Source organism: Aquila chrysaetos, chromosome 15 (assembly GCF_900496995.4).
Source record: "Aquila chrysaetos chrysaetos chromosome 15, bAquChr1.4, whole genome shotgun sequence".
Lineage (NCBI taxonomy): Eukaryota > Metazoa > Chordata > Aves > Accipitriformes > Accipitridae > Aquila > Aquila chrysaetos.
In genome coordinates, this window is record NC_044018.1 from 16,240,429 (window position 1) to 16,384,150 (window position 143,722).

At 46.9% G+C, this 143,722-nt stretch overlaps 2 protein-coding genes and 1 long non-coding RNA gene across 8 annotated transcripts; 2 read left to right on the forward strand and 1 right to left on the reverse strand.

Annotated features, from left to right (window-relative positions):
• The first annotated feature begins 13,968 nt into the window (after nt 1–13,968).
• Nucleotides 13,969–24,329, forward strand: ODC1 (ornithine decarboxylase 1). Of its 3 annotated transcripts, none has more exons than XM_030037637.2 (11): nt 13,969–14,248; nt 17,235–17,381; nt 17,550–17,723; nt 17,890–18,062; nt 18,948–19,082; nt 19,240–19,321; nt 19,654–19,737; nt 21,048–21,210; nt 21,296–21,408; nt 21,692–21,906; nt 23,852–24,329. In XM_030037637.2, the coding sequence occupies exons 2-11, from the start codon at nt 17,280–17,282 to the stop codon at nt 23,991–23,993; spliced, it is 1,383 nt and encodes a 460-aa protein (XP_029893497.1). In that variant the 5' UTR covers nt 13,969–14,248; nt 17,235–17,279; the 3' UTR covers nt 23,994–24,329. The 3 variants fall into 3 exon arrangements, with proteins under 3 accessions (XP_029893497.1, XP_029893498.1, XP_040984709.1); XM_030037638.2 differs by having other exon boundaries at nt 14,036–14,238; XM_041128775.1 differs by having other exon boundaries at nt 14,180–14,243.
• A 22,291-nt stretch (nt 24,330–46,620) lies between these two features.
• HPCAL1 (hippocalcin like 1) lies at nt 46,621–113,189 on the reverse strand. 2 transcript variants are annotated; one of them, XM_030037589.1, is made up of 5 exons: nt 112,997–113,189; nt 96,467–96,513; nt 52,044–52,493; nt 50,768–50,873; nt 46,621–47,819 (listed from the first exon to the last, which is right to left on the reverse strand). In XM_030037589.1, exons 3-5 carry the CDS (start codon nt 52,419–52,421, stop codon nt 47,722–47,724), a joined length of 582 nt encoding a protein of 193 aa, XP_029893449.1. In that variant the 5' UTR covers nt 52,422–52,493; nt 96,467–96,513; nt 112,997–113,189; the 3' UTR covers nt 46,621–47,721. The 2 variants fall into 2 exon arrangements, with proteins under 2 accessions (XP_029893449.1, XP_029893450.1); XM_030037590.2 differs by lacking the exon at nt 112,997–113,189 and adding an exon at nt 112,311–112,464.
• A 29-nt stretch (nt 113,190–113,218) lies between these two features.
• Nucleotides 113,219–118,681, forward strand: LOC115351151. Of its 3 annotated transcripts, none has more exons than XR_003926715.1 (4): nt 113,219–114,836; nt 116,670–116,812; nt 116,965–118,015; nt 118,381–118,681. It is a non-coding gene; the product is annotated as an uncharacterized LOC115351151 (long non-coding RNA). The 3 variants fall into 3 exon arrangements; XR_003926714.1 differs by having other exon boundaries at nt 113,219–113,711; nt 114,270–114,836; nt 116,965–118,681; XR_003926713.1 differs by having other exon boundaries at nt 116,965–118,681.
• Nucleotides 118,682–143,722: the final 25,041 nt, after the last annotated feature.

The following is a 143,722-nucleotide window of genomic DNA, read 5'->3' on the forward strand; positions in this document are numbered from 1 at the left end:
AGCCTCAAAATTCTTTCTGATACCTTCTGGCAGTGATATACCAAAGAGCACTGAGTATTATTGAGCCTGTTACATGTATATTAAACCTCACATTTAGTTCCCTCTGTCTTCTATTTCCTAAGAAGTTTCTGCCAGCTAGTCTTGGAGAAGGAAAGAGATTTTTATTCACTTTTGTAATATCCACATTTTGTAGTGCCTTCTCTCCAACCACAAAATCAGTCGCCATGTACAACATCCAGCCTCATTAGTGGAGTCAGTTGCAATGTAAGTGTCTCAAGATCTGGTTACATCACAGTTCACTTTATAACCTAATTCAGCCTCGATAAACTTGCTCTGCAAAAGGAGGGAGTGAAGGAAGGAGGAACAAAAAATGGAACCATGTTATAAGTAGCCATAGACCAGTAATGGACATGGACCCACTTCTCATGCTGCCATAGAGAGCTGGAGAGGCAGGCGGTGTCCGTGGGGTCAGAAAGGGTTTTGATGAACTCATGGTGACAAGTCCACAGATGGATACTAAAATGACTGGACAGGGTTGCAGGCCTGAATGTGGCAGTGGACCACAGAAGGTGACCATGCTCGTATGCTCTCCCTAAATACCATCTCCTGCTGCTGTCCTCAGGCCCTGACTACGGCCTGGGTGACCCACTGCTCTGATGTTTCAGGTCCTTTCTTATGTCCTTATGCCCCTTCTAGCAGTATGTGCTTGGTGCAAGATCTGTGTGCGCATGGGAAGGAGACACAACACAAAGCTGAGCCCAGCCTAATCAATTCTGGGAGACCTTTGCAGTCCCCACTGCACTAAAAGGCAGATGGCAAAATATCACATCTGGAGTCAAGTGTGAGCATCCCGTACTGCTGAGCATGGTTCTCATGCCCAGCTCACGCAGGAGGGTCAGCTTTCTTACCAGTGTAATAACGGTGCCATCCATAGAGATCAGCAATTCCATTTTCAAACATCTGTTTCTAAACTAGCTTAACCTGTGTATTTTCTCTACAATCTGGAAAAGTTCTGTATACATTGAATTCAGTGGAGTTTTGAGTTCAGCAGGATTTGCAAGAGGTGTCTGCTAATCTTTATTCTTTCTTTCTTTTTTTTTCTGTAGAAAATACAGAGGAAAAGAAGTAAGCCAAATTATCACTGCCAAATACCACAACTAAGCATACTCTGTCGATCATACATGTCATTATCTTTATTATGGCAGCATTTCATGTGGATTATAAAATGTCATAGAAACGTCATTGCTCCCTCTGTCCAAAGATATATAACAATAATAATAGTCTCTTACAAGTTTATTTTTTTCATCTGTGGATGTCAGAAGCTTTTTAAAAAGGTCAGCATCATTATCCTCCCTTTATGGCAGGGGAAAAAAGACAAAGGCCAAGCTGTTCCTTCTAGCTTTAGGCGTCTAGGATCCTTCTACCATCAGCAAAGGCAGAGAGCGAGAAAGGTATGTGCAAGGAGATCTGAGTCATTTTTTGGAAGCGACATGTCCTGTCTGTGACTCCCACAGAGGACTTCTACCCAGGAGACCCCTGGTGCCTTGCTGGGGCCTCAGTCAGATACCTAAAGTCTGGAGGGTGAATTAGAGCCTGGTCATTTGTGCCAGGTTTCCACCCGTTCAACGATAGAGTGCAAAACAGAGCCCAGCTCCTGATTCCCACCCTCATGCTGTGGCCCCTCTTTTTCTTTCTGAAATAATGATGACGGCATGCTTCCAGCATTACCCTTGCTGTCAGGCCAGCACGGCTCTGTGTGTAGACAAGATTTAATGCTTGGTTTGTGGCAGAATAATTTTTGCCTGCCCGTGCATGATGGCATAGTAGATAAATCACCGAAAGAAACGTGTACTGAATGTACTCTGCAGCCCTGCTTTCCTCAATACCCAAACCGTATACTGTACTTCAGCTGAGGAACCTGATCTTCCCACTGCAGTGTTATGTCTGGCCACGGCTCTGCTCTGGGATGTGCCGGGGGGACGTAAGGTGGAAGCCGAGCGGTGCTAACATGCTTTTGTTGCAGGTCCACAGCAGCCAGAGCCACGACAAGAAATTCAGCCAGCCAGCAGTCAGCTCTGTGTCCACCAAGGACACTGCAAATCAACCGCTGATCATGAATCAGCATGAAGCGTGATCGTCTTTGACCATGAAAACGTCCTTGAATTCATCTCCTCCCTTGTGAAAATAATCCTAACATCACCAGTGTTTCCCTAATGGCCTTTTTTCTTTCACAGCGGAGGGTGGCAGCATTGTTGCCAGTGATCTCACTCACAGCACAGGCCGACACGGTGCAGTGGCTTTCCCTGGGTGCTTCTGGTATGATTTTCCCTCCTGCACCTTCATCACACTTTAGTTCTCCTGGTAAAAACCATCACAAGTATCTTTTAAATACTGTGACTTCCACGCAGGAAATGTTTAAGAAACTTGATGCTTATAATAGAGAAAATAATGGAGTTATTCGTCTAATTCTACATTTATACTAAAGTTAATACAAATGTCAATGTGGGCATGTGTAAACCACACAAAGAAGTCTCACTACCCACCCACAGAGAAGAGTTTGAATCTGCTGTGCATTTATGCACACTGAATGGCATCCAACTTAATGAGATGTCCCCAAAGTTGGGACTTGGGTTATGAAACACACTTGCCTTGCAGCCAGCAATCCTGGCTTCTGGACTGGATAACTCCATGTACAGCTAAATTCATGGCCCTTTCAGGCTGTGCTTGGCGTGACAGCCCTCTGGATGCCCATGTCCAGTCCGGAGGTCTGTCCCTTCTCGACTGCTGTAAAAGTCCTGATGTGTGCAGAGCACCTGAACTCAAGCTGAGTTCATTTTGGAGACTCCCCAGAAGTCAGATGGGTAGTGTGATGGTGTAGTGTCCTCCTCCTGAACGCCGGCTGCGTGGAGCAGGAGTTGTGAAGGAGGGCTTTTGTGCTGTGCTCGGACCATGAGTGGTCAACCACGGGTATCTCACCTGGGAACACCGAACTGCCAACTGAGGCTGAGTCATTGTGCAACCAGGCACGAGAGCAGAGAAAGCAGGAAGGAGAAAGCCTGACTCTAGCCTTGTGATTATGGCATTCATCTAATGGTTCGGGGACAGGGAAATCTAAGCATCTAGCAAATGTGTCTGACCCCACAGCTCACCCTACTTTGAGCAGGAGGTTGGGTTAGATGACCTCCTGAAATCTCCTCCAGCCTGAATTATCCTATGAGATTATGATGCCTGCTCCTGAAGCTGCTTTTATTCTAACGACGACCGCATTTAAAAAGGGTGGATTATGCAGCTGACTTCCTCCCCCTTCCAGCTGGCTGCTGTAGCCATGGGCAGCAAGCAACCTCCTGGGCTCCCTTGCTGGTCCCACAACTCTTGACTTCAGCAGGAAAGGCCAAATGCTGTCACCGAGGACAGCCATTGTATGGTGATAAGAATGGTCTCAGGAGATGTGGGCTCCTTTCCCTCAGGCTGAGAAGTGCCTGTGATCTCCGTACCCCGTTTTGCAGGTGTGCCCTCTGGCCACCATGCACGGCAGTGGACATTGCTAGCGTGCTAACGGCACGCTGCTGGGGGGACTAGCTCTTAAAATTTTTGTGTTGCTTCCTCAGACTCCCAAGGAAGGTGCCCAGCTTACGCAGACGGAGTCTAGAGGCATTTCTGTGGTCAGCAGAGAAAGGGGAGCACCTCGGCCGGCAGCCTGGGGCTCTCCCTGCTGTCTCTCCAGTGAGCGTACCGGGAATGAAGGAAAGCAGGAACACCTCCTCTGGGACCAGGCACTTAAAATTCCAATAACACAGCATCTCACTGAAGCCCTGAAAACAGGCAAGGTGGATCCAACCCGCAGCAGGGACTAGGAGGCTTAGGAAGGGCAGGTGGGCTGGAAACAGGGACTGAGCATGGGAACTGTTTTGGGGTATCACTGCAGAAAACAGAGCTTCAGGGAACAGAGCAAGCCTATGTGCCAAGGTATCAATCAGCATTGTCTAAAAAGTTTTCATCGAACAAATCAGACAAAGGAAGAAAACTAGAACAGAATGTTCTGAGTTACAGAAATAGTTGAAGATAAATCCAAGGCTTTATCATACCATAGTAATCAGTTTGAGGGGTTTCACTGTCACCCATGGAAGGACTCAAAAAAATAACAGCAACAAGATAAGTGCGGTATGGCTCAACAGTACAAATAAAGCTGCTTATACTGATTAATCCTCCTGTACTTCTTGCTTCAACAGGTTAGTACTCACAGATCAAAACTCAAAGCATTTCTCCTGCTGTGCCACCCTACGTTTGAGGCTGTATTCGAAGCACTTGTTAACAGCAGTGTGCAGTGAAGACCACTGCCCAGGGTGGTACGCGTGGGTCCTTGCAGACGTATGCAGCTTTGCAGAGCACTGCAATACTGACCAGAAGGACTAGTAGAGAATAACTCCCGCATTTCATTTTTATTGTATTTTTTGTCTGCTCCTTACCCTTTTGTATGAAAGATCACATGCATGTGAAAAGTTAAGCAGCTGTTGAAGGACATGTTTAAAATTCATTAAGACCCAAGAGTAGCGCTCTTATTCAGATTATCTTCTCGTCCCGTTGAAATCCAGAAGATTGTCTGAAGAACAAGGTACAGTTTGACGTGGGTAAGAGCAGAGGAATCAAGGTCTTCATTCCTCAGAAGCCTGCAAAATACTTTGGTCTTGCAGCACGCTTCTGTTTTCCCCTGATAACAGCACTGTAACAAGGCTGATAACAACAGGCCATGTGCTGTACCTGTTGCACAGCTATGAATGCAATGAAAACAAAGGCCAAATGTTACCTACCCACATAAGGACAAGGTCACCCGATCACAATTACTAGAAGAAAACACGGCAAGGGTTTGGCTAACTGCATGGCGTGATTACAGCCAAGCCCTGGCATCGGACTATGTATTGCTGCAAAGCCAACACTATCGATCTATTGTACTTAGTCATAAATAATTCCTACCCGAGCACCTCTGCAGCTGCTTTCAGTATCAGTTGGTTGATCTGTACAATCTTCCTGTGGTGAGAGGGAGGCAGTGCCGATTCGGGGTGCCCCAGGCTGACCCTGGCCTGGCGCCCAGCCTCTGCTCTGGCAGCAGACACTGCTGCTGGCTTCGCCGCGGGCTGCCTGTGTGGCCACAGGCAGCGTTTCAGGTCTGCCTGGGCCACCGGGACCCACCTGCCTGCGAAAGGCAGACTATACTTTCTTTTCTGCCTCTCTCCTCCCTTCTTGGGGATTTAGGTTTGGATGGCTTTCACAAAGGGGATTCTTCCTTTTGCCTATATCCGAAGGACTCTATGCTGGGAGCAGAGTTTCCCTGGCCTTCCATTTTGGACAAAATCCCCCTTTTTTAACAGCTAATTCCCACTGGGTCTCCCTGATGATTCTATACCCAATGTTTTTAACACTGCAGACACTATCATCTGCTCTATGTACTAACCACATATACTTGAAAAACACCCCAACAACCAGCTCATAACAGATTTTACAAAACCTTTCTGAGTCATTTTTGGACCTTGCTTTATTTTTAAGTGCGGCTTAAGGAGAGTCACCCGCCGAGCCAGGCGGCGATGCGCGGCAGGACGACAGGCCACATCCCGGCCGAGGGCTGCAGCATCAGGTGGGTGCAAGGTGGGTGACGTGGAGCATCATGGGCTCCATCCCTCGCAACAAGGGGAACAACGGGGTCCGAGTCGTTGCCGCACGCCCGGAGGCGAGGCGAAAGCCTGCAGCCGGTGAGCGGTGCAAGGCACGGTGCTGCACCAATTGCCTCCGTGGGGGCTAGGTGCTGAGCGGGAGCTCAGGGCGAGAGCGCGGGGCACGGGCTCCCCTGGCTGAGGAAGCATCCCTGGAGGCTGTACCACCCTAAAACCACCTGAGTCATAATCCCCTGTCCTCCTCCTTCCTCCTGGGAGTGGTGCCGATTTGCTATCGGCACAAACCTGCCGGCGCAAACTGCTAACCCCAATCCGTGGCCGAGGGACAAGCCTCCGCCCCGCTGTCCACCTACACCTCGCTCTCCTGTTTCTGGAGGAAGGGAACAGGAAAGACTCTTGCTTTCTCCTCCACGCCCGGGCCCCAGGTCTGAGCAGCTCTGAGTAGTCAGAGGTGGTTTTTCCCGGGCTGGTTGTCTTCTTTCTTTTTTTTTTTTTTTTTTTTTTTGGCGTGCAGAGGAAGAATTTGTTCTCGCTCTCCATCCCTCGTGCGGGTGCACTGCCAGGCGCTGGCTCTCTGTCTGTCTTTGGCAGCTTCTCCTTAAAGGTGATATTCCACCCAGGACACTGGGTCTGCTCACCTGGCCTTTTCCCAAGGGTTTGAAAGAATAACTCTCCAAAGGATGTGATATGTGGTGCTCAGCGATTTCTTCTTCATAGCCAGGGCCAGCTCCTGGAGAAGGACCATTTAGAAAAGCAGGCCACCTCCTGCACTTATCTAGCTTACCGACTCTTAATAAATAGTAGAGTGGATAATGAATAACCATTTACCACCTTGGAATCTCCATGCTGGCAAGTTATGGGGAAGCAAGTGTCTATCCCAAATTCTGCGTTTCCCTCCCCTCTGGACTAATGGAGTATGTGCATTAGTTCATTCAGGGATATATTCCTGGTCTCCCCATTTAACCTACTTATCTTAAACTATCTTATCCTATTTGCCCCACAATTTCTAAAAAGATCCTACCCAAGGACAAGATCATGCTTGTGAAATTTTTGTGTGTACTGGTTTAGTTTTGGCAAAGTTAAGACGTAGTTAAAATGAGACTTATAATGGAAAGCTAGCTGCTAGCGTCTCTCCATAATACATGTCTACCTTGCAGGAGAGTTGTGAGGATTAATTAATTTGTGTTTGTTAAGCACTTTGAGATCCTAAGATCAAAGGTTCTATAGAAATGCAAATTGTTATTATAATGATAAATTCTTTATATGAGCTCATATGTTTTGCCTTAGAGGCACAGTCTCACCCTGAGTTGCGTAGTTATACACGTAAATCTTCAAACATTATGATGAAAATATACCTCTGAGGGCCTGATCCTTCCTTTTGCTCTAACGCTTCATGCACGGAGCTCCCCTTGACTTCAGGCAGGTCCCGTCCATGGGACAATTGCGGGATTCAATGTGTTTGGGAAATGAAAAGACCATTGTGTGCCTCCGGGCTTCGCATTGAGACACATAACTTTCCGTCTCACTCCATAAAACCGCTGCTGCTGCCAGTAGTTACATCCATCTTGTTAATGAAAGGACTGAGCAGATGACAAAATTTGGATCTGAATTTTGACCCTCCCAAAGCTCAGGTTTTTTAAGAGGTTTATTTAGCCTCCTAGAGAAGAAGGGAGGTAAAAACCTAGCTCAGCTGCAACTTGCTGCTGTCTCGTAACAGATACAGGATCTCATCAGCACGGCCGAATGTCATTCCTGACGCACAAGATGTGCCTGTTTGGCCCTTCCCCCTGCGTGCTTTTACAAGCGAATGAGGAATACAGGTTTTCAGGCACTCGCTGCACAAGTTGCCAAAGGACAGCAGGGAGCAAGGCCACAGCTGCGGAAGCCTGGCAGCCCCGTGTCCTCCTCCCAAAGAGAGCTCTCTGCTTTTCCTTCCCCCTTGCGCAGGCTCGGAGCACCACGCTGTCTGTCCCCTGCCTGTGAGGACGTCTAACCGTCTTGCTCAACGTCCTTGTCTGAAGCACTGGTCCAACACGGGGGCTGTGCAGCAGCTGGGAAGCAGGTTCTTGGGAGTAGCGGTCACCCACCTTCCGTCACGACATCCCTCCGTGCCTTCCTTGTCCTGTCCCCGGCACGCAGACACCTCTACCCACGTCTTTAATGCATAGAGTCAGAAAAATGTCGTGAAGTTTGTTTGCATCCCCCATGGGCTTACCTGAATGCAGAGCCAGAAACTCCAGCTGGAAAGGAGGTCTCCTGTCCAACCTCACCCTCAAAGCAGGACTATAACCAGGCATCAGATCAGGTCAGCCATGGCTTTTTCTAGCTTAAGCTTGAAAATCTTCAAGAATGGCCACCCCACCTCTGTCTCAGGGCTTCACTACTCTCCTGGAGAAGAAGTTTCTCCTGATGTCCAACCTGAACCTCCCATGCCACAATTTATGGTCATTGCTCCTTATGATAATATCTGGCAATACTAAGAAGAGTTTTGCAGCATCTTTGTAGCTACCCTTCAGCTAGTCACCTCTTAAACTGCTCTTCACCAGACTAAACTAATCCTGAATTAAACTGCAGTCATAATCCAAAACGTGAGGCTTTCATCTGTGAGGTGTTGCTTCATGGCTGTTTGCAGTGCGTATTGTGTGAGATTGCAACTCTTACGTCCTCCTGAAGATGAATTAAAATTAAGGAACCAACACACTACCTCTTCAAAGTCTTCTACCATTTGTTGTGTAGTCTCAAAAGATTTCTGTTGCATGAAAGCCTTTCCAGGAGCAGAAGGTATGATCCACCTACTGTATTATTCCCTTCCCCTGACATGGAAACCTTCAGAAGTTCTCAGTTAGTCTGGGAAGCCACCTGCTACATGATATATACCTAGTATTATCACAGAAGAGAATGAATAGTTGTCATGTTTAACATATCCAGAATTTATAATCTTCTAAATATTACACTTGTCTCTTTTTTTCCTCCAAATATTCTGGGGCCTGACACAGATTTGATGCACTATAAAATGTATTCACTTCTACCCTTCACATCATCAGTTCCTCCTACCGGAGATGATAACTCAAGCCTAATGTTGCCATAAACGCCAGGAAACCATGCTGACTTCTGATGAGTTTCTTATATTTTGCATTACTGTAAGAGACAAAGATGTCCTACATGTTCCTGTCACTTGTCTATCTGAAGACAGTAAAAGTCAGATGAAGGCTGTGGTGAAAACCAAGACACTAAGCTTTCCAGCTGTCCTTACTTTTACCGCAAAGCATTAGTGTGTACTCAGGGCTCTGCACTGGGACATACATTAACCAGAAGACAAACCTTTGTGAAAAAATGTCAGTATGTGCAACATGCACACACCAAGTCCTAATGGGGCTGGGCTCTGCTTACCAACACGTGCCACGGGCTGCCGTCGTCCCCTGCCTCCTCACGTCGTGCACTGAACTTCCCACCAGCAATTGCGAGTTTGCCGGAGCGGTCCGTAACCTCACTGTGTTTGCACAACACCTGAAGATCTGATCCACGGGAGAGATCTTCATATTTAAATCTGCAAAGTGTTAACTTCTGCAGTTTCTGGCATATTTCAGGTGCTGCTGCTGCTCTCCTTGTCAAACAGCATTCTCCTCTCTGAGCAGCCATTGCAGCGTGTGCCAGACAAGACGCATACAGGGGTCAGATCCAGCACTGACATCATCAGTGGCCATCACTTGATGTGATGCTTGATATGCTTACAAGCACCAAATGCTTCCTCACTCAAAACGTGAAACCCGCTCGAACTCTCAGGCTGCTTCTGGAATAAATCAAGGTCTTGCCCGCAGCGGGCTCAGAAGCTGGCCATGAATTATGGGTGACAGCAATGCCCCTTGGACCCAGCAATGCCTTCACTATGGCAGAAGACAGTCCTCTACATGAGAGAGAGATGCAGTCTACAGGCTGAACACGGCAGTGCTGTGCTAGCAGGACTGGCCATTGCCTCCCCACTTTCTGGTGTAAACAGCATGCTGCTGCTTGCACACACAAAATCCCTCCGTCACTTCCATGGTTTCCTCTCCATTGATCCCACGGTACAGGCTGACCTCTGCTTTTCAAGCTAATGCTCAAGAGTTTGCAAGAGCTCTTCTCACTCTTCCTGACTATCAGAGAATTTTGACATTGTCTTCGTTGAGAGCAAGATGAGATGAAGACTCTATTAAAATACAAAGTATTTAAAAACTCCATTACACCATTATATGTTGCCTATAGAATCCATGTATTAAATATAACAAAAGCTAGAGCCAAATCTTATGATCTGGCTCACCTCTGGTGGGAGCTGAGCTCATACAGAGGATGATGATACTCAAACACCTTGCTGTATCAAGTATATTTAACAACATGCATATGAGAGCACTGACTTCTTTCAATTTCTTTTTTTTTTTATCTCAAATCTGTAAATGTGAAGGACTGGAAAAGCCTCAGACACAAAACTGGTGCTGTAATGTCAGAGTTATGTGCTTCACCTCATGGCATGTGTCTGTGAATGACTCGTTTTGAACATACTAGGGCTACTTTCTCCTAAAAAAGGCAAGTTAGAAAACAGAAACGTAAGCATTTCTGCAGCTGAGCCGCAAAGCAAAGCTTTCCAGTCACTTCACAAGGGTTTTGTCACTCCATCTCCTTTAGTTTAGCCACTGTAAGGAGCTATTTTAATTTGTTGCTCTGACTCAAAAATATGCAACATCACATTTGCAGCATTGAGTGGCATGAAACTGCATTCAAACACCTTGAAAATATGTAATAAAAGATGGCAAAAATGTATCCTGGAAATATATTGCTTCCTCTAATGGTCTTTTTTGAATGACAGGGACAATTTATAGCTTTTTTTCTCTGTGCAATGGCCAACAAACTGAAAAGGAGTGAGGAGCTGCTGCCCCAAGAGAGCCAGAGGTAGCCCCACAGGAGTCCCCCATGCACGTGTCCTGCGCCCCGCAGCCTGCAGAGGATCTCCACCTTGCACAGGTCTGCAGCTCGGCACACCCCAATCTGGATTTTACCCTCCACAGTCCTGGGTAAAGCACTGAGTCTCCCTCTGCACCACTTTTTCATCCGTAAAGTGGAGGTACTATTAACTTACCTCCATGAGCTGTCAGAAGGCTTAATTTCTTAAGAAGCGCAAAGCCCCTGGGTAGACTCAGAGGGAAAGCAAGCAGTCGAGAAATGTCAGGCATTACCTCGAGGCTTCCTCCAGCGGCTGTGATGGTGCTGGCCGGGGAGCTTGTCCCTCTCCCGCTGGGCAGCTTTCACTGCCCGGCCAGCGGCTGCGGGAACCTGGAGCTTGGCCCCAGCTCCTCCCAAATTCGGGGGTCTGCAAGAGCCAGGAGACCCATCCCTCAGCAGGACCAGGGACCACCAGGTTGCTGCTGCTGCGAGATGCAGGAGACACTGACAGCTACAGGGCAGCCGGACAGTCCTCCCCGTCCCCTGTCCCTTCCCGGCAGCAAGGGCCCTGCTTGGAGAGAAAGCGAGGAGGGGAAACATCAGGAAGATGTGGCCAGTCTCCTGCCAACAGATGCTTTTCCAGTGCCCTCTTCTGGAAAACATTTTTGGCCCACGCAACTGCTTCGTGTAAAGTAGTTTGAGACTGGCGGTGACTTGCGAGGAGCTGCAGGAGCATCTCCCAGCTCTTCAGACTCAGGATCTGCTCTTCTCCTGTCACCCATGGACCTGCGCAGCTCCTCACGCCCTTCAGAGCAGTCAGGGCACTAGCCAGAAAATGGGCAGCGAAGGATGTGACTCCTTGCTCTCGCCTGATGTGCCTGAAGGCTGTCCCTGGCTGTCCTCTGGCATGGTGACCCAGGTCCAGTCCCCTTCCCTCCCCGTACTGGGAGACCTCCCGCAAACCTCGTGCTCCTCACAGCCAGTCCTTGCCACCAGCAGCTCTCAAGGAGCCTCCAGAGACAAAAACTCTGAGGGGGACAAAATATTTCAGTAATCCCATCCTTTTGAGGAGCTGATATAACATCGCTATTAATCACCCGCAAACAGCTAACGAATGCGTCAGTTCCTCAGATAATTGCACCCTGTGGTTGTTCTTGCTGCCTCTTTCCCTCGGAGCAGTCCAGCCTTCCCTCTCCAGGCTCAAGTACGGCTCCGTCTTGTCTCACATCCATATCTGAGCGGCACCTCCCCGCCGGCAGCTGCCCTCCTGCCCCAGCTGAGGTCGGTTGACCCAGACCCCGGTGGGGACGGAGCCGCGGGCTCTCCTTCAGCCCCAGCCAGAGGGCAGAAGGCGAAGGGGGAACAACGGCCGGTACTGGCGATGCGGTCGAGCGCTGGGGTCGGGTGATGGCCACCGTCCCCATCCCGGCCTCAGTCCCTGCTTTTCTGCCAGCTCAGCGAGTAGCTGGGCTCCTGCGGTGGTGGCACAGCCCTTCGCTTCCCTCTCCGGCAGCTTTTCCAACACCTAAATTGCATCTGCTGCCCACAGAGTCAAATCTAGAGGCTTGCGAGCCCTGTTCTTTGGCCCGTTAACTGGCAGACGAGGTGGTGTGAACCTCCTCTGTTTTTTTGATGAGTTATCTCAGCACAGGCAACCCTCGTGCAGTGACAGGAATAGCTGTCGAGGGAAGGTAGTGCCCTGGGGAGCAGCTGATGTGGATGCTACGCACTGGGACAGTTTTCCCAATGCCAGCTTGCCATTATTTAGAAAACCTTCTCCAATTCGTGCCTGTGTGTGTGGCCACACACACACACACTAAATATATTTTTAAATCTTTTAGGGGCTTTTGTTCCTTCTTTCATTTAATTATTTTAACCAAAGCCAGCTCTGTCCCCAGACATTTCTTTTGGCTGTGGCCCAACTTGCCTTTTGTTTCTTATCTGCTTGATCTTGGTGTTTTCCTTTATTTTACTCCTTCAAGGGATTCTTTTGCAGCCCCAGCCTTGGCCCCCACCCCCCCACCCCCCAACCCAGCTCCAACAGCTGGGGCCGGGGCGGGGGGACAAGGACATCCCATTGATCCGCTTCTGCCTGAAATATGGTGGGTTTTCCAGCTGGGCTCGGTGGGAGAGGTGGGACGACGGGACCTCTGAGGCCGGTGGGCACAGCCTTTTCGGTACCTCCACGAGAGGATCCCGCACCCCACAGCAGCCGGCGTTTCCCATCACCTTTCCCCACGCAGGGCCGAGGCGTTTACCCAGGGTGCGGTGCCCACCCGCCAGCTCTGCAGAAGGGCAGGGGCCAGCCAAATGTCTCTGTCTTCAGAAAGCCATTAGCTCTTAGTTAAAATAGCCACCGGTGGTTTGGAGGTGGGGAGCAGGAGCACCCTGAGCTCTGACCTGCAGCGTGGGCTGCAGAAAAGTTTCCTGCCTTTCTTGCAAATGCCCCAGAGCTGGCAGGGTGTAAAAATCCCCTTTTTGGCATGGCAAGGGCAGCCCCATCCTTCAGACCTCCCACGAACAGCGACAGGACAGGGACTCAGTCCCCACGGGGTTGCGTCCACCATGGGGTAAGACTTGAACTTTTTAAAGAGAGGGGCTGAAAGCACCTGTCCCGGCGAGGGCAGAAAGCGCAGTCGTTCAGGGCTAAAACAGAAATGGGTTAAGAGAAGCGTGCAATTTATACCTGCTTACGACTTCCACCGAAGCTCATTTTTTAAACAAGCCAGCACGCGGGGAGGCAAAATAAGCTTACGGCGGAAACAGGCATCAGCGTCAAAGCAAAAGCAAAGGAAAAAACGATGGTCAGTGTTACAAGAAGTGCTTTGGGCACCAACCTCGGCGGGCAGGGACAGAGGCAGGGGCAGCACCGCTGCGGGCAGCAGCCAGTGCCGACACGGGAGCCGTAGGGGCTGCGAGCGCGGCGCAAACCGGACGGCTTCGCGGGGGACAAACGCTTCCAGAGCGTCGCCCCACTGACACCACGGCTACGACGCTCCGGGTCCCCCGGCCCGGCGTTTCCCTCCTCCGGCATCTGCCAAAAGCATCGCTCGCAGCCGCCTTCCCCCGTTCCGCAGGACGCGCAGGGGTGCCGTCGCGGGGGCCGGGGCGGCGAGGCCCCTGCACCTGCCGGCAGCCGGCGGGGCTGGCATCGCCCGCGTCCCCGTGCGGGCCCACGCACCGTGCGGGCCCCGCGGGGGAAGGAAGGGGACCGGGGCGTGGGGAGGGGGGGTCCGCCGCGGCGGAGCCCCGCTGCAGAGACCCGACGCGCTCAGCGCACGGCAGCGGCCGGGGCGGGGCGGGGCGGGGGGGGGGCGTGGCGCGCCCTGCGCGTGTTCGCCGCCGACGTCACAATAGCGGCTGGCCAGAGTCGTTACCCGGTCGCAGCCGATCGGGGCTGGTTTGAGCTGGTGCGTTGCCATAGCGACGCCGGCTGCCCTATATATAGGAGCGCCGCGGCGGTGGCGAAGCTTTGTCAGCCGCGGCGCCGCGCTCGCTCCGCCGGCCCCGCTCCTCCTCAGGCGGCAGCAGGGCGCCTCCCGCCCAGCTCCCCGCACCGCGCCCGGCTCGCAGGAGGCGGCGGAGGAGGAGGAAGCGGCTCGGAGCGAGGGGACCGGCCGCCGCCGAGGCCCGACGGCAGCTCCCGCCGCCGCCTGAGGCGAGGTGAGGCGAGGCGAGGCGGGGTGCGCCGCGCCGGGCCGGGCCGCGGCGGGGAGCGGAGCGGAGCGGAAGGGGCCGGGGCGGGCGGCGGGGCAGGCGCGCGCGGCGGCGGAAGCCGGCCGGCGCGGAGCCACGTGTCTCCGGGGCCGCTGCCAAAGCGGCCCGGGCTGGGCGCCGGGTCCCGCCGCCGGGCACGGGGGGGGGGGGGGGCCTCCCTCCGCGCCCGGGGAATCCCCCGCCCCGGCGGGGCGAGGGCTGGGTGGGGAGAAAGGCAGGCTCCGGGCGGCGGCTTGCCCAGGGAGGTGTTGGCGGCGCGTCCCGGGAGCGGGGGAGGGGACGGCTCCGCCGTGGCCGCCGGGCTCTTTCCGGGGTGGGGAGAGGCAGGTGCGCGGCGGGAACGTGGCTCGGGGCGCCCCTGCCCGCCCTTACGCAAGGCGGCCCGGAGCGGAGCGGAGCGGCTTCCCTGCCCCGAGGCGGGAGCCGCTCGGTTCCGCGGAGCGCCCGTCCGCCCGGGGGTCTCGGCGGTGGGGGGGGGCCAAGCCGCAAGGCGAAGGGGGCTTTAATAAAGGCGTCCGCCAGGGCAAACCGAAACGCCTCCTCGGGAGGCCTCGGCATCGGGGGCTGGAGCGTTGAGTGCCCCGCGGCCGGGTCGGGCAGCCCGAGCCGAGCCAGGTAGCCGACTCGAGTAAGGGACCCTCCGCCAGAGTAGGGCAGGAGGACCCTCGGCCAGAGTAGGGCGGCTAGCCGTTCCCCTTCCCGGTAGCGGTCAGCAGCGATCTGCTAGCTCCAGGACTCCAGGGTCAGGAGCGCCTCGGGCGCCCTTTCTAGACGCAGCTTTGGTATTTGAGTGCAGAGCCTGCAGGTATGACTCAGCTGTGTCTAAATACAGCTCCCGAATAAGGGAATGTTCTGGAGAACAGCTTCTAAACGAGCAGAAATTGCCTTTCTTCTGGGAAGCTGCAGACGCTTTGCACACAGTCAGTCCAAGTAGAAATATACACTCGGAGGCTACAATTTGCATCTACGTGATCATGTTCTGCCTATATTCTTTGTAATTACTCTGTAGTTAAAATTGTGCAATGAGGTGGAGATGGAAAGCTTGCAAGAACTTCTTAAAGTCTGCTGTGACCAGCAAAAGTAATTCCCCTTTTACACGTTAATAGGAAAAGTGCTTTTCATACAGGTCTGTGCAGAGGGGAGGATAAACTAAATTCTTCCGGATGGTGTTCACTTAACCACAGCTAGAATTCACTGAATCGCTTTCTGCAAAGCTGCAGCATCTCATTGAAATTGTCCTACCATAAGATGCAGCTTCTCTTCAGTAACAGACAGCTTCCCGAGAAGTGTTTAATTTGCTGTTTCTTAAGGTCCTTTCAAAGAGGCTTTTAAGAGGAGACTTTAATCCAGCTTCTGGGAGAATTAACACTGCATGTGAATGAGAGCAGGGGGAGAATGAGGCTCGGTGGATTGTTGGCTTTTATTTCATTAGAGTTAAAGCTTAATCTAGTTTGAATCTCAAATCTGGTTTGTCTCTGGTAAGTGAGAATCGATCAAAAAGATGCAAAGTGGTTCTTGACACTGGCAGTTCAGGTGCCGTATATTTCTGAAGGCTGAAATAAAGTTGTATAAGCACTGACTTTTCAAAGTCCTTCAGTAGATAAAGTTTAATGGACTTTAGTATACACAGCGTATGGAACCAATGATTCTGTTGGTCTTAGAACCTTGTTAATCTGTAACGGCTGTAAAATATATGTTCTTTTTCATATGTTATTATAAACAGCCTTTTTGAAAATAGAGGGAACAGCGATGTAAGTAAAGATTAGTGAATAATTTAGCATTTGCATAATCTTCAGTCTAAATCTGTATGACTAGATTGAGTGTAAACAGTGCTGAGAGAAGCGGAAGGCTAGACCTGGTTACATGAAACCATATCTTCCCTATGAGTCACTTGCAATGCTGAGGTCTTTAAAAGGTAGCACACACTTATGCTTGAGTTAACAGCTTAATGGAGACTGTCATTCTTTATTTGGACTACCCAGTAAAAGGATGACCCATACACTTTGCCATGGACTTCATAGGTCTTGGGTAGCAGAGGAATGTGCTTTTGCCTTTTAGTTCTGGTTCTCAAGGGACTTTCTACTTGGCTGGTAGATTCCTGTTAACAATGAAGATTTGTTATGGACTACAGTAAAATCCTGCTATAAAGTGTTAATTGGGATCACTGTTAAGACTTTGCAGACCACAGTTAGGAGCCTCTCTTCTCGTGTATCTGCCACTCCTGACAGCTGAGGTTTTCTTTTCATGTAGCCTGGGGGTGATGGGTAGAACAGGGAAGTTCTAACCACCAACAGAGCAACCTGAAGGAAAGCCCTGATCTCATGGCTGGTTTATGCATAGTCTGAACTGCAGTGAGAATCCAGATATTCAACTGGCTTTCACCTAGTGACAGTTGTTACTACTCAGAAGTCGGTAACATCTTCAGATTCTGTCTGTAGTAACATGTAAAGCCTTTTTCCCAGAAACTGGCGAGCTACAATAGTGCTTAAGAGTTGTTACAAAAAAAACCCAACAGTGGTAACTGTGTTGACACTGCCATAATATTAACAGTTCCAATGTGGAGGTGAAGGAAGACAGTGTAAACTTTCAGGGACTTACATAAATAGTCAGATATTATTAGTCTGAGGTGTTTTTTTTTTTTTTTTTCTTTGAATAGGTTTAGTACATCATACAGTTGCTGAACAGAGGAGGACTTGCCTTCAAGCTAGCAAGATTATTTTGTGGAGTGCCTCCTTGGTTCTGATTAAATCTGATCTGTCATCTCTGTAAGTTCCTAATCTATGCTGCTATTGGTGATCACTGTAGGAATCGTATAATTGTAAATTATATGACCACAATGTAGTGGTCATATAGTGACTATATGAATTTAAATAAAGTAGTTGAATGTAAACTGTATGAATTTAGATGAAGTAATGAATGTTATTTTTGCATCAACAGTGTGTACTTAAATCCTTTTCACATAAAGCTGAAATCTTGGAAATCATGAGTAGCTTCAGCAATGAAGAATTTGAATTCACCTTCCTTGACGAAGGCTTTACTGCCAAGGATATCCTTGACCAAAAAATAAATGAAGTGTCATCTTCTGTAAGTATGATAGGAAAATGACTGCATTCGTGACACTACAAATTTATAAAATAATGGAACAAGTTGGCTTTGCAGATTTTCTGCAAGGCAGGCTCCTACTCAGATGCTGACCTCTAGGATTATCCTGTTATCTATTGTTTGTAACTCTAAGATGTGTATTTGCCCTAGGATGATAAAGATGCCTTCTATGTTGCTGACCTCGGGGATATTGTAAAGAAGCACATGCGATGGCATAAAGCCCTTCCTCGGGTAACCCCCTTCTATGCCGTAAAATGTAACGACAGCAAAGCTGTAGTCAAGACACTTGCTGTTCTTGGTGCAGGATTTGATTGCGCCAGTAAGGTAAGATCTTGACTATGTTTTGATCTGTGATGTTAGTGTATGTTCAGCTTTACAAGATGTGTTCATATAAAATTAAGCATAACCAAGGGCTGTCACTTCTGTTGTACTGATTAGTCTGATGACCCATCTAGAAATCTTTCACAAGTGTAATCTGTTCTTTCTTCAGACGGAAATACAGCTGGTACAGAGCATTGGTGTACCTCCTGAGCGAATAATATATGCAAATCCCTGCAAACAAGTATCTCAAATCAAACATGCTGCCAGCAGTGGTGTACAGATGATGACATTTGATAGTGAAGTAGAGCTAATGAAAGTTGCAAGGGCTCATCCAAAAGCCAAGTAAGTTATGCTAATTGTTCTATAATTCTTTCTTGGGTTCCCAAGTTATGGAAACATCTGCTGTTATCTGAAACTTGTTCTTCATTAGTTAAGATGGGCTGCAAAATTATGAGAAAATAAACCTATTTTTAGCCAGTGAAGTCTAATCCTGTATAGCTTACTGACACGTTAGGAAGAGACAGACAGGAAAGCTGTCGTGGTTTAACCCCAGCCAGCAACTTGGCACCACGCAGCTGCTCACTTGCTTCCCCCCACCCAATGGGATGGGGGAGAGAATTGGAAGGAAAAAGGTAAAACTCGTGGGTTGAGATAAGAATAGTTTAATAGAACAGAAAGGAAGAAACTATTGATAATAATAATAAAATGACAATAATAATAAAAGGATTGGAATATGCAAAACAAGTGACGCACAATGCAATTGCTCACCACTTGCTAACTGATGCCCACTTAGTTCCTGAGCAGCAATCCCCCTCAGGCCAACTCCTCCCCCCAGTTTATATACTGGACATGATGTCACATGGTATGGAATAATACCCCTTTGGCCAGTTTGGGTCGGCTGCCCCGGCTGTGTCCCCTCCCAACTTCTTGTGCCCCTCCAGTCTTCTTGCTGGCTGGGCATGAGAAGCTGAAAAATCCTTGACTCAGTATAAACACTACTTGGTAACAACTGAAAACATCAGTGCATTATCAACATTCTTCTCACACTGAATCCAAAACATAACACTATACCAGCTACTGGAAGGAAAATTAACTCTATCCCAGCCGAAAGCAGGACAAAAGCTTGTATATTTAAGCTCAGTCTCATTCTAAGGATATGTGTGCCTGATAATGATGTCTTTTTTTTTTTATACTGGAACTTAAACCCTCATTTTTTCCTATTTCTAGGTTAGTCTTGCGCATTACAACTGATGACTCCAAAGCAGTTTGTCGTCTGAGTGTTAAATTTGGAGCTACACTTAAGACTAGCAGGCTTCTTCTGGAGCGTGCAAAAGAACTTGACCTTGCCATCATTGGAGTTAGGTGAGTTGATAACATAAAAATACAGTCATGTTAAGTAAGATTTCTTTAAATGGTCTGCCTGACAATAGAGATGCCTTTGCGTATGGTGACTTGAGTTTTGTATGAACTTCTTGACCAGTTTGCCAAATAGCAACCGATATTTTGTATCTCTTTGTAGTTTCCATGTTGGAAGTGGATGTACAGACCCAGAGACCTTTGTTCAAGCCATTTCTGACGCCCGCTGTGTGTTTGATATGGGAGTAAGTCTAGTTCTACTTTCTCTGGAACTACTGCTCAACTGTTGTGGCAAAACTGAATCAAAAGTAAAACTGTTACAGGTTTAAAGCTAGCTAAGTCACTAATTTCATGTTGTTGCAATTTTTGAGGTCACCATGGCTTACTTTGACCAGTTCTGCAAAACTCATCTACGGATGTGCTAAAACTGGCAGCTCAAACTCAAGTGACTATTACTTGAACATGATGAATTAGCTCTGTTCCAAGTGTTGATGATATTACTTTATATTGCTCTTTAAGCTAAAATGATAAACTAAGTACTGCTTTCTTAACAGTGTTGCCCTTAATCTCATTTTAGGCTGAACTTGGCTTCAGTATGTATCTGCTTGATATTGGTGGTGGCTTCCCTGGCTCTGAAGATGTCAAGCTTAAATTTGAAGAGGTATAGGTTTGCTAAGAACTTCTTAGGTTGTGGAGTCTTCTTGAATGTTGATCTGGAGTAAAAATCTTGCTTTTATATTGGTATGCAGACACACTTGTAAGAACTTGTCTGCTTGGTCAGAAATTGAATTTAGAGAAAAAGAGGGGAATTAATCTGAAAACTGAAGATTAGATGAACTCCTTAGATACATAGCTAAATGACTGCCTAAACATGCAGAGATGTCAAACTTGTAAAGCAAATTTTAATTGTAGGCTTGATTCTTACTGGCATAGATTTCTTCCAGTTGATGCTGTACTTCAGACTATCTGGATTGGCAATGCTCCCAAATGGGGTGAAAAAGTAGTCCTGAACCCATACTTCCCTGCTGGGTGGCATGAGCATTGATGTAGCAAACTAGATCAACTTCTGGTCTGGTTTAGAGCCAGCTTTTGGATCATTTTTTAATTGATCAGTTCTCCAGGCTCCAGTTTGCTTTTGCACAGAAATACTTATGCTTTCAGAAGATAAAAGTTGGCTGGGTGTTAATAGGACTTCCACTTAGAGCAGTGTTGTCAGAGCACCTGCCAGTCTAAAGTTGCATTAAACAATGTTATATATTTACACAAGGAGACAGCAAGTAAGCTACATAAAGTGAGTTTTCTGCTAATAACATGGGCTAATGTTGCCTCACTTATAATGCCTCTTAATGAAGGCTGGCTTCTCCTAGTGTAGTATTGACTTACATGAAGCATCAAGAGCAAATGTTGTCATTGTGCTCCATGGTGTAATGCAGTCATGCTGCAGTTGGAGGCAGCTTAGTAATCACTGATAACTTCAGAACTTGGAAATAACTCTGTTCATGAAGGCAACTGAATTTCAAAGGTGATGACAAAGCATTCTGTGTTCTCAAGATCCTGTGAGATGACTTCTCAAGCTTACTGCATCCTAAAGAATATTGCATGATCAGCAGAACTGCAAGTGAACTAGGAATTAAATTTGAAGCATGGGGACTTGCAGGGCCTTAATGCTGGCTTTATGAGTCTAGTAGGGGAGAATTCCTTTAAACTCAAACATGAACTGTTTGATCACTTAAAAATTTAAGCTGCAAGAGATGACTGCTTTTGTTGCTTTGTGCAAACTTAATCCTAAACAAAAGTTTGAATAGGAAAATAAAGCAGAGGCAATGAATAGAGATTACAATATGAAAATAGTTATTACACACTTGACCAGTGTATCACCGTGAGCATGAAAGTCTGACTCCATCTCAGATTTCTGAAATAGCACCTGAGTAACTGCTGAAGTACTAATATTGGCAACTGATTCTTTCCTAGATCACGAGTGTAATCAACCCAGCACTGGATAAATACTTTCCTTTGGATTCTGGAATAAATATTATTGCAGAGCCGGGAAGATACTATGTTGCATCAGCATTCACGCTGGCAGTCAACATCATTGCGAAAAAAATCGTATTAAAGGAGCAAACAGGTTCTGATGGTATGTAAATCTAGACCTAATCTTATATCTAGCCAACTGTGTTTCTTTCCAAGCATTCTCTTACTAGTATCTCAACTTCTTCCAGATGAAGATGATGCAAATGACAAAACTCTTATGTACTATGTGAATGATGGAGTCTATGGATCATTCAACTGCATCTTGTATGATCACGCACACGTTAAACCAGTTCTGCAAAAGGTATGCTCATTCAGAAGTATCACATACTAGTCATGTATAATGGATGTAGGACAATCCTTGTCACAGCAGTCACTTCTCAGTTCACTGCTCCCTTCATGTCACCAGAACTTGGCATTTGGCTTAGGAAGCGTGCAGTGGAATTAATTCAAAGCCAAGGGTGGAGAAGGACATGCAAGCAGCAGCTATTCTTCCTCTTCCTTGTGAGGTGGAATGTTATACTAATTATGATATTACTTCTGGAAGCTGTTTTGATTGTCTAATTATACTCAACTCTCTTCTTTAGCGGCCTAAACCAGATGACAGCTGCTATTCCTGCAGCATATGGGGACCAACATGTGATGGCCTAGATCGTATTGTTGAGCGTTTTAATATGCCAGAGTTGCAAGTTGGTGACTGGATCCTGTTTGAAAACATGGGTGCCTATACTGTTGCAGCAGCTTCTACTTTCAATGGATTCCAGAGGCCAACAATACACTATGTGATATCAAGACCAGCATGGTTAGTAATTAAGTATCTTGATCCATCAGTTCTTTTGATACAGATGACTATAGTGAAGAGCTCATGTCAGTTGGCTGCCCCTTAACAAACAGGGCCCATAGTCTTGGTGCCATTGCTCTTGGAAAACCTCCTTGTGGTGTGGAAGAAGGCAGTGCCTCTGAAGTTTTTTGCTGTGTGCTTAGAACAATCCTAATGCTACCAGTTACTCTTTTCTCTGATGTACTTTCTTTCAGGAGAGGTGCTTTAAGAAGGATAATGTTAGGAGTCTTCACTAAGCTAGGTTTCTGACTGGTGTTTTTCACTCTTGCACAACATATAGAATCATTACAGATTCTTTACAGTTAGCTACTGTGGCCAGTAATTAGACCAGTCAATCACAGTTCTAACAGTGTGCTGTCTTCTAAGTTGATGACTTGCTGAATCCTGACTGCAGGAGACAGGAAGACTCAACAGTGCTGCTTTACAATATGATCTCTGTTTGAGGGCTGTTCCTTAGTTTAGGTTGAGCTCTGGCTCATTGCTCAGTGCAGAGTGCCAGATCTCCATGGCAAGTTATTAAACAGGTAAGCAAAGAAAGCAGGACTACCTCTTGAGTATGAGGATACTGTAAAGCTGCACCTTAAACAGTAGTTTAAAGTAACTTGGATACTCTTCTGTGCAAGGCAGGTTAACAGATTGCATCTTCTATAAAAGTGGGATTTCCTGTAAGAAGAAGCCCTTACCTCTGTATTGAAGCCTGCCTACTAAACTGGCAGAGAGCATTTGGGCAGCAGTATTACCCTAAAGCACAATTAACTTTGCTATTGGGTTGCTTTCAAACTTACTGAAAAAAGCTTAAGTTCAGGGGAACTCCTGCCATAAAAATAAGAGGAAGCTCCCTCCATTCTTTTACTAGCCTTGCCTCTATAAGGAAGGCTTGTATTGTTTCTTTTAGTGAAACCTTCTGTCAATTGAAGCATTCCCATAAGACTCCAAACTTGTTTCTAATTGAACTAAAAATGACCCTGCAGAAAAATAATTAGCTTTTTCACTATAGCATTGGGTTTCTGTGAAAATGTAATGCTTGGTCTGAGGCATACTGAGCTTAATTATGCAGACATAACCATCATCCCAGGCTACAGCCCTTTCAGCCCTACATGACCCCCTGTACTTTCTGTTTTGGCAGGAGAATTCTGTGATACAAGCTGGCCCTTAACTGAGGGGGATGTATCAATGAAGTTATGGGGCAGATCTTTCTAGCACAGGCGAAACTTCTTGGAATGTAATCTACATATATAAAGGTGTATGACTAAATTTGTGGCTAGATAACTGAAGAGAAGGGGCAAGATGACTACATGTCTAAGTAAAGCTGGTAGTATATGGGGAGCCATGTAGTAGCACAACTTCTTGCCTTGCATATAGTAAAAGGTAACAAAGTCCCACAACTCAGTTAGCTGAAGTTCTTCTGAGCTTGTCTTTCAGTACAACTCCAGTCTGAGTATGGTAGGAGTTACAGGGTTCTCACTGGTCAGCTCATTTACATTCCTAGTCTGTCATCCATACTTTTACTTGATTGAAGTTAGCCAGGAATGCAAAGGTATGGGGATAGTCAGTGATATAGGTATGAAATCTGAACTAATGACTACTAAATCATTAAATCTTTGTAGTGTGTGGTATACAGATGTAGCTACAGATATATAGGTGCATCTTTGCAGATCTAGATCCTACCCAGAAATTGTGAAACCAGCTTGGTATTGGCACTTGCCCTAAAGCCTCACCAGCTACAAGTGACCTGCACTGATTCTGCTTTGGGTTTTTTTGCTCTGGTGATACTGTCTAGATTGCAGATGAGTAAAGAGTTGATTTCATGCTCCCCAGTAGTAAAAAAAAATACTTTGCTTAGCTTCTTGGCACATTGTAGTGAAATACTCTTCTGACCGTTGCCCTTTTTGTTTTTTCTTTCTAGGCAACTAATGCAGCAGATTAAGGAGCAAGGGTTCCTAGCTGAAGTGGAGGAGCAGGATGTTGCTAGTCTGCCACTCTCTTGTGCTTGGGAAAGCGGAATTGAATATCCAGCAACTTGTGCTTCAGCTAGTATTAATGTATAGGTAATATTTAGTAATTAACTGCAAGGTTAGTCATTGAATTTAGGGCATTTGGGGGACCATTAACTTAATTCTTGCTAGAATTTTTAAGTGGTTTTTTTAAAGTTTAGGTTTGGTAAAAATGCAACAAAAATGACTAGGAGATGGGTCACAATTATCTGTGTTCCTATGGAAACTATTTGAATATTGTTTTATATGGATTTTTATTCACTTTTCATGTATGCTACTAAAGACTGACCCTCAACTGTCAAACAAGTATTTGTAGCTTGTGTATGGCAGAACGGGCTAAGGTTAGTGTTTTGTGACCTACCTGTTTTAAAATAAAGTATATTGAAATAACTGGTCTGGTCTTTGTTTAATCTGTAGAGAATTAAGCAGTCATGGATTGCTCTTATAGCATATATGAAGGCAGAGCAGATGCTGCAAGCACAGAACTTATTAATAAATGAATAACACAATTGCCATCTCCTCCCCTACCTTTGCCCTCCCAACTTACTGAAGTAAGTGTCTTTTTCAAGATGTTGATAGTCTAGCTTTTTCTAATCACAAGTTAACTACTGTGCAAATTCTCATGGAATCACATTTGCCTTTCACTATTGAACATGGGCTTAACACAGTTTCATATTGCACAGTTAATGTGCTATTTTTATTCATGTTGGTCTATAACTGCTGTGGCCAGGACTGATGGCTATTTAAACATATCTAGTCATTAATGAGAGAATACAACACAGGCTCCGTGGCTGCCACTGACAAGCTGCTTGTTATGTATGTGACAATTAAAATATGTTATGGGAAAACTTAAGAAGCTGAAACTCTGTGGCTGACTAGTAGGTGGCAACTACTCTCTGACCCTTGTTGCTTAGGGCTTTAGTATAAAATGGATGATAAGAGATGGGACTCAACATCCTTTGCATGCAATACAATTAGAAGCTCTTATTTAATGTCATGAAAATACATGCTACCCTGTCAAACTTCTGACTTTGGATTAAATGTGATAGATGACACTAAGTAGTAAATAGTAGGAGCTAGTACAGGGTGTGTTGATGATAAAATTAGTGAGTCTGCTTACTGGAGTAGAGCATTCTGATTTCTATTTAACCTGATGCTAGGCTGCTGCCACTTGTTGCACTAAAACTGCCAAATGTTTCTGACAAACTGATCAGGCCCAGATCTGGATCTGTTCTGTTTGCCAGAAGGTCCTGGACTGCAGGCATCCCTTAGCAAATGCCTGATGTGTAAAGAGGAAAACCTTAATGTATTGAATAAGTATGTAAAGCTTAAGCTAACTTAGAGTAAGTGTTAAGTTTTAAAGGGTGATCCAAGGGTAGCACTGCTGATAAAACAGTGGCCCTAGCAAGGTGAGAAATAAAGCTGTTTTCTTACAAGCAGCTGTGAAAGACAATGTTTAACTTCTGTGCTTTCAGCTGAGACTACACACTTCACTAACTGAACTAGTAGGGTAAACAGAAGCAATGGTACCTCATCCCTGATTCTCTTGAAGCATCCCCAGCGGCTTTTTAAGAAATTTCTTTAATTGCTTCACTCCTGCCTTCAAACTTGCGATTGAAATAGTGCTTGCCTTTATTCTCATGCATACAGTAGACAGCTGTTTGGCTACTGAACCACACTGGTGCAAACTGCAGTATGTACATGTAGTTGAGCGATAGCCCTAATCTCAAGGAAACTCCCTGCAGCCAAACCAGGGTGTCTTTCAGCTTCTCCAAATTCATGTGGAAACTTAAATGATTCTTAGCATGAAAGCAAAAGTAATGAATGGTAACCAAACGTTAATACTGTAACATTTCACATCTAAATCTTGCCCTGTGAGAGAGCTAAGTGTATTTATTTGAACTCTGGAAAAAACCTAACAGGTATGCAGAAAAAGTACTCTTGGAAAGCCTGCAGTGGTCTAAAGGAGAGGCAGCTGCTTTTTAAACCTGCCTGTTTGAAGGCTGTGGATGGTTGAGCCAGAAGGTTGAGTACGGCTGTAGCGAGACCTGACACAATATCTGCACTAGCAACTAGTGTGCTGGTGGGCAAGCGGCATGGTCTGGCTTCCTCACAGCCAGCAGAGACCATCTCCAGCAGGTAGTTTGAAGGCAATCACTTGTAGAAGCTAATTAGTAAGCTACTCTGAGAGGAATTTGGCATGCTGCTAATTGGTTTCTTGATGTGCATTTCACTTGACTGGCTGCTTTAGCTATTTCATTGGCTTTTGTCTTAAAAAAAAAAAAAAAAAAAAAAAAAAAAATCTGTTTGCTGGAGGCCAGGACAATGGCAACACGCTAATAAGCATTTTGATTAACTTCTGGTACTCCCCAAAAGAGATGTAGCTGACCTCAGTTCTTTACCTTCCTCTCCCATGGCAGGTAAGTCATAGCTTCAGCTGGTGCTCTGTAAGCCATGTCTAAGGAGAGTATCAAGTGCTTAAAAAGAACTGTTAATCTTGAGCATCTTCCGTGTTAAAAAAAAAAAAATAAAGGGGGGGGAGTGTGCTAGCTGACTTTTAGTACTTGTGGGAGTAATAAATCTTTACAGGAAGGATGGTGTGTTTTTAAGCAAGACACAAGTTTCTCATTTTAAGTTGGATTACACTGAGCAGATGTTCTGGTCCTAGGGATACCGAGTATATATCCTTCATCTCACAGCTGCCCTGCTCCTGGCTTCCATAGAATCTTAGTGGTCCATTTCTACTTTTTAAATTGATTTTAAAGTACCCCAAGTGACAGGAATTGGTCATATGGTGACAGGTGGGGATTCCCTACCATCCAAACTAGGGTCATATGTTTCCTAGTGTAAGCTGGAGCACCATGTAGGACAGCAAAGATGTAACAAAGCAAGCGGTGAACTCCCATGGTTTAGTTTGACCTCCCTTTCCTGAGCCTTGGGCCATCAAAGCCTTCGCTCTGTTTTGCCATATTCATTGATCAAATGCAGTTGTTCTAACTGCACATCTTAATTATTCCTCCCTGGAGCAAGCTTGTCTGATACAGGAGGGAGAGAGGAGCTACATGCCAGAAAAAACTTGAGATCAGCTGCATCTGTCTTATAATTAGCTCAACAAATATCAAAGTTGGAGACAAAAATAGCCTGTGCCTTTCAGCTCGCTTCTTCCTCACCATGCTCTGTATGGTGCTCTGTCTGTCTTACTGTGGACACATGGACTTCGCTGGACCATTTGCAAAGACTGGCATTCCTGCTCCTAATGTCCCCGGCGGTCACTCCTCTCACTGGCACTGGTGATGGTGTTGTCTGTTCTCGGAAAAAGAGAGTAATATCTGAGGCAAATACCAAGACATCTTCTTGAGCAGAGGGCATGGCTTCTCATCACCCCATTCCTCTCTTCTCGAGCTGTGAAGCCGTTTGAGGTCTGAAACAAGTCTAGCTGAGACCTTCCATAAGTCCACCTATGGCTATACGTGGCCTGTAGTAGAGTTCAGCTGACATCCTTTGGTGCAAATGTAGTTTCATATACCAAAAAAAAGTTGAGAAACAGTGGTCCTCTGAAATTACATCAGACGGAAAATCAAAGGTGGGAATACATTAAGGAGAGAGTGGAGAATACTGAAGTAGAAGACTGAGAGAAAATAAGGGACAAGGGGGGAAGTTGCTGACAGCAGAGTGTACCATGGGGCAGATTTCCCTTGTGTTATTGCGTGAGCATTTAACTCACAATTTAATTCTTAAGCTGCTAATTTGTAGGCTACAACACAGGCCTTGCAGACAAACAGGGTCAGTGCATGAATCCCCTTGGAAGAGGCAAGTCTGCCGCCTCGTTTGCACCAGCAGACTAACCCAGCGCTGGGAGCAGCACTGAGCAGGGACCCAAAGCTCCACCTGCAGGAGCAAGGCTTCCTCCGAGAACAAACCTGGAGCTGGAGGGAGAGCTCTTTCCTCACAGACCTCACCCCCAACAAGTACTATCATTTAAACAGATCTTTTGTAGCTAAACACAGCATCAATTTGCAGCAAGACTGAAATGGAAAGCTTGCTTTCCAGATCAAAGCCAACCCTCTTCCACAAAAAAAAAAAAAAAAAAAAAAAAAAAATCATTATCCACAAGTATTGCAAGAAGAGCTTAGACAAGTATGTTAATTGATTGTCAAAAAGTAAAAGGTCATCAATCATTGCAATACTAATTATTATTTTTAATTTTCTCTTGAAATAAGCACTGATCAGTACCAAAAGAAGTGACAGTAATTTGCTTCAGAGAAGTGTCCCTGGTTTTGACATGAATCACCTGGTTTTCTTTACAGTTTGAAAGCACTTGGTATCTCAGTGGCTATGGTCTGGTTTCGATACCCATGTCACAAATGCCTCCAATTAAAATTCATCTTCAGCTAGTTAAAACACTGTATTTGACTATTCTGAAGATACATGGAGAACAGGGAGTATATATGGGCCTGGGACTTAATTGCTTTATATTTTGGCAAGCTTTGCTACTGCTCTTCAACTGCTTTTGTAGTCCTCCACATACAGGAGATGTTTAGAGCAGCTAAACCACAGCAGTGCCACTTCTGGAAAGCTGATGATGAGCGCTCAGAGGGGTACAGCCACCAAGACGTTGCCCTTTGCAGCGGGAGGCTGAGGACTCGTGCAAAGGTGAGTGCTTTGGGCATGAACAACGGTGGCCCCTTGAATCCCCTCCATTTCAGTAAGGAGAAGCCACCCACCTCACAGGCAAATGCTTGAGCACTGGCAGACACTGCAGTCTTGTGTATGTCCATGTTGTCTTGCAAATATCACTAATGTCCAGCTAATATTAGAACCTTATTCACATGTGTTTCTTGATGCTTATACTACAGCAACAGCATTCCTCAGTTTGTTAGTCTGTGCCTAAAGACAAAAGCATTGGCACACTGAAACCAACCCTCCCTTTTCCTCGTTTTAGGGAGCTGGTCCCAGTCTTGCCCACAGTATTCCCACAAAAAAAGTGCTGTCCAGTTATACTCTCTTCAATTCACACTCTCAGAGTGCTTTGCAAAGGACTAATTGGCTCACCCTGCCTTTGTGGTACAGAGCCAACTGCCATATTCCAGTCCAAAAAGTGGTCAAGAGACAGCAAGGCTGCACAGCAATTCAGGGAAGGAAGCAAAGGCAGAGACACTTTCAGACCAGTGATATAAAGAGACCAGTGCTCCCAGCTGGTTGCTGCCAACACCTTACCATTGCTGGGGAAGTGCAGGGTCAGTCTATGTACATTGGAAATGCAGGAAGCACCACACACGAGCTGAGAAAGGGCAACTGTAGCAGCTCAGTACGAAGGATTCCCAAAGTGCTTTGCAATCACAGGTATTATTTCATCCATCCTCAAAATGCAGTTCCCAGCCTTGGGAGAAGAACAGGATGTGGGCATTCAGTGGGCTTAAGCATAACCCTTTTATATTTGGCTGCTAAGCTCAGTAGGTGGGAAGAACACAACGTTAGTTCTAGTTTGGCACTCTTGCAAGGAACGGAGTTGCAACGTTTGACCAGGATAACATGGACACAGTTTTCAGTAAGGTAACAGGTGCTGCTGCCCTTACTGTGAGGACAAGAAGAAAATCATCTATTGTGTTGCTAGATAAAAAAATTCCTGCTTAAAAACTCCAGTTACTTGCTGTTAACTATAGTTCATCAGTAGCAACAGCATTTCGCCGTAACAGCTCAATAAATATTTCTCAGCAACGATTGTCCTGCTTTCCTGCAGTCAAAACTCACATTAAACCATTAAAGCATCTGACCAAAGTGAAAAGCAAAAGAAAATCCAACTCGCCATAGAGACTGCTGATTTGGGAGAGGGAAATTCCTCCTGCACCCTGCCAGGATGGCTCGCCAAATTCCCCGGGAGGTAGGTGCTATCAATCAGACTCATCTGCTTGTGCCATGTGGGTTTCATCCCCCAGCGGGTGATTATACCTGACTGCAGGTGAAGCGGGGGTGTTCCTCTGACCGCGGCCAAGGGAGATCCTCTCCGAGATAAGGATGTGGTGACTAATTAGCCAAGCAAAGGCCCACAAGATGGAGCTCAGCTCAAAAAAAGCATCAAAAACCCCGGCTGTCAGAGCCAGGGAAGGCAGGAGAAAGGAGAGAAGGCTTCCGAATGATCCCACACTCCCGATGTTAGACCGCAACATGAGCGAGATGTTATTAGAGAGAACAAATGCAAATAAGAAAGTACAAGGAAAAAGTATGTACAAAGTAGTAATTAAACTATTGCACAGCTCAAAAAAAAAATCCCAACCAAACAAAGCTCGCTTCCCATCTGTTCATAGAAAAGGGAAACAAAGGATTTGAGGTTTTTAATACACAGAAAACTTCAAAATGAATTTATTAAGGCTGTTACCTCAAATGTCCTGTCAGCTTCCAGCTTCCTGCTTGGAGCCCAGTCCGAGGCTTGGCTCTTCCAGTAGCTATTTCTGTGATGTTTTTTATTCTCCTCTACTGCCTCTGGGGTTAATTTACATTCGCTGTTGTCAGGGGGGGTTTTGGTGGGGGTAAGTCCATGGAACCAATTTATGCCATCTTCTGCAGAGCAACTTTGCAGGATTGCTGCTAAGTGATGAGGGACACAAGCTGGAACCAGGGGGTCAGGCTGGGTGTCCGGAGAAACTTGCCCTGTGAGGACAGCCAGGAGGGGACCAGGCTGCTGGTGGGGTTGGCCAGGCTCCACCTCTGCAGGCTTTTGAGACCCAACAGGCCAAAGTCCTGAGCAACCATGGACTGATCTTGCAGCTGAGCCTGCTTGGAGCAGGAGCTTGGACTAGAGACCTCCTAAAGTCCCTTCCAATCCTGGTGCGCTTATCCTTACCCTGCTGCCCGGCGGGTCCGGCAGGGTCGTGGGGCTGAGCCCCACAGTGCCATCCTCTCAGTTTTGCCAACACCACCAGCTCCTCGGCTGCCTTCCCACTGGTGGGGCTCTGCTCGGTGAGGTGCCTGTGCTAAAATGAATCTAAACTGGGCAGCTGCCTCTGAAGGAGCTGCTGAGGAGGGAGGACCCACTCCTGCCTCAAAAAAAGTTGGGGAGGGAGGTGGCGAGAAGTGGTAATGGGTGTTAAACCAAAGCCACCGTGTGGCTGTCAGAGCAAAAGAAAGAGCCACATCCTGCTCCATGGGGTAAAGAAGGTTCCTCACCCAGGAGCCTTGACCCTCCCGAGGTGGCATCTCACTTTCCTGAAGCAGTTTTCCTGCATCCCCAGCTGAATGTGCTGCCTGTCAGCCTGGGGACCGCCGTTCACTCCTCCTCCCGGGTCAGGCAGCAGCCACAGATGTTGCAGGGAGCAAACAGCTTCAAAAGCAGAAACCCGTTCCCAGCCTCAGCTTTAGGACACTGGGCAGGGTGGTGGGAGATCTGCTGGGTCCGACGTCCGTGCCAGCATCGGGCACAGAGAGTGTCTTCCCCCAGGGGAGGTGAATCTCACTGGGTGGAAGGATGCAGCCCAGCGAGCGTGGCCCCACAACACTCGCTGGATGCGGGCCCACGGCCACGGAGAGCAGGGGAGAGCAGCCGGCACGTCCTCCTCTGGTTTCACCACCGAGCTGCTGCGTGTCCCGGCCCTAAGTACTGCAGCAGCTATGGCAGCAATCTCAGAAAGGGTGAGCTAAACGAAGACACCTGAAAAGATACCTTCTCCTCGGTGGCTCAGGAGAGGAAAGATGCAGAAAGGTGCGTGGGCGAGGGCTGAGCTGCTCCTGAGCGGCAGGCAGGGCTAGATGGCAGCAGCAGCCCGCCTTGGGCCTCGCTTCACCCGCTCCCTCCCCAGACCCCAAACTGGGGGGCCGTGTTTGCTGCCGCCCGCTCCTCGGCAGCCCAAGACCTTCAGCTGTGGGACCTTCCCAAGGCTACGCTTACTGCCTGCACACTTCGTTTTTGGCGGAAGAGAGGAAATTTCTTTATTACCAGCAAATAAATTGACCTGCGCTGAGGCGAGCCGAGAGGGAAACGGTGCTTGCAGGGAAAACGTAACTCCCTAAATCTTTGGCTTTTAAGCAGGGGGCAGGACAGTGGGAAGGGAGGAGGCCAGAGCAGACAGCACCAGCGTACCCTGCCGGGGATGCATCCCTCCAGATGGGTTGCCAGCAGCCCCAGGCATCCTTCTGCCCGATGCCACCAAGTGCAGGGGTTTACGGGACACAGCAGAGACCCCCTGGAGTATCCGCAGCTGCTGAGAGATGAGGGCAGGCTGGTGGAGCGAGGGCTCCCTAGAAACCTCGGCATAAGATGAGCTCAGGTGAACCCTAATCCCTGCCCTCCGCCTCTTCCCAGAGCCAGACCAGCACCCCACGGCCCCAGGGCAGCTGGAGCCAGATGTTTGACAGTGCTTATTGCATGTAGAAAGTGGAGGTCACGCTGTACCCACAGCTGAATAGCTTAGCCTAGGTGTAAGCCAAGGCTTGGATGCACCCCAAGATGTGGATGCACCCCGAGACGTGCCCTGGGCGAGACCCTGAGTTTCTCCCACTGTCGTCCCCCCCTGAGGAAGAAAACCACCCTGCTCAGGCAGATGATGCCAGTGAGGCAGAGCACACTTCTGCTGGCCTGGCTTCCCAGTGCTGTCCCCAGTAATGCCCAGGGACACCGTGCAACCAACCTCTCATCCCGCCAGCCCCCCTTGTGCTTCCCGAGAGCCAGAGTGCATGTGTGTGGGCAGAACAGGGAAAAGAAAAGACAAAGTGGAAGGGGACAAAAAGCTACCCTGGTCAAGCTATTTATTACTACGAGTTTTAAGTGCTGAACTGCTGGTGCGTACTGAGATTTTTTTTTCTGTCCTGAGCAATACCATGCAATAAAGTATAATTTGTCTTTGGGAGAGATGGATGCAGCTGAGCCGGCACCAGGCGTACTTAAGACAAAAGAATATTGACGTCACTCTCAGGAGTCCGGTGGCAGATGTTTAGCATTGTCTCCAGCCTCGGGCCAAAGGTACAAGCCTGGTACACAAATTACCAAGGCAGATTCACTGGCCTGTGTTAGCTGCGGGGTCAAGATGGGCTGAACAAAATGTTCCCATTAAGCAGCCATGGAGCTATTTGCCATTGGTCTGCATGAGTACGTGATTTAGCCAGGTACTAGCTGCCATGTAAGTAGCCTGAAAGTTTAAGTTATCAAGTGAGGAGCTAAGGGCACAGAAATGTGGGCACGTGGGCTGCACAGGGAAGACCAGCTGTGCCCAAGCAGAAGAGGGAGGTTTTGGAGGCCAGCTTAACCCCGCATGATATGTGGGGTGCCCAGGGAACCCTTTTACCCAGCTTAGTAACATCCTAAACCCAAAGGCTCCCCAAAAGCTTATTCATGGTATAAGAAGTTGAGCACTGACCTGATATTTTCAGATCTCTACCCAAAGTGATCCCATTATCATGCTAATTTGGACTTCCAAGTGTATGAATAATTAGAGCTATTTTTTCCAATGTCCTTTTTTTTTTGTAGTTAATAATAGGTAGTTTAACTCACATTTTTACTGCCTGGTCACCAATATGGAAAAACACTCCTGCAATATTTTGCACCATCTCTGATGATCCTAGACAATCCTGTATCATTAGCAAACATCCTTGTCCCACAGTATCTATCCATCCATCTATACATCCCTCCCTTGTCAGACCATTTAGAAATGCGTTACCCCTTCATTTGTGCAGAAACCATGACAAGATTAATCAGGCAAGACTTCCATTTATGAAAGCCCATTTTGTCTCTTCCCTAATACATCACATTTATCCTAGGATCTGCAGTGTCTGTACTTCGCTATGGTTTCTACCAATTTTTTTCTGGTTCAGTTCAGGCTTACTGGTCTGGAGATCCTCAGACTGTGCCCTGGAGTCATTAAAAAAAATACTACTAATAATCCAGTATCATGTTTGCCAGAGGCTGATATAAATGAGGGGTTACGCTCTCATCCTTATGCTCTTTGTGTGCACCCAATCCAAGCAATTTGTTGCTGTTTGTTTTAACAGGTTGTTGGCAAACCTTTCCTGTGGCATTTCAGGTGGTGTAGCTCCTCAGCCTAGGTCACTGTCACCTGTGGCTGTGGAGGACCGTGGTTTCAGCTTTTGATTAAGGAAATGAGCTGTTGAAGCTTGACTTTCACTGCTGTGCTGGTGGCATAATAGCAAAACATCACTATTCTGAGACGAAAAAAATGCTTGCTACTCTAAGGTATATGGATAAAGGTAAAAACCTACCTGGGTCAAATCCTTTCACTTCATCTCTTCTTATCTGCGTGAAACCTAAAGTCATAGCAGGTGTCTTTGGACACTGGCTTCATCCAGCCCCGGCTTAGCAGGTCCTTGCTGTGTGACTCCATCCTCTCTCCCAGGATGTGGCAGGGCATGCCTGTGGGACCCAGTTTGTTGCCAATCAGTCATTAGCCATCCAAGCCTGGTAAAGCTGCAGTCAATTCTCTGAAGTACCAAAAATCCTTTCGATCCCCTGGGCAGAGGTAGGGAATGTGCCTTGGAGCTTGGCTTCCAGAGGCAATCCCACCACACCACCCCATGCAGCCGGGTCTTAACTCCTTCCAGCATTGCTATTTTTTACATTAAAAATTAACTTTCCCCTATTTTAAGGAAAAGGCATGACCTGGAGGCAGGCTGAAGGGTAAATCTCACCGCTGTTCAGTGAGGTAGGTGGCTACGTACCGGCAGTAGGGCACAAGCACCTACATCCTTCAGAGCTTGTTTCCAACTATGTTTTAATTAAGCACTGAAACCCCTGAGTTTTAAAGGGCACTGGGCAATCTAGAAAATCATACCCACTGTGGCTGTCAGCTTCTGGCACAGGTGAAGGCAGGATGCAGGCAGGGACCACCACAATGCCCTGGTAGCCCCCCACCGCACTCAGATGATGTTTTCCCATATCAGTGCCATGCACTGCACAAGGATGTACCAGTTTTTCCTATTTGTGCCCTTTTTGTTCACACAACCACAGCAGAGGAACCGACTCATCCAAGGTTGGCAGCTCCTTCTCAAAAACCTGTTAGAAATTAAACCCATTTCCTAGAAGCACCTTTCTCTCATTTAAGGTGCTAATTTGTCCTTATTGCCATAAGGTGTGGAAATGACTAGTGATTGAAGGGTGATTTAAATCACATTACTGAGGAAGGAATCAACTAGCAGTCTTGCTTTGGAAAAAAGCTGTAAGACAGAGCTGTGCAGTTGATGGAGGTGAAGACTTTGAAGTGACTCATACTCCAGGACAGAGGCAGGAATTGCTCATCTCAAGGGAGAGCAAGGCAAACCCACAGGCAGGACATTTAGCTTTATCCTTAGGAAAGTGCTTGTAAGTCATATAAAAACGATGCAGTAAGGAACCACGTTGCCCGTGCCATCAGCCCAGGGTGGGATGTTCTCCTGCCCCATCCCCACACACCTCCCCAGAACAGATGCCCATGTTGCAGGCGTGCTCCTGCTGCCTCCTCCCTGCCAGAGTCTGCCAGCATGCACTATGCTGGGCCTGCATGGTAGCAATTTGAAAATAAATGCCCAGTATAGCTGCAAACACATGCACCTACGCACACACGCATGCACTGTGTGATATGACTCAGCTGCACGTTTGGGTGCATGGAGCTGCAGCCCCTCTGGCTTCCCGGCGATAAGCACCTGGCTACAGTCGGCAAAGGCATGGCGTAAACCCGAACTGCACTGTGAACCAGCGGCCCCCAGGAGGGTGGCTTGTCCTCTCCTCCTGCTGAAGTCCCTTTTCCTCCGCCTGGATAGCGTGAGAAATGCTCCCCTCCCACACTAAACCTGCCCAAGCTACCCGGCATGGAGCAGCCTGAGCTGATGCTGACCTCGGTTGGCCTCCAAGGGAGGACAGATGATGATTCCTAAACTGTGTGGAGGAAGTAGCTAGGAGACTACTAGCTGATATGTGCCAAAATCATGCCAGCTAATGACCTAACGAGTTAGACCTTAGGAGCCAGTGAGCCTGCCAGCGCAGCTTCCAGTGCCTGAGGGCACTTGGGACAGGGTTATTTTGTGAGGCTGGATGCAGCCAGTGGCTCTGGGAAGACATATTTTGTAACATCGTGGCCAAGCTGCCTTGGCTCTTGTCAGAATGTGGGTTTTTAGTTGCTGAATGTTATTTCATGCAATCCTAATGTTGTTTGGGAAAGGTCAACTGAATCTGCTGAGTCTCCTCTTCCTCCAAACCCAAGATGGGTCTCTCCACTCCATTTCCCTGGCTACCCAGTCCAGGTGAGATCTGGTGACCCTATATTCAAGGAGCATCTGTGCCTGGCATGCCAGGTCCAACGAGGAACCTGCATCGAGCTCATTACCTCCTCAGAGGTTCATGCTATTTCTTGTTTCCTTGGGTCACTGGCATACCCAGCTGTGGGGATGCTTCGTGGCAGGGCAGTAGGGAAATGGGCCCTGCATGGGACCTGCACAGCGGCTGAGGAGTGGGGAGGACCTGCTCTTCATCCCGTGGAGAACAATGACTGCTTTCCTTGTCTTGTTTGAGCCAGCAGCCAGTGCACCAGCTTCCCCTTAAGGCTCATCCCTGCCCGAAGCCAGCATGGAGCGGAAGAAAAGCATCCATCCCGAAGGCGAGCTCTGGCCCGGCAGCGTGGCTCATCCCTCCCACTCCACGCAGCCGCTGCCTGCGAGCACGGTGTCCCCATGGGCTGACCTCCGCGATGTCCAGCAGCCCCAGAGCACAACCCCTTCTGCACCCTCAGTGGCTGGTGCGTTGATATCGGCATCAGCGGGATGTCTGGTAGGACCTGAGGGAACTAAGCCCATTTCCTTCCCTCTAGGTCACCTCTGCGGTGGATGGTGCCAATCCAGCCCTGCATGCTTGTTTGCCAGGTGAGATATTTTTTCCCTTTGTGGCTGGGACTTGAAAGCCTGCAAGGTCAGAGCTGCCAGGGCCAGTGACACAAAGCCTGCGCTGCTGGGAGCTGCGCCACGAGGCCCTGCAGGGCTCAGTCCCAGCTGGATATACCAGGAATGCAGAAAAATTTTGGGGTAGCATCTGCCTCCTATTTGCACAACAGGCATCCAGATGGGATTTTCTCCAAGGCCAACCATGCTGTGGGATGGCTGCTGACACCAGCCAGGCAGGTTTTGTTGGTGATGCAGTCATGATGTGCAAGGCCAAATCAGCTGAGGCTGATGGCAATAAAGGTGGTGATCCACCACTTGGTCCCTGGTGATCTACAGGGACCTGGAAGATGACAAAGTAACCCAGCTTTCAAGGAAGAACTGTGTCTGGTGGGGAGGATGGCAAACAAGGCACTATCTCTTCTTGACAGCACTAGCAGAGCCCACAAGCCCTCTCGCAACTGTCGTTGGTGGGTGGTGTGGGCTTGGACGTTTACGTGGCACCTCTCCTGTCCTCGAAGGATGCTGTCCTGACCCCAAGCTCTCTGGGGATGGTGAGGGACTGCTGGGCACCAAGCAAGCAGAGAGCTTGCACAGAGCTGACCATGTGTCTCTGGAGAGCATCTAAGGCAGCACAGGAGCACGAGCTTGGCAAGGCGCGCTGCTGTCCTCACACTGGCATTCTCTATCTGACCGCAGTTTTTTTCCACATTTGCAGGCTGACCACCTGCTGCTGGTTACCATGTGCTGAGGAAGATAGGCAGAGACCCCCTGGGAGCCTCCACCAGTTCACTCGGCCAAGCCTGAAGGCAGGCAGCCATCACACACCGTTGGGTGCTGGCTGTCCCTGAGGCTCAGGAGAGCCTGGGCACCAGCATGCGGAGGTTTGGTCTGGTGGTATCACCACTCATGCAAGCCATGAGCAGGTGGGATCCCTGCTGCTGCTCAACGGGGAGAAGCACGAAGCTATATTTCATTCATGCTGAGCCAGTCCTGCCTGCAGAGTGGTGCCCCTTTGAAATCTCCCAGTATCTCTGACCCTTGAGCCAGCACTACTGGCTGATCTGGCTGTGCTGGTGGAGGCTGATGCTGGTGGAGGCTCATGGAGCCACGGTGTGAGCTCAGATTATACGTGGGCAGCTTAAACAGGTCCCCATCATGCTAAAACCTAATGACAATGAGGCTCAAGGTTGGTCCTTGGTGCGGTATGAAAATCACAGAATAGTTTGGGTTGGCCATCTAGTCCAATCCCCCTGCAGTGAGCAGGGACATCTTCAACTAGAACAGGTTGCTCAAAGCCCCGTCCAACTTGACCTTGAATGTTTCTAGGGATGGGGCATTGACCACCTCTCTGGGCAACCTGTGCCAGTGTTTCACCACCTTCATTGTAAAAAATTTCTTCCTTGTATCTAGTCTAAACCTACCCTCTTTTAGTTTGAAACCATTACCCCTTGTCCTATTGCAACAAGCTCTGCTGAAAAGTTTGTCCCCATCTTTCTTATAAGCCCCCTTTATATACTGAAAGGCCACAATAATGTCTCCCCAGAGCCTTCTCTTCTCCAGGCTGAACAACCCCAGCTCTCTCAGCCTGTCCTCACAGGAGAGATGTTCCATCCCTCTGATCATTTTTGTGGCCCTCCTCTGGACCCGCTCCAACAGGTCCCTGTCCTTCCTGTGCTGAGGACCCCAGAGCTGAACGCAGGACTGCAGGGGGGGTCTCACCCGAGCGGAGCAGAGGGGCAGAATCCCCTCCCTCGACCTGCTGGCCACGCTGCTTCTGATGCAGCCCAGGATACGGTTGGCTTTCTGGGCTGCGAGCTCACATTGCCGCGTCATGTCCAGCTTTTCATCCACCAGTACCCCCAAGCCCTTCTCCGCAGGGCTGCTCTCAATCCCTTCATCCCCCAGCCTGTACTGATACCGGGGGTTGCCCCGACCCATGTGCAGGACCTTGCACTTGGCCTTGTAGAACCTCATGAGGTTCACGTGGGCCCAGTTCTGGAGCTTGTCCAGGTCCCTCTGGATGACATCCCATCCCTCAGGCGTGTCAACCGCACCACTCAGCTCGGTGTTGTCTGCAATCCTGCTGAGGGTGCACTTGATCCCACTGCCTATATCTGTGCCCGTGCCCATGCTCATGCTTTCACCCCTGGTGACAGCAGCTCTCCAGCCACGCTGCGGTGGAGGAGGGAACATAGCAGCTAAGCAAGTGCACATAGATTAAAAGAGCTGATCCTGTACAGAAAAGGTTTCCAGGAGACATGGCAGTTCATGCCACTCAAAATGATATATGTCTGAAATTGCCACATGGTGTACAGGAAACCCGGGAGCAGGAGATCTTCCTGGCAAGACATGTAGCTTTCACGGGTGCCTCCTGCTTGCAGGCAGGTTCAGCTGCGAGGAGGCTTGCTGAGATTTGTGGCACACCCAAACCGAGCAAGCATGGGCTGGCGGGGGAATTACCATCAATTGGTGCTGGCTCAAGCGTGAAAAGGAAGTTTAAAAACACAAGCCAAATAAGAGCACTGAAACTTGTAGCTGGGTGGAAGTAGCGTACAAAGGCGGCTGGCACAGAAGAAACTAAAACTAGAAAAATGATTGTGGAAATGCAAGAAACAGCACAAACCTTGCTGGCTGGTCAAGGAATGGTCTAACGTTAGCTTTGAGAATCAGCTACCAGAATATGGAAAATCATTATTCACTGTCCCCTTCGTTCCTTTCCTTGTATTCTGGGTGGTGTCACCCCCCCCCCCCCCCCCCCCAAAATGCAGGGGAGTGCAAAGCACAATTGCCCTGAGAGTAACTTTGCCAGATGATTGCTACAGTGGAGCAGAGAAATAGAGGGCTTTGGTCCCCTCTGTTGCCACCTCACCAGGCCATCCCATGCATGGTCGCACACATGCTGCTCAGCAGGGACTTTTTGGCCCATTCAAGCATCCTGCCTGGCATGGGTGCTGTGAACTGTGCAGAGAAGGTGAACATGGGGGGCTGAGAAGCCATCCAAAACAAAAAGTGAGGTTTTTCTTCAAGCAAGTTGCTTTGCTTTGAGAGGAAAAAAAAATTAAACTCCTAGCTCCTTTTTGGGTGTTGCCATAGCAACTGAGGCAGCCCCGGCCTCTGCTGCCTGGAGAGCATCACCTGGGTACCGTGTGGGGGGCGCATCTCCCTTCACAGGCATCACGGGAAAGCGTCACACTCAAGGAAGAAAAGACAAAAACCTTTATTTTCCTGGTTTTTTACCTAGTTTCCAGCAGCAGTGCTGGCAGTTACCAAAGGACTGAGCAGACTTGGAGTTGGTGAGTTGTATTGATTGAACAGTCCTGCAGGTTTCACCAATATGTGGCCTGTGAAGCCTCGGTCCCAAAAGACTTTGGGATCCTCGTGGGAGAGCTGGAGCCCCACAGGGGTCTGCTCGGGGACCCTTGCTATACCGTGCAGCCATCACTGGGCCCTACAGGGGACAGCGGGCTGGTGGCGGCGTGCCTGAAGGGCGGCTAATGGCACCGGCAGCTCCGTGAGAAGTGGCTGTGAAATCTCCTGCCAAGTAGCTCAGAAGGGTTCAACAGCTGCTTTTAAGCTGGCTTGAGCCACTCCTGCTCAAGAATGAAGTTCTTTTCTTACATATGGTTATCTTTAGCCCACAGGGCTCCCCAGATGGGGCATGGGGACGCTACCAAAGCCAGTTTCCCCAAAGACCACGTTTCCCCGGCATGGCCAGGGTGCCTGGCAGCAGCAGGTCACTGGGGCATCACCGCACGCGATGCTGGCGAGATGGAGGATTGCAGAGTGTGGCTAACCCTGGCACCTGCAACCCATTTCTAGAGCATCGGCACTGTCCCCAGCGTGCATGCAGCCTTGCTCCTTGGTGTCACCATACGCATGCAGCGTTACTACCCGTGTCCTTCAGCAGGCATCAAACCTGCTTGTTGCAAGCCTCGCAGATATTAATAATTCAGAAGGAAAGCGGCACAGGAATAACCACTGCTGTGCAACACTAACATCTAAATTAGCTGACTTTATTTTCTCCAAGGAAAGCGTGTGCAGTGTTTGCGTTTTGTTCCTGGTTATTAATGGCATATTAAAGCACAGTCATTGTGCTCACCTTTCCCTGAGGAAATGCTGCCAGCATTGCGCCTGCCGCCCACGGCATCTGCTGTTCAGCCATTGCCGCAGCCCCAAGAGCTGGGTGTTTGCTCACACCAGCTGGGTCTGGCAGGAGGAGGAAAGGCCTCTTCTCCCACTACCGCTTCGCTATTGCACCTTTGCAATAAAGAAGTGGGGGGAGCAGCGGTCCCACACAGCGTCCCTGTGGGAGCTGGAGATGGGCAGCCTGCTGCTCCTGCCGGCTGCAGCAAGCGGGGGTTCCTGGTATCCCCGAAAGGACGGCGCTCCCCAGCTCCATGCTGTGATGCTCAGCACGTGGCCTTTCCCCTCGCTGCTCCCAAAACGCTTTTAAAAACACTCACAAAGACATCCTGCCCCTGGAAAAAGAGTCCAAATGGAAGAGGAATCCCAGCTTCAGGCACAGGGTTATCTTTACTGGTTCTGTGTTTCTCCATAAGAGGGGATGGGCCAATATCCCAATTATATGAGTTAGCTGGCACTCTCCTCTGAGTCTGGGCACCTCTGCATTTCTCCAAACAAGCCCATGATTTCTCTTATTGGATTCTTGCCCAGCTTTATTCACATGTTCAGTTTAAGACCTGGGTGGAGTGCCCCAGCCCTGCTCTGCCGACCCCCACCACCAGCTCCCATGGCCACATCGCAGTGAGCATGGGCTGTCCCTGCAGCCACTGCTGCAGCAAAGATGCAGTAGAAAAGTTCTCAGAAGCAACGTAGGGTCCCGCAGAGGCGAAAAGGAGCAAACCTTGGGGAGGCTGCCTGCCAGATACCTCCTTGGGACTTCTTGACCACTGAGGCGTGCTCAGCATAGTACTGACTACAACCTGAACCCCATGTGGGAGGAAGAGGGTGTTTCTTCTTGCATGTACCCACATTGAAGACACACCAGCTACCCATGGCAGTTCGCATTTTCCTCCTGTGCAAACAAGTCAAAGGAATGCATTGGAGGTGCTTTAGTACCTAGAAGAAATACATGGCTGTTCTTGCCAGTAAGGGCAGGCTGGAGCAGAACCACACACAGCCACACAGCCGAGACTTTAGACTCATAGAACCATGCAATCATTTAGGTTGGAAAAGACCTCTAAGATCATTGAGTCCAACTGTAAACCTAACACTGACAAGTCCACCACTAAACCATGTCCCTAAGCACATGTCTACGCCTTTTAAATACCTCCAGGGATAGTGACTCCACTGCTTCCCTGGGCAGCCTGTTCCAATGCTTGACAACCCTTTTGGTGATGAATTTTTTCCTAATATCCAATCTAAACCTCCCCTGGCCCAACTTGAGGCCGTTTCGTCTCATCCTATCGCTTGTTACTTGGGAAAAGAGACGAACACCCACCTCGCTACAACCTCCTTTCAGTCTTCCCTCAGCCTCTTTTCTCCAGACTTTGCTGGAGAAAGCCTGGATCCAACCCTGGCTGAATCTGTACCCACACTAGGCTTTTGGGATATTACTTTCTTCACTTTGAAACTAAAGAGCAAAAAGCAAATAGTGACTGGAAAGACGCCTGTGTCCTGACCTCGGAAAGATGATGCAAGTTTTCGCTGTGGGTGACTTTGACAGGATGGGACCCTTAGGCAGGACCTATCCCTGCTCCTGCTCTCTTCTGTAGTGCTACTCCATCCCCACTGCTGGGGAAGAGCAGGCACAGCCAGCATCACTACGCAGAAACAGGCTCCATCGCTTACATCTCATTACCTGCAGAACGGCCTGGGTGACAGGAGCAGGAATGCAGAGGCAAACTTCATCCAGCATGTAATTTGTCATATTTGCTACAATATACCTGTGACCAACTTGGACTTAGAGCGTGACCTGCCTTCTGCACCGAGTTCCATGCTGCTGCATGTCAGATGCAGTTAAGGCAAAGGGAGCTGCCAAAGTCCCAGGCAAAACAGTGCAGGAAAGGTAAAAAAATGCTGGGGTGGGGACCCAGGAGCACAGCTGCAAGCTGGCAGCGCCCAGAGGTTTAGCGACACAGCTCCCAGTGCCAGGTACCAGGTAGAGAAGACACCAACGATGTGCTCAGACCTGTAGCCCTACAGGCAGAAAGGGTTTGGGGAAGCTGAGGATGACCTGGGGTGCCAGGCTCGACCCACCCGAGCCCTGGCAGCACCAAACACCCAGGTGTGGGAATGTGCAAGGAGGGAACCTTGGTTCTCACCTTCAGGTGAGACGATTCCCTCTAGTGACAGCCCAACCAGTGAAGATTTTGGTTGGGATAAATTGTTCCTCCATCAGGAAGAGCCCGCCTGCTGTTAGCCTGTGAAGATAACCAGCCCAACTGGTGGCCGTGGGCTTACCCCTGTGTCTCTGAAGACACCAGGCAGCTGCCGCAACAGCTCCTCACCTCCTTCTTCTGGCCAGTGGTTTCTGACTCGTGTGACGTGGCCATCAGCCTGCTATTAACCCGGCCCTCTGGTGATGCATTGGCCGCCCTTTAACCACAGTGACCATGCGAGAGTGTTCAGAAGCGTGTGTGGGTCCAAACCATCACAATTGATACAGGTGGGCAACAGGTAAGGTCTGCTTGCAGGCACACCGCTCCCAGCGATGCAGGCACACCTCCAAAGCTTCTACACAGAGAGATGCTCTGCTCTCCTTCTCCCCGCCTCTTCCTTCTTTTCAATGAAGCACCTCTCCTCTCTAAAGAGATAACGGCAATTATCGGGTTCATCAGCGATATATCTGCCATCATGCAGCCTGTGGATCTCAAAATGCCAGTCTGCCCACTGGACCATTAAAGTTGATGGCTGTTCCTAACCTTTAAATATGAATAGAGGGTGCCCTGCATAATGGATTGGGGACTATCCATGGAGACCATCTGCCCGGTGGCTGCAGAAATGCTCACATTGTTCTTCGCAGGAGTTTATTACTCAGAGGCTAATGCTAAAAATATATTGCAAAAGGCCTTATTTAAAAACAAAGGGCTAATGCAAACCTGGCGACAGAGAAACACCAGACCAAATCCAAGCACCTTCGCCACCTCGGCTGGCGTTAAGCTGCAACCAGACAGGCACTAACTTAATTTGAAAGGCAATGACATAATTCTGAATTAGCTTAATAGGACCTGCAATTCATACAGAAAAGCCTGAATTTATGTAGTAATTAGCCAGAGCTTTCAGAGTGCTAGATATCTCTGTGGCAAGAAAATAATTGCATAGCTTATTAAAGCAAGGTAAAAATGGACCTGCTGATGAGGTTTTTTGTGCTAAAACTCCACTTTCGCTAAGTTAGACTCCATTTTTCATTAAACACACAATTTGCCAAAACACCAAAGTCACTTAACAAGTTGAAGTTTTCTATTAATCACTTGGACATCATTTCGCAAGCGATTAACCCCCCTACACACCAGTCCCTCCCTGAAAGACACCCCCGGAGCCCAATGAGCAGTAAAGCTTTGCAAGCTTTTCATTGATGTCTCCATCGGATTTGAACTCCACCTGGATCAACTCTCAAATGACACATCCTGGAGGACAAGCCTGGAAATTGCTCTCCCCTCCTAGCCCTCGTTACCAGCCAGGGAAGCAGGCACATCCTCAGAGGAGTTCTTCAAAGCACAGTCAAAATGTTCAAAGTTACCCAGTGACTGCAGATGCACAACTTCAGCCTCTGAAGCAGGTCTGATTTTCTTAGAGAGCTGCTTGGCAGCAGCAGATAAAGCCCTTTCCAGTACTTAGCTGGCCTGTAATCAAAAGGTTCTCCGTATCAGAAGCCACCTTTGAAAAGCTCAGCCTGGTCAGGCTTCAGAGCATCCCCCCGGGATGCCGTGCACAACCACCTTTCCCGGGCATCTTCCTCGCTTGCTTTCCAAAAGGCAAGCTGGGAGCGCCTTGCTCGCACACCCTGTGCCAGCCCCGATCTGAAATGGAGCCAACCCACCCTGCCCTGAGACGAAGAAACTCTTTAAAAGCTGGGAAAGCAGTAGGAGACAACCTAAAAAACATCAAACCCAGGACTGGCAAGTTTAAAGAGACAAGGAGAAAGGCAGAAGAAATTGGGCTGGATGAAGCAGGACACAGTCCCAGTGTCTGCACAGGGCTGCTCAGGGGCTTGTCAGCCTGTGGTGGGCAGCAAACTCCATCGTGGATACCTCAGCACATTTCAGAGCAAAAATTAGAAAGTCAAAGAAATGGGAATTTTTTGACCGCTACAATTCAGACTCTCTTTCATTTTGTTTCTGCAAAAATGAGGTCAAAATGAGCTTTTGTAAGATTTTTTTTTTCCCTTTCAAATGAGAAGAGTTTGGGCTTTGTTAAACAGCTACTTAAACTTGCTATTCACTACAGACAGAAGTGGAAACCAGAAGAGGAGAGATGTCAGGAAAAGGTGGAAAAGGTGACAAAAGTCCCACTTACAAGAGCAGATGAATGAGGACAGCAGAACTGCTGGATTTATGAATGCTACAGCAAAACAGTTTTTACATCCTTGGTACCCAAGAACACAATATTGTGCAATGCTTGACTCAAAATATGCCTGACTCATTTTAAGATCGCACAAACAAGATTCAAATGCTGCGGTCCCTCTCAGAGGCACCATCCCGTGACAAGGTCAGAGATGTTTTTCCACGTTCTCCTGAGTGCAGAGAGACAATAAAGCCCACGGTGGCCGATTTGCATCTAAACCTCGTGCATCTAAACAACCGCTACCCAGCCCGTAAGAAGAGCCATTAGTGTAAGAATATCTGCAGCATCTTTAACACCACAGCATCTTCTGGCAGCCAGCCAGCCAGCATGAACACAAATAGGCTGGAGACAGACTATGAGCAACCACAGGATTTCCCCCCCCCCCCCCCCCCCCCCAATAGTTTGCTTCTTTTGCTGGGCTCGCTCTGGGAAAGCAGGCAGGCTTCTGATTAACCTCCCTTTCAGGGCTGCACTCATGAGCAGGGTGTTGCGGTTGAAAGGACTGTTGGTTTAACAGCTCAAATTTCAATTTCTAGGAAAAAACCATGAACACACTTTTCTGCTTGGCAGCACTGACATGAGTCTGTATTGTAGACCACGTCCGACCTAACAACACATTTCCATTTGGATATTGCAACCATCTCTCTCTCTCTTTTTTTTAATATTAAAGTATTAACACCTAACCACTACTAGGACATTTTACACAGCAAAAATCCCTTAATTTTTTAATATTAAAGTATTAACACCTAACCACTACTAAGACATTCTACACAGCAAAAATCCCTTAATTACATGCTTAACATTAACCTCAGGCCAAATCATTTGTTGATACTTTATTTTGCAGAGAGGACAGGCTTACGCAGCTACCTGCAGACCGGATAAACATGGGGAAAACTGCATCCCAGGCTACCAATGTCAAACGTTATTCCAACAGCACATACTTGGTACCTGACAAGACCAAGAAACTTTTATTTTTGTAAATTCACGGTCACGACAGCCCAGTCAGCTTTCCCTTCATTGCCTTGAGCTGCTCTGCATCTAGCAGAAACTGAGCTGTCACCTTCCTGAGGTCTTCGCCAAGGAATTGCCTTCACCCAGGACCCAGCTGGGAGCTGGATCCCACAGGCACCAACACCGCTGCATTAACCCAGCCGCAACAGCAGGCTCCCAAAATATCCTACGTACTTACAAGGCAACATGTCTCGGACAAGACAGGGACACGTCGGGCAGGGAGCCAGCCTCCTCCTTCCCCCAAATATGTGATGTTAGGAACTTGTTGCATGGGTTAGACCAAGACAGGCAGTGACAAGAAAAGTAGTCTTTTATTTCAATTAATATTTCTTGGCATTAGGCAGATATTAAATAACACTGGAATGCACAAGACTATTAACATATTGACAGCAAAAGGGAGGAGGTGTAGCCAAGTCGAGAACAGCAGTGCGAGTCACATCACCTCGGGGCACTCAAAAGCCATTTAACGCAGCAACCACCAGAAAGTAGGACTCCACTGAGAAACACAAAATGAGGATGAACTCCTTTCAGGTCTTTTGTTAATACAGTAACGTTGGAACGATTGACAGTAAAAATGAACAAATACTTGCATTCAGGAATTAAACAGAGTGAAATATCCACAAACTGCTAGTCATGCATTTCTTTTGGAACAGCAATTTGCTAATGCATAAATATCACAAAAAAACAATCTCCAAGATTTGAATAAATCACAGACGACTAGAAGAAACAAAGCTTGAATTCTATTTTATGCTTTAAATAGATGACCTAAATATTTAAAATTTTACTTCACCATATATATATAATTTATATATATATTAAAAGAAAGTAAAGACCATTAGATAAGTGCAAGCAATTTTCCTCAAAAAGAAAATTGGAACCATGCCCAGGAAAGCTGCTTTTTTTTTTTCTTTTTTTCCTTTTTTTTTTTTTTTTTGAACTTTCTACTCCATTCAGTCAACTTTTTTTTTTTTTACATAGTAATTTCTGAAGCAAAATAAATTATCTACCATCTGCTATGTCGGGTAAAAGTCCTACCTAGCATCTTCTTGGGAACTACTAGAACATCACCTTTCTCACGGACTAAGTGAAGTGGTATCTCACCAGCGATTTGAACTCTTTTGTAGCTGCATGTAAACATACCTTTCAATTAATGTTTAAAACGTGTAGAGTGAATTGTAACATTACGGGGAAGCAGAAACGGAGCTGCCGAAGGAGAGCTGCACTGGTGTTAGTGAGGGGAGCGAGGGCTGGTTCGCTCGGACACACACACACACACAATCTGGCAATGGGATCTTATCCGCAAAGTGTGGAGGGACGGTTGAGAAGGCATCCGTTTGCGAGCAAAGCTTGAAGGACACAAGCCGAGATTCTCTGTGCACACTGTCCGCTTTAATCAGAATTGACTCGCGCTACTGGGGTCGCACTGTAACAACCGCACGATGGAGGGATCACTCTTGGCACCTTTGATGAACTCTTCCAGCGACAGCTTACCTGAAAGGGAGCAAACACAAAACAGAAATAATTTTTTAAAGAGTCAGTTATTGCCGCCACCATCGCCGTAGCTTAAAAAAACCCCTCCTTACTGAAGCAACATACGCATATTTAATCTATTGCAAAGGCATTGAGGGGAATTTAGTGCAATGCACAGCAGCCAAATCCTACTCAAGCCCTTAAGCCCAGATGCATTTTTCTTCTGCAAAACAATCTAGCATAATAATTGTTATTTTTTTTATTTAAAAAGACAGTGCCAAATATAAAAACAACTGTTCCAATATCATTTGGCAGCTTTTTGCCCAGAACCAGACTATACAAATTATGTGACACATGAACACAAGGTATGGTACCTGAATACATGTATGCTTTGAAAATGATGCTTATATTACTATGACATTTTAAACCTAAATATCCCAAATCGCCCCACTTTGGCCCCTTGTTTGTTGTGACATGTAGGGCTGAGCAGTGATGGCTTCTCCTGCACCTACAGGGCCAGGTTGGATGAAGCTTTGAGCAGCCTGGTCTAGTGGAAAGTGTCCCTGCCCATGGTTGTACTAGATGACCATTAAAGGTCCCTTCCAACCCAAACTATTCTATGATTCTACAAGCTGCTTGCTGTGCCCTGGCTGGGTGTGCAGGAACAGGACCGGTCTCCCGGGGCAGCAAGAAAAGCCAGCCTTGGGGCAGCCACTTATTGCCACGTGTCGCTCCTGAGTTTCTGGTTTACACGTCTTCGGTTTAGGCCGGAGGCACTGACTTGGACAGACCCTGTAACAGCCTGTGGGTCTGAAAAGGTGATCAGCTCTGGAGGAGCGACCACGAGGAGCAACCGCCCCGGCGTTCCCTGGTTCCAACAGTCCCGTGGCACAGCATAGCATGGCACAGCAAGGAGGAAAGATCCCATCCGCTCTCCCAGACCTCATCCTGGGGTGACCCAGCCTCCTGGCAGGTTTTTCCCGAGCTCGAGACCAGTCTGCTGCACAAATGCCATCAGGAGACCATGAGCAGCATCTGCCTTGCCTGCTATCACCAATACTCTCCTGCTCCAGCACTCCGAACCATGGCAGAAATAAGCCGTAGGAATACTAAGGAGAAATGAAACGGTTTCCCTACAAACTGGACGAGACAAGCATTTGCTGCATCCCTGACACCATGTCCAGTGATGTCCCATCTACCTCGTGCTCCCAGCACGACCTACCCCGACCCTCACACAACACCCCAGGGCCATCCTTACGCAACCCAAACTGCTCCGCTCGAGACAGGCAGGACCCACACATGAACATCTTGCACTGGGCAGCTGCCTGCTGCCACTTTTGGCCACGTGCCCCCGAAGGGAGGGAGGCACAAGCTCATCGCGCCGGTTTTCACCAGTCCCGGGGATGCTCCCAGCCTGCCACGGGGACGGGGAGAGGACTGAGCTCAGTGGCCAGCACCTGGGTCAGGTCGAACAGGGAGGAATGAGCAAACCTTCCTCTTGCAGAAATTACAGAAGCTCAAAAACCTGTACCACGCTTCTGTACAAATTTCTGGCTTTTAAGCTAATGTTCCCACACTAAGGGTTTTCTTAAGCCTGAAAAAGAGTACTCATAACTATCAGGACATTTATTAGTATTCCCTTCTCCTTGCATTACTTAAAAGCAAAGCACAAATCAAAATCTATTTGCCATGTCCAACAGTCAGATCGGGAAGAAGAAACATTTCCAGCCACCAAGAGCACACGCGCTTCCCCGTGCGCAGACTTTATTGCTTGGCACTGCGTGGCTTGCAGGGCTGGTATTTTACTGGGAATAGGATGACTTTATTTCAGCAACAGATGGAGGATGTATATAGCAGGTTTTCTGAGCACTACTCTGTCACACATCTGCACGCACGGCTACCTTCCACAGAATAAAAATACTTTAATCGTGTTATTTTAGGGCCCTCCACATGTGAAGTCAGGGGATGAAGTGCTAGTTTTGATGAAGTCAGAGGTAAAATACTTGAGGGCTTCAGCAAGGGCAGGAATTTGCCCTGAGGGCTGCAGCAGCAGATGCCAAAACGCAGCCATAAAATTCTCTTAAATAAAAACCTTTCTACACATAAGATCATATTTTTCCAGGTCTCCGTATCTCAGCACTAGAACCAAATCTTTGCTCCCACTGAGCACATCAGTAGGATACAGCTCCTGATTTCACTGCCGGGGTAACTCCCAGAGAAAACACCTCGACTGGGATGAGAGGAAACATGTCAGCAGGCTGATAGGCAGAGGAAATTGCTCAATTTTGCCTGTGTTTTTCGAGCTTAAGGAAATGAGCTAGCTCAGGTGGAGGGGTCGTGGCAGGTACTCTGTCAGATAATTTATCAAGTGGCTCCATAATTGCCTTGGGAGCTGTTAGCATCCCCCTGACATGCATGCTGCAGCAGAATAAACACTGCAGGACTGCGTGTGGCCATCTGCATATGCACACACGCCATAAACATGCACAGAGAATAAGTATTATGGACCCAGGGGAATTTTTGCTTCCAGGTACCCAACTGCATCCCCAACCCACATTACTGATGACAAGCCCAGGACTGCAACCCTATGAAGGGCAACAGGAGCAAAACCTTGTGCCTGGTTCGTGCTATGCCCAGAGAAAATAACCCAAAGACACTGGACTCAGGGAAGTTTCAGAGGAGCCTTTACAGTAGGAGATTTACCTGCAAAATGTCAGGGTAGGACCGCTCCCCTCCCCTCCCTTCGTCCCCCCAGCAGGAAAAGTCTCTCACCCGCTGCCCACTTATTCACCCTACTTGTTACGGACTGGCGATGCTCACTGAGGTCAGGCAGACACCAGAGGTACCAGTGGGGACATCCCTGCCCTCTACCTACCACCCCACCAAATACCATCATCTGCTTCGACCAACGCTGGGCTAGAAAACCTGTGCTTCTAGAGCCTATGAAGGGGTGCCAGTGAAGATCCTACCATCGTTGTTTGTGTCCATCTGTCTGAAGATCTTGTCTGTTCGCTTCTCAGGAGTGGATTCATCTTCCGGCATTTTCATTACTGATGAAACCATTTTGTAGATTGCCTGAGTATTAAAAAAAAGAAAAAAAGAAAAAAAGATATAGGAAAAACACAACCCAAAGAACAAAGTATCAGGACTGAGAAAAAGAATTTAATCGTGTAGCAATAAAAAAAGGCAGCTGACCCTGGCAGGCAGCTGCGGGACTTTATAAACCAAAACAAATAGGAATTTCTGACTGCAGCTTTTTTTATTTTTCTTTCCTGTATTCATTCGCACTTCAAAAGAAGCTCCCGCACCGCTGGGTCAGTTTAACTGAAAGTCAGTGCCTAGATTAATGTATGAGCAGGACTGGGCTAAGATACAGGAGGCAATGGTGTGTAATTCTCTTTTCTGCAACGGGGCTAAGCCATCGCCTCTTCGGCTGGCTCTCAACACACACTCAGTTACATTTATGCATGTGGGGTGTTGTACAGATGACAGGTGAATATGAATAGATGGGAATAGGGGTTGTTTTTATTTGTGGATAGGTAAGGAAACACATTTTCAGACTTCTAAGAATGTGAATAAAGATGAGACCTCTTTAGGACATCTGCAGTCCTAGCGCTCCGCTTAAATTATCCCTGCTCAGCCATGAGGACCACCACTGGGGCACTGGCTGGATGCATCATGTGCTTCCCAGTGCCCCTTGCAGTGCACTGGAGACACATCTCAGCTGCAGAGCAGATGGCAAGCAGCCCACTCCCAAGACCAAGCCCCAGCCAGCACGTGGGGCAGGGGCACAGGGGGCTCTGCCCCACATGCCCCCCCGGTACAGCCCGCGGGCAACCTGTCCCCAACCTTCCGGAGACGAAGACACGCTACAGCCTTTCATTCAGAGATCATCTTGACTCACATCTGAAGTTTCAAAGTATTAATTTTGAGATTAATCAGGTCAGTAAAATTTGCATTCAGGGTTTTTTTGATCCCATCAACACCCCACTAAGAAATCCCCAGGGAGAGCTGCAAGATTTTGGCTGAGGGCCAGTTGCACAGCGCCCTGTTTGACTCTCAGGCTCTTTCCCTATTTGCACCTTGTAGGTCCCACCATGGCCCCCAGTGTCCCTTTGGGGACCACGGGCTCAGGAGCCTCCCCGGGGCAGGAGGGACCCAGTTTGGCACATCCCTCATCTCCAGCTCCAGATGTCCTGGGGCAAAGAGGTTACAGCAACGTGAATACAAGAGACAACACCTCACCTGCACTATTTCTAGCATTTCACCACGGCTGATGTACCCGTTGCCATCCAGGTCGTACATACTAAACGCCCACTTCAGCTTCTGTTCCAGCTTGCCCCGAGAGGTGACACTCAGGGCGATGATGAATTCCCTAAAGTCGATCGTCCCGTCACCGTTGGTGTCAAAGGTGCGGAAGACGTGCTCTGCAAACTTTGATGCGTCACCATAGGGGAAAAAATTCGCGTATATTTTTTTGAACTCTTCCACAGTCAAATGGCCCGTCGGGCAATCTTTTAGGAAGCCCTTGTACCATTCCTGCAGCTCGTGGTCTGTGAACTCGGTGTTCTCACGCAGGTCCTGGAGCACCTCGGGGCGCAGCTTGCTGTTCTGCTTTCCCATCCTCTTCTGGATCTGGGTTCAGTGGAGAGGGGCCGGGGGCAGGCAGAGCCCTGCAGGAAACGCAGACCCTGCCTGGGGCAAGGGGGAAAGAGGAGAGAAAGGATGCTGTAAATCACTGGGAAAATATCTCATTTCATCTGGCCTCTTTTCCTCCCCTCTAGGCTCTCTCAGTTACTAGTATGCTACGAAAGAACAAGGGAAGGCAGTTTGGGAGGGACTATTTGGGAATTATTAACCCTTATTATTAATGCTTATTATTTGGGAAATAATAATCCTCATTATTTTATTTCCCTGCTACAGTCCCACTCCTGCATCATATGGCTTGCGATGCCCAGGTCTGGATCCCAGCTCTTGACCCACCCCAACAGGCTGATCTGCTGAGGTGACCGAGCGGGAAGGGACAGCAGCGGCGATGGAAAGTAAAATCCATCTATTCAAAAGTGAAAGTAAGCCAGGATGAAGCCAGGGGCAGGAAGGGCAGGTGGCTCCGTGCCAGCGGCGTTCGCATCATCCAGATGCTCTCTGAAACCCCTTGGCTTATGGAGCATCTTCTCCCTCCTCCCGTGACAGCAGCACCGGCACAAGGGAATTCATCCTTTCCAGCAGATTGCGACCCTCTGCCTCCCCAGGCAAGCAGAGAAAAGGGCTTTTTAAAGCAAAATGTTTGGCAAAGCAACTCCTGCCAGGTTTAGTGGGGTTTATATTTTTCTAAGCTTATTAAGCAAGTTCAACATTCCCCAATGTGGGCAAAAGGGCAGTTCAGCCTCAGGATTTTATCAGGATTTCAGGAGGGCTTGTCTCCTCCTTTGACAGTGCCTGTGATGTGCAGGTGACTGCCCGGCAACAGGAAAGCTCCTTCAACAAAATGAAAGATGGTCAATCTGCACTTAGGAAACAACAGGAAAAAAAAGATACTATGATGTATTTTTGGCTTTTACCCCTTTCAGCCTTTCACGGTTTCCCAGCAATACCAAACCGAGCTGCCAAGCAAGAGGTTGAGCTGCATCTCCTCCCCCAGACTGACAGGGGTTTATTCACAAGCTTTGCACAAAGTCACATCCAAACCCCTATGACTGGTCTGGTATAAATGACATTTCTCTGCACAGCCTGTTATGCCCCTGTTAGGCTTGCTCACAGCTGGTGCAGAAGGCGGGTTAGTAACTGGCCACAGTAACACTGTGTGGCTACATGGAAACTGCAAGAGCTGAGCAACAAAGGACGCAGAGACCAGGAAAAAAATGTAACGGGGGCTAAGCACTTCCCATAAAGTAAAAATCCCAGGCATGCATAAGAACCTAAAAAAAAAAAAAAATGTTAAAGGTCAGCAAAAAATAAGTTGCTCTACAGCAGACAGATTTTCAACAGCTGAATTTAAGCTCATTTGATTTGTATTCCACTTAGTCTCTGTGTCGCTTCAGCAATGTAAAAAATCCACATCCTGCTCTGTGGCTTAATGCTTAGAGACAAAAACCAGCCAGCTGCTCATTAGTTCAATGCATTGGGCTTAACGGAAAACTGTGTTATCATCAGCACGTCTGTTTTCTAGAAAAGCTGTCAATATTTCAGCTCCAAAGCTGTATTTTTGTCCATTATACTGCAGAGTTTTCTCTGGGCCCCTGACATACCTCTGCTTGCTCCCAATATGCAGGGATGCTACAGCTCCCAGTCCCTGCCAGCATCATCCCTAGGAGAGTACTGGGCTGCCCTCCAGTTAAACCACTAACTCCCAGCTGCTCCCGCTGCCTTTCCATCTTTGAATCTCCCCGGCTCCAGATATTCATCCTTGCAGTGCCAAGGGCAGAAAACACAATATTCTACTCTGCTGCAGTCAATTTGCAGAAAACACTGGTTTGGAGCAAATAACAGATTGACTGTGGTCCTTTTTTTAAGAGCAGAAATTGTAACACTATGTTTCTGTCCTTGGGCGAGGAGATGCCTTCAGGTTCCATCCTTCAGTGAACTCCTTCACTTCATGATGCCCGGGTGCTTTGTAAGAGCTACTGTCCCGGCCCAAGAGCAGTCCCTGCCTTGCCAGCCGCTATCTCGGACTTCCCTGGGAGAGGGACAGAAGCATCAGAGCCTGCTTAATGCAGGAGCTGGACTTCAAGCAGAAATAACCTCAGCTTTAATCATGCACATGGTTAAGGGACTGTAAAACTTCCAACTGGTAGTTAAAAGAGGTTTGCAAAGGTTTGCCATTTCTCCCTGTTCCTATAATACCTTTATTATCCCTGTTCCCTTAAAAATAGAGGCCCCTAGACAAGATGATAATTTCATTTACTAGCTTTCACTACTACTAGTGATAAGATACATCCTGTTATTTGGACGGATGCTCATTTAATATCGGCTTCAAAAGCTTTATATTCAAGTAGTCTTTGCATTCAACAAATTACAGGTTATTTCAACCCTTCTTCCTCTTTTACATCATTTTATATCAGAAAAGTAATGTGCAATGCTCCGAACACAACCCTTTTTTGCATATGAGCTTTGTGAAAGGCTTCATAATGTGTTCAACCCAAAACATAACCCTGCAGTTGTTGTAACCAATTTGTTGTGAATAATTAAATAACCAACATTAACATTAATTTATTAAAGCCAATCTAAAAAAAACCAGCTTCGATGTGAATTGTGTTGCAGGTAGCTCCTCCAAAATGAAATGCCTAAATATCTCATTAATCACGACAGCAACCCCTGCTGCTGGCATCCAACTGACATTTCATTCGATTGCTGTAAAATGCTTTCATCAAATCACTTTCTAGAGGCTCAGTGGCTGATTTAGCCACAAGACCACTCGGAGGATGGTTGTTAATGGGAATCACAGGAGTGGGCCTGGGATGCTCAGGTCGGTCTTGTGATTAGGGCTGTGGGGTGTTTTTTTAACGAGCCTGTACCAGCCAAATCACTTGCTGCAGCGGGTGTAGAAGGCAAGGGTGGAGACACATCCTTGCACCCAACGTTGCCCCGAGCAGTCAGCGGAGACCTAACTCCAACACTGCCTGCCTGTCCCTCATTTCCCATCACGCCAGGGTGAAATCCAGGGAAGCGATGCCACATACATTGCGGTGAGGTCCGTCTCTGCTTAGCTTGATGAGCCCCTCGGGTCACCTGGCACTATCATGGCAGTAACAAAAATAATCGCAGGAATGCCCTTGAGGTGATCGGACAAGGAAAAGCTTGGAAGTATAATTGCAGACCAGTAGACTTCACAAGTATGTCATTGCTCATGAAAGTGATGCTCAGTCATGTAAGGCTCAGACAGGGGGAAACGCAGATGCATTTTTTTGTTCCAGTTTCACACCAAAATTTTTGTTAAAATTATGCGGTGCTGCTACCTGCCTGCAATAAGCTGTGTCCAGCCAGGCTAGAAACTGAGATGCCAGAGAACTCCTACCTGAATATATCCTCTGTCCTTCTAGGCTCAACAAAAATAAGCAATAATCTCATAGCAAAAGCCTAGCAACGAGAAAAAAGGTCATTTACTGAGGCCAAGACACACACCAGTTATGCAGCAGTACGGTGAGTAACTGTAGCTAACTCTGAAACAGCTAAAGTAGCAATTCTGTGTTTTTGCCAATAGATGGACTGATTGTCAGCATCCATGCACTGAAGTATTTGAAATACTTTTAACAAAGCTCGGTGCACCCTACTTTTGCATTAACTCTCCATCAACCACCAGTTACTGTGGGTAGAAGCATTCTCTGAATATGTAACCCAGAAAGCCAGAGACCAACTTGGCTTTTTCAATGCAAACCTTCTGAAGGCAAAAATCCCTTGAACTGAACTCCTGATGGGATCCTCTTAGTGCATCAGCTACGGCTGCAAAAGGAGGGATGACCCCTTGGAGATGCACTTCCTTGTGCAAACCCCCTTGGATACTGATTCAGTGTTAATAAAAAGACGAAAACTGATGAAACGCCCATCTGTCGGACAGAGGTGGTCTCCAGCAGAGAAAGACAGTTCACAGAGAAATAGAGTAAATACTCTTTATATTATCTCAGCTATCTGCTTTGCAGGGGGAAATCTAGCACCATTTCTCTTGCAGTGTTCACTTATAAAATAGAACAAGCATGTCTGAGATCTGTTATGGTCCTGAAGCCGTAGCACAGTGCCTCTGGGACTGCAGGAGCCCAAAGCAAACAAACAGCATAATCCAGGCAGAAAATACTGCTCTTAGTTGGTCTGAAATGCAAGAACCATTCCCACAGGGGTGGAAGATTTTTTTTTTTATTAAAACACCTAAAGCGTTAGATCCATCACTGATGCCTTCCGCCTTGGGGTGCAGAAGAAGAGACAAAAGGATTTAGCCCACACTGACCTTGTGAGCATCATGTTAAGAAAGGCTTTGCTTGGAAACACTGTTTTACAGTGATTGTGGTCAAACACTGGCATAGGTTGCCCAGAGAAAATTTCACCATTCTGTGGAATAGCCTCAATATCCTTTTTCCTATGGCTAGGTGAAGATGAGAGCCAGGAGGAGGTCCTGCTCCCCCGGGGCAATTCAGCAACCACGGTGCCTTGTTCTGCAGCTGTATTTTTTAAAGTTTGATCCTTGTATTAAGAAAGAAACAAACAAAAAACCCACAAAAACCCCACAGGTAGTCGAAACAAAAGCCTCAGTCACTAAAGATGTGTGCTGCCACACTTCAGGAAGACACCCTCGAGGAAAAAACATTTTGGGCTCTGGTAGCACCAGTGCTCACCAACACAGTCAACACAGAGATTTATTTAAGAAGACTCCAGCTCCTGTGGGCCAAGCTGCAAGAGGGAGATGGGTTCTCGGGCACCCCAGCTAGCAACAAATGCCTAGTGGTAAGAAAAGATCATATAGCAAATAGGCTGCAAAACAGGATTATAACGACATCCTCTGGACCATGCTTTGCCCAGGGCCAGTCAACGGGTCTGATCTGAACTGGGAGGGGAAACGCACAGTTACGTGGGCCTGGGACGGATAACGAACTCTGGAGTAAAGAGCAGATTTTGTTATGTGTTTTAATGCCAGTATCCTAAGCAACGAGCGTTGAAATAGAGAAGGCACAGGATATACAAATATGTTGCTATAGATATCTGGTCCTGCCTGGTAAACCCATGTGAACTTCTTTCCTGCCCTGCAGCAAAAGCAGCACCGACGCTCACGTACCAGCTACTGCAGCACCCGCTTCGTCTTCCCAAGCTGTAGGCTCAGGGCCAAAAGTAACACCTTTTGATAAAGTTTGAAGTGCAACAAGGAATACCTTCACCTCTTGAAAAGTTAATGTTAGAAGCAGCGAGACAAAAGAGAAACCTCGATCAATAATGCCGCGAAAAATTCAAGCCCTGCAGAAACGCTGCAGGGTTTGAGAGGAAAAGGCTGGCGTCAAGAGGAGCTGAAGCTCCTTCCTCTGCTGCCTTCGGGGAAACAGAGAAATGAAACCTGACAAGCGAAGAACAGACCACACTAAATAAATAAATGGGCTTCTTAAATTTTTCACTTTCAGTGACTAATCATGCTTTTATTTAAATAAGTAACATTGCTTACTTGCAACTTATTTTCAAGTTAAATCCTTTTCAGAAGCCTAAAAAAAGTGGGTGAAGGGGAAGGACTACGCCCTGTACCACCCACATTTTCAGTTCCAGAGAACCCAGTAACAATTCAGGTATGTACATTGAACGTCCTTCCGAGAGGCGCAGCGAATTGGTAACAGACCGTGAGCCACCTTACTTTGTAAGTTCATCCATAAACGCGTACCCAGGGACTGTGTGGTCTTGAAAACCCGATTCCATGTCTGGGATGAAAATCCATCATAGATAACCACCTACCCCCAAGACCACAAAAAAAAGATATAATTACAAAGGCTTCAATCCTGCAAATAGCTATGTGAGAGGAATATTTCCAGGCTGGCACATTAATTTCATGGAGTCAGCTGCAAGGGCTGAAACCTAAGAAATTCACTTACGGGTCTCTGGATTGCTCCTGTCTATTGAAGTCACTTTACTCGGGATTATATTCCCAATTTACAGGGAAAAATCAATTAGTCTCTGACATCGAGCATCAATGCATTAACCCAAGAACCATTTTACAAATTCACTGCAAAGAAACAAAAGAACCACAAAACACCCCCAAACATTCATGAATTGCTGCTAATGAGGAAAAAAACGAGACCTGTGTTTGGACCAGAAAATGGGCAGTTCCTCGGGGAGCTCTCCATAACGTTCTCCAGCTCAGGGAGGACAGCTTATTACTCTAAAGGGCAAATATTCCCAATGCAGTAAGAAAAGCACAGAAATATTTTTAGGAAATTGGGTTAATTTGGGTGGGAGCAGATTGGGCAGCAATACAGCTTGTGATTACAGACAGGAAAAGAAAATCATGAGTGGATTTTCCTCGTCTCCTCCCTTTGCCCTTTCCTTTTTTTTTTTTTTTTTTTTTTTTTAAATGAAACCAAAGGAGAAGCAGCCAACCCTATTTTGTCTGCAGACGCTGTGCAAAGTTGGCAAGGCTTAAAAAAAAAAATTGCAGTTTGTTTACACAATATTACAGAGCAAGGAAAACATGTCAGCACAATGTCTTAGCCCACAAGGTCTTTTTCTGAGAAGGCTGGATTGCATGAGGAAAAAACCCATGTCATGTTCACTGAATATACTATGGTGATATATAATTTTAAATAAAGCTCTGTGAGTGCAGGCCTGCAGGATAGGGGAAGGTGCCTGATATGAACTGCAAAATCAGAGACAAGACTGCAACCTTTTAGAAAAAGGGAAGTGACAGAAATCAGCAGAGGGCACTATATTTTTAATATAATTAAAACCACAGAACTAGCACAGTTGGGCTGTTTTGTCATTGGATTTTAAAAGTTTCATACAACGCATTTATTTAATTGATGAAAGTAAATCACAGAATAATCACAGCCCTGGGAGAAAGGAAACTGGATTAAATTTTAGAAGAATTAGCCAAAATATGGCAGTATCAAGAGCCAGGCAATGGCACCTGAGCAAACCTCATAGCATCAGAACCATTCATGTGGAGACGATGGAGACTTTGGGGACAATAGCACTTGCTAAAGAGACAGTGACAGATGATAGTCAGCCCTCAGAGGCTGGTCTGCAAGACTATCCTCACTGCTAATTATGCCTAAATGGAGACAGACAGAGAGAGAGAGAGACAGAGATGCGATGCGATATGCTTCCCTTCCCGAGCTGCAGGTACTGTGCTGAGATACAGGAGTTGGGAGGAATCAAGGGGATTTCAGGGTAGCTAATCTGAAACAGGGAAGAGAAGAGACCTGGGTTTGTTTTCAATATTTAGCAGAGGTATGCTTAGTAAAAAGATGCTCAGAAATTTGGTTTTGGAGATATGGCAACTAGCTACCTTTAACAAAAATTTAACCAACATTTATTTAGATGCTTAATTAAAAATACTAAAACACTGTGTGTTTCTACTGCTACCCAATTTTTTGTTCCAAAAATCTCAAATCTAATATAAATGCATCCATTTATTTTATTAATCCGGCTTTCTAAATGAGCTTTTTTTTTTTTTTTTAATAGATCATGACTTTAAAATAGCACAAAAGCCACTGGTTAACTTCCTTGTAAAAATGCACTCTACTAAACCAAAATTCTTCTCAAAACACTGTTCTCTTTCCCCTTCAGTAGCAACCACTAATGATGATAATCTAATTATTTCACACCTTTGTTTTCCTGTTTGTTGAATGAAAAAAATGCTATAGGTAAAAATCTAAAAGCAAACCTAGAGTTTAACTTTTTTTTTTTTCTTGCAGAGGTGTAAAAACCCTGTGAAATAAAAAAAAATCTGTAGAATAACTACACAAGAACAGCATCCCACCCGTAAGGGAGGAACATGGTTCTGCTGGATGCAGCAATTCAGGCAGCAGAAGACCAAGTCTTCTGTTGGTAGGAATCAGCCCAAGCTCTACACTAGCTGAGGATATTACTCAAGTCTTGCTGCAGGTGACTGTACTAGCCTCAGGGATTTTTTAAAATTTATTTTTAAAATCAAGGAGCCAAAAGTGCAGAGACTACTATCATGTGCAGGAAAGCCACGTCCCCAGCACACATCTTGGACAAGAGCATCACAGAGGAACGTGATGCAAGGTTCGTGCTCGGGTTAGTATCAGGGCAAGCACAAGCCTTGAGAATGCAACGCCAAACACCTTGTATTGAATTATAGCAAACTCTATACTGGGATGCAGACACCCAGCCGGGGCAACGTCCTGATGTCCTCCCGGGATGGCCACGCCAAGGCACGCCTGGGCTGGTGGCTCCCCACGGGCAACGTGTGCGAGGGCACACGCGGGTGTTTGCCCAAGGCAGTGCCTCGGCGGTGTGAACTCCAGGGCTGATGGTGGCAGGGATGAGCGGGGCGTTGGCGTTCCTGTTGGCTGGATCTTGAACACAAAGTGCTATTTTCTATACCCGTTGCAGAGACAAAAAGGACATCCTTGCTTGATCAGCGGTGGTATGACAGACCATCTCTCTGGCCATGCATGATGCTCAGTGATACAAGTAATACCCCCTCTCACCTCTTACTTCAGTCCCCATCATTAAAAATGGGAGAAGATCTCCAGACAACAGGAGACATCGTATTATTTTGTCACTAGTTCCTACAAAATCAGTACAAAAATGGGCAACACCCCTTCACTGAGCTGCCTGGGACTGTGCTTGCTGGACTCTCCCAGCAGCTGGGTCAAAGGCAAGCAGAGGCTGACGCAGCAGCACGGCAGGACAACTCCAGTACCAGCCCACGCACTAAGTAGGTGCAACTTTCATTAATCCTGAACACTCAACAGTATGATTCGCTTTTAAGAGCATTCACTATAAATTATGCAGAAGAGCAATATGACTGCCTGTCTCAGAGAAAGCGAGTGGTCCATATCAGAGGAGACAGTGGAAGACCCCCCTGACTCAAGACACACGTTGACATTCTTAAGGGCACCAAGAAAAGCCCTCTGAAAATCCTTTCTCTCCTCTGACATTTCTGCACAGCATTCAACACTCGAACGCAAATCATCTCGGAAGCAAACCATGCAATCTGCACTCAAGACATCACTTTTTTCATTAACCTCCACCACAGGGCTCCATCCCCAGCAATACCCACACCAAATGTGCTTTTCTGAGCGCTGTGGGTGAGGGCTGCCTGGAGCCGAGTCTCTGTCAACAGGCTGGGTAAGAGAGCAAATGGAAAATCAAATCATGCTTCATTTTACACTTATATCTAAGTGATGCCAGTAGTGGCCAAATGGGTGTATTTTCCTCCCTAACTGGGTACGGTAACAGGAAGGAGATGTGATGGCTTTGAAGCAGGAAGCACCCCAAGAGGCGTGGGATGAGAAGAGCTGACCTCCACCTGAGACCACACATGGGGCACATCCTGTCCCACCGCCTCGGTGCCGCATCGGCGAAGGTCTCGGCTGCAAAAACAGGAAACGAGTGTCTTCTCTCAACAGCAATGTTGAAGGTGGACATTCACGGGGGGAGAAGGGGACGAGGGAGAAAACCTACTCCTGATACCACCTTAAGGTCTCTCCTTCAGATGGCACTATCTTTGTGAACTTTGTTTTAGCAAAGGCAAAAAAAAAAAAAAAAAAAAAGCATTTAATCAGTAAGGTTTTAACATATCAGGCCATGGACAGATAAGCTCTTTGGGTCTGGCCACGCTATGATACTGACCTCAGCCACTTTTTGATCTTTTCATTTATTACTCTGGTCTCTGAAGAGACCCTAAGCTATACCTGATATCAACTACTAGTTAGCTCCACTTCTAGCAGGGCTACAGAAAATCCTACTAAACCCAACACTTTCACCAGTTTCTGCATCTTTCACAAAACAAGATCCATGCTAGCCACCAGGCTGTCATTTTTTTTTTAATCTCCCTTCCCCAAGGATGACATACCTATTTTCCTAGAAATGTTCAGCAACTTTTCTGCATGAGAAGGTATCCTGTGTGAGAAACCACGTCAACAAGACCTTTCCGTAAGTGCAACATTTGCGTAACGTCAACACAATAATTTATCATTTATTTTTTCCTCTTGAGAGAAACAGGAAAAAAGTGTTTAAAGGACATGGCAGTGGTTAAAAGGAGGGCTATGCTGGTGGAGGATGGTGCACTAATTGAAAGTTTCTGAAGTGATGCCTTCTCCTGGGGTGTGCAGACATCATCTTTCAGCACAGAACAGCAAGGCTGCTTCCCTTCGCCTTGAAGCCTGCCAACAGCTTCTTGTTGGCAGTATGTTGAAAAGGGAAGGCCAGCGAATGCACCACCTTCAGGGTCAGCAGAGTCAGCTCCAAAACTGATGTAGATATTTGGAGTCACACTGGCATCAGGGAAGAGGTTCCTGCCAGAGGAAGGTGAAGCTTTATCTGCTCAGCTGAAGGCAGTCTGGACCATGGAGGCACCAGGTAGATCCTCCAGCTGATGCTCTGCCCTGGCTGAGCCTCCTGTTCAGTCTCTTCTCTCTCCCCTCTGCAAACACAGGCACGATCCTGCTGCTGGACCTCCCTGAGATATACCCAGCACAACAGAAATAGCCCCATATTTCCCCCCGTGCTCTGAACAGAGTACACAATACCTTAAAAGCATTTCAGGCCCTCACATTCTTGTGGTCAACATTATATTTTTTTAGCTTCTTGACCCTCTATCGCAGAGATCCTGACTTGTGAGACTTATTTTGAGATCTGCCTTACGTTTCAGAAGTAGAACGCAGCAGCAAGCATCAATCAGGCTCCCAAAGGAAGCTCGACCCCCATATTTCCTCTCTGCAACACCAACATTTCCAACTGCTGGAGGGGTGGTGGGGCACGGTGGACAGACAGGCATTTATATCTCCCATAGCCCAACCCAGGACAGCGCTCTTTGGCACTTTGGTGCCAAAACCTTCTGTTTTGGAAAAAGAGAGGAGCCGCGGCTGAGGATGACCCCGCTGAACAACGGCACATCGCCCTGGCATGCTGGGTTTTGGAGCAACTCCAAGCAGGGTGGGACTGTAAGGAAGTGGACAAAAGCTTTGGATAGAGATCTACGGGGAGGAAGCGCTTCCTACTTCCTATACTCCACAGAAAGGACGAGGGCTTTAAATAACCCTCCTCCCGAGCCCTGCTGAAGACCAAAAGGAAGATTCTGCCGCTGGAAGAAAGTCCTATCTGGCTGGGACCTGGCTGAAGGCTGCCGGGGGGTCTCCCATGGGATGCGGCCGCCCTGCTGTGGTTCCCACCACGTTGGTGGGAAGGGGAAGGCTGGGCTGCCCACAGTCCCACTGTGACCGGCACCATCCAGATAAAAAAACCTGTGGAAAGCCTGGGACAGGGCTCTCAGCTCCCCCACCAAATCTGCAGAGCCAGATTTGCCCCCTGAGAACATCCTTTGCTCAAAAAGGAAAATCAAGAAGCTACATTTAGACTTTGCAATGCCATCTTGACATCACACTTTTTCTCAGGCCTGTTTACCTTTTAGCCTTTTCTAATAGGACTGTAGCAGCCCCTTTATGCTGATGGACAGAGACACTCAACCTGCTCCATCCATCCCTCCCTCCCCACCTCTGCAGCCACACCAGACCTTCCCTCCCTTGCCTCCCTCCTGCCTCTTGCACGGTCCCACATGTAGACCAAGAACATTGGAGCCAGGTCAACCTGTAGGTTGGGCAACAGTACTGATAAGCAAATAACTGGCACTGAGCAAAAAAACCCCCACTCCTAATGAACACCAATGGAATATTTACTTTGCTTGGATGTAACAGAATCAGACCCTAAATACAGTAACACATATTTGCAGACCACCCAGATCTTTGCTCTGTACAGTACTGCATCAGTTATCTGTCCATTTTAATGTACATATTCAGTTGTCACATCTCTCACCTGCCCTGTTCTCTGCCCTGGGTGTCAGACCATGGGAAGAAGCCTGTTTGTCATTTTTCAAGCCATCCTTCGTGTGCTGGAGCACCCATTGCCTATTAACCCAATAGAAGACGACTTGTGCTGTGCCAAAGTTGCTTAAATCTACATCTCAGATATTTTCAGTGGGCTGGAAGATTTAATAATGGAAAATGCGGGAGAGAAGGAAGGAAACCACAGGTTTGGAAAATATCAGGCTAGACAGATTAAGAAGCAATGCGGAAAAAATATACTCCAAATTATATTCTCAAAACAAAAACAAAGATATAGGCAGGTCAGAAAGAACCAAGTTGTGCACACATTTCTGCTATGGTCTCTAGTAAGAAATGGCATTGCTTTGAAATGGGATTGAATAAACAAACTTCACCTTCCTGGAGGAAAAAATTAGTTCATGAATGGCTTTGCACAAAGCAATTACCCACTGGTTTGGAACAGATGCCTGTGGCTTTGACCTGCCCAGATAGCCATCGAAACTGCACTTGGTCCAAAACGGGGAGAGATAAAGTTATCAATTCCTCCCTGGTTTTACAAAGCAGCGAAAGAGTCAAAACTATTTCTCATAGCAATTATCTGCCAGGTACTGGGTTCAGTGGACAACAAAATGCGCTCAGTAAACGTACTGGTGTTATAAAACTCCTGGGTCATCTCTACTAATTCATATTATGGCAATACAGTGAGCACTCAGCTGAGAGGGCGGCTTTGTTGGGCTGAAATTAGACGAAGTGCAGTAAGAAACAGCCTGTGGTGACACTGAATTTGCAGCCAGGGGTGAGAGGGACAGACCTGCCCGAGTGCCAGCCCTGAAGAGGTGGCATATCCACCACAGGCATGCACTGAAGCGAAGATGCTGACTGCCACCATTCCTGCAAATTCAATTTGGCTATTGTAGGTCATTTCTTGTTGCTTCCAAGCCATCTTCACATCCTATAAGCCTTTGTTACTCAGCTTTGTCCTAATGGCTTCCGTACAGAGCTATGCCAGGGTGGATGTAGCTCAATATACTTGCACTTTAATGCAGTCAATACTCATTATTTTCAATATTCCTAAAGATGAGCTGCTCCTCTTGGAAATACCATTTTTGGGCCCTGATATGGCAGATGTGGCATCACTCATTGACTTTCTTCCTGAGCTTCATCCCAAAAGCCAGCCAGGCTTTGTTCCCACTATCGCAGTCACGGGCCTCATTCCTCTACCAGCTCAAAATCATCTTCTAATTTCCAGCCTGAATGTATTCAGTGCCGGTGACCACATTTGCTCTGGTTCCAACACCGTCTTCTCTAGAACTTCCCCTCTGTTACACACACAGAGAGCCATCACTCCCACATCATTCTTGGCTTTCCTGGCTTTAATGACCAGGCTCTTCTTGCCCCCTCTCAGACACACCTTCTCCTTCCCCCGTGTCATAGAAATCCTCCTATGCACTTAGTGCAGTGACAGCCTCACGACTCCTGGCCACCAGGACCGCACACACCATCTTGGACGAGGTTTCACCTCGACACCAAGTTTCCTTATCTGCACTGGGAACTCATCCAAGAAGGGGATTTGTCTTCTCACCTTAGTGCCTTGGGTCAATCTGTGTTCAGCTCTGCCCGGGCTCCTCTCAGTGCTACCAGATGAGCAGCTTCTCCTCCGCTCAGAGACAGATTCCCCCTACGTTTCATGCCTTTTCTGTGACTGCCATCCCCAGGGCTACCCAGCTTGCTCAGAACCACATCCTGATCTTTTCACGTTAATGATAAATGGCAGCATCGTGGCATCAGATATCTGGTCTGTGCACTCCCAAATGTGGAGCTTCAAAACCCATCCCCTGAGAAGGTCTAATGGAAGAGATGTGAAGCTCAGTGGAAAAAACAATGTTAAGAAATAAGTAATCCAACACATTTCTGGAACATCTCCACGTGTAAAACCTAGTGGTGCAAATCACACAAGACTTTTCCAGTTTCTTCTCCAGCTATAAGCGTCGGGCGACCGAGGAAGACCACTTCTATCACTCATCCAGTGTGAGAACAGGGAATAATGGCATATTTGTTTCATAAACAAAACAGCAGGCTTCTACAAAACCAACCAACCAACCAAATCTAACCACAGCCTTAACTGGGGGAGACCACAATCACTCTCTATTTGCTATTCAGTAGGATCTGGGTACTAGAAAACATTTTCAGCAAGTGCAGCTTCTCACACACATATGTTTGTATTTTATCCAAAATAAAGGTTTTTTTCCTCCTAAAGGGGGAGATTCAGATCTGGCCTGTCAGAGAAACAGCTGTAAGAAACAGAAAGGCCACTAGACAGTTTGCTCTGAAAATAAAATTTTAAAATCCCCCTTTACTAGAGCAGTGAAAAAGGTGACTGAAAATATCCCTGAATGCTATGAGCAGGTTGCAGCCCCCTTGGAATGTGAGGGGCCTCAGGATCAGCCGTAGGGGCAGGAGAAGCAGTTCAGCAAACGTGTTCAGGCACGCTTACAGATACATGGCACTTGTAGTCACTGAGAGATTTGCCACTGAGAAAAGCCCCCCCCCCTTTTTTTTTTTTTTACATCAAGAGAAGTGTGCCCTTTGTGGTTTTACCCCATGGGTGGGACCATGGTGAGCTGGCACTGCTCCTCCCCTAGCTCCAAGCACCGCTTGCACTGGAGCAACATGGCAGGACCCTTTGCAAACCAGAAAGGCACCCTGGACTGGGTCACCGCACAAGCAAACGGATGGGGAGAAACCATGCAAACATACCACAAGTTTGCCAAAACCTTGGGCTATGCTGTAACAGCGTTTGGATGTACGTTGGGGCATGCAGGCAGCTTTAGCCAGGCACAAGCCTGCTCAGCTGGGCGCTCGCTCCGACAGCCCATCACTGCCGACATGCAAGTCGTGAAAAAGCTTAAAACCCCTACATGTCTCGGCACGCCACTGAATAAAATTTTTGTATGCATAAAGCCCCCAGATCGACTTTTCCTACAAAAAGTGACTGTTTCTCAACCAAAACTGCTCTTTCCGGCAGGGAGGGGAGCTGCGGCAGCACATTTCCCCAGGCTGCACCACGAAGCCACAGGGGCTGCCAGGAGCGCTGCAGGCAGAGCTTACAGAGCTCCTCAACAAGAGCACCACTCTTTACCCACAAATAACCCCACTAAAACACGTCCAATTTCTTGACGCTGCTCTTGCAGCCAGTGCTTCCACGCCTGCAGCTTTCCCAGAGAAAACCACAGCATGAACACGCTCTAGCCCGCACTATGTTTAACAAGAGTAGCCTGGTTTCACACATCTGTACAAGCAGTGGGAGCTACCGTTTCTTTGCTAAGAGCACATCTTAGGCTGGTACACGTTAAAGTTAACCAGCAGTGAAGCCCGCTGCTCCGGCTCTGCCGGCGGCTGTCCCAGCCCAAAAGCAGGATGCTGGAGGGCTCCCGCTGCGATGCAGAGAAGTCGCAGCCGAGATCTGGCCTCCGCCGTGCCAGGCACCATGCACGGGGCTAAAGAGAGCCTGTCACTGTGCCAAAAAGCAGATAATTTAAGTAGAAAGGCAGCTGATGGGACTTCGCTGCTTTGCCAAGCAGCCAGCTAGAGAAACGCATCTTGCAGCAGCAAACATCACCCTGCATTGACAAGGTGGAGGGTCCTTTCAAATCAGTCCCAGGCAGGTCCAAGGACAAGGGCTGGGGATAAAGAGGAGCTGCCTGATAAATGGAAACACTTGGCAAGCCTAAAAAAATATATCTGCTTCCTCTCCTTCAAAAGGTTACAGACCTCTTTCCTACCATTGCCTCCCAGCTCATCATTACATTTACCCTGACTGAAAATATTAGATGCCTCATGTCTTAAACTTGAAGAACATTTTTTTCCACTGAGACACAGGAATTTTGCTTACCTTCATCAAGCAACAGTGCCAAAAGTTGTTCAAGTACAGTATAAACATCAGCCTTTGCCAGTAAACAAGTGCAGATTTTAGCACCAGATCTCACAGGAATAATCACAGAATGGTTTGGGTTGGAAGGGACCTTTAAAGATGGTCCAGTTCAACCCCCCCTGCCATGGGCAGGGACCCCTTCCTCTAGCCCAGGTTGCTCAAAGCCCCATCCAACCTGGCCTTGGACACTTCCAGGGATGGGGCATCCAGAACCTCTCCAGGCAACCTGTTCCAGTGTCTCACCACCCTCATCATAAAAAATTTCTTCGTTATCTATAAACTTTCTTCCAATCTATAACCCACCCTCTTTCAGTCTAAAACCGTTGCCCCTTGTCCTGTCACTACAGGTACTGGTAAAAAGTCTTTCTCCATCTTTTTATAAGCCCCCTTTAATTATTGAACAGCCACAATAAGGTCTCCCCAGAGCCTTCTCTTCTCCAGGCTGAACAACCCCAACTCTCTCAGCCTGTCCTCACAGGAGAGGTGTTCCATCCCCCTGATCATATTTGTGACCCTCCTCTGGACTCGCTCCAACAGGTCCCTGTCCTTCCTGTGCTGAGGACCCCAGAGCTGAACGCAGGACTGCAGGTGGGGTCTCACCCGATTGGAGCAGAGGGGCAGAATCCCCTCCCTCGACCTGCTGGCCACGCTGCTTCTGATGCAGCCCAGGATACGGTTGGCTTTCTGGGCTGCGAGTGCACATTGCCGCGTCATGTCCAGCGGGCTCATCCACCAGTACCCCCAAGTCCTTCTCAATCCATTCATCCCCCAGTCTGTATTGACACTGGGGGCTGCCTGACCCAGGTGCAGGACCTTGTGCTTGGCCATGTTGAACTTCACGAGGTTTGCATGGGCCCACTCCTCCACAGCCTGTCCAGGTCCCTCTGGATGGCATCCCTTCCCTCAGATGTGTCAACTGCATCACTCAGCTCAGTGTCATCTGCAAACTGGCTGAGGGAGCACGCAACCCCCGCCTATGGCATTAGTAAGTTAAAATACATGACACCACCTTGCGAGTAAAAGCCTAGCTGGGGAATACAGCATGGACTGAGCAATCCTACATGTGGGACTGAAGAACGTATGCACAGCTAAGCTGGGCCGCAATTTCTAGAAACTCCCATTTCCATGCTTTATTTATTTGTATTTAACAAACTAAAACCCTAAGTGCCAAACTGAAGGCTCAGTGACAACTCATACTAAACAAATTAGCTACTCAGATCATTAAAACACTTGAGAGCTGCTTTACTTCCTTCTGTTTATGCTCTACTAATCTCTACGCTTCTCTCAGTCTGATAAAGTAATTAAAAAAAAAAAAAATCCATTCCACTTTCAGTTTCTGACCACAGAAAGCATCATGAGTTCACAAGATACGGGGATTTTTTTAAATGAGAAGTATTATTCTCCATATACTTTCAGTAAATAATCCCAGTGAGTCTAGGTATGAAATAGATCTGCAAAATTAAATAGGCAAGAATGTAAACTTAGCATCTCTGCTTCAAAACACTCCCAGCCTCACCTAAGGAGCGACTTGGCTGGAAAGTCATTTATCAAAACAAAGAGGCCAAGCGATGCACGAGTGCCAAAGACACGGCAAGGAGAGCAGGGAGGGTAATGCCTAAGTCAGTTACGCAAGTGGGGAAGCACAGGGTGAAAGGACAGGAGGACTCTGCGGGACGCACGGCAGCCAGCCTCGGAAAGCTCATAAAGAGCTTTGGCAGGAACCGGCTGCCCCGCCGGCGATGGGGAAGCCGGGCTCCGGCACCACCGGCTGCAGGACCCCGCGCCCAGCACCCCGAGCAGCGGGCAAAGCTCCTGGTGGTTTGCTGATGAGCTTTGTGCTTGCTGGGCACATGTGGGGAGCCTACGGGATGCTGGGGAAAACAACAAAAGGCCTTTGATGCTTGCTCTGCCATCTATTCCGGTTTTTAATGCTGGTTTGTTTTTTTGGGGTTTTTTTCTGGGTTTGCTGCTGAAGTGCCCACAGACAATGAGACTATTGAGCATTTACTACAGCACGAGATTAGTCTGGGTTTCAGTTTCTGCTGAGCCTGCTCATTTCCTTCCACATTCTTACAGGAACAGATGCTAAAATATAAACAGGCAGTCATCAACATAAAAGCAGAAAAAGGAAGATTCTTCATATAACAGCAGTCAAAATTATTCTTTTTCACAGCTTTAGCCAGAACCACTCAATAGCTTGCTCCTCCGTCTAATTACATTACGTTAAAGAGGCAAGGAGCTATTATTTTGTCTTTAATAACAAAAAAACCCACATACACACCTCAAAATATGAAAAACCTAACCAACCAACAACAAAACTGGCCAAACTGGCCAGATTAAAAGAAGTCTTCAGAGGAGCTAAATAGAAAAATTACTTTTGTCCCCTCCCATCACGCATGACTGCGGTGCTGCCTTCAGACACCGAATTTGATTGCTGCAGCAATTAGTCCAAAATTCAAGGCAAGTTGAAACCGCTGGACACACCCAAGAGCATCCCTGCACTATAACCAGTTCTTCCCCCACAGAGGAAAACCAAGTGGATGAATAACTGCAGTGAATAAAAAGCAGCTAGCCATCCCTGGGCTGCAGCATCAGCAAGGACGAGGCGATGGCAGCCCTCGTTAAACGCCCAGCCCTCGTGCCACCACTTGAGTCAATGCAGGAGCATCTCTTCCCCGGGTGCTTTGGTACCCAGCGACCGCAGCCCAGAGCATCCCCACGGGGCCACGCAGCAGAGACAGAGCCACCAGAGCTTGGACTTTCTTTGGGGGAAAAAAGGTGGAAAGAAACCCAGATTGTGACTCTGACCAGAGCCCTGATCCCCACGTTTCTCTTTTCACCCATAATTACTCTTGTCACGATTACTCGTGCAAAACTGCCTGCAGTCTTCCAGAAACTAAATTGCATCCATCAACTTTATGCCTGCTCAGAAAACCCCTAAGTATAGCAAGATGCTCCCCCATGCAGCTCTGCTATTCAGATGCTTTGTCAGCTAGATAGGCAATCTGCAAGCCCTCCAGGCACTTTTTAAAGTACCTTTTACATACAGATATAATATCCATCGTCCACTAATGCTTTTAAAATGCCGGATGCTTCTCATCGGCTGCCCCAGATAGGCAACCCACCCCTCCGCAAGCCTGTACCTCCCCGGTGCTGCTCCGCCAGCCCACTGCTGAACCTGCAAGCGCCATCTCCTCCAGGCTGGGGAAAAATATGTTAATACAGGTCAGAAAACCAAGATCATAAAAGACCGAAGCCACTGATCCCCCCACATCAGGCTGCTTCCTTGCTCAGTGCAAATTTTTCCAGGAGGTTGCTAAACCTCTGAGAACTAACACACACTGTTAAGTACAAATATACAATGTAAATATACAGACAATATATACGTCGGTAGACCTGACAACAAGAAATCACTGCTAAAACTTAGGGGGATCTTCAGAGAAATCTTTCCAAATCATCAGCTTCTGGATTTGAGACAAGCGAGGTAGGTTCATAGAGGTAAAAAACAAAGTTCATGGAGTAAAATGGATTTAGCTCACATGGAGAAGAAAGTAAAAGTCCCTGCTGGCGGTTCAGGCCAGAACCAGGCTCTGCAATATCTTACTGACCACAAGCTAGGGGAGTTTCAATCCTGCCTGTAAAGAGCAGAGAAAACAATGCAACTTCCTATTGCCTTTGTCAGCTTATTTGTAAACACTTTAGTATTATGAACATCTTAATTGCCTGTGCATCCCCTGCACAATATCATTAGGTTTTCTTTAAAAAAAAAAAAAAAAAAAAGAAAGAAAGAAAAAAAAAAGGCAACAAAGTAGGAAATGTCGTAGCATCCTTAACGAAAAAATAATACGCTCCCGGGCAACTCTTGATGAACGCAGCTGCCCTGTGGTTTCAGCCGGCCGCTGCCCTTCTCGCTTCCCGTCTGCAGTTCTCCTAGCCCCGGCTCAGCAAACCGCCCCAGCACCGCGCCGCTCCTCCCTACCTGGAGAGCAAAGCCCCCCGCGAGCCGGCACGGCTGCCGTTGCACAGCGTCCCGGTGGCTCTCCAGCTGAGTTTCGGCGCCGGTTATCCCGCCGTAACACCACGCTGCCGCACCGGCACGAGAGGCTGCCGTCATATTACACGTCTTTGACGGCTTCACCGTTGCTCTGCTTGCTCACCTGTTTCACCCAGAGCAGCACCCGGACCTCTAAAGCACTCCGGGGATTTAGGCTTTAAAGCCAACCACCTCCCTCGTCGCCAAAACACACGCTCGGGACCGACGGAGGACCCACATGTTCGCACCATGACATGAATTTACGGGCGCAGAGGGACTTCACGCAGCCACCCACGCAGGACAGACGCCCTACGTACTGACCGGTGGCAGCGTGACCCCCCGGCACAGGGAGAAGGGCCGGCCACGCGCCGACTGCCCGAGGGGGTGCCAGCCACCCCCCGCTCACCCCCTCACCTCGCCCCTCCAGCCGCTCCGGGCTCAGGGGGGGGGGTTCCCCCGGCCGGCCCTGCCGCCCCATCCCTCCGGCTGCTCCACCGCAGCCCGTGCAAACCAGGAAGCGGAGGTGAGCCGGGAGTTTATTTTTAGATGAGGTTTGGTTTTTTTTTTCTTGAATACAAAGCGAAAACACGCGCACAAACGACGCGTACACCCTCACTCCGCCCAGCGACGGGTTTTACATTTTACACCCTTCCGACACTCAGAAATTCCTGGGCGATGGTGGAGAACAGACATCACCGTATTATTACCCCATATGTTTCCATTATCCCCCTCAGCATCCTCATTCCTACACGGGGAAAATAAGAGTCTCTCAAACATGGAATTAAGTCTCTCCGCGAAGCAGGCAAAGCCTGAAGAGAGAGCTCGGAGAGGGAACGTGCCCTTAGCACTGCTACGGCATAAAAGCAGGCAGGTGGCTCCACTCTCGGCTTGTCTCCCCCTTTCCCTCCTCCCCTAAAACCATCCAGGCTCAGGACATCCAGGAGCACCGGCAGAAGATGCAGCTCACACCTCCAAAGCTTCGCTGCAGACATTTCAGAGAAAGAAGAGCTAGCATGGGATTATTTGTCCCTTCCCACCAGCTCAAACGCAGTTTTGAATCCCTACTAGCCAGGAGTTGGCTGTTGCTCCTCTTCTGCAGCTCCTCAGACATCATTACTTATAGTATCTTTGAGTGTTGCAGTTAAACGAGATCCAGGATCTCAAGAGACACCCCAAACTTTAGTTTCAGAGATGCAGGCAGGTAGAAAGGTTGAAAGGTTTTCAAGCAGTTGATGGTTTTGCAGTCTACAGCTCCCCAGGCTGAATTTTTAGAGCTAGGAGGAGACCACCTGGCTGGTCACCCATCCACTGTGGGAATTTCTGGTACAGCACTTAGTTTCCCTCAAAGTTAAAATAAACACAAAAGTTGAAAGATTCCCTACATTTCCAAAATGTGTCTATTAGAAATTTACAGATCTTTCTTTAAAAAAAGAGGGGCACTAGCTCAGCATACACATATCTACACCTACAGCAGCAAGACTTCTGCATCAAAGAGAAGAAAACCGTCAAGGAGCAAATACATTTACACAAGACAGTTTGTGCCCACAGCCTGATGTGGCTACATATTCAGGCTCTAATGGCAAAATTACCCGTTTCAAACTCTGTTCAAAGAGAAACCCCACGCCAGCAGAGGGCCACTTAGATGTGCACATTATTAATATAGAAATGACTGTTCCAGAACTCTGAAAACCCTAATTAATCACAGCACTGGTTTTAGGAGTGATCATTTGCAAATGCCACACTAGCTCCGCACCACCCTGATGTCACTGGTGATGCCTCATTCCAGGCAGAAAAATGCCCTCACTACTTGCTGGATACACTTGTTGTCTAAGCAGTATGGTAAGCTGTCATTTTGATGAAAGCAAACTTGAAGGATAAAACGAAGCCACTCGAAATCATAAGAAGGCATCTGCCTCAGTTTTAGTATCTCACTGCCAATTTTTACTTCCAAGGCAAGAAAAATTTGGTGGGTATGCCATTGCACAGCAGCTCAGGGATGGACCGGACAGCTTCAAGCACTACAAGACTTGAAGACACAAGCTTTGCTCCCCAACCTCAATAAAAAGAAGATGTTCATGAACATAAAAAGGTGGAAGCTAAGACAGTTGAGTCACTCCAACCACTCAGTGGTCCTCTACACTAGGATAAAAAGTAGATTCAATGCAGCCTTGCAGATACCTTAATTAATTCAAAAATCTTTTGGAAAGGCTGGCAAATATGTTTGTGTGTTTTAAGAAGCAGAGCTGATAGGAACATCTTTTCCCAGTCCAACCCAACAAACGCATGGTAAGACACAGGCTGGCTTTAAGACAGCAGATGACGTTAGCTAACAACCACCCCTTTCTTCGCTCTCAGTCAGCCCTCTTGGACTGTCTCAACCAGCCAGACTGGGTTTTCAAAACAGATCAATGTATCAGGGTGCCCAGAAGGGACTGGGGCAGGTTACGTGCCGACGCGTCGTTCAGGCACGCTGCAGCCCAGATCCACCCTGACCAAGCAGCTGAACTCGTCCTGTCAAAACAGTGTTAAAAATACACCTTTATCCTCTCCTGGATGGAGGCTTGGCCTCTTTCAGGGATGCCAGGATGGGGATGTGAGCAGCACCGCTCTGCTGCCCCAAACCACCTCACCCCATATGACGCTGGTAGCGGCGTCCTGAACGCATCACCACAGAGGGCAAAGCTTTCCACAGCCCCTGCTTACCTTATTGCCAAAAGTTTTTCGTACACTATTAACAAAAAATTAAATCTTTTGTTGTAATTAAGCAAAAAGAAGAGGATATTGGTGAGAAGAGCCCTGGGCTTTTGCTACACTGGAGGCATTTCACAAAAATATCGCTGCAAGGCTGCAGGTGTTATTAGTCACCTTGTCCGTGCTTTATCCAGTCGCGTACAGTGCCCATTCAACACCCTCTGGCAACTCACCGAGGTGCCTGGTGCCAAGTTTAAGTATCCCCTTGCTAAAAAAACTGAAAGTTATTTTATGCAGAGCGATGGGGAGGTGCATTTGCTAGGCGAAGGGGAAGCCTTGTGCTGTGCCCCATAACCTGAAGGAGAGTTGAATTTAAACCTACTTAACTAATGAACCACACTCTGCAAAGAGCAGCATGCTTACTTCTAGGAAGCATTGCAGAAGCACCGCAGTCAGCTACAATTTCTTGTTTCTTTGCTCTGCAGAAGCAGCATCTTCCCCTTCCCGCTGCCCAAAGTTTTGCCAACAGCGCTTTGCCTATGGGGTGGATTTGAAACTGCAGTGATACCAGCCTTCTTCTCCCTTCCCACATGAGACCACCCGTAGTAAGGCAGCTTCTTCTCAGCTCACCACCGGCATGGGCACGGATACCCACCGACATCCAGACCTCAGATTTCCAGCAGCATAGAGCAGCACCAGTGGGCTGAAATGGGCTGCCAGCCCCTGCAAGGGATGCCGGCACAGAACCCCCACACCAAACACAGGCGAGTTCCCAAGGGAAAGGCATTTAAGACCTCTCCTTTCCACCCTCCAAAGAAGCCTACAGACTTCTCCAGAAGCCTAATGGGCTGTGCTTATTGCTGCATCCTTCACTTTATAGGTTAACATATACCAGAGAGCTAGAAATTCTCAGCTAATCAGATTTCTGTGCAGACTGACAAATGGCTCCCAATAAGAATATAAAAACCCCATAAAATAAACAGCCCCTATAATCAACTTGCTTGATGTAACACAGTAAGCATGCAGAAAGCTTGTACGCTTTATTAACACATTTGATTGCACTTCGCGGCAGCATCCTGGGGGCTGGCGGCGGTGGGGGGACCCCAGCCCAGGCCGGCTGCAAGAAGGAACATGTTCTCACCAGTCTTTGCTATTTGTGCTCCACTAACGCTGTATTATTTTAAAATTAAATTTGTGGCCATTCCTTTACATACCATTAGTGTGCTCGCCAAATGCCAAAGCCTAAAACCAGATTGTGAACACAAGCTCACAAAGAAGGTCCTCGCTCCACCGCTGGATTACCCCAGGCTGGAAACTTCTTATAGGAAAGTCTTTCCTATCTCCCCAGCCAGACCCTAAAACCACGAACTGCCATCACTGACGGGGTGCGTAAATCATCCTTCTTCCACGAAGGCCAAGCACATCTCCTTCTTACCCTGCCCCTGCAGCTCCACCACATTTGGTCCCTCCAAACTCCAGATCCTACGCACTTTACCCCAAAACATTTCAGAAACCTCACTCATCACTGAGAAGAGCTTGAGAAGTTTAATGACATCACTGACATGTATATGGCATCCCTCCTCCTTCCCACCGCAGTGCTCATGGTGACGGCGGGGCACTGCGTGCCCTGAAAGCCAAACCTCCGAACCCGGCGAGCCAGGAGACGAGGAGATGCTGTACAGAGGCAGGCAGAAAATCACGACCTCTTCCTCCATGATGGCCCTCAGACGGCCTTAGAAGATGACAAGGATTTCCAGCTAAAACCCTCGTGCTCTCAGAGGTCTGGCACCCGAGCTGCTGAGCGGGTAAAGGGGATGGATGGTGAATCTGCCAAGGTCCCTGATCAGGTGTGAAAGAAAAGCCCTATGCGCACAATACTCTTACTGCAGCTATAAATAGCCCCCTCTGAACCAAAGTTGTACATATTGTATTGACACTCCTGACTTAATAGGATTTATGAGGTAGCCCAAACCAGCTCTGGCTGCTGCAGGGCAGCCTTGCTGAGCAATTTTCACATCACATGCACACCGTATGGTGCTGTGATTGGGGGGAGCACAGGGATAATCCCATGTTTTTGGTGTCCTGGTCACACTAAGGCAGAAAGAGACTGTGAGAAACTCCTAAAGGGTCGTAATGAGTTTGCATGTGCAGCACAACCCGGAGAAAACTTCCCAGGCTGACCGTTACGATGTAACAAGCTTATCTCATAACTACATTTCAGAAGCTTCTGTTTCTACTACAAATGCTGTTTCTTTCTCCTTTATATTCATCCTTTTTTATAGTGGTAGACTAAGATAAAAAGCAATGCTCTAATAAAATATATATTATAGTACCATTTATATAATGTGAAATAATGCAAAATACTAGATTGTTATCCAACTCAAGTTTATCACGTCATCTCACCTCCTGTAAGTAAACTAAACCAGTTCTCCCACTAATGAGTCAGTACTGTACTCAAACAAATGCGTAAGATAAGAATTTAAACATCTCATATATTACTTTATTCATCCTAAAGAAATCCCTGTTTGAGTTGTTGTCTGTTAACCTCAGATGCTGACCCGAGTACTGTTAACCAAATAATCTTTTAGTGTATCGTTTCCACCACACCACCTTTGCCTTTGTGGTGTTCCACAGCCTGCCGGTGGTGCTGGGAATCAGGTCCAGGTTGCGCCTTGACCCTTGGAGCACGTACAAGACATACCCCCTGCCCTCGTCCCGAGGCTGGGCTGCGCTGCTGAGCCCGTGCCTGCCTTCCCAGGCACAACGGCAGGATCGCTTCACCCGGCCCCGTCCCACGCTCCATCATCCGCCTTCCAGAAATGAGCCCCCAGCGCTTCCATCGCCTGATAAAATACTCCAAAACCTGTCCACTCATCTGCTGTGGGGAAAACCAATATTGCCACTTCCATCCCAAAAATCTAAAAGTACCAAGGACTATTTATACCAGAAGTGAGCAACTGCCCCACTTTGCCCTACCGTTGCAAGGGTTGAGCATCACCTGGCTGAAAATATCACCCCAGCACCTTGGGGCCTAAGCCACAGACCAGGAGGCAGCAAGACTTTATGTTGAACAGATGCAGAACAAAAAGATGTCTTCTGGTACCTTATCACGCCATCCCCATCATCACTGCCTCACAGGCAACAATCCTGAGCAAGGAATGAAGGACAGTTTCATATTGCGCATTCCCTACCAACCCCAGCTTCCTTCAGCTCCTGCATGACCACAAGCAACACAGGAACCACACAGGACAACTGTAAATGCTCACCCATGTACTAAGTATTGCAGGTCACTGACCCGACTTGCTCAGGACGAGCTCTCAAGCGTGCCTGTGGCTCTGGGCACACTGTGTCTCCGAGGCTTAGGGATGCAGTCTCTCTGTGCAGCACTTCTGTGTTTATCTGGGATGAGGTTTGGCTATTGGGAGCACTGGAAATTCGTAACACAGGAAGAAGAAATAATAAAGTTGACCTCAAGCTGGTTCAATACACTCATTCTGAAACTAAAGCAGCTAAAATGTGATGCATCATTTTTTCCTACCACAGTCTTAACTGTTATGGAAAATGCAGTAATGAAGAAAGGGGCTGGCTCGTGAGCTAACCTGTCTGCACCCCATGTGCTTCTTCAGTACGTACTGCATGCCACGGCAATGATATACATAGTGTTTGCATGGCTACGAACCCCAGGCAGAAGTGATTGTAAAGAGACATGTAGGTTAAAATTTCATTAAAGAAATGGCTATAATACAATCACAAGTCACTCAATGCACTGGAGGCTGAATGTTGCTAAGGAAAATTATGAGCCTCCCCCTGCAAATATCCTTATCTACCCGCAACAGAGAAAGAGCCAGCAGTTTAACATCATCTTTATTCAGCACATGTACTAGACCAGAATAAGGTGATCATTAAATAGTTTAAAACAAAGAAGCTAGCAAAATTTAATAAGCCTCAACAAACCAAGTGAAACAGGGCTAAGAGGCTCTACCAGCTATGCCTTGCACTTAGTCCCCTCTTAGGAAACCTTCTGCAGGAGATGGAAGGACAATCTGCTCCCCAAGAGCTTCCACACAGGATGGATGACAGACAGGTGGCTCCTTCTGCAAAACCCATTTTCTTTATTCTGCATAAGTGGATAATTCAGCTCAAGGGGAAGGGGAAAAAAAAAAAAAGGGGGGGGGGGGGAGGTAAGGAAAATGCTTGAATGTTAGGATAGGCAAACTACTGAGCTAGAAAATCTAGATTAAATTAAGCATTCCTGCAAATTTGTAATAAAGAAACAAATGGCTTCCATCTGGAAGCTCAGCAAATTAACTTGGATCCTGGTTAAGAAAATGGCACCAGAGCCTGATTCTAGAAATGTAAATATCCAGTGTGTATTTGCAATCCAATCACAGGCTAAAAATATAAGACAACTCAGAGTGGAAATCTGATTTTGTGTCTACCCTTTTAATGGGAAATAAAACAATTCCTCACTGTAGATACAGCAATCTGGATTCATTCTTCCTGCTTGGAGAGATTCTGCAAGATGTCTTTGCACCATGAAAGTCTTTCAGCTGCTTCTGATTGCAAGGCCACAGCTCATGTGTTGGGGGCCTGACTTTTCTCCATCTCCTCTCCCGTCCCGTGCCCCCAGCGGCTCCACTGTACTGTCCTTAGCTCTCCCTTTACTTACATCACTTTATTTGGTCCTTATTATTAAGAGTATTCTAGTTCCTTGTTCCCCAAGAGGTTTATCTTTGGCCTTCCAGTAAGAGATGAAGTGCTCTCGCTCTCAGTGTGCAGATGGAGAACTCAACCACAGGCATGAACAAGGCTCAGGACTAAATTTAGCCCAGAAGAGGATCGTCTCTCTGCCAGTGGGACAAGTAGACTAGGAAGGCAATTTGGAGCAGGAGCCTGTTTTAGATGCTCCCTGGTGGTGCCTACCTCCCTCTCGGTTACAGAGAGAGCCTGGGCAGACCAGGCTTAGCCTCTGAGCATCATCCCTGGGGACTTTCTTTCAATGCTACAAAAGGAAGAAAAAGCCATTACAAGTTAATGTTATCCATATGGTTCAAGAACTGACATGCAAGGGAAGCTTTAGGGTGTTCCACCACCAGAAGGCATTCATGGAAAAAGGACATTTCTCCATGGCTGAGAAATGGCCTTCTGTGATCACAGCAGGCACAGCTGAGGGTTTTAAACTAAAAAAAAAAAAAAAAAAAAAAAACAACAAACCAAACCACAACCTCTAGAGAGAGGATAATCAGGAAAATCAGTTAATTCCCACATCTGGTTTTAATAAACAGACAGGGGGATTGGTAATCGTGGACAAAAAAGCACGTAATATCATCCAAACTTAGGAGAATGAAGAGCACATTAACATCAATAGCAGCAGATAGGATGGTAGATAATAAGCCAGAAATTCACAGATGATGAGTAAGAAACAAGATCAAGCATTAACATACTGACACTGGGAGCCAGGGCACAGCAACAGAAAAAAATCAGGAAGCAGAAGCAGATCAGGATGACAGCAATCATGGCTGGCCTATGACTGCTGTGGGGTCCATGCTGCTTGGGAGAAGGAGGGACAAAGGCACAGGTTGTCCTACACCCTACAGAGTTTGCTTGGGACTGCAGTGTAGACTGCAACGTCCACAGTGAGGTAAAAGCGCTAACAGGGTTTATCTTACTGTGGGACTGTAACTTCCCAAAATATTCAACTGAAGAACCTACTATTAACGTTAAGAGCTGACCACAGATATTCCTGGAAGCAGCAGACAGCAGTTGTAATCCTCCAGCTGCTGAACTAGAAAAGGGCGATACTAATTTAGACACTGTAAGTAGCTGTAAGTGCTCACAGAAAGTAACTCTGGAGGCAGTTGTAATCATGTGGTTTAGGTAGAAAGAGTACTCTGAAGTGAAACATAGAAATTCATATTTTCAATTTCCCATAAGCTTTGAGGAATCAAAGGAACTCGGTATGGAAGTCAACCGGACTGAAGTGCTCAAGGACATACTTGTAAGAAGCTTATAATATCTTTATGGCAAAGAAGACAGGAGGGGAAAAAAAAAAAAAAAAGAGTTGGTACGTATAACCCCAAGCAAAGTGGGGGAGACATCTAGGGAATGATTCCCAATCTAACTGGAGGAACAATCACCAAAAAAGGGATATTAGGACTAAGCAGAGTGCCTGCAAGGAATGGAAAGGAAGGGCTGCTCAGCAGATACAGCTGTGTCACGGAGGTCAGGAAGCAAAGGGGTAAAGGGAAATTGCCAAAAAGTCAAGCTGAATTAGATCATGCAAATAAAAATAAAGAGCAAAGATCAAAATGTTCTTCAGTGATACAAATTTAAAAAAAAAGGCTAAGGAAAGTGGCAGACTAGCAGCACTTGGCTGATGTGTCTTAAAACGAAAGCACAAGAAGGGAGAAGAGCTTTTGCTGTAACTGCATCAGGATGGTGAACAGCAGATGGAAAAAAAAATAAACCTGTAGTGCTGACAAAAAACCTCTCAAACTAGTCAACAGCCCACGAGTAAGTTAAAACTGAAAGTGGAGCAGTTTCTAATCAGGGAGGGAGGTGAACGGCCTCTCAGCAGGGCAAGCACCCGAGAGGGGACCTGTTTGTTTGTTTGAGTTCAAAGTCTACTCCCCACACTCTGCGACAGCATGAGATTGGACTTGACAATCAACACAGCTTCGCGCAACCGGCTATTTTGAAACACACTGACTACCACCAACTCACAGAGAAACCTAAACTGCAGGATAATGAGAGAGTCTTACAATGCATGGAGAAAACTACCTGAAAAATAAGATTAAGTGGGATTAATTGCCACCTGTGGCCTCATCCCTCAGCACCCATAGACAAGACGGCTCTTGGTGCTCTCCTTCAGCATCTTCACATCCATTTTCTGACCTCAGCACACCATCACCCCTCTTTGATCTCCTGCAGCAGGAGTTGCAGCACAGGCTCCCACACCTGGAGGTTTGGAGGATGGGAGGGTGCTGATTTTTAAACACCGGTCATCAGATCCATTTTGGAACAGGTACCAAAGCTACACCAAACCAACCATATCTGTTGCTGGGTGGCAGCAGTCTGTCTCATGTTTAGTTACTAAAATTTGGTAGCAAATACGTTAAGACTAAAACCAAGCTTTGCTCTGAATAACCTTAATGTAGCACAGATGTCTGCCTGGAATTCACTCCCTAACTTCAGCATCCTGAGCAAAAGCAAACTGCATCATTTATAAGCACTGTCATGACTGTTTCTTCCACCACGTGAAATTAAGAAAAGGTGATCGGTTTACCTGAGAGAGCTGGAATTAAAAAAGTGCGCAGGTATGAGACAGTTTTTAAGCCTTCTTGAACGAAAGTGTTACTATCAGAGCACAGGGTTGCCTTTAGGGGACGAGAAAATATTTCAAAGTGCAGAGAAAACATTCCCAACAAGGAGATGTAGCTCTTTCTTAAACCAACAGAAATTTCTTTTTAATGAGCCCTACCACTTCAGGTAGCACGGGTGTGATCTGGTTTGTAGCTCCATCGAGCCACTATTCAACCATACATGGAGTAACTTGCTTTCTGCCTGCAGTTTATTGAGAGTTAAACTCAAAACCTCTGCAACAACAGAATTGCCATCACACAACCCAGGGAAGCAAAGCTATTGTTGTCCAGAGTTATTATTATATTATATTATTAACCAGAACAACTTAAGGGAAGGGTAAGAAGCTATATGAGTAACTCCATGACTTATGCCCAGCTCCACTGCTGCTTACCAGCTCTGAGGCAGCTCAACTGGGCGTACAACCAAACATATCATTGCTATTCAAAGTAATGAGAAACAGCTTAACCTCTAACCTGAGGAGATACTCTGAGGACATCTCCTCAAACAGAAAGACAATTAAAACCAGCACTAGCACATAGCCAAGTCCACGGCATCTACAGACACCAGAGGATTTTCTGAGTTGGCTGTCTTGATGCAACATGGTATGTAGCTTTATGACTGGTAGCTGTAAAAATGTTAAAAACGTACAAGTTTACAGAATGTATGAGGAACCAAACTAGAGTCTTTTCTGCAGTCTTGCCTTTTCTCTCACAAATCATTGCATTTTAAAGTGTTTAGTAATCTTCCTGAATTCAGCTGCAAATCAGATTGCTCCTTAACTATGCGCTGGCAAGTTCTCCCTCTGCACCATGTAGCCCAAAAGAGATACCTTCCGAGAAGAAAACCAGGACGCAAGCAGGTATTCCCAGTACAAGGACTACTCCAGATAGTAAGATGATCGATGAATATTTTCTCATGCTCTGCACATGATGCCACCAACTCGCAAAGAAGAGCACTTGTGACCTCCCATCAACAAAAGCTCTCAAGCATCGTTACTCACCTGGATTAAGCATGCATCTAAGTGCACGAATAAATCCAGCCAGCCCCATGATAATTTAAGCATATGCCTCAAATGAAATACAAGACTGAATGTTCTTCTGGCTCAGGGCAGACTTTAAACCCCTTTCATTACACACTTCTCGGTGCGAGCCAGAAGCACAATGCTGAAGCAAAGGAGTAGACTGAAGGAGAACCCGGCTACAAATCACAATTTATTTCATTGTCAGTGTCTTATCTTTAAACCAGTCTTGCAGGGAAAGAACAGCAGGGAAGAGGCTCAAAAATGGTTTCAAAGACACTACTGCGCTGGCTGTCTGCTAGCAGATTAATCATTTAGTGTCCACTTAGCAATAACCGTAATTGTTTTGGAAGACATTCATATTGCAAAATTGTAAGAGCATATAGTAAAAGTGAGTCAAGTCAAATCTAACCCTTCTTCATTTTACATTTGCTTTAGACATGTTATCTCTAGTACAGAAAGAACCAACTTCAAGGAAAAAACCCATCATGTAAATTAAAGTTTATTGATTACCCAGACAACAATTCCAGCCCAGCAATTTGAGATCTCTCCAAGGGGAAAGAGATGGTATTTACAGAAACTGCTTCTAATGACAAAACCTTAAGGCAAGGAAGGCAAACCCGAGTATCAATTTTTATAGATTATAAACAACTGTTTGCTCTTTTGCTTTTATAATTGCATTTCCCTTTATAACTACAGTCCCTATGCTCTACCTTCTTCCAGAAACACCCATTGCTAGGCTAAGATGGCCAAAGCTGGGTTATGTCACAGTAACTATGGGCAAAGCATGTTAAGCCTTGCTTAAGCTCACTTTGCCAGGGACAGCCTTAAATTTATCAGTTTAAAAAAACCCCTGCAACAACTGGTGCCACCGAGGGACTGTCCCTTTTCCCCCCATGATTTGAACAGCACAGTTTTGCACAGAGCTCCATGATGAAGGAGTATTTTATTTCTAAAACAAATCCCAGTACCCCAAGCAGGTTAAGTTCACTTCAGAGAGGGCACCAAGCCCAAGGAAATCACTTTTCTTTAAAAAAAAAAAAAAAAAAAAAAAAAAAATGCAGCTACCTCTCCCAAGTCTCCTCCTGACAAGCCAATTTTGCTGAAGGTTATCATGGAGAAGTCTCCCTTGTTGGCTGAGGACCTGAGCCAGCAGGACTTGGGGAACCAACACGGCCCACTGCTCCTTCATGAAGCTTGACATGGTCTTCCACAGACAGAAGAAACTCACTCCTACAAAGCTAATCCTCATTATGCTCTCTGTGTTATAGCTGTGGGATGCCAAGAGTGCTGAAGCTCCAACACTTGGGGTAAGCAAGGAAACCCAACCACGCGGCTGTCGCAGCTTCTAACAGCCCTCGGCTCTGCAGGTACTGGATTTGCCTTCGTCAGATACGAAGTACCTGCAGCTCCCCCATCATGAGAGAAAAGGAGCTAAAAAAAGCAAACGAGCAAAAAGCAACTATGTTTTAAAGAATGCTCTGAACTGAGCTACAGCTGAGCTTGCATGCAAACAGACTTGGGTTTTACAGACAAGCAGCAAAGATAGGAGAGGAATTCAGTAAACAGCCATTTGCCAAATATAACTTTCTAAAACAGTTAGTCAGAAAACGGCGACTTTGGTGGAGTGAAGCAATAGGACGGAACGGACATTCTCACAGCATCACGTTTTTATTTAGAGAAGACAAATAAGAAAAAAAATAAATACATCTTGCAGATGGCCTGTCTCCGAGTGGCCCTGATAAAAGCCTCTGCACCCTGACTCCGGGCCAGCCACATTCCAGCTCCAACTGCACAGACTGCAGAAGCATTAGCAGTAAGTAATTAAGAAAAGCCAACCGTAATGATAAGCCAGACCTCTATAAAAGAAATACATGCTGCACCAATACAGATTTTTTTTTTTTCTTTCACTTTTTGGTGGACTAACATGGTAAGCTCCTTATAAAGACAATTTCCAAGCACTTCACCGTTGTTCTTCCATCCTTGACTCACTGAATCCCAGATGGGACCCCTGGCATTGCTCATTCCAGCAGGTCTGCAGGACAGTGCTGAGGACTTCATATGTGGCCACCATGCAGATATTGCTCTTCCAAATAGCCATACAAGTGTCCGAAGCACAGCCCCTGGGAATTTGCTGCGATCTCACAAAGAGCATTGAAAAGCACTGATCTAGTCCGATACCTCTTGATTCAAAGAATTTCTCCCAAGAATTTCTGCATCCAGCCACCACCCATTTGGCCTACATTTTCAGAAGATATGCAACCCTGACCTAAGCACCTCCAGAGGACACAGAACCCACCATAGCCTGAAACAATTTGCTCCTAACAGCGATGCTCTTCCACCGTTAAGCAGCCATACAGTGCACAGCTTTTTGGGGAGAGGTGGGATAGGGGAATTTGATCGTTTTGTGTCATCTCCCTCTTCGTACCATATATAGCTCAGCGCTCACTTGTGCGGCTCACTGAAAGATTAGTTGGCTCGTTCAGGCACGCAAGGGTAGACCCTTAAGACGGTTAAGTGATTTGGGGCAGGATGATCATCTGTCTCCACCCTGCCCACAATTAACCGTTCCATGGCCCTTGTCCGTGCTAGAGCTGAGCTCTGCCGGGGCAGCGAGTGAAGCAGAGGAGCTGAGCTCCTTCCAGCATGACCAGGAGCATCCCTCCTGCCTCAGCTTCCAGGGATTTAAAGGAAGTTGGCACAAAGGGAGCTGATCCCATTGATGCTCCAGGATCCTGCTCATTCTGCCTAAAGCCCAGTGTTTCAAACAGCAGGGAAATTAAGCAACAATGCTTTGCGGTAAGCTAATAAATTGTGTTGTGTACCTACGCTCAGATGGTTGTAAAGCGCATGACCAATTTAAAACAGCCTGCAAATTTCTAAAATTAAACGCTTCTCGGTGTTACAGAGGTCACCCATCTGTTCAAATGTTCATGTTGCAGTTAATTTAACCTTTCTTCTTCCACTCTCCTCTCCTGACTCAAGCATACCCCCCAGAAAGAAGAAAACATGGCTGAAGTCACCGCAGTTAAACACCTCTCCTCTTCCACAAAAAACTGCCACAGAAAACGTGTTTATGGTTAGGACAGACTACAGAAGCAAAGGAGAAAAAGTGGTGGAAAGAAGTAGTATGTTATCCAGTCTCCCAGGACAGCCAAAACCTGCAGAGAGCTGGGACTTCAGGTGACATTCGGAAGAAAACTCATCAGGTTCTGAAAGCTGCGCTCAATGTCCCTGACATGGCAGGAGATGTCCGGACCCCCAGCCCATCCTTTCCAACCTCTGCTCAGTCTTAGCAGGTTTTCTTTTCTTTCTCCTAGAAAAACTGGAGAGCATTACGATATCCAACTTTAAACTGTCATCTCATGACATGGAGAACTTCAAAGTGAAATATGACTGCTCTCAATGGATTTCACATACATTTTTAATGGAACTGTTTGCTTTAAAAAAAATAATGATTTAAAAAAAAAAAAATTTAAAAATCTGCTTGCTACTCAGCAAGCAAGGCCAGCCCCAGGCTGAAACTGAGCTTTTAAGGAGAGAAGTGGGCTCCAAGCTGTGTGTGATATGAAGGGAGATGACACAAAACAACTAAATTCTGCTGTTTGGCATCCTTTCACAGTCTGGGTTATTCTGTCCTCTCCTCTATTCCTTGTAATAAAAGGGGGAGGGGGAAGGAAAGAAAAAGGATTATGAGTTCTAATCAAGCTGAAGAATGAGGACAGGGAGACAGAACCAAAACATGCTATTTTCAGGAAGAAACCAAGCCTGGGCAGGGGAGAAGTAAAAGTTAAAAAGAACTGAAAGTCAGCGGCTGAGAATGGGTTGCTCTTCTGAAACCGCCAAACCCTCCTGAAATGCCTCTTCAAGGAAACTGGCCAATGCACTTCAGATCATGGGTAGTCCTTGTCCATCAGGACCTCTCTGGCACAAAGGGAAAGGCAATACATGCATCTTTACACCTCCAGCTTTAGGCTGGGAATGATGGCTTCAAAGGAGACAAGGCAACACGCTGCTTTATTGTGTGTAATTTTAAACCAGCAGGAGTTGGAACAGGTTTTGATGGAGATATTTGGATAAAATTCCGTGTAACAGAGACATTGTGGAGAATAACCTACTGGGTTAAACACAGCCAAATTTAGATGGAGAAAAGTGCGCCCATACTTGCTTGGAAACCCATCTAGGAACAGGTGTGAATCCTTGGTATTGCAGGTGGCTTAATTCAGGGGAATAACAGTGAATGAATTATCTGGAAACATTGCCATTCATTATTTTCTAACACCTCCAGCTTAAAACCTAGCAAACACTTAGCAGCCTGACCTTTGGGATGAATGTAAAAGCAGTGCTACAGCACCAAAACAAAATATCTTTTTTTTTTTTTTTTTTTTTTTTTAAAGTCAATAGGACCTGTATTATTTGAAGAATGGTAGCTTAAGGGGATCTCTTTCACTGCAAAACTGTTTAGGCAGCTGCCATTAGTTTAAAAGCCCATTTTTTTTAATGACTGCAGTTTCACATTCTCCCAATGCCATGCATCATAACTGTCATCCCTAAACCTTAGATTTATGAAAGCATCCAGCAGCATTATTGTACTCAGGGGTCTGCTGACATTCCCATTATTAAACCACTTCTTGCAGGTTTTGACTTGCATTTAGGCATAATAAACTCTGGATTCTCCATGGGTGTTGTCACGGAGGTGGATGCTGCTCTGCTCCCCTGGGATGCCTGGGACTCCAGGCAGAACCATCACCACCCCTGACCAGGGCACCTCGCAGAGCATGGAAGGCTGAAAGGAGAAGGATGCTTGAGATGCAGTAAGAAATAAAATCAAGCTTTTACATCTGTTTAGCTAGAAATAGAACAACTCCCTTGCCATCATGGGAAAGATTCAGGAGGGATGGAGAGCACGGTAAGGCACACTCTTCTACTAAGTCACAGTTTATCCAGGGTTCAAAGAAAGCATGTGGCTGGAGGGGAACGCAACCACAGAGCTGGTAGGTGTCTGGAAACGACCGAAGAACCAGATAGCCTGCGAAACCAAACTCCTTTCCTTAGAGACACAGCCTACAAACTTTAAAAGCACACTGATTCAAGCGGACAACCTGAAGTCATTTCCCAGGTACTCTACAAAATTCAACATTTAGTACCTTCCTGCTTTGAAATGTCTTTTGCACCTGCTATCTTCTATCAATCCTGCATTCAGTTGCGATTTTGCAGGTAAATTCATCTCCCACTATCTTTATAGTGGTGAACAGGGACCACTCAATCCTCTTACCCGACTCTTTAAGTGAGGAGCAGAGTCTGTCAAATATATTTGGTCAAACTTAAAACAAAAAACCCAACCAAAACAAAACCCCAAACCCAACCAAAACAAAAGGAAAAAGCTCTTTTCTTCAGATTCAAACCACTTAGAAAGCATATGCAAACTGAGGGAAGGAACTGCCAGTATATATTGTGAAACAAATCTGTTCAAGGTTTTGAATCCTGAAGTTTCGATTTTTATACTCTTATATTAACATTGTCTATTGTGCTCCTTGTTACAGCATTAAAACTTTTCATCGTAATTCAGAGAGAAGGTATTTTAACCTAGAAAAAGACTTAAAAACAAACTGCCTTAGTGATTCCAATATAAATGATCAGAACTAGATAATTAACTATTCTGACATATAGGTAGTAACGCCACATAACAATGAAACATGATATACACCCTTAAGAATACATGCCTTAACATCGACGTGCCATGAAATAATTTTGTGATGGTAAATCCCTAAAATGAAATTTTTGCCCAAATTACAAAGATTAGCATTTTTCCTAAATGATTTTTTTCCTGGCATTTCATTGAAGAAAATATCAAATCATATTCCCCTTGAAATTCAATGAAGACCAAATAATTTCTTGTTTGTGTTGTGTAATTACAAATTCTGTAGTTGAATCCACTTCATTTTTACTGTAGCACATTCACTACATTTTGTGACCACACTCCATTTGCTGATGAAATCAAAATTGAGACAATTAGTTCTCAGGCTTTAGGGTGTAAGACAGACAGACAGCAAACACCTAGCAAAGAAAATCTCTCCCAGCCCTCCTGCACCAAAGCGCAAACAAAGATACCAGCTGGGATCTACAGCCCAGTCCTCTTCCAGCTCTCCAATCCTGTCTGCACTTGAATAGAATAGAATAGTTCAGTTGGAAGGGACCTACAATGATCATCTAGTCCAACTGCAGATCCTGATGCTTCATCCCAGACAACAACAAAATCTAGACAAGGGTCTGATGGCCACATCTGCTTCCCCTGGTGATGCAGGGCAGCTCTCTGGAAGGGAGCAATTGGGATTTTGATTGCTAAGAGACAAGATTTTCTGGTAACTCAAGGCAGTATTTATAAATACCAAATGCTTAGGGAGAAGGAAACAAAACTGTCTGGCTTAGCTCAGACCCTTTGCTCACACAAAAACCAGCTTGCACCCCACCCACCGCACTGATGCTCCACTGGCACTTCACCAGAACGCCGTGCAGGAGGAGGGCGATGTCTGGACACCACGGCAGATATAGATGCAACACTTGGTGGTGTCGGGTGGTGGGGGAAACAAACACGACACCCCACCCCCCCCAAAAAAAGCCCCACACCAAGCCCACCAAACAAACCTGTTAACAAAGCAATGGACCCCAAGCCCCTGGCCACAGCAGGAATGCATCAACAAAGCTGCAGCAAAATGCTCAGACCTGTAACTCTGCAAGTGGTTAACTAGTTAAATGGTTAACTTTGCTACCAAAACACTTAAATACAGCTAAAAAAAACATTAAGCATAAAAAGGGGTACAATAAATGAGAGGTGGTTTTTTTTTAAAAAAACAAACACATTAGGTAGGTCAAAACCCTCAAAATAGGATGGGTTTTTCGGCCTTCACTTCAAAAACCCTTTTAATTAATATTCAGAAATTTTTCCCTGCCTTCAAGCCTGGCTACTCTCAAACCCAGCGTGCATCCCATGTCAAAAATCTTCATATATTTTATTATGGCAAAACTGACAATTTATGTTCCTCTACCCTAAATGGCATTAATGGAGATCAGACTTCAGCTGATTTCCATACCTAACTCAACAGCTCGTGATCAGCAGGGAGGAGGATTGAAAGCCTTTGCAAGAAGTCAGCTGTGGTGCTGCACTGGCAGACCGACAGCATCTTCTCATCCCCTCAATGGACATCCTGGGCTGCTCACGCCAAACTGTGGAGCATCCAGCCACTACCACTGGCTTTTTTTCTGTCAGGTAGAAGTCAAGTAGTTATTGGAAGTTATTCTGTATTCCTGGTAATTAAGGAGAAAGCTGTGAAGATTCCCATCGTTAAATGTCTATTTCATTTCAAATGAAGGCTTGAAGGGGATGGAGATGCTCATTCACATTTTTTAGTAGGCTGAGGCCCCATGTGTCTCCATGCATGTTCATACTTGCACAAGTGGAGACCAGACTTGAGACAGCCGCGGCTGCTCGTGGCAGCGTTCCCGACAGGATCCCAGTGCCTTTGGGTGCCACAAGCCAGTTAGAGCAATTAAGCTGCTCACCAGCCAGGCCGCCCCAGGATGCGGAGCCCAGGACACCGCCCACGTTGAGCCGCTTCATCACCACTCCTCTTCTCCCGTCAACCATCGCCTCTCCTTCCAAATGTGGATGAAGGCCAGAAGGATGCCCAGAAACTCCCCCAAAGAGACAGTGCTGCATCCCCTGCTCTGGAGCAGCCCCCATCCCAGCAAATCCTGGGGGTGAGAAGTTTAAGGGTAGGCGATGTCCTTCCTACTGCGCTCCCCAGAAAGGGGGCTGCATCCAAGCTGCTTATGGGAAACGATCCCTGGCCCACTGTAACTCTTCCAGGCGATTCCTAAAGCATCAAAGCAACGGTGTGAAGCCATTTTTGCACCCATAGCTAAAACCAAACCATGCTGACTTTTAGTGGTAACTCCTCTGAGACCCATTGCAAAGGAAACTAATTTTGATCAACTTCGCGTTTGTCCCAATTGAGGAAAATCACACCTCACTTCTCATTGCATTCCCTTTCCAAGAAAGGCCATGCTTTTTTTTCCTCCCCCTCTGGACACACAACAGCTGGCACTCTGTCCGACCCGCAGGCACCCAGCCGGACAGACATGCTGTCTATAGATATCTCTGACTGCACCCCTCAGCCAACCTCAACCCTAGGGTGTACATTTATTTTTGCTTTATCAGGGCACCAAGCTGCTGCAGGGTGATAAGGAGGAGAGGAGCAAGAAAAGCATCCGCACCAAATTACCACATTCTTTATAATTAAGAGGGGCAGGACCTGATATAAAAGTCAGTGAGGTGGAGGGACAGGAGTGCTGGTATGATGCCCATGGGAGGTAGCATTTGCTTCAATTAGACGACCCCGCAAGGGCTCAGATGGATGAAACCCACTGCACTCCCTCAGTGGCTGCCCAGGTAACTCCACAGAGCATCCCCAAATCCACTGCCCTCTTACACCAAAGCCCCCTGCTTACACCAAAGCTTCTCCCAGCAAGTACCAAGTCCCTGACCATAAGCCAAGGCACCCTCTTATTTTATTCCAAGCCTGGCCAACATGATGGAGGTCACATGAAAATGAAAAAATTAACGACTCACTGTAGAAGAAAGGGAAAAAAAAAAAGTGTTGAGCTCATGACTAATCTTTGCAGCTCTTGCTATAGACGGGATTTGTACAGCCATGTTGATTTTTTATAGAAATAGTAAATCGTATTACCCCCATGCTGCAAGACCAAAGATTCACAATGATACCTTAATACAGCTTAAATAAAAATAGCACTACCTGAGTCAAACTGAGCATGATAATGCTTTGTAATCCCACACTATTAGAGGATGAACAGTTGTATAGCAGTGAATCAACATGAGATACTTGCATTAGGAGACACTCCTTTTTCATGCTATATAGCAACATCTATGCAAAATGTAGAAGGCACGTGGTGTTTGTAGGAGGCACAGTACACGACAGGGGAAACAGCGCTATTATAGAATAAACCAAACCTGGTACCCCACTGTCTTCCAGCTTGGAAATCTTGGCTAGGAACTTACATTTTTAAGAGCAAAGCCTGCTTTTAAATTTTCCCTATTACAGTAAAAAATTAATGAAAAAGTTTGAATTTTACAAGTTTTGGAAAAGTAAGTAATCCCAAAGCCTGTATGCACCCAGGCAGAAGATTCATTCATAAAAACAAACACGGATGAACAGCAGTGTTGCACATTCATTCTGTTTTTCTTCTTAATATCCTTGAACGAGCAAACAGCGTATATGGAAAGCAAACATGCAACACAACACAGAAAAGCCTCAACAGTGAAAATACTAATAAAACCTATTTATAATGAAAATATAGAAGACAGACTCAAATAGCAACTTTTAAAGGTGGTAAGAAGGAAAAATGCAAGCTTTGATTAGTGACACATTAAACCATAATAAATTCTTCTTAATTACTTCATTACATAAGCCACTCACACAAGGTACTTCATTTCCTATTGTGCTCCCCATTTGTTCTTTTTTAAGACACACTTTCCAATTAATTGCACTTTTTTTTCCCCCCACTGCGGTATAGTTGTATGTATGGCAGACATACAGCCCTCACAGCTTCCTCCAGAGGGTTTTAGCAGACTGTGGGGAAAGGTAACAGGAAAAGGTAACAGCACTGAAAGGTCTCCCGTTCCCCAACAGGATGTGAATCCTCAAACCAGGGAGTTTTCCAAGGCTGTAGCGCAGAAGATGCCCAGGGAAGGAGGAAAACAGCCTCCAATTCCCCCTTGTCTTGCCTGCTCCCTCCTCCTCCTCCTCCTCCACCCCGGTGCTCAGCACGGCTCTGCTGCTGGTTTTCCCTCCCCACAGAGACTGGATGCTCACAGGGAGGGCGACCCCATGGGATCCTGGATACGGGGACACGGGTGGGCTGTGGGGAAGCCAGGGAGATGCTGGCAGGGGCAGTAGAGGAGGAGCCATGCCAGGAGGCACGGGGACCCAGGGATGAGGACATCCCGGTGAGGGGGGATGTCCTAGTGATGGAAAAGGTCCCAGAGCCAGACCATGGGGAGGTGTCTACAGCCTCGCTCTGTGCACGGGAGTATTTCCAAAAACATCCCAGCACCAACAGCAAGAGCATTCCCTGATTTCCGTGTTGAGCCACAGGTGGTCCTGAGGTACCTCTAGGAGCCCAACCCTCCAGTACTCCATGCAAACTCCCGTTCAAGGGGAGCCACCTTCCCTCGAAAACAAAGGCTGCATAGATTTCAGCTCAGCTTTCAGTTTAAAAATAAAATGTTTCTCAAAGCCAGTTTGGTAGGACAGACCTGTCAGTCTTTGGCCGCAAAAAGTTTCACTTCAAAATTCAAGTCCTGGATGACGCATTGATGCACACCAGGTCTGGACCAGAGAAGCGAGGAGGCCTGTTTCAGCCGCAGAACCCCACGTCCGTGCAAGAGACAGGCAGTTTCTGCTGTTGTTCACGCCATTTCACGTCCCGTCCTCTGCCTTCCCTGCCACGGGTCGCAGCCACTCACGTGCTCCTCCAAAACAGCAGAGAGGCTGCAGCGATGCCACCGCTGCGGCCCCGCTGCATCGCACCTGGGACCGAGACGGCCCTCACGCCCACATCACATCTCCAACCTCCCAGCACAACCACCGCAGCAGCACCCCGAAACATGCCGAGGCACGAGAGACCCCAGCCCGGCTGCCGACTCGGCCGTCCTGCCCGGGGCGGCCCGAGGTGGGTGCGTCTCCCATCGTCTGTCTGGCTCCCCAGAGCTGCTTATGTGCTTACAGGCAGAAACACAGGTAAGCAGCTTGCTCCATCGGAGCCCCCGGTACCCTGTCAGGAGAGCACCCAAGTGCCTGTTCCCCCCTTCCCCGGCCAGCACGCTCACTTCCAGGCGTGCTCCGCTGGGGTAAAATTCAAGCTACTTTCAGGCACTTTCATAAATATTTTGTTTTCACAATGCTATACTTTGCTCTGAAGCCTCCCATATGCCACTGGCCACACATTACATTTTGGAAAATGCCCAGCTGGCTCAGCACTGGTCTGCCTTCAAGTCTGTCTCTTACTATACGTTAAATATGAACTGACACAGCCAGACCACCGTAAGGCTCCACACAAAGTGTACATCTCCAGAGTGTAACCTTCGTACTGGTACAGATCATCTAAATTCCCAAATTGTAACAAAGGACACACCTGAATTTGAACAGGCAAAGAGGGATAGAGACCATTAAAGCAGCAAAAATGCGATCTATAAACACCCAACACCTCTGCATTCTGTTTGCAAAACTGCATCAGGAGCCCAAGTTTCCCTGAAAGACCACAGGACCCTCATGCTTTTGAAAGCGCTACCCAAAGCGACTACCCAGGAGAAAGAAACATTAACTATGGCAAGCACAGTCTGGAGTATTAAGAAGGGGGTTTTTATTTATAACCTATTCAGGCGTTACCTGAAAAAACATTAAAAAAAATCCAATCGTAAGTACAATTTAAACTGACAGCTTAAAATTGCCTGGCCTTTACACACATGGTATTACAGTCACCAACCCCATACTCCCCTCTGCCCTCAGGAAAAGAGAGCTTGATTCATCTTTCAACATCTCAAAAAGATCAACTGATGATTCAGGTCCCAATATAGCAATTATCAGTACAAACAGCTTGCAGGTTTATAATACAGATCCAATCGTAGCTGCAGGGCTGGGGAAGAAGAAGGGTTCATAAGCTATTACTCACAAGAGCATTTTGGCAAAAGGCACACAGGATTCTTATTTTGGCCTTATAAGACTCATGGGTTACAGATATAAGCCTTAGTCAGAAGAACTGTCTGGGGTTAAATTAGCTCCCCTTATACAGAAAACATGGATAACACCGTTTATTAAGTAGGGGATGTTTTCATCAATGAAAGATATAATTGGTGACAAATACATTTAAGGGGCATTAAATAAGACCCTTTTAAATGTTAAAGAAGCATATTCTGGCCAAAATGAACACATATTTAAGGTGGACACAAGCACAGTACAACACACCAAACCCCAGCATCCTCCCCTGCCCCAACAAGAAACAAGTACAGATGGCTACATTCTAGCTGTACAGACACTTCAGATCAACCTGGGACCATCTGTATCAAAAGGCAGCTCATCTATGGAAAATAGATTGATTTGAAAGATAGAGAAGTCCATTAGAGGTTTGGGACATTCAGCTGTAGTTCATTAGTCAGTCTGAACACACAAGAGCTCTAATAGCTTGTATCCTGTGCACTAGGGAAATGCAACTAAAGAACAAACTTCCTGAGCAATTAATGGGTAATGATATAATTTGGTTAATTTCATTGGAAAGAAATCTAGAATTGAAAGAGGAAACAGGGTACGTATTTCTCTAGAAACAACGAAAACAAACAGCAAAGGGTGCTACAGAGCAGAGTCCTGGCTGGCATTTGTGGGAAGAGATCACCTCCACCAGAGGAAAAGAAATTGCACTGATTTACATCAGTGTAAGAGGTGGCTCTGGCTGCAAAGCCACATCATCAGCATTTCTTAGCAATCTCATCCTCCTGCAGCCCTTTACCAATTTAATATTTTGCTTACTTACAAATAAGGACACAATGAAGTGCATGCAAATGAAATACATGGAAGTCTTGGGTGCAGGCAGGACAAAATTAGTCACACGCAGCACAGATTAGTGTGAGTTATGCAGCTCATTTAACCCTCTGGAAGTTGCATTCCTTTAGATTAATACAGTCAAGATAGAACAGAAGGGGAAAAAAAACCCCTAAGATTGCTCTCTGACACAGAAAACACTTTGTCCCACTGGACTATGTAGGCTTTTAGTGAAAAATACAGCATAATTTGTACAGATTTTCCCTGAAGTCAAATATTTTAAAAAATATAACATTTATTTCCGTAATCGAGTCTCAGGAAATTCATTATGGTGCAAAGGTAAAGCTTAACATTTCGATGCCAAACCCCTACTCAAAGACTAGTCTGCCAGCTTTAAAATTAAAGCGTGCCACAATCTCAGCAAATGCAAACCTCTGCACCCAACGCAGAACAAAAACCAACACTTGTAGTTTCTATTACTAATTTAATTTTTCTATTACTAATTTAAAGAGTGCCTTGAAAGGAGCAGGCTCTGGAAAGTACTCACCACCTGTCTTGGAACTTCTTCAGAGAAAGTCCACGGGGCTCGATTGCCTGGAGGAGAAGACACAAATGAAACATGCTTTACATTACAGCTTTCTTGTAAGTGACAACCTTCCCACTTTTTGGCCTCCCCTGTAAAAACCAATTTTCCCAACTGAAAAAGAAATCAGAATCAGTTGAAACATGCAAAAAACTTGCTCCAGTTCTCACCCTACACTGAGAAACAACTTTGTTGCCTGCATTTGCATTTTATTATTTCTCCTGAAATAGAAAACAGCTCCCATGTTGAAAAACGCACAGATTTCTCTCTAATTCAGACAGCAAATTCTTCTGGCATTCGAAAATCTGCTGAAATTACCCTTCCTACTTTAAATGTTTTTTGTAAAACTCATCTTTCAAAATAAGCAAGTATCAAGTTCAGATCCAGAAGTCTTGCTTGGCTTATACCTCAAAATATTACTATGCCAAGATCTAAAAACAGGAGAAAAAGAAGTAAAATATGAGAGCCAGTTTCAAGTTTTCTGAAGCCATTAAGCATTGCTCTGAAAGGTTAGAAATCACCTCTCTTTCCAATAAGCATGCTTCTCAAGAAATCAGAGTATAATAATTTGCATCCCTTCAGCATCTGCCAGCTGTGAATCCTGAGGGTTCATCAACACTTAAGGAGTCACAGATAAAAGCACCATGAGCAAGCTCACCTGCTCCTGTGATTCCTAATCTCTCAAAATCTGTGGATTAGAAAATCAAAAACATGTGACTTGCTCTGATTCCCACCCTCCCGCAGAGCAGACCATGATTTCCCCCACCGCCCAGGCCAGGCACAGCTGGGAAGCATTCATCTCCTCCAGCCTCACCACACAGAATTCTTTCCTGCCAGACCCTTGTCTGACCCAGTAACCCCATAACTTCTGCAAACAAAATCCCACCAGGTTTGGGACCCTACTCCCAGGTGCCTCCAGCCCACCCCTAACACACACATGTTTGGTCTGCCCAACACAAAACCCCAGCCGCAGAGATCCCAGACATTACCGAAGCCTCCCAACACTCCCCTTCAACACTTCAACATCCCTACAAGTAGGAGTTTCTTCCTTTTGTGATACCATTCAAACTCATTACCACTTGCCCCAAACCCGCAGACGTGGGGCAGAGGCTTCATGTTTCTCCCCTCACAGCAGTCTTCCAGACACTGCAAACCCATTGTGCCGATCTTTCGCCTTCTCTCCAGACCAAACACCCCACTCCTTCCCATCTCTCCTCTTGGGTCCTGTTCTTCAGATTCCTGCTGGTGTCTCTCATTTTCTCCATGTCTTCCTCCAGATGCAGTGGGCTCCAGATCATGCTGGCTCCAGTACTCCAGAGATGCCAAAGCACCGGGAATGCAACAGAGGGCACAGCAAGTTCAGCAAGTCCATCCTCCTGTTTATGGAAGACTGTGTCTGCTGCTGTTGGGGCAGGATGATGCTGGCAAAGCAGTGTGTGACCCACCACAATCCCAAGACGTTTTCCAGCAGAGCCCCTCCAACCACCCCCCGGGTAGTCTGTACAGCCAACTCATTCACCAGAGATAACTGCAAGCCCACATTAACACCTTGGGGTGTGAATGATCACCCTCCAAGCTACTTTTCTGGTTTTATCCAAAGCTATTTGAAAATCTAATCCCTCCTCCCAAGTGCTTGTAACCTCCCCTAGTTTGGTGCCACCTGTTGAGTCTGAACCAGTACTTTATCAAATGCCTCAATTACAATGACCCAAGCGACAGGGTCCACCTCTGGAAATACCCACCCAATACTTCTGAGCTTGACGACATACTGGAGCTAAGCCTGGAGCATAGTTAGCACACCTACATTGCACCATCCATAAGGCAAAAGTTTCACCAAAATTCCTTTTCCCTAGCTTCCGAGAATATCAAAACAGTGCCAAAAACCTAACTAGGATTGAAGTACATCGTATCATCTATCCTCCTTCTATCCACAAGATGTGTTACCCTGCTGTAGAAGGAAATTAGGATGTCTGACATGATTTGTTCTGGACTAATCCGTGCTGACTGTTACTTATAAGCACCCAGAAGATGCCTAGGTGGGAAATAATTTATTAACTTCCAGGCAAATACTGTAATAAAAGTCAGACTGACTGTACTGCAATTCCATCTCCTCCATTTCAAAAAATTTAGCACTGTATTTTTTTTTTCATTGTTATGGAAACCTCACAAATTCTCCACAGGTTTTTAGAAATAATCACCCAGAAGAAATTGAAAAGAACCAAAGTCAAGCAGCCAGCTGAAATCCAGCTCCTTCTACAAATCATGAGAGTGAGACAAGTGTCACGGAGGTGAGGTCAGGGCATCCCACCCTACCACGGGCTCACCAGCCACCCCCTGCAGGTGCCCCCACCCCTGATCACTGGTGGTGCTGGCTGACCGGCTTTTACTGGACCAACCCTGCTGCATGTGTCCTCCCAACATCTGGGGGGTTGTTTTAAAAAAATCCTTCCCTAAGGCCCAGAGAACCTGGAAGAAAAACTAAAGAAAAAGAGAAAAACCCTTAAGTGAGCACCCTTTAAGTGGTTCTTTTCTTATTTTATCCTGGTATCTTCCCTTGTCAGTACAGATGTTAACTACATCAGTCTTCTGCTCACAGAAAGGATGATCCAAGACTCCATGAAATTTTTTACTACTCTTGAGATCCCCAGCAGGCACTCACAAATGTTGCAACCTGGCAGCAATACAAGCATTTAAACAAGTCATTTTAGCTTCAACATCTTTTTAGAAAGAAAACCTAGTATCCTCATTTTATACAGGGATGGATGTTATCTCTCCAAGCTGCCAGCCCATTGAAACCCAATGAAAAGGCAAGGTAAGGATTGAACCACGTCAATGGCAAAATAGGAAACAACACAGAAGCTCTTCCGATTTCTCTTCTGTGTTGCTGGTACAAAATTGTTGTGCCTTCCCCATTCAACAAACCTTACAGAATACTGCAAGATTATTTGGCCATATTTATATGTTCAAAATAACATAGACTGGCATTTCCCAGTCCTTGGCTAGATTCTGGCATCCCAAAAGACTTTCAGAAAAAAAAAAAAATGGCTACTTAAATTCTTATAATCATACAAAACCTTTGCTCCAACCTGATGGAGTAGAGGGTAACCAGACAGCACATGTTAATCTCTATGTTAACAGCACATGAAGTATTTAAATCCACTGCCAGTTAAAAGTAAGGTATAATTGAATTAGCAGAAGCAACTTATGGCAGAAATTCAATTACAAAGCAGAATTAAAGGAAGAGATGTCAGTAACTTTTGGAGGCTGGGCAGGAAGAGGCGAATGCATCAATCTACTATTTTCAGAGCTGCTAGCAAAAAGCTTAAGGAGGAGTCTGCTCCAAAGAATCATTTGTAAAGATCCTCCTGAGAAAAAGAGCTTCATTGATGGACTGGAGAAACCAAGGTGACAAATGGTTTTTTTCACACCACGCTTTGACCCATCTAGCAGGGGTAAAACTCCCTCCTGACGCTCATGCATCACCCACCCCTGCCTCCCCGCAGGCACTGCAGCTCTGCTACGTCCTGCAGCATCCTCGGACCTGCCTTAGCTTGCACCAAAACTACTGCAGACACCTTTATTTTTCTTTTGTCTTGTTCTCCAAAGAGATTTTAACCCCATTCCTTTGCTTCAAGTCATAGACAACTTATATTAAGTAGATTTCTTTCTACATGATAGAGAAGCCTCAAGCATTGTGGGCACTTTTCTTTAATGGCCGCTGTTTTACCCTACCCTGTTCTAGCCTCCATTTGTTCCTCTTTGCCTGATACTATCCTTGATCAATCTCGATGCTGATTACCAGTAAGGCCCTCCCACACCTCCAAGGTTCAGCTTTCATAACTGCATTAAGACAAATCAATACTGTTATTAATGCTGCTATGTTTGTGGATGGTGTGACCTGCCTGCAAACACCTCATGCAGCAGTGGAGGTAACTCCCAGCACTACATGAAGTCTCTGCTCTCCCTTATTTGCAATTTGTTTTTCAACTAGACTACTTTTTTATAAAAATGTGTTGGTTTTTTCTTTTTTTTTCTTGCAAATGCAAGCTGGTGAAGGCTTGTAGGACATAGAATTTTGCAGTCCCCTTTACATGTGGGTAGCAATAGTCCCCGGACAGCCAAGAAACTAATTGTCCTGTCACTTGCAATGCAGTTGTGCTAGATGATCATTGTAGGTCCCTTCCAACTGAACTATTCTATTCAAATTTTTCTCCAGTCCCCCCCAGCCAGCCAGCTCATCACCCCCCCTTTGGCTGTTGCGCTTCTACACGTGCTTGGGGATGCACCCAGACTGCCCGTGTAGCCGTGCCAGCACTCATACTGGCTGACAAACTGCTCTGGAGCGTGCCCGTCCACCCCTTCCTCCACAGCACCGTCTCTTCCCACTCACCTCTCGCCCCCTCTCTCCTCCTCACCTTTCACACCAGCCCCGTAAGCCACCACGCTCGGAGCCCACGCAGCAGCTCTGAGAGGTCCCACCTCGACATATAATTCAACCCACAGTGCAGGGAAACTCCCAGAGGACTCTATCCTCCAGGTTTGTTTTCTTTAAGGCCCCCACATCCCAGAAGAGCCGTCGGTCAGTTCACCCTGTCCGTCACAGGACTGTCACTACCCAAGCTCATTGCCACCCTGCCTAAGTCCCAGGGACCACTTACACTGCTCGGCACGGCTCAGTGAGCCCAGAGGCCACCGCAGCCCAGCGCAGGCTCATTTCCCTCGGTTCCCAGGCAGGTTTTCCAGCCCATACTGAGCTCCAGGGTGCTACAACTCGATATTTAGACCCTGGCTAATGTAAAAGGTAATTCAAGTGTTCTCCTCAATACCCTGCTATGGCTGTGGTGCAGATACCCTTCAGGCTGCGCGTCCCCTGAGGGGCTGGTACTGCTGAGAGACTTCTGTTGTGTCAACAGAATAAACTGCTGCCCCTCCTTTCTCTGCCTTGGATACTGCTAGTGGCACCTCTCCCGTTACCATTTCACCCAAGCAACACGCTTACAACACCCCCAGAAATGTATTACAATCCAACCGCTGCAATGGGAAGCTGATGTACCGAGACCCTGCAGCCTGCCCAGGAACAAGTCAGAGATTGAATGTCGCTCCCTCGAGCCCCAGGCCCTCAGCCAAGACACAAGTGCATCAGCTCTGGTAAGACAGGAGGTACCTGGTTCCAGCTATCACCACAACCACAACAACGGTGCATCCCGACTTGGACGCATCTAACTGGACGTATGCAGTGAGATGGTCACACAGCCCCAAACCTCTCAACGACAGTTCCCGGCAGTCACCGTAGCGAAGCGCCACTTCTCACAGGGATGACTGTAACCAGGCGGCTGCCAGAGCACGAAGGAAACACCAAGCACTGACAGGATCAGGAAATGGCAACAGGGAGGAGTTCAAAACATTCCTCGGAGGCCGTGTTTGCTTATTTGGAGCACCTTCTGCACCTACTGACCGAACAGACTGAACAGGCTCCCAGGCTACTTTGATTTCCCGTGCCGTAAACCAGCCTGCATTTTCAGAAGGTGTCCAACTCCTGCCAGCTCTCTGCCTTCAGGCTTTCTCCCTCTGCAGTTTATTTGGACAACTTTCCAACACAAATTTTTGCAACCTGCAGCTTGTTGCAGCACCACCAGTACCTACACCTGCTCCCAAAGCCACCCTGACACTGCTTGGTGAATTTAAGCTCTAACACTGAGGTGAAATGCAAAGCCAGGTCCACCTGTCAGCAGAGAAGACAGAACAAAGAATGGTGGATATTGCAGCATTAAAAAAAACAACAACAAAAACAAACAAAGCATGGAGAGTGGGGCTGCTGGGTGTTGTGGGGGTGGGGGTGTAATATCTGCCCTGGCAGAAGGTTGTTTTCCTTCGGTTTCCCTTGGCACTCAGGTCTATCAGATAAGTCAACAAGCCCTGAGAGCAGGACAAGATGTTTACCTGGGTGCTTAAATGTAAACTCTCCAAGTGAGTAAGAGACCTACATCTCTGCCTGGAAAAGTGTTTGTGACTTGTGCTCCTACCCAAGCAGGAATGTCATGCCTTAGCCATGAGATGTCAGTTGGGCTCATAGGAGTCACAGAAATCCAATCAAATGAACACATCTGTCCCCTGGGTTTTTACTCTGGGATTTTAGGAAACACTTTAAGCTGCCCTGCATATCTCCATTGCACGTCTGCTGTGCTGGAGCTCTCTTTCCAGCACAGAAACACTTGGAGAACAATCTGAAAAGCTTGGACCTAAATTAGTAGAAGATTAGGTCCACAGCAAGTAACTGTTGTTCCACATCTCCAAAAACCCCACTCTGAGCATCCCCTAAGGCTTATTTATTGAACACAGCTGCAATGTAGTGGTTAAACCATTGACTGAAGAACAGCCTGAAGTGTGCAGTACAAGAATCTTATCTCTGGCTGATGCTATCATAACACAAACAGTTATCCCTGCCAGATTCAGAGAAGCAACAGGGAAACCAATGGAAAACAAAAGAAGCCCGTGCAAAGGAGAAACCTGCATGCCAACAAAGCTTATCATGAAATACATCACGGGCTACACCACCACAGATGCATCTCGGTGGAGACAGATGCGATTCCCCTGGCTTTGGAGGAGTTTTGCTTACTTCAACCCAAAGCTGCAGACTGCATTTCTGCATTACATGTCGGTTTTGGCTCCAGTCCCTCCTGCTAACAGAACCTCTCAAAAGCTGGATGATAACTTTTGGCCACTGAGGATGACCATGCCGTGATGCCCTGCTTCAGAGGGGTGAGGAAGCTGTACAGACATCTCCTCTGCCCAATTCAATGAGTAATTAATGTCTGCACTCCTTAGCACAGTTTTATACAAGCAAAGCTATTTGGTTTATTAAACACATCCCAAACTCAGGTTCCACAAAAGCAACTAAAAGGAAACCACAACAAGCTAAGGAAGCTTTACAAATTCAAGGGTAAGCAGAGGCTGATTTTTCAGGACAGCACTAGGGCTAAGACTAGAAGCCAAGCTGGGTAAGTTGATGTTATCACAGAACTGATTGCCAAAGTAAGCTGTATAAGCTCACACACTGAACTAAACTCCCCTAGAAGCTGCGTGCGCATGAAAGAAGGAAAGGAAGGTATGGAAATTCAAAGACTCTGCCGACTAAATGCATTACATTTTATTTAATCTAATTTAAAGTGTCAGAACAAGCTGAATTATTTTCACTTAAATATTTTTCCCTTACTGAATTGCAGAGTTGTTTTGATGCTCGTTTTTTTTCCCCAAAAGACTATTGACAAATGCCACATACTGCCTGGTCTGACTTGCACACAAGCGATCAGCCTACAGTTAAAAAGTCTACAGGCAGTTGGGGACAGAACAGTGCCAGTTATTTACTCTATTTCCGCTTTTAAATTTTTTTCCAATACAATTAACTAAATTATGTCATTACACATTCATTGTCCAGGAAGTTTCTTTCTTCCCCTTTTTAGCCTCCTTTTCAGTTGCATTTCCCTGCTTCACAGGATGCTCTAAACTAAACATTACATTCAAGTTACACAATAAAGATTTGGGAAGGATGGAGTGAATAAGGAAGGTCATGGGAAGGGAGGTATCTGCTAAAATAAGATTTGCTAAGCAGCTAGGCAGGACATAGTGTCAACTGCCTTTTATTAAAGCAGACTGCAAATTTGTAGCAGCTAAGATACCAGGTGGAGGGACACAACAGAGCAGCAGTTGAAAGAGTTCAAAAACTTTCCAGGGACTGAATGAAGCCTGAATTTATTCAAAAACCAAATTACAGTGATAAATGCTGTTATGGCACAATCAAGGTGCCTCATATAACCTTAACCCTCTCTGCATATTGAGGCTCTTTTACGCTACATAAAACCACACTCCAGCTACAGAATATGCAGCTGCATTTAAATTGAATTTATCGCAAACTAGTGCTCCTGGGCAGATCATTTATATGTTTAAAAAAATTTACACATTCTCATCTTTATAATTACAAGGGGAAAACCACCTTGAAAGCAAAGCAAAAACCAGATGCACCAGTGTCTTGTTAACCTCCAGAGAGCTGGAAAAGCAACGTTAAGCGCAAAACTTCCTGCACACATCAATCACAGCTTTAGAGGCTGTAAAATATCGACCTCAGGTGACAAAGATTTTTCCAGGCTGATGGGTCTTCCCTGCTCTGCCAGGACAGGCTGCCGCTTCCCCGCAGGCAGCCCTGCCGCAGCCTGCGGCTTTCCTCGGCACGGGCTGTCCCGGCACAACCGGGAGACGCGGAGATGGGGTTCAGCCAGCAGCAGGGCTGTCTGAAACAGCCGGGTGAACCCCTCCTCCGGAGCCGCAGGGCACTCGGGTGACAGCGCGGGAAGTCCCTTCCTCTTCGTACGCGGTGGGAGCCGCGACCTGCGTGAAACCAGGCTCCTGGAGAAGACTGACGGGTGACCGCCTTGAAGCCTACGCTTTGGGATCTGTCACTGTTGTTGCTACTCCAGTTAGGGATTTTATCCTCACCTTCCACTCTGACTGACATTAAGAAATGGGTTTAAACGGAGGGCGATAACGAAGCAGGAGCCTGGCATCTCCGCAGCTCGACGTGGACAGCAGGGTGAGCTGGTGGAGGAGAGGCAACAAGCGGCGGCAAACGGGCACCCCGCAAACCTCGCGTCACGCCAGCCGCCGGCTCCGGCCAGAGCCACAGAACCTGGCACGGGGATGTCACGAACGCTGTCACAGATGGAGGTGGCAGCCGTGCCCGGCCCCGAGGAGCTCAGCCTGCGGCACCGCTCTGCCCCAGCACCCGCACATCTTCTGCCGGTCAGAGCTCACCCAAACACGGGGCACGGGACAGCGAGCGTGCGAGCGTGGAAAGCGGAAGGCACAACACGGTACACCTTGTGATATTTAAAAGCTACCAACAGTTCGTCTTTCTGTCTAATGACTGTTACACCTGGAGGCACACTCATTACAAGCCCCTGAGCAGGCATTAATCTTCAATAGTCAGCTCGGTCTTTTGCATGCGTACAGCTCAGGAATATTAAAAACTTCCCCCAACATGTTTTTGCAATGCTTTCATGAAACTGAGCAAGCAACACAGAGCATTTTTGCTAGAAACATGCCTCCCCACCAAGCCTAAAAAGCCACTAAGCCCATTAACGAGGCATACAAGACCCCAGCACCAGCCATGGGCACCAAGCATCTGAAAACAAAGCTTGGCACCAAGACGCAGCTAATTCAGAATGTCCCACCACCAACGGGACTAGCCAGCACCTGGCTGTGAAGCTCCCAGTCCCCAGAAGATGCTGGCTAAGCCAGCTGCTGAGGAAGAAGATCCCTGAACATGTCCTGCAACAAGCCAGAGCTCTGGAAACAGCCAGCAAGGGCACCTTCACTTCCAAAGCGTGCCTTATGAACTCAACCCATAAAAAAGAGTACTCAGTAAATTCACTTGTTTCTGGTGCTATCGGTTCGTAACAGCTTGCCTCACTTAAGGGACAGGACTTCTGGAAAGCTGCAGCACACACCTTGCCAACAGCCTGCCGACAGTCCCCGTCGGGGGTGATGAAAGACATGGGCAAACACCAGGAGATCCGAGACAGGAGAAATCACAGTTGGTGCAGCTGAGAAGCTCAGATCACGTGCAGTAAGCCATTTTGTCAGAAGAGAGACCCCCTCCTGTGACGGGCGGATCCAGCAGTACCTCGGCAGGCGTTGGCAATGGGATTTTCGCCTGTAAAGACTCCTCTTCTCTTCCTGGCTGGCAGGGAGATGTTACTGGAGTTACAGGTCCCTCCTCCTGCAACCGCAAGCTGCTTTGGAGGGCTGTTCGCGATCCGAACAGGGCAAGACAGACTCTTTGCTCCTTTGCAAAGTGCCACCAGGGTCAGGATGTTTCCCACGGGGACAAGCCTGCCCGGGCAAGTCAGCCTGCAGGTTCGGGGCATACTTAAGGAGATGCGAGACGAGGGCTAGAGGATGAATTAAAAATGAAGGGTGGTCTTCCCTCGCTTTGCATATCTCCTGAGAAAAACACAGCTCTTAGTAGCTTTAGGGCCACATTTAGGAATGAATGACATTTTAAGAAGCATGACACAAGCAGAATAGAAAGTTGTGGCTGCAGTCTACAGAGCTCATTCTCATTTGCTTTCAGACCTTTACCACAGCTCCAATTAGCCTCAGCTGGAATTAAATCCAATTTCCATTTAAAAAAAAAAAAAAAAAAAACAAATCTTCTGATACATCTTCTGACAACCCTAGAAGAGCCCCTGACTGGCCCAGGCAGAGCTGCTGCTCCTGGAATGAGCCTGGCACGGAGGAGCACAGCATCCCCAGGCTCACACTGTGCTCCCTGCGGGGACCGGCACACGTGCAGTGACCAAACTCCTGTCCCGAAAACCTGAGAAGGGGCCGCAGCCATCACTGAGGGTACAGCACCCAGCAACTCCCCCCCCCAGCCGATAAGCTACCAACAGGGAGCCAACTGAAATGGTCTCCCACAACTGGTTTCAGTGGGCTTGCTCCACGTCAAACCTAAGCCAAGGGGAATCATTTGCCATGAGATTTGGGGGAATCAGGCTCCTTACACCAGGGACAGGCTTGGCCTGCCACCCTCCGCTGGATGTAACCATCCGGGCTTCATTGCACAAAGCCAGAAGAGAGGCTGGACGCAGGCATGTGCTCGTTCCCATTTAAATGGTTCTGGCTTACAGAGACTGGTCACAAAAAGGTGACTGTCAAATACCTGCATTTCCAACCCCTGTTTTATTTTGCATAAGTTCCTCCTTTAATAAAATCCTACACACAGGAGCACCCATTGTCTGGAAAGCCCCCCAGAATTCCTCTGAAGCAAAGCTGACATACACGAGCTCAAGAGCAATAAAACGCAGCCCAGCAAAAATCAAAGTAGTGCCTAATCACAGAGGGCCTTTTATGCTGAGCCTGCTTTCTTCTCCCCGCTCCTCCATACAGCAATTCCAGCTCTCTCAATACAAAAGCTTTAGGAGGACAGACACCAGGGAGAAGAGACTGGGAGGGGTGACACAAGACACACAGATATTGACCATTGAAGGAGAAACTCGAATTGGAAACTGGAAGGAACAGCAGAAGCCCCGGCTTGTTCCAGAACAATGCTTTGACCACTCTGCAGAGGACTACGAAAGGCAGCTGCCTGCGATACCCACCGGCCGGGTAGCTCCTGCCAGGCCTGTGCTCCCAAACCTAAGTTTCAAGCTGCTGCCTTCCCTTCAGCAATAGTGAAGGGGATACAGGATTTTCAAACACCTTCTAACATATTTAACAGGTGTTGCTTCTAGGACCTTTCCTAAACACGGCAAAGTACGCTTGCTTTCTTTTGAACACACATTTCATAATTAAAGTTGGTGCTAATGGTTATGCATCCACAACATCCTCCCTTGTAATTCCCACTCCCCTCTCACAGCAAGCAGCTCTCATCAACCAGCCCCAACTCATCCTCCAAAGGAAAGTCTGCTTCTCCCCAGAAAAGTCTTAAGAAAGACAAAGGCATGTCTTTGGAGAAACACCATCTACCTTCTAAAAAAAAAAAGCTTCACTAAAGAGAAGAAGGAAAGGATGCCCCGCAAATGCTAACTGGCTTTGACGGCGGCTATCTGCAGCACGACCAAAAGCAGCGAGCTTTCTCCCCTCACACCACGGGCGAGCTGCCAAGAACAGAGCATCCTGCGCACAATGCCCTTTAGAAAGAAAAAAACAAACCTGAAAAAAAATCCTGCTACCTCCAAGCAAGGGAAACCATCCCTTCTGCACAGACACGCTAGTCTGTGCGGAGCAGAGGTGAATGAGAAGCACACCCACGCGCTAGCTCCCGGCCCCCCGAAGGCATTTCTTTTCCTCCCTCCTCCCACCACTGCCGCCACCCCCGTCTATTTTAAAATGACTTTGCATGAGCCACGTGCCAACTTTCAAGCATCACCAAGCTGTATCTCCTTATCCCATGGCCAAGCTACACCATCCATCACATGCTTGTATTTTCAAGAAATTACAAGAATTTGGGGGTTGCGCACCAGAAGACACACGTGCATGCTCCCTCTCCCCAGGGCACTCGGTATGAAATGCTTCTTGCACTTGCACTGGTGGGAAGTACGTTCCCGATGCTGGCATGCTGCATGGTTGGGGAATCAAAAACAAACCCCTCTGCCACGCTGACTAGTCCAACGGTTAATTCATTATGATAAACCCATTGTCCAAAACAAAAACATAATTTAATTGCTAAACCAGCTGCCCAAGTTTAGTCGTTGCTCTTGGCAAGCATGTCAGGATCTCAGTACGCCTCGTTTTCCGCAAGCATCTCTGTAGGTACATGCCATGCCTTCCACCCTTGGAAGTCTCCAGGTGTCCCTGTCACCCAAATCCAGTGTTTTCCAACCCAAGTGGATATTTAAAGGGATATCATCGGCTCAGAACACCTCTCTGAAAACATTAAGATTACAGCAACTGAAATAATAGCAAGCATCCTTTTTTTTCCCCAGTTGTTCAGCATGCATTTATTCAGCTGCACCCTTTCCCATTTAGGCAGCCTGATCTCCCTTGAAAAAGAGGGCAGAAAAACAAAACAAGGCTAAAACATGTTTGTAGAAGTCACCAAAAAGAACTGGCAGAAGGTCTCAAAGGCTGGTGCATGAACTGTATGTAACTATAGCTATGTCTAAGTTTTGTTGCTGTTTTTTTTTCCCCAGCCAGATTACAAGTAGATTGTGTCGCTTGATACTGGCAGTTCGATCATCGGGAAACATGTGGCATGCAAGAGAAGAGAAAAGCTGACCAGGTTGTAGTTGGCATCTTTTGCACGGAATGCTGCCGGTGTGGGTTTCCACGGTATCTCAGCTAGCACAGATCACCAGGGAGAATCCCTTAAAGTACCTGCTGCTTTCTTTGACTTTAAAAAGATACACACCTACAGGACAAGAGACACTGAAATAGTCAGAGTACCATTGCCATCTCTTCCACCCTGGTTATTCACAGGTATCTACAAACCTACTGTGCGAATTATAAGCAGCATTATTTAAAAAATAATACAGGCATACTTCATGCAATGCAATCCAGAAGAGCTGCAATATTTCTTAGATTACGAGATGCATCCGGCCCTCCCAGCTCCTGCCTTCTAATTCCAGTGCAATCAGTGCAGGAGAATGCATAATTCATCCTGCAGTCGATCCTATGGGTCTCCCAGTCATTAAGCGACAGAACTCTGAACTTCTAGAAAGGTCACATTTCCAGGAGGTTCAGCTGAAGAATGTTCTCTCCTATCCACTGAAAGCTTCAGGGAGGTAAGGTAAGGTAAGGTAAGGTAAGGAGCTCCTTCATGGAGCATTTGCCCCCATTGTTTAAGGATTCACAATTACTTTGCTATCGCAGTGTGACAATAGGCAGAAGATATTTATCTGAGGAAGTCAAGAAATGCAGAAATCAATAGGTTAATTAGCAGATTAGCAAAGCACAACCGACCCGTGAAAGCTTTTATATAGCAAAAGGCTGATGAAGTGAAGATAAGTGTTTGCATTTGTTATACTCTCAGGATGGTAGAGGATTATTGGAACAACGAGATTTCAGGCATTGATTTAAAACATTTTCTGCTCATTAAAGCTAAAACCCAACAATTTTGCAAGAGCAAATCCTTCCACAATCCATGGGCAGGATCCCACACAATAAAGTAATACAGTCAATATGAACTAAGATAAATCACTTCTTGCCAAAAGAAATTTAACTTCAGTCCGAGTTAAGCTCCATGAAGATGCAGAAGTTGGACACAGACTATTTTCTAATAGAGACAACGAACAAAGAAACTGATCCCACATACAGACATTATGGGAAGCATCCTAGGTACATGAGGAAAAACACATTTAAAAAAAAAAAAAAAGCCTGTTTTTCTTCCATTCACTGGAAAACATATTGCATTTGTTATTGAATCTAACCTAAAAGTCATGCTTGAAGGAAAGACCAGCAGTTCTTTGGAAAAGTGGGAGATCCTCTTCCCATGAGTATCAGTGCATCTTGCATACGCAGACAGCGCAACCTCACTCCTTACAGTCTCACATCACTAAAAGCAAGAGAAAAAAAAAAAAACCCAACAATATAGAATTTTAATTCAGACTGCCCCCTTGGTCTACCAGCATTCTTGCATCACTCACATCAAAGTAATCAACACTCAAAAGAATATTGTCTTGCTTGGGAAAAAAAAAAAAAAAATCATGTTGCATGAGTATTTTTAATTGCAACCATTTCTAATCACAGATCACATGCTTTCTTTTTTTTGCCCTTTTTTTTTTTTTCCAGAGTCATAATCCAAGTTTAATGTTGCTTAGGCTACAAAGTAATCTCTATCATCAGCTCCCGACAACTGGCCCATGTTATTGCCATGCCCATGAGCTCGGGTGGCAGAATGAGGTACTACGGTGCCAGCTGCAACACACAGCAAAGAAAGCATCGCCTGCACCTACACAGCGACAGCCTCATTTGAGAGCTCAAAAGGTTTGTCTACACTTACACAAGGTCCTGCCGGTGCAAGCATCCAGCTGCAAGAGCAAACCCCACTCCTGCAGCTGGCAGAACTCCTCTCACCGTTGCAAGTCCCTGAATGGACTAAGCTATGCCAACGAAAAGCACTTTTTTTGCCAGCATAGCTGACTCCTCAGCAGAGCTGCTGCCAGCGTTGCGACAGCCACTCTATAGCAGCACGCGCTTTTTTTCCCCTCCCAGTTTCCTATACTTCCATCTCTACACAGGGAGACCCTAAGTTTAAGGCAAGAAACAAAGAAAAGCAGAAAACAGGCGTCAGGAAGAGGCGATGCGTGCCTTGCTGGCTGTCCAGCATCTCCCCCCCTAACCTAAGGGAAGATGTGGGGAGATTATCTGCCTCTTTCCCCGAGCCTCACCACGCTAGATGAAATCAAACATACACGGCTGTAAGATCCTTTCGCCTGAATCAAAGGGCTCCCGATCCAAGCACCTGAGAAGAGTCGAGGCACCAGCAGCGAGGTGGATATTCGGCTCCAGAGCAGGCAGGGCCCCACACGGGCTCCTTGCCGGTTCTGCTCCCCGGCTGCCGCGGGAAGCACCCCATGATGGTGGTGGGACCCCACTTAGGACAGCGTTACCACACCAGTGGGCTGCTGAAATAGCCCCCTGATCTTTGCTCGAGTTTCACCTCAGGCAAGAAGAGCTTTTGAATGCGAAACCACAACAAATGGCTCCTACTGGGAAAACTGCGGAACATTTTGGGGAGGGAGTAATTGATTCCTCCTTTCTTTCCCACCCGGAGAAAATCTGATCTCCCTACCAGATTTTCACTTGTGAATGGGATTACAGGATAATGCTCAGTTCCAGTGCTTGCCTTTAAGCATTCCTGTGAAAAAACTCAGGATTCTGTCCTAAAGGTACAAGTTACCCAGCTGTGAGCAGGAGACGCAGACCTCCAGAACACCCAGCTGTTTTTCTCAGCGAACCTTTCATTCCAGATGATGCACTACGCGACCTTTTCCCGAACCGAGCAGAAACTTATTTGCATGGGAACTTACTTGCAAACACGCTTGCCGTGTTTTATTCCCTCTTTCTCGCGGTTCTCGGTACTCCGGCAGCTATTGCGCGCCGGAGCCCTGCGCTCCGGCAGGTCCCCCCGGGCAGCCCGATGCAAACCACGGCTGGCAGGCGCCTTCGCTGCCACGACCTCCCGGGAGCAGGGTGTCCCCCCTCGCCCCGGCTTCAGGGGACGGGGGGGACCTCGGCCGCAGCCATCTGGCCTCCAGCGCGGCCCGCAGGCATCTCCCAGGGGAGGAGACGGCCAAAAAAGCCTACTCACCAGAGGCAAAGGCCAGCCTTTTTTAGAGGCCGTTTGGGAAGGTGGCAAATAGGAGGTCCGGACCTGGAGGAGTTGACTCAAAGCGCCCTGCAACATTCATGCGGCGGGAACTTCGCCGGGTAAACCATTAACCACCCGAAAGCCGAGCTGCGTAACTCCCTTCACCATCAGGCGAGACTCGCACACACCCCACACACACACGCGGGCTGCGCGTGTGCGCACACACGCGTACACACACGTACAGGTATACGGACACAAGCACGGACAAACACATACGAATACGCACATACACGTTTTTCCGCAGGGCAGGGGAACACGCCGGCGCTCCCCACGCTCGGGGCGAGGCGGGCGCTGCCACCGCAGCCCCACCGCGGCGGGGCCGGGGGGATCCGCTCCGCATCCCCCGACGGCGAAGGGGGCGTCCGCTCCGCTCCGCGCCCCGCGGCGTGGGGGGGGGGGGGGGGGGTAAAAGATGCGCGGAGCGCCCCGCGCCCGCAATCCAGCCGGGATGTTTCCAACCCTCGCTCCCTGAAAATACACACACTCCCCCCCCGCAAAAGCCGGAAAGCCCCCCCCCCACACCTCCCCCCTTCTACAGTCCCCGCGGCAGGAGAGGGCAGCGCGGCTCTCCCGCAGCCCCGCCGAAGTTTCCGCGGGCGGCAGCGGCGGCAGCCCCAGCCCCTTACCCGGCCGGCGGAGCGGGGTCCCGCGGCGGCCCTGGAAGCGGCGGCGGCGGCGGGTTCCTGGGAGCTACAACTCCGCGGCGGCGCCCGGGCGAGCCGCGCGCCTGCGGAGCGGCGGCGAGCGGGGAGGAAAAGAGGAAATGAGCGGGAGGCGCATTGGAGGGAGGGGGAGGAAGGAGCGGTCGCCGAGGGACCGGGGAGAGCGAGGGACGGAGCGCAACTTCCCCGGCGGGGCGGCGGGCGCGCCGGGGGGGGGGGGGGGGCGGAGCGCAGCGCGCCGCTGCTCCGCGGCCGCCCCGCGTAGGGGAGGCCCGCCCGCCGCCGGCGCTCCCGCCGAGACGGGCCACTTGGTATCGCCCTGCCCGCCTACCCGGGCCGGGGCCGGGGCCGGGGCCGCCGGCGGCGGCGGGCAGGAAGTGCGGGGCCGGCGGGGCAGCGCGGAGAGGCGGCTCCGCGGAGCTGCGCGCCCGCGGAGACGGGGCGGGGGGGGGGGTGCGCGCCCGACCCGCCGGCGCTCGCTGCCGGCCTCACCGGCAACGTGGGCGGGGGGGGTGGAAAAAAGTTTGGATTTTTCGGGTTGGGGTTTTTTTTTCCCTTTAATTTTTTTTTTAAACCCCAAAGCAAATAAGGAAACGATGGAGCAGGACTCCCGTGGCACCAGCTCACACCGGGCCCTGCGCGCATCTCCAGCGCGGCTGGAGGGGGTGGCAAGTTTTCGGTGCGCGGGGGGGGGGGGGGCGCGACGGTGGCAGCTCCGGAGCGGCCGGCGGAGGGGAGCGCGGCGGCCCCCCGACACGCCGCACGCTTCCCTGCTGAGCAGGGCGATGCTTGTCCGCCCCCCCTGCCCCCCGAAGTGCCCCCCCCATCCCAGCAGTGCCCCCCAGCAAGGCCGATAGCGGTACAGGTGAATTCGGTGCAGGTAAATTCGGTACCGTCAGCCGAGCCCGTGGGTGGGTGTAGTCTCACCCGGCTGGAGACAGGCGCTCGCCGCTCTGTGCCAGACATGAACTTGCACTGCCTGCCAGCGTACCCCATCACAAAATGGAGGGGATTTAGGGACTGATGCTAATCTGCTTCCTGAGGGAGGTCATTGGAAGCGTGGCTCAGAAATATGGCCCGCAGCACAGACAAACAGGCGAATCTTCCCCTTAGGATATTTTTTGCCCCCTCCCGCCCAGTTCCTATCCAGCATATTTTTAAGTTGAAAATATATGGAGAATTTAATGTAGTTGCCACTGTGCCTTATCGGTAGCTTTCACTCTGCCTCCCCTTATAGGAGACTAAGGGAGCACGTTCAGTGCAGTCGTGAGATAAGAACTGAATAGAGCTGAAATCAAGGCCACACCAGGAAAAAGATACTTAAAGATTAGCGTCAAACCTTGGGAGGCAAGGGGGGGCAGGAACAAACAGAAAAATCCAAAGCAGCAGTTTTTCAAAGCTTATCTCTGCACAAAGTCCAACAGATTTTTATAAGGACAGAAGAAAAAAACCCAAACCAAACAAACAAACCACCACCACCACCACCAACCAAACCTTTCACATGTAGTCCAAAGCTTGAATACTGAAACTGAATACATTGATGCAGAGAGATGACAATGTTACTCAACAATAACCACTTTCTCCAAGGCCTTTCGGAAACAGTTCAACCATTTTGCCAGCTTAAAAAAAAAATAATAAAAACGTCAGCCCAAGGCAAAGAACAAGCTTGGAAACTAAAGAACCTGAACAGTTAAAACTAGAAGCAACTCGACCAGGAACACATAATGGAAAACTGTATGCAACCGCCATCGCTGCCAACTTCGCATACTTGAAGCTGGGTTCTCCTTGCAGGAGAAGATTACACGTGAGTAATCCCCTTGATTTCCCCGCAAACCCTTCCCTGCGCGAGCATTGCCCACGTAAGCGGGGCTGGCCGCGGCTATGGGGCTGTGGCTCCGGCCGTGCCTCTCCGGCTGCTCTGCCCGGGAGGGCGGTGGCACGGGTGACGACACCACCCTCTGCCCAGGAATAGGTGGCAACAGAGCGAGTACCTACGAGAGGCTTCCTCCGAGATTTACAGCCCTCGGGCTTGACGTCTGGCGAGAGGAGCTGGTTTATGGCACTCAGTCCCAGGCGCTGCCCCACGTCCCGCAGCGGACAGGTTGTGAGATGAGACCCGCAGCCATTGCTGGAGGCTGCGGCGGTTCCTCGCGGGGATGCCCTGGTTTGATGGGGCTGGGCGGCTGCGAGCGCCCGGCCCTCGGTTTGGGGTGATCCTCGGGTGGGTGTCCTCGTGCTGCACTGCACCCTGCTCAGCACAGTGCTCGAACGTTTCTGGCAGGAGCTGCCTGTGCTGGGAGACTCAGGGGCATTTTATGGTCAGTGGGTACTTACTTAAGAAGAGCCCACGGCTGCTCCTCTCTTCCAGCCCTCTAGTATTCCGTGTGTTATCCCATGATAAATTGCATAAATACTGAAAATAATTCTGGATTCAGCAATTATTGGAGAACACACAACAAGGACCAAATGAGGCGTTACTATCATTTATACCCAAATTCTTCCTTCAAGACTTGCACCCTTCCAGCTGTGGCCGGATACAAGATGGTGCAATCCAGATAGATAGCCAACCAAAGAAACGCCGCCAAGATTTCAGGTGATTTTGAGTCCTAATGCTTGATAACGAGCAATTCCTGATTTACAGAAATCCCTTGGGAAACAAGGAAGGATGGCCTCAGAAAGTCATCGCCTGCTCACAAACAATCTGAGATGAAAAGAAGCTGCAGATTCATTCCTGCAATGAGTTTGTGAGGGCTACTGCTCTCGCTCTGCAGCCTCCCAGCTCTGCTCTCCTCTTCAGAGAATGTGCCATGTGAAGACAGTCAAGCCCTGCATTTGCAAGTTAAGGTCCATACGTAGGCAGTTACTTTCTCATATTACGCGCTTAAGTGCATACTTGAGTGTACTACTACGAGACCTTAATGTCCTGTGAAATACTATGTTCAGTTTTGGGCCCCTCACTACAAGAAAGACATTGAGGTGCTGGAGCATGTCCAGAGAAGGGCAACAAAGCTGGTGAGGGGCCTGGAGCACAAGTCTTATGAGGAGCGGCTGAGGGAACAGGGGCTGTTTAGGCAGGAGAAAAGGAGGCTGAGGGGAGACCTTATCGCCCTCTACAACTGCCTGAAAGGAGGCTGTAGCGAGGTGGGGTTCGGTCTCTTCTCCCAAGTAACAAGCAATAGGATGAGAGGAAACAGCCTTAAGTGGCACCAGGAGAGGTTTAGATTGGATATTAGGAAAAATTTCTGCACCAAAAGGGTTGTCAAGCATTGGAACAAGCTGCCAAGGAAGTGGTAGAGTCACCACCCCTGGAGGTATTTAAAAGATGTGTAGACGTGGTGCTTAGGGACATGGTTTAGTGGTGGACTTGGCAGTGTTAGGTTTACAGTTGGAATCGATGTTCTTAAGGATATTTTCAAACGTAAATGATTCTGTGATTCTATGAAAGCATTTGCAAAATCAGGCCCACTGGGTGTATCTGGCTTATTTGAAGTTCTTTTGATGGTGTATGTTCATTAAGCCTATCTCTAATACTGCCACGATGACCTAGCATGGACCTTCGCAAACTTAAATCCATAGCTGCTCTGGCATCTCACCTTTTGTTTGATTTTTCTTTGTGCTTTTCATTCTGTTTCCACAGTTAGGAGTGAGAAACAAAGAGGGATTAAGTGAGATTCATCTGCATCATTCAAACTATGCTGAATTTGGAGATACTGTGTGAAATTCCTTCTGCTGTCTGGGATTTAATCACCAATGGATTAGATAGAAACTAGAGTATCTGAGGTATGTGGCATGCTGCTATTCTTTAAATATCTACCATAATAATGTGAGCTTCATAAGGCTGTTGCTAATCTTGAATTATTACCTGCCTTCCTGTGGTTTGGCATGATTAACTCGAGGAAGAGATTAAAGCAATATTTACCTTTTTTGAGCAGTTCATCAGCTTGACCTGGACAGCCCAGCACCAAAAAACAAAGGAAGAAACTGCTGGCAAGGATTAAGGATTCAGCCTGCTCTTTCCCCGTTGGTCTTCTGGTACCTGTCATGGTCGTTGGGATGGAAAGCACTGGTGGCATCCTTGAAGATGGCCGATTGCTCCAGATGCTTTCAGGCCAGGTGTCTGGTAGAAAGTTTGCATGCATCGGACAGGCTTTGATCTGCCTCTGCCAGAAGAGCCAGGACTTGCCTCCGCTGCAGGCAGTGACAGCAAAAGCATGTCTTCTGGCTTTGAGCTGGGGACACGGTCATCCTGGTCATCCCCACGCTGTCTTCCTAAAGGCGGATGGCACTTCTCCGGGGGGAGCTGCTGGCCGGCAGTTTTGCCTGGGAAGGAGCTCCTGCCCGGCCAGGGCATTTGCAGGACAACCTGGCGGGAGCGGTCGGAGGAGCAACCCCTGGAGCACCCCCTCCATCACCGAGCTTCCTCACAACTTCCATTTGATGGAAGAAAGCAACGTTTCAAAAGACACTGTAATTATTTCTTTCATTCTGTTTTAATCTTGCTTTTGGAAATCTCTCACTGAAGAATCGCTTTAGAGAAATTCAAATGAAAACAGTAACAGAGAAGTGCAGCCGGTGTTATTTCACTGCGATAAAGCCAAGCTGGATGGCAGGTGCTTGGGGAAATATGAAGGAAAATTGTTTATCAGAACTATTTTCTTTGATAAGTTTTTTCTTCCAGTAATAAAAACCTGGATGCTCATCTTGTAAAGCCTCCCATTTTTTGCTACCAGATGCTGGAGCTTGAATTTTTGCCTACATCAGTTTAACCCCTCTTTGTGCTCCTTTGCATTTCCAAGCTGGACTTAACAGGCAAACAAACATAACTTGGGAAATGCCAGCTGCACGCATTGCTCTCAACCGTAGGATGGGCAAGCAGCATCGCCTGAACAGGCAGACCCACTATTTAACGTACTACCAAAACAAATATGCCAAGGGGTTTTGCCAGCCATCTGGATCACAGAAACGGGAGGTGGAAAAGAGCAGGTAGGTTTTTACAGTGCATTTTCCTGCCAAAGCAGGATTGTTCCCTGCAATACCTTCTAGTGTACTTCCCTGGCCTGTTTTAAATGACCTTGGAGAATGGGGAGAGGCGGGAGGCAGGAATCTGCTAGTACTCTCCAGAGTCTCTTTGTCTAGTTTGAATAATATAATGTGGAGCAAGGGCAAATGGGTGTTCAGAGAATTTAGCTACAACACAATATTTAATGTAATTTTTGCATGCTTTTTCATCTCCAACCTACTTGCTATGCATGCCACTGTGCCACTAATATCGGATAGATGTAAAAAAAAAAAGTAACAAAAATAGTGGCAATACTCCATCTTTGGATGATTGCTCTTCTTTTTCTTAGCAGGAGATTGTCTTGGGTGCTTTCTTCCCCTGTGAGGAAAAATGAATAGTGAGAGCTGTGATGATTGGCACTAAGCCTGAGAAGAGCAGATGTGAGCCTGCACAGCTGGACAAAGAAAAAAATGCACTTTGCTACCCACATTTGTATTAAGGTTGCCCCAGGGATACCCCAGTGACTACGGGGAGGGGGGGAAACGACGACTTAGCATACGAACAGCGAAAGCCATCAGGCACATTTACATATATAAGAACACTGCTGTCCTTTTCAAAGTCAAAGAGGGCAGCGATTAAAGCAACATAAAGGAAGTTTGGCTGCGTGGTTTTTCTCTCCAATAATAGAATGACTGAGGGTGGAAATATTAAAAAAAAATTAGGCCTGACAGAGGTGATGAATTTATGAATTAAACCAGCACATTTTCATTTCATTTACTGTTGTCTACCAGTTTATTACATGGGAATCTAAAAGGGACTTGATTGCCTCCCAGGCTGCAGTTGTTATGCCAGACACTAAAGTTAGATGTTTTAGATAAGATTTTAATATTAAAGATTCTTACACAAAAAGGAAAGAACCTTGCTAAATAGGGAAAATTAAAAAGCCTAATTTCTCCCCGTGGTGCTTTACCGTAGTTTTGCACTCCGGGGTTTGCCACACTGTTTGCTGGGATTTATCGTCAAAAAAAGTGTGGGACAGGGCGTGTTTTAACTAAAACTATTAAAAAACTTGGAATTTCCTACACTGCATAGCCTGCACATGCTTATTTCGAGTTGCATCTACCAAGAACCCCGTTCTCCCACAGGATCTACGCACAAGGATACCCACTATCAGGGCAGAGCAGCAGGGCTTTGGGTATCTATCCGCCATCCCGTGGCACGGTGAGGGCCTCAGCATCTTTGGTCTTGGCATTCCCACCCGGGGTTTTAACCCACACCAGCAGCAGCAATATCAAAACACAAAATGCTGTGTCTCACTTGTCTGAGCAGAAAATAACAGGGAGCCTTCAAAATGGGAGAGGTCCCACAGAGCCATCGAAAGGCTGTCGTGGCTATGGCATGCAACAGAGTGAACTCTGGGTTTGTGGTCCAAAATGGCAGATTTATGCTGAGAGAGGTGGGATAGAGTAAGAAAACTCAAGCATTTCTATGCAGCAGAAAATATCAATGCTGTTACTTGTTTCTTTTCTGAACCGCAACAGGGAAGTGCAAAAGCCAGGAATTAAGTGTGAGAAATACTGGTGTGTCTAAATGAAAATCAGTGTTTCAGCCTGGCATTACAAAAGCTTTAAAAAGCAAAACAAAGTATTTTTGTTAAATCAGGGCAATAAAAAATAACATAGTAAACCTGGTATTTCCCCACAGTGACTTTCAGTTTTGCTGAGACCGCTTTTTTTCATATGGCTGAACAAAAGAGGAAAAGAAAGAAACCCGACAGTGCTTTCTGGGATGCTGGAGCCAACAAGATGCTTATTTAGCTCTCTGCCAGCCTGTGTGCTCCGGGATGCCTTCCAGAGCCCTGCGAGAGCCAGGGAACCCCACACACCCGTCCCAGGATGCTGCCCCCATGCTCTGGGGTTAAAGGGCTTTGCATTATGTTTGCACTCCTCATCCAGGGCTCAAACCTTCCTGCTGGGACACCTCCTCCCGCTGCTCCTCACGCTCCTCCCGTCTGCATAAATCCACCCTGAAATACTTAATATTGAACTTTCAACACTTAAAGGGGGCTTATAAGAAAGATGGGGACAGACTTTTTAGTAGGGCCTGTAGCGATAGGACAAGGGGTAATGGTTTTAAACTAAAAGAGGGTAGATTCAGACTAGATATAAGGAAGAAATTTTTTACAATGAAGATGATGAAACACTGGAGCAGGTTGCCCAGAGAGGTGGTCGATGCCCCATCCCTGGAAACATTCAAGGTCAGGTTTGGATGGGGCTCTGAGCAACCTGATTTAGTTGAAAATTGCAGGGGGGGTTGGAGTAGATGACCTTTAAAGGTCCCTTCCCACCCAAACCATTCTGTGATTGTGTGAAATCAGAGGTCCTCATAAAGCACCATTTCCCATGGGATCGGGCTCTCCTGCTCAGTACCCAAAGGCAAAGCCACGTGGATCATTCAGTGCAATTTGGAAAAAGTCAGATTAATTTTGGCACAGGCAATGGAGCACTCTTGTATTGCTCCTGTTGGTAATTAAGAGAAAGCAAATCACAGGGGAGGACAATAAAAGTATTAATTAACAACACTTTCAATAAGAAAAAAGTTAGTAATTTAAAAAAGGTTGGGTTATGCCTGGAGAAAATCCTTAAATAGGGTAAGCACATTGTTGGGCGTTTGACAAATGCATACTAATGACTAAATGGTGGTATTGATTACGCATTTAGATAATCACCAGATCCTCTGTGCTATTGCAGGAATGTCCCAATTCTGTTGTCTCGTGCTTTGATTTCAAGGAGTGAAAAATAGGCTTAATTTCAAGCATGCAGACAACCGTGCTTCGCTCACTGGCCTCCACCTGAAAAATCCATGTGTGTTTCCCATCGGCTGGAGAGCCCAACGTAGAACCCCGCAAAGCCACGGCAGCCTGTGGGCTGAGCAAAAGGCACTTTGCCTCTGACTGGCTGAGCACTGGGCTTAGCTGGGACAGACTTGGCTGGGACAGACTTGGCTGGGACGGGCAGCAACGCAGGCTCAGTGCCCGACCTGGTGTGTGCAGGAGGAGGGGGAGACAGAAGGACCCACCGACGTGGTGGGCCTGAGGCGTCCCCCCAGGAGCTTGTTGGCAGCTGGTGCTGCTCCCCCAATGGGGATATCACAGCAAAACGTAAAGGACTCCTGCTGAAATGGAAGGATTTTTCCCAGGCCGCTTTCTAGCCCTGCCAAGCATCCTGCCCTACCTTTGCAAAACACACACGGTTTTTTATAAGCTGACAGGGAGAGGGGCGGCGGCTTTGCAACTAAAAGCAATCGCAGTTTTCAGGGATGTATAATCACCTTTTATCACAACACAAACCATGAGGCAATTTGCTTCAAGCGGAGGATATTTTTCTCCCCCTCCAAACAGACAATAATCCAATAAAAGAGCCCGCTAGCAGGATCCTGGACGACGCGTGACACCATGTTCTCATCAGCATCCCACTGGTGTTCTGGCAAGGTACCTGGTGCTCCCAGCACCCGCTGGTGCGGCCGCTCTCAGCTGATCCGCCCAACAGCATTCAAAGGCAAACAGTGGCACAGCTTATTGAAGCCGCAGCACCTCCTCTGCGCTCAGATTGCTGTGCAAATACTGCCAGATTTTTCATATTATCATGATACCAGGTGTCCTGTTCTGTATAAAATGATATCCAGGCAAGTAAGAGAAATTCAGTTACTTACGCCATGCTGGGGGTATCTGTACAACATTAATTCTGTCTGATAGAGATTTTGGAGACATCCTTTCAGGCTGACAGAGATTAAGAAGTAATAAAGGGCACCTGATGAGCTCCTAAACCAGATGAATTCCTAAAAAATGCTGGACTGGGTCATCTTTTACATAAGAGTTTCAGCACTGATTACTTAATGTACAGTTTGGCTTCAACCACGCAAAGAGCACGATTCTGCCCTTGCACACGTGAACTCCCACGAGTGACACAACTGCTGCTTTGCTTTGGGCACCTGTTGGGAACAGCCAGCCTTTAATGGCATATAAAATTTATTTTTTTGTAACGAAAAGGTAGGTAAACAAGTTACACTAGCAGGCGTGGAAAGCAAAAAGTAGGGACTCCGGATCCTTTGGGGTCTTCCAGTGTCTTCCTCTCCTGGCTGCTCCTCTTTATGTTTTTCTTTCACATTGGCAATGCATTTTTCCACTGGAAAAAAGGTTATTTCTTCTGAGTCATCTCTGCAGGAAATCTCCCGTTTTAGCCTGGTCCTCTCTGTGAGGCAGCAGTGGGTGCTGGCGGCCACCACCTTCCCTAAGGCAGGTCCCATCTCTTGATGATGGTGTTGAAATAAAAATACAAACATCCTGTTAATAGCCAAACTGTAGACAATTCCAGATGTGGAATTTGGTTTCTGAAATTACAGACCCAACCAAGCCAGGACTGAACCAGTAAAATTTGGCTATGTTTTCTCTGACTTGTAACTGGTTTTTCAGAGAGGTTTTCAGTGAAATTTCTTCAGCAATTCCTGTGTTGTTGCCTGACTCATACTGAAACATCAAAATAATTCTTAAAGTGAAATTGTAGCAAAGGGGATGTGAATACTTGGTATTTACCAGTTTAAAATGGATTAGAAACCATATTTCACTATGGAGTATGCTTTATCTCATAATTAAATACTGTATTATTTACAAAAGCAAACAAAAATATTTCATATAGGGCACGGAGGAAGTCAAGCACTTAAGAAACAACAATTTTTAACTGTAAGGTTAATTTATTCTTCAATAAACCTTCATTTATCCTCCTGACACACATGTAATATTTGCGTTCAGCATCCCACCTGCTTTCAGTGTGAAGCTCCCATCCATGCCAGCAGGGAAGAGGATGCTCAGCGTGAAGGATGAGGTGTTCGGACGTCCCGGGGATGGGCAGCAGTACAAAGAACACAGCTGCGAGCAGCGCGTCCTGATCGTGGGAGCAGGAATGCATGCAGCTGTGGGGGCAGAGGTGCACCCACAACCCCCCCAACAGCGCAAAGTGGTGGGAGAGAGGAGTCGGGCTGGTTAGCAGGTCACCGAAGCCTCCATCCCTGAGGAAAGACCCCAAACCTATTGCAGCTGGCTTCTGTTAAAGGGTGATTTGCTGCAGGAGGGTCAGTGGTGTCACGCAGGCGTCAGCCCGTCGTCCTCCCCGTGCGTTTGCAGCGTGGGAGCAGCAGCCCTTTGCCTGAAGCAAAGCTGTGCCCGGGGGGGACCTGTCCCCCCCCCAGCTGCAGTGGGAACCCAGCTAACCCTTCCTGGCTTTTGCAGTGTCATAAAACCCAGGGGCCTGTGAAGGTGGACCTCAAAGGTGGTGGGTTTGGGGAAAACAAAAAAATGCTGCAACGATTTCTTTGCTTTTTAAATTAAAACTCAAACTGTTGCTGCAGAAGAAGGGACTGCAAAAAATCCCCCAAGTCTGGGAGCTCATATTTACCTTCTCACCAGCTCTGCAGATACTTAATTTGAACGTTGCTTCATCTCCTGTCTCCCTCATGTATCATCGCTAATTAAAGTACACACTCTGCACTTACCCAAACGAAGATGTGGGAGGCAGAAGAGGCTCAATCTCATTTTCCGCTGCTGTATTGCCTCTGCAGAGCCAACCGCAGGGGAACCGGGGTCCTGCTCAGAGCCCAGCGCCTGCCGGGCAGACCCTTCCCTTCACCACTGCTCCGTGGGATGGAAACCCCCAGCGTGTGGACGGCAACCTCCAAGGGAAAGGGCTCGGTGAAAGAAGTGGCTGTGACTCCCCTGGCAGACGGGGGGAGCCTGGTGAGGGAGGGAGCGATGCCCCAACGTGGGGGCTGCTCCCCACAGCCTGCGCTGGAGACCGCTCTGTCCCCAGCCGAGGAAGCCAGAGGAGCTGTGCTGGCAGCAGCCTTGTAGGTCCGTGCTTTGGTGCCTCCATGCCCTCCTGCTGAACTTCCAACTCAAGTGAAATTCAAACAAAGCCTTACGGCTGTAAGGACACATCTCGCCCAGCCTGCACCCCAAAGAGACGCCCCTCTGACGTGTCCCCCAGAGCCCAGCCATCCCCGACTACATCCCCAAGAGCGTCCACTCGCTGCCAGCCAACGAAATGAGATCACTGACTTCTCCCCAGCTTCTGGTTCCAGGCTAGAAGTCTCTCTCCTTTAGCCTCCCCATTGCACCCCTGCTCAGCTTCGCTCCCATCCCAGTCAAAATGTGGGGTTGTTTTTGGCAGTGCCCAGTTCTGCAGCCACACTGGTCCCCATGCTCACTGCAGCCCCTCCTGCCCCACGATGCCACAGGTGGCATCAACCTGTAACGCGTAAAGGGAGACTCTAAAGCCTATGAATGCCAGGGAGGGAATACAGACATTATTAGGCTCAGAGATTATCTATGCCTCAAAAGATTCAAGGAGATGGTGTCAGAGGAAGAAATGCTGAAGGCAGCTTGTTTAACATTTGGCCAAAGTCATTCCCTTGTCTCTGTCTGAAGCACCAGCGTGCGCTCTGCTCCACATGAGCGAAATGCATCTGTGTCCATAAAAGCTGGGGAAAAGCACTGCTGAGAACTTCCACAGCTCTGAATAATTAATTCCCAGAACTATAAAAAGCTGCGAGGGAATGAAATTTAGAAAAATCTAGTTTTAGGATAATTATAGTACAAATCAGGAGAGCACTTGGACCCAAGACAGATGCGTTAGTAGGACAACCGAGCGCAGTGGGTCAAATTCATACGTGACGGAACTGTATAGCGTTCTACAGAGCTCCCCCCAGGATGGATTCAGCCCAGGGAGAGAAAGCAGATCCTGCAGTTAGATTGTTGAAGTAAGTAGAAGTCTAAAATAGCACCTCTTAATATAGAAAGCATAAAAGAAAGGAGTGAAATTGTTTCAGGTTAGCATTCATGCCCCAGGTGTAAACAGGGAGTGATATTTTCCAAAATATTTTGTTATAATGCTAGTTCAACCTGCTTCCCCTCACCCTGCCTCCACTATCATGTGCATTGTGTTACAACTGGTTCTATAAAAACCCAGTTTGTTTGCAGACCTTATCACATTTGGGTGTTTTTCAGAGCTCCAGATGCTGGAATTCACGTGTTGCTTGCGAATGCAGACCTTCTATTTTCTCACCAGTTCTATTTGTCGTCCATATTTTTCATGGCAAATTTGAAAACATTAACACTGAGCCCTGAGTCACCAGCAAGCAAACACAAACATTTTATTCCAGTTTCCCAATTTTTAAGCCAGTCATTACAGTGTCCAGTTTAAGATGTTGAATCCTTGGGACTGCTCGTTTAACTCACCACTCTCAGGTAGGGGCATGTGGGGGATTTTTGTAGTTTACATACTAACACATGTGGTCAGGCTGTATACTGGGCACATTTTAATTGAAAACTGGAGGAGCCAACATTGGGTGACCGGTTGATGGCTGGCATCATGCAACCCCAGTGCCCTCAGCATCTCAGTGGGCTCCCCAAGGCTCCGCACAGGGCACCCCAGGACAGATTCTGGCCTTTACGTGTTGCTTTCTGGTAAAAGAGCATACCCACAGAGTGGCAGAAGTTTATTGCCTTTTTTAATAACAGCAACAGATCACCTGAGAATTCAGTTTTATGTAAGCCAGAAGTGGCAGGCTGCTTACGGACTAACAAACAGAGAGATTATCACTACTTCAGAAGAGCTGTTTTAATGTCCAATGCCCTGTTTCAGCATGACTCTCAGTGGCAAAGGACCAGGTACTTCCAGTCATACCTCCTGGCCGAAGACACATGCAGAATGGCGGAGTGGTCTGCCCCGTGTCAGCTCATGTTTCCACAAGCTCCCTGTTATGGCATTGTTCATTCCCAGTATGAAGTTATTGGGTACAGTCATAACACGCTATCAAACACGTGCTCTTTTCACAGTGGCGAGCTATGATTTTCTATAGACTTCATTTATTAAGAGCATTGGCATCCTTCAAAGAGAAAGCCTCTCCTATAAGCCCATGCCATTCGTTGAACTTAAAATGTGCATAAGAGGAGGCATGTATTAGAAGCAGATATCATCTCCTTCATTTATAAGTGCAGGAGCTGTTTGACACGACACAAAGCAACTGGAGAGAGGAAGCAAGGATTACTGTATCAGTCAAAAATGCATTCAGCTCTGCTGTGGGGATCTTGCTGCAAGGGGAACAAAAGGCCATCTCTACGAGAGTCAGCTCTTTAGAGCTCTTAAGCTCTTAAGTGGGTGGCAGGTAAAGCATCACATATTTCCCTTGTGTCCAAAAACATTAGGGTCAATTGAAGAGAAAAGCATCTGGTAAGGGTACAGATGATGAAGAAATGGAGAGTATGCTTATCAGCTTATAGACAAGGCAAAGCAAGTGGGGGCTGCGGGCACAGAGGAGGGCAGAATAGTGATTCAAAGCAATGCTGACAAGTTGGGGAAAAGGCTTGGAAAAAAGGATGCGGTTCAGTAGAGACGCGTGTGAGGTAGGCAGGAACAATCAGCTGTGCAAACACAGCCTGGGTTCAGCTGCAGCAGCTCTGCCAAAAAAATGTCTGAGAGGGTGGTTGTGGATTGCAGAGTGAACGTGAATCAACAACATCACGTTGTTGTGGAGAAGACAGATGTTCTAGCGTGGATAAAGGAGGAGCAGAGCCCACACAATGGGAAATTGCCCTTCCACACCAGCTAGAGTGAGGCACCACGGCTTGAGGAGTAGCCCAGCTGCCAAGCAGGGAGGTGGAAAACACCCCGAGGGCAAAGGCTGACTGAATTGGGGTTTAGCCTAAATACGTGAAGCCTGAAGGGAAACTTACTCCTCCAGCTAGGTAAAATGTTGTCTTAAATGGAGGGGGATGTCTGCAGTGAACAGAAGCAGTGAGCTTACATTAAAGCAAGTAAGAGTCAGAGCATGGAAAAAAATTTCTGCAGGTAAGGGCAGCAAACCATTGGACTGGATTGCTGGGGGGGGGATTGAAATTTCCATCACACTACAAACAGGTCAGACAGGTGGTGGTTAGAGATGATAAAGTGGTACAACCTGCCTTGAGGCTGGAGAAAAGATTAAATGAGCCCTTGTGAATCTTTCTAGCCCTGTTTTTCTGTGATTTATCAGCATTCATAGTTGCAGTTTTCCACATTTTCAGGGTTTAAAAATGTAGCTCTACTGGCCAACACCGCAGTGGAGATGTTGGGACAAAGTGGAAGCCCTTTTGTCTAAGCCCAGTGACACCCCACCACTTTTGGAGCAAAGCCCCTGTGAATTCACCAGCAAGCTGTGCTCCTCAGAAGCTGAGAAAGTAACACTCAAAGCTTTTCTCTCCAGCTTTTGTGGAGCTAAAATATTAACAACAAATTACAGATAAGTCAAAATAAGAGCAGTATTTCAGTTCAGCTTCCAGGTTGTTTAACCCTTTTCTCTCCCATCATCCCCTGTCGACATCTAGGTCTCTTCAAAGTGAAGGTGAAAGAAAAAAACCTCAAATTCCTGTCCTGGAAGTGCCCATGCCAAGCTGTTGATTTTTCTGAATTCCTTCTGCTTTTGTAGCAGAAATGATTCACAAATTGACATTCACACGGCCTTTCAGTGCCCCAGAAGCTATTATGAATATATTGGCTCAGTTCTAGTTCCTTCATTTGTTATTTTTGGGGAAAGCAGCAATGCTTCCCGCTGCCTAATAACATGGTGGGTGACACAGAAGGACAAAGCCAGACTCTGCAGATACACACCACAAGAGGATGAGGGACAGCGGTCACAGATGCAGCAAGGGAAATTCCGGTTAGAAGTGACGAAGAAATTTTCATCATGAGGGTGGGTGATCAAGCACAGGAATACGTTGCCCAGGGACGTGGTGGTAGGTCCATCCTGGAGTTTCAAAACTCAATGGGACAAGGCCCTGCACAACCTCACCTAATACTGAAGTTGGCCATACTGTGATCAGAGGTGGGACTAAGACCCCAGAGGACTCTTTTATAACGCCAACAGAGGTAAACCAGAAATTTCCTAAGTGGGAGTAGCATTTCCCAAACTTCTTCATACCTAGAACACACTTTTCCCTGGATTTAAGTTGGCAACAATTAGCGTGTGTCCCCAGGCTGCCCCAGTCCTACCCAGTGCCAGCAAGCAGCTGACCCAGGACTTGCTGCTGGGTCTGTTCCACACCACATCCCATGCCTCGGCTCTCCTTGGCTCACTTCTCCTGCTGGGGGCTCTGGAGGCTGGTTGATAAGGACAAACATCTCATTTACCTGCTTTGGTCTTTAAAAAAAAAAAAAAAAAAAAAGATAAATGAACACCCTTTCTTTCATTGCTGTGCCACTGCAGCGTGGGAGAGGACAATTTATGCTAACTCCTCTCCCTTTCTCACAGTGTTTGTTGGTTTTTAGGGCCTTAGTAAATCCACCAAATCTCAGCCGGAGAAGACACGCCATAGCAGTAATGGCTGTAATCAGTACAATCCCCCAAAGCAGTTTAGAAAGACTGCAAAGCATTCTCCCTGTCTGAAAAAAAAAAGGGAAAAACATCAAGACTAGTGTGTTATTCAGATCACAATGAGCACCTTAAAGCCCTGAAGGCAACTGATCCTCCCAAGTCTGACACATGTTTTTACATAGGCTTTGCTCATAACTGCACCAAACAATATTTGCCTTTGCTTTACCTGCTGAATGTCTAGCCGTGATTACAGGTCACCAGAAAGGGCAGAAGCCATTTTGACTTTCAGAGCCAGGGCAATTGGGCAGAACAGGGCTATTAGGAGATGACTGTCTTGTAACCACGCCAGTTTAGCACAGCTCTGGAAGCCCTATGCTGATGCAACCATGACAGTATACATAAGGAAACCTTCCTGTCTTCTTGCAACACTTTTCTGCCTATTAGCTAGACAATACATTTTCAGGAGTGTCCTATTCTTTGCATAGTGGTCAGATATCTAAAGCCAAGACAGTGTTTAAAAACAGCACAGAAACTTCTCGGTCTAAAACATTAAAAATCTGAACGTACCTTTACATCCACCATTACAAAGGGGTACGCAGGGTTGACAGGGCTTTCATCACCTCCATGGTGTGGCTCTCCTGATAAGCGGGGTACTTCCTCGTAGGTGGTGCTAAAAGACCCTTTCCGGGTGCTTGCATAGGGAAAGGATGGACGAGACAATCGATCTGCTTGAATTTAAAAAGACAGATTTATGAAGAATAATTGCCTTCTAACTTGGCAGAGAATGTGTACTGCCTTTAAGGGATTCACAGCTGTGTCCTCTTCTCGTGGAGTTAACTGAGCTTAGGAAACAAGATTTGATCTATTCTTCCTTGCTTAATTCAACATAGCTGAGAATCTCCCAGGACATTCCTATTCGAATTGCAGCAGGCTTTCCATTTCAATGTGTTGGCAGTGAATATCTGTCACACTGATGGCATTTTCTACATGGAAAGTATCACCAACACTCACAGTAGACAGCAGCATATACGTCACCCAAATGGCTGACTCTGTGTTGTAGGGAAAGCAAGATGGGCTACCTTTTTCTCTAACTATGAATGCAGGTTGCCTTGAGCAACATGAGTTCTGCAGCCAGATTCCCAGATTTTGTACCATTTCAGTGCTAGATTGACAGCTCTGGCATTTAGCTTCATTTAAAGCTGAGCCACAATTAAGTACAAAACAAATAGATCAGGCAGCAGAACCACTCATGTTCCTAACAAGCTTCTAAACTACATCCATCATTTCCTGCAACTCTGTGCAAAGATGTCTGACTCTCACCTTTTAAAAAGACAGATTTTTTTTAAAGTTCATATTTGCACGGTACTTGAACACAGCTGGAAACTCCCTGTATAACCTTCTTCCCAGGGAAGAGGAGGCGGCAAAATCCCCTGCAGGAGCTCCTGAAAAGTGACCACAGAATTAAATGAGTAATACAAAAACCATGAGCCTAGAAGAAGAGGGAAAAGTAAATTTCAGCTCCAAATGGATGCTTTTTTTTTTCCTTTTCTTTTTTCTTCTGGATACACAATGCTGCTACAATACACTTATGTTGATGGTATCAGCACTGAATCCAGCATTGATAGAAATATGATGGAGCTACCACCAGAAGCAGTTTGCAAACCCTCTCAGAGAATACCTACTTGCCCTGAGTCAGACTCCGAAGCTCATAATTTATCTTCTTTTACTTATATGAAGAACACGAGTAGAGTTATAGAATCATATTTCCAAGGTAAATCATTAATACTGACAGAAAAGGCTGTCCCATGAAAACCGTGTTTCCAGGAAAGTGTTATCTATGCATGAACCCTAAGTTCTCTCTGTGTGTTAAGCACATTATTTCTCCACTGAAAGTGTGTCTCAAGGCTAGTTTCTTTTATGCAGACCTTTGCAAGGCAAGAAAAAGCCTGTTGTGATACACACAATATCTGTTAGGCTCTCTTGGACATAGACGGACCCAGGCATTGTCCAAGACCATGTTAGGACCCGGCTAGATGTCGACTTCTCCTGTCACTCTGCAGCAAGGAAACCCTGAGCTTGGTCCCAGCCTGGGGACTGAGGCTGCAGGGGACAGGGCCAAAGACCAGTGCCTCATTTGAGACTCAGTCTAAGTGCAGATGAAGCAGCACTCAATATGAAATTTACGTCAATATACTGTTAACATTAAATTGCTAAATTATATATTTTGCCTAAATCTAATATTTGAGAGTTTTGAATCCTACCTGGTTTTGAAAGTAAGACTGACACACTTTTTTGTGTTGATATGGTGATCAAAAAGGGCAATTTAGGCCATCTCTGCCAGAAGAGCGTTGCCTTAGAAGGGAACTTTTCAGCCTTGTTTTACATATCCGCACATTTCCCTGAGAGGCCATCCAAAGGTCTGTTTCATGACCTGCATATAGAATTTCTACTGGCACTTACAGGATATGCATATGCTAAAGGCATGCAGAAGTCAAACGAGGCTTCAGGAAAAATTTCCAAATGAGTAAATTCAACTACTTGAGTTTACTCTTGCAAATTCATTATTATTTTCTAGCAGTTCTACAAAGAAGCATTCAGCGACCATGGGATCATTCATATTGCATCCCATCAAGGTAGTCAAACTCGGGATGTAACTGGGAGCACAGGAGAGGGTCCTTTCCCTGTACTAATGTCATGACTGCACTCAGACAGCTCTGAGAGCTGGCAACCCCTTGCTGAGGGGGCCTGCCAAGACTGCTGAGTGGTCCCCTGGCCCCCATGCCCAAACAAGGGTGTGCCCTGAGCTCCCTGCAAGTCAAATCATCTTTCACAAAAGCCTCCTCAGTTGGATTCAAGAGCACTAATCTCGTATTGGGAATGTATTGCTCTTGCAAACGTTACCCCCAACGAATATTTTGCAGAGACTCAAAGCTGCTTCTTCAAAACAAGCCTACATCAGTCATTCACAACCGAAATACTGCTGCTCACATCTCCCTGGCTCTGAATGGAAGCACAAAGCACCCCCCACACACCCCCAGCCTCCTGCCTTCATGACTCAGCTGCATCCCACACTTCTTCCCCCACCTTTCACTTCTGCTCCCAGCCAAGGTATCACACTCAGCCCATGCTCAGGCTGCAGGACTGTCACTTTCCTATGACCGATGTCCCTTGGCTACCCGCTAAGTTTAATACCTGCCTGGTCCATTCATTGCATCTCCACATCAACCTTGGTCAAATGCTGTCAACCCTTTCATTGCACCCAAGTTGCTTCTCCTGTCTAAGATAAGCAGACCCTTAGCCCAGATAGCAAATAAGAGCTAGGATTCACCATACGGAGGTGAATGGATCGCTTCAGGTTTGGCATAGAGACACGTAGAGCTTTTCATTTTCTGCAGCCAGTGTTAATACAAAAGATATTAAGTTCAATATCTCCTCTCTCCTGTACTTCTCTCCCTTGAAGTGTCATGCATCCTGCGGTATGATGTGCTCTGCCAATCTGTCCCAGTTGTCTTGATGAAGCTTGGCAAAGCAATTCAGTCCTCGGCTGATATTATATAAGATATTAGAGTGTTCTGAAACACGCCTGCCAGCATTTTGATAGTGTTATTCAAACACTATCACTAGAGACTAGTCTGCTTAATGTTGCGGTCATGTGCCTCAGAGGTGGCCTTGTCCCACCGCAGTGACTGAGGAAGCTTTCCACTGAAATGTCTCAAGGCTTTTCTGCTTTCCTTTGATGCACTGACCTGTTGTCTCTTGTGTGTATGGGGCACCTCGAGTGTCTCTATGCTCCACCCCAAAGCAGCCCTTACCCAAACTGGGCTGCTTCAATCTGTGAATCCCTTCAAACTGAGCTAGTGGAGCAGAGACAGTAAACTCTGTGCCTTCTGTGTAGGAAGACGCTCACATTTTACTTGACATTATTTCTAGTCCATTTGCCGGGGAAGATGCTAAAGAAACCCACTCATCTTCAATTTGATCTTAGAAGGTCATGTGTCCCAATGGTTACAGACCCACCTGGCTCCTCACCATGTTCTCTTGCTTCATATCCCAGCTCCCCACCGTGCTTTTTATCCTGCTCCTATTCCTACCATCCAGATTACCCTGTCTATCTTTACATCTGTTCTGCACTTACTAGTCTGTCTCAGCTTCATCTGCTTTTCACAGCTCTGCCTTATGCATCCATATGCTTCAACTGCAAGTGTAGCATTTCTTTGCTCTTGGCTCCAATGCCCAGTTACAAAGGAACTGCTCCAGAGACTGTGCTGGGCTGGAAGCTTGGGTTTGGAGATGAAATCGTCCAAGAATTTACCTGCATCACTATATATCTAAAGTGTATGTGAAATAGTGATTTTTTTTTTTTTTTTCAGAGGTTTGTATCTTGGCCAGATTTGGGTGAGAGGGAAAACTGAAAACTGATCCAGTTGCAAATCAAACCCTCCTACTGAGCTTCAATTCCTGCTCAAAAATGAGGCACTGCAGTTTGGGCTAAAGGGCTCCAAGAATCCTGACTTAAGGAAGTTAAACTGGTTTTTGTCAGACTTTTTCCAGATTTGCTGGATCAGATTTGCTGAAGCTTGCAAAGCCACCAAGTTCTGGGATAGGCAGTAGAATACGTAATCCACTTGGATTCAATCTTATTTGACAGGACATAAGCAACTGAAAACCGGACTTGAGAATAGAAATTGTTTAGTAACTCTAAGTATACACAGCTGTGCAACTTTAAATGTTCTTCTCCTCCAAGAGTCTGGAGGCACAAGGTAAGCCTTGATGAAATACATGTTACCTATAATAGTCTTCATATTTAGTAACATAAAAAATTAGAGACTAGACAAGCTTTATCTCATTAAGTGCCAGAAAAATGTCAAGTTTTGTTGCCAGCAGTCATCTTGAGCCCCACCTAAATACCCAGTTCAAGCTTCTGAAAGACAAAAAATGCAAGACTGAGTTACAAGCTGATGGAAGACCTTTCATGGTCATGAATTATAGCTCAGGAATTATCCAAAAAACTAGGTCTCTGTGTTACCCTGCACCACGCTGCAGAACATGACATTTCCAAGTAATTTGGGCCTGTCATGGGCTTTAGTTTACCCTTAATTAGAAGGGGGTTCTCACCTCAAAGCAAAGCTGACATTTGCTCTCATTTGCTGATGGTAATTATGTGTTTACCTGGCACTCAATACAGCAGACCCCCAAGCTTTGCCCTTTGAGTGTCACAACAATACGAATCAACAATATTACTTCTCTATTACCAGCACAGCTTTTCACCAGCTCTTTCTTTCCATCTCCATGTTTCACAGAAGCAGGTGCCATCGCTCACACTTCAGTAACAGCAATAGCTGCAGTTCCCAGGTCCCGACCCGTCCCAGCCCTAACGCTGCAGGCTGCCCTTCCCACCCCAGTCTTCTTTCACTCATACGGACCCAGATGCTTGTCTCTGAACAAGAGTAGGAGCTCTGTCCTCCACTGGTGAGTATCTGCAGCTCCTTTTCGGAGGACCCTGGGACACTGGTTTTTCTGGATTTAGGGATCTATTCTACCCACCCATCTATGGTAAAGGAGAAAAAACCAATGCCTCTGGCTAGGGATCTGCTAGATGCTGGTTTAGCTCTTAATGTGAACCTTCCTCCTTGCAGATCACAAGCTGCTGGACCATCCCCAAACGCGTGCGCCCAAGTTGGCTCTGAACCTATGTACACAAGACAGGCCCTGGGCAAGGCGGCTTCATCCCACCACCCTCATCCTCAGCCACACGCGCTTTCTCCAATTGCTGTCACAGCCTTAGCAGAGGACTCCAGCACTGCAGAGGCCCCTTTGCCACTCCACCCTCACGACTTCATCCTTACCGAGCTCACTGTCATAAGTCAGGGTGTTACTGCCTCTGAGAATAAACCCCTGCAAATATCCACCTTCAAATAGCCAAGCAGCATCAGCTACAGATTGCCTCTTGCAGACCTTCACGGAGTTATAGATCTCGCACAGTGTGACTGTAATAACTATACGGCAGATTAGTCAGATCTTCCGCTGCACAAAATTTTAACACACAGAGCCGAATAGCATCTTTAGTCATTTACCACAAAGAATGACACAAACTTCAAAAAGAAAATAGAGCTGCTATTCTCAATAACTCAGAAGAAGATATGCTCTTTCAGGACTCCATAAATATATCTTCTCCCATTATGTAGAATTAATTTCCGTATCAGACTAAGCCAAAGAATTATTAGGATGAAAGGTCGCTTAAAATGGTCTGTGTTACTGATTTTATCAGTTACTACTTACAGCGTTAAAAAAGTCAATGCCATCTAATAGTGTCCATATTTCATCTGTTGAGAAATCTAATACTCTCAGAAAAGAAGCAATATGAGACTGATGGTCAGTCTTACTTGGAAGAGAAAATACAATTCTGAGAAATTTAATCTTGAACAATAAGAGAAAGAAAATGGTGAAGCCTGGCTAATATGTTGCATATGCACATGGAAGGAGAGAAGAAACAAAATTATTGTGATCAATAGGGACAGCATCTTACAAATAACGCAGATGCCAGCACAAAATATTCTGTTTCTGGAGTTGGTAATGAAAGACAAGAAGATTGCTGCAATATCATACCAATACTGTGAGTGCATTGTACGCAACATATAAATTAAAATTCTGCCAATAATCCCAGGTACAGAGTGGCATGCATACGCAGAAGGTATTAGTTCCTGAGATTCAGGAGTGCAACAGTGAATGTCTCATAATCATATTAACATCTCTTTCTCCCGTAGTTTACGTGATGCACTACCACCAGTATGCTGCTGTTCACTCTACGGTAGCATCCGGATGCCCTGACTTGGGTCCCGTTGTGTGAGAAGCTGCAGTTTCAGTTGCCAAAGGCTGTGGCTACTCCCAGTGGGTACCGACACGTGGGTGAAGGGCAGCGAAAGGCAAGCAGTACCTGGGCAGTAAGCGAATCCTGAAAAAGGAGCACATCTTTTCTTCATTTAAACATACTCATAAATGCCTGGCACAAGTAAGCCTAACTAGATGAATCTAGGAGCAATGAAAATCTCTCTCCAAGGGATAATCTTACCTCTCATTATACAGCAGCTGTGTCAGAGCTTGCTTACTCCCTCACCTAGTCCAAGGCAAGCCCATGCACACTTCCATCAACAGTATCGAGTTGCATTAAAAAGCACAGTTAAAGAGGCCTCACTACCTCCTTTCAAAATGAATGCGACTATAACACATCAGGGCTTCACAAGTGGGAAGACGAAGCGTGTTCTTGCACTAAGACAAGTGAGCTCAGCGCTGGGCACCAAGTTGCATTAGTTACTGGCTCTCGGCCGCTGTTGCAGATTGTCGTCTTTGCTGTGGACGGGGACTTCTGAGGCCTTTATCCACCCTTGCAAAGCACTTCACCGTGTCAACACCAAGGGCAAGGCACGTGTAAGCTGGCCAGCCCTGCCCCTGCGCTGACAGCCGTCCCCTCGCTGCCACCGGCTGCGCAGGGCTGGGAGACCTGTGCACGCGAGGGGCTTCCAGCAGTCCTCCCGCCGCAGCAAGGATCCCATCCGTTCCCCGCGTGCATTCACGCACCCCGGTGCTTCTGAAATAATCCCTTGCCGGTGCCTGACGAGGGTAGCTCCCAAGGGAAGGGCATCGTGCTTTCTGAACGGTTCCAAGCCTCCTGGGCAGGCAGAGCCTGGGCAGGAGTCTAGTCCTTTCTGTCTTACTTTACACCGTGCCATGACTCGCTCCTGTTCTACATTAAGTGACTTTTTTTTCTCATCCTCACTTCATATTTTGAAGAATCAGCTTTGTTAGTGTTCTGGCTGCCTGAGCTATCCCAGCAGCACTGCAATAGCTCAGAGGGCAACGCTACCAACACGAGCCTTGTTTTGAAGCTGATAACCCTGTTACAGGCTTTTTGCTTAGACAAGTTTAATACATAGGATTTGAGCATGTAACATCCTCCCTTTCCAGTATAGTTCTATTCATATTTCCTTTGCTAAAAAGGGTTTGTATTGAGTTTTTTTTTACATTTTTAATCCGCTTTTTAAGACTAGCTCCACCTCCTTGATCTGGTCCGTCCACAAAAATACCGCAGTCAAAAGAAATCTGCCTGATTGTACTAGATCACTGATTAGGAGTGAGAGCATCTACTCTCAAATTCTGCCTCAAATCAGCAACCAAGATAACTATCTCCCTAATCAGGCGGTCTGTTATAATTTGCTTTAAAAAGCTACATGTGATAAAGGCAAGTCAGCTGACTCACTGAAACTTTTAAATGTCATTATGTATATATGCATCTTATGATCGAATCTAACGTGTGCTTACCCAAATGCTTACTGCAGTGCTTTGTTAGTCTAACTTAAATCTAGTTAGGAATGTTATTCACAATTGTTATTTTAATAGGAGCCCACTTCTGAATTACCCTCATGATCAGGCCTCCTGTTCAGTGGGTGAATTTCATGGTCTTGCAGAATTAGGCCTTACATTATCACAATTATGTGCAGAAATTACATGACCTTGTTTTGTATTTCCCTGACATACAATTGTGTGTTTCCTATTAGTTCCTGATTTTTTTGTCTGATAGCACAGTGATAATTTCTTCCCGAACACCGAGTATAATGTACTCGGCAATTACAGCCTCAGAAAAGAAGCAATTATTTTGCTTACAATGCTTTATGAATTAAGTTCACAAAGGTCTAGACAAAGGTGTCAGCTATTCTCTATACAATCTGGTATTTGCATGTTAATTGAATCCTCCTCCGAGAAGGCCACCCTGTTTAGCTCATCAGAGAAGAAGCAAGAAAGCTAATTCATACCTCAGAGGGGGTAGATGAAGAAGGCAGGCCATTACCAACATGAACAATTACCACATTTCTTTTATATTAGAGGTAAAACACACGTATGCATAAACAAGGCTCAGTCTATGGTTGCTGTTGATTGGCCTCCTTTGCAGTCAATGGGGCTACTCGGATTTGAGCTGGCCGAGGCTCGGATCGGTGCTTAAAGAGTCCAGGGGATGTCTGTCGAAATTAGGGAAGTTCTCAGTGCCACGTCTCACCCGGAGGAAGCTGCGGCATTTGATGGCCATTCGCGCATTGCTACCGAGTCCCTGAAAAGGAAAACTCACACAAGCTCAGGGTGTCAGCGGCATTGTCCGGAAAGGAATCCCCAGTTCATTCCCAATCAGGAGACCTCTGTTATCGATGCTAAGGTCTACCTGGAACAGCTGCTAAATTGCATTAAGACTCTAGCCAGAATGTATCACTCAGGCCACCTAGCTGTGCCCCTTGATTTTAACGTATTGCCATAGACCGATATCATGCGTGACTCTCTAGCTGTGATATGTTGCTTACAGACTTGGAAGTAAGATTATGAGACTATTTTGATTTCATCATCCAGGGACAATTGTGCACTGAGCTGCTGGCTGACCGGAGGATGCTGAAGTACACATACAGTGGCAGCTCTCTCCTAAAGAGCTGACTCTGACCACTTGCAATTTTCACCAGTTTCAACAAGTTCTGCCGACTGCAGATAGAAAGAAATTAATTTTAATCATAGTTTGCATATTTTACTTGAACTGAAAAAAAAAAAATCATTCTTATTGCTTGATATCCACCAGGATACAACATTTTACAAATTAATAAAAGATGGAAGTACACATGGTACTTTCTGAGGACTGGGGGATAAGCTGTATTTGTACATCTGGATTGTAAATTTTTATTGTAGCTCATAATTTCCTATTTTAAAATATAAGTTAAAGATTTATTATTTGCTTGTGACTTTTTTCCTAGGTAATTGGGGTCAAACTGTATTTGGCTAAAAATACAGATACAAAGCACAATAGCAACTTTAAAAAAAACCACAATTATTTTGGTTGTATAGTCTTTAAATCCTTAACAAAATATGTTTGCTATTGAAAAAGTTTCTAATTTATTAACATATGCATTTTCTATGACAAGTGAACTGAACTGGCCATTACTAACCACAAGGTCCTTTAAGACATTAAAACCATTAGAGCTGGTCTCCTCACATCCCACTTTTACTTCTATGTTAGTGCAGAAAAATCACACTTTGCTTTTCCTATTTCAAAACAGTGTTTCAGCTTTCAATTAACTTGTCTTTGAGGTGAACTAGATGAACATGCTGAAACAAAAACCCCACTGAATTCTTGCTAAGGTGAAATAGCTGTAAAACTGTCTTATTATTTTGACTAAAAACTTGTTTTAGATGCTTGTCTGGTGACTTTTATGAGCTTTATCCTCTTTCTTTTTCAAACTTTGGAAATAAGCAGTGTCATTCTTAAATAGTATATTTCATTTACACCAGCTAAAATTCTCAGGTATTATAGCAAGTTCTGGCCTTAATACACTTGTCATAATTTCATGTCTTAAAACAGATCATCTGTTTCATTATTTTAGTTTAATTGTAACTTTGCTTCTTACCAAAATCTGTTTTAAATAAATATCTTCTGTTTTTTAAAGCAACATAATTTTCTATAATGGCAAATTAAATTCACTGTCGATAAACAAACATGAGAAGAACAGTTCTTGCTTTACTTCCACTACAGTGGTTTCTGAACAAACCATTACCACTCAGGAAGAAGATGCTGAAGTTATAATAGATGTAATGAGCTATAAAGAGCTTGAATAATGACACGAAAAATGTTGCTGATGATACAGAGCTATTTAGAACAAAAAAAATCTGAAGGTGACAGACGAATTTCAGAAGGACCTCACCGGGCAGCAATTGGGCAGCAAGCTGGTAGGTAATTTATGGAAAAATATAAAATGACACACATGGAAAAAAATCTAATCCTGCACAGCGATGAATTTTAAATTATCTTTTTCCATATGGTTAAAGAATGGGATAGTTTTTGAAAAAAGAAATTGTCCTAGTGGGAGTGGGACCATGCAGGTAACATCTCCATCTAGCAGATGGTGTGCGGGTCAGTGCCCGCCACCTCCAGCGGCATCAGCTGGAGCTGGAAGAGACGCAGGGAAAGGCGATGACAGCTCAACACACTGGTCATCCTCAGGCCAGTAGCGACAATGGATCGGAGGCACCACAGAGAGCCACAAAGTCCAAGTGGGACAGGGAGGGCAAACGGGATGATCGTTTCTGAACCTGGCTCCTGTCAGTTTTGTTTAATGCTCTCCAACTGGACAAAATGGTGAACATGCAGAAAATACTTGATTATGAAACATCTCTAGAGTTCCTTGCCGCAGGTTACAAAAAGCTTGTGGGTGCAAAAAATGGAGTTACATAAATCTGGAGGAGGATGGGAGCCCACTGAAGTGTATCAACCTGGAGAAATACCACCTGTGGCTCTCAATAGGTGGGAGATGCAGATGGAAAGAAGGTGTGAACATGTTGCCACATGCTCACTCTGTTCCTTCGCTCTTCTGTAACTCTGAAAAACACCATGTTTCTGGAAAGGGCTGGATCATCATCTAGGCAGGATTATGCACTTGAGCAATTCCCTGTGCCTAAAACCGTCACCTATAATGTGATGAGAGTTGTCATGTTTTACCAGGTAAAACCATTCCCCAAGCATGATACCAGTATCATGCAGATACTGGTAACATCTCAGGAATTAAATAGGAAGTGCTTCTCATGGAGAAGCAAGAAAGTTTTACTTTCATTTCTATTTAATACATTTAATTCTGGTATTGCAGATATCAAAAACCTACGAAGGTGCTTAAGCATTTGGAATTGCTAAATGATATCAGAAAGTAATCAGAAAACTCAAATCTCTTAGCCTGATTGCTACAATAGCAATAAAAGATTAATTTATCAAATAAGTCATAAAAGATTTGAGTATCCTTGACCGCTGCCTGCCTCCATCTCACAAAACACATTTCAGCATCTCTAAGGATCAGAATGTAACCCTGACACTCAGCATTCAAAAGGGACCTCTACAGCTTGACTGGAACTCTACCCACCTATGTTATTTAAATTTCCAATTTGACAGCAACTTAGAAGGAACGTAAAACAACAGAAACCCAACACTGCCTTTCACCTAGCCGGGCACTCATAGTGACTGAATGGGCAACAGTGCATAAGAAGAGAATTCAGCCATAGAAATATAATCCAGCAAGGTTATCACTGTTTTGCATCTTTAAATAAGTAAGCTGTTTCTACCCCTTACCACAGCAAGCGCTGGGACACTTCGCTGCATAAGGATTTGTAGAGGAGTAAGTGTAGCTGGAGGCATGACAAGATCTTTGTAGAATCTAGGACCCATTATTTTTAGAGAATGTTATCATCTAGTCTTGGCTTGAGGAAAGTGTCTTCATCCACCCTCTTGGGATAGCGTGGCCAGCAGCAGAGCTTGCTGTCTCCAGCTGCGGTGGCCGGACCGCGGAGGAGGGCTGGGAAACCTGCCAAAGCCTGTGGCTGGTCGCTGGATGTGAGAAAAGGGCACGACGAGCAGAGGCGAGCTAAAGATGGCAAGTAGAGAGGGTAAGGGACAAAAAGGAATGACTCAGTCTCTCCATTTTTTCTGGCTTAACATCTCATTTATAACATTAATAACAATGCCAGGCTCATATTTAGCCCTTCATTTCACCAGTTCTCAAGTACGTTGTAAACAGAGGCGGAGCCATCTCTCCTCCAGCCCGTTTTGTGCCAGCGCATTGCCCTGCACTGCCCGTGGGTTCAGTCACGGCCCAACTTCACATCTTATTTCTTTAAGAGCTGTGCTAAGAACATCTGCCAGGAGCAAAACCAGTGTTTATCCACTAGGTTTCAAGAGCCAAAAGGTTCTTTTTAGATTTAAATCTTCCCGCGAGTTCCCCTCCCCACAAAATTAGTGTTTTGCTGTCATGGAGACAGACGACTGAGTACTGATCTCTGCACTTTGGTCTGAAAAACAAGAAGCACTTGCCTGAAACCAATTCGGATGAACTAGACTGCCCACCATTGGAAACAGTTCAGCTGTTAATAATTTGGCGGTCGACAGAAGGGAGACATAAGAAAAGAAAACATTTCCTCCCCCTGCTTTGCCACGACCTCACTTTTCTGGCGGTTTGAGAGCTTCTTGATAATGTAAAACCTGAAGCTTTCTTCCTGCAATTTTAAGCTTCTCATTTCTTATCCTATCCACCAAAGGCATGAAGAACTGATTTCTCCCTTCTCCTCCGCCTCTCCCAGCAGCCCCACACTGGGGTCACCGTGAGCCTGCCGCCTCTGTCATCCCTCCCCCAGAGAGGGGCTGCCACCCACCCTCATGTTCCCTATCTTCCCCCACACGTCAGCACCTTGCATTTGCCGTCACTGACTCACCTTCTATAGTTTTAGTCCATTTTTTTAAGGTTATTTTGATTCTCATCCTGCCCACCGATGGACTTGCAGATACTCCTGGTTGCGTGTTGTCTGCAGATTAACAAGCTCAGACTGCCTTGGTCTGTCATCCAGGTAATCATTGAAGAATACAGAACAAAACCGCATCCAGGATAGATGCAGCAAAGCCCAACGGCAACCTCATTTCATTTTGAAGTGAACCATTTCCACACTTCATACACTGTTATCAACTAACCTCACACATACATCACGGTAGGTTCAGCCAGACCACGTTTCCCTTCCTGGTCAGGTGGGGCATTCACATGTCACATCCAAAGTATTTCTGAAACCTGTTTCTCCCTTGAGCACATTGGCTTTTATCTAACTCTAAAGAGAAAATACCTGGGAATTTCAGAGACCGGGTTGTATTTGCTGCTACCTGTCTTACCTGGTCCTTCCAGGTGCTTTCCAACAGTCTGTTGTTCCACCTGCTTTCAGGTAAGAGGGTGGTACCTTCAGCTGACTCATCTGTGAGTCATTTCTCACACTTCAGTATACCTGCATGGTCCTGGACTTCCAAATACCTCATCCATCCATCATGGTCCTCACATCATTTTATCTTCAAAGGTGAAAGCAAGAATGAACTCTTAATTTAAGGAACTACCCTCTAACCTGTTCTTTTCCTATTCTGGGTTGAAACCTTCGGTTGTTGATAGGAATTGTGCTGGCAATGATGCACAGGCAGAAAGGCAAGGAGCCCTGGGACAGCAGGGATGTATGAGTGAGCTGGAGCCTGTGGCCCCCCAAGGAGGGCGGGAGACGGATGCTCGGGGCATGCCCGGTCCCAGAGCAGAAGCCAAGCAGCTAAAAGATACCTCTGAAGGATACCTCTGAAGGATAGGATACCTCTGAAAGCTGCAGAGCAGCCAAAATGAGGAGGGATCTCCCAGGCAGCCCAGGACAGAGCAGTTCAGAGCAGCCTTTGCACGAAACAGCAGAACTGCGACAGCTACAGCGGTTTTGCCCAGACATCCCTAGAGAGTCCCCGCCTGTGGGACCATGCCCAGAGAGCTGACCCAAACACGCAGGCAGATAACCCCGGCCCTGGGAAATTGCTTCCTGGCTCCAAACCAAGCCAATATCTCCCTGTAATGTCTTAGTTAAGTGAAAGCTAAGTTGGATGGAAGAAACCATCAAACCAAACCTTCAACCAGACAAGGGTTACTTGTCTCCCGAGAATGCTGCGCACATACTACTAGTGAAAACAGATGCCGTTTACATCATTACTTAAAACTGCCAACAAGCCTGAGGAGTGAAAAAACCAAAGCAAGAAAAATATTACAGGTAGAGGCAATGCTTTTCTGAGGGTCTTTTTAATGAAAATGCTGATGCTGTTGCAACAGGGCCCTGGTCCAGGAGCCTTCAGCATCTCTCCGTTGCCAGTGAAACATTCTCACCTTCGGGAGAATTTCAAGCAGCCATGATCAACCCCACCACCAGCCGTGGCTGAGAATGGGTGTTTAGTGACCCATCTTCAAACCTGGCTGAAAAACAGCATGGGCTGCAGCGGGGCCAGCAGATTTGACTGTTCTTCACCTTGCAGAATCGGACTCCCACTGGCAGCGTATTTGATAGCTTGCCAACAAAAGTGGAGTCAGCCCAGCGAATGATGCTCTCTGCATCTCATTTGAATTCCAAAAGGCCTGCTTTTTCCCAGTAATGACAGTCAGCAATAGCAGGGTAGCTCTGAAGTGTTGAATGATTACAAGTAACATTCACAAAATATCTTTCGTTCAAAAGGACCATTGTAAATAAAATTATCAGGAAGTTACAGTCTAGCCTATAGCACCATATTCTTGCTTTGCTCCCCACTTTAAAGTCCCAATGAAGTTGTATAAGCAGACAGTGATTCTCAACTCTCATTTACTACTTCTGTGCCAGAATTTCACTAACAATTAATAGTATTACTGTAGCAATGTCCTATTATACAAATTATTTCACATGCATAGTGTTAGTTC

Excerpts from the sequence above, each read along its gene's own strand:
- ODC1 (XM_030037637.2), top strand. The coding sequence starts at position 17,280 with ATGAGTAGCTTCAGCAATGAAGAATTTGAATTCACCTTCCTTGACGAA. Across the intron at positions 17,382-17,549 it reads TAAATGAAGTGTCATCTTCT|GATGATAAAGATGCCTTCTA; the intron begins GTAAGTATGATA and ends TATTTGCCCTAG. Across the intron at positions 18,063-18,947 it reads AGGGCTCATCCAAAAGCCAA|GTTAGTCTTGCGCATTACAA; the intron begins GTAAGTTATGCT and ends TCCTATTTCTAG.
- HPCAL1 (XM_030037589.1), bottom strand. The coding sequence starts at position 52,421 with ATGGGAAAGCAGAACAGCAAGCTGCGCCCCGAGGTGCTCCAGGACCTG. Across the intron at positions 50,874-52,043 it reads AAATGCTAGAAATAGTGCAG|GCAATCTACAAAATGGTTTC; the intron begins GTGAGGTGTTGT and ends TTTAATACTCAG. Across the intron at positions 47,820-50,767 it reads GATGGACACAAACAACGATG|GTAAGCTGTCGCTGGAAGAG; the intron begins GTAGGATCTTCA and ends GCTCCCTTTCAG.